The 121,896-nt window shown below is 48.8% G+C and overlaps 1 protein-coding gene and 1 long non-coding RNA gene across 3 annotated transcripts; one reads left to right on the top strand and one right to left on the bottom strand.

Annotated features, from left to right (window-relative positions):
• Nucleotides 1–8,396: 8,396 nt before the first annotated feature.
• Rassf3 (Ras association domain family member 3) lies at nucleotides 8,397–72,814 on the bottom strand. 2 transcript variants are annotated; one of them, XM_006973343.4, is made up of 5 exons: nucleotides 72,542–72,814; nucleotides 16,725–16,832; nucleotides 14,217–14,460; nucleotides 12,676–12,785; nucleotides 8,397–11,088 (listed from the first exon to the last, which is right to left on the bottom strand). In XM_006973343.4, exons 1-5 carry the CDS (start codon nucleotides 72,650–72,652, stop codon nucleotides 10,936–10,938), a joined length of 726 nt encoding a protein of 241 aa, XP_006973405.1. In that variant the 5' UTR covers nucleotides 72,653–72,814; the 3' UTR covers nucleotides 8,397–10,935. The 2 variants fall into 2 exon arrangements, with proteins under 2 accessions (XP_006973405.1, XP_076410289.1); XM_076554174.1 differs by lacking the exon at nucleotides 72,542–72,814 and adding an exon at nucleotides 60,387–61,650.
• Nucleotides 72,815–86,447: 13,633 nt separating this feature from the next.
• LOC107400749 (uncharacterized) lies at nucleotides 86,448–88,905 on the top strand. Its single transcript, XR_006065218.2, has 2 exons — nucleotides 86,448–86,524; nucleotides 88,675–88,905. It is a non-coding gene; the product is annotated as an uncharacterized LOC107400749 (long non-coding RNA).
• The last annotated feature ends 32,991 nt before the right edge of the window (nucleotides 88,906–121,896 follow it).

Below are 121,896 nucleotides of genomic sequence, written 5' to 3'. Positions count from 1 at the left end.
ATTTTACTAAGATAAGGTAGGATAGTCCTTCTAAATTCCTGCTTCCTCATTAAAAAAAAAAAAGTCTGTCAGATACTCTAGGCCTATAGGCCAAAGATGGATGCCCCAACATTATAGAGGAACCTTGGGTGACTGTCCAGGCAGCCAGCTGTTTCTGTCATTTCTTAATTTTGGAAGTTTTTTGCTCTGCACTTCCTGTTTATTCAGGTAATATTATATCCTTCTCAGGTCTCTGATGGAGCTGAAGACTAGAGAGTTATAGTTATAATTTTCTTTGTTACCAAATCCAGAAAAGAAACTCACTAAAGTGGTGTAAAGCATATAAGATTGAGAGACATAAAAAACAATAGTTTTAGGTTGATGATACAAGTTAGGATAGAAAGTAAATTAGGTATAAAACTTTAGACTCACAAAGATAAATAATAAAGTATTTTCTCTAATTTTGCCAAATACAAATGGACTGGATATTGTAACTATAATTCTTACTTTACAACTGTTTTGTTATATACATTTACACTATGTTAAAGTAAAACCTTCCTTTCCATTTAGACAAAAAGGGGGAAATTCTGTGGAACAATCTTTGTACGCTGTTAATATATATTACTTTCATTGATTAATAAAGAGCTGACTGGCCTACAGCTGGGCAAGAGAGATTGGACGGGAGAGTCAGACCAGGAGAATTCTGGGAAGAAGAAGGGCAGAGTCAGAAGAGCCGCCAGCCAGACGTAGAGGAGCAGGACATGTACAAAATTAGGTAACTAGCCATGAGCCACGTGGCAACACATAGATTAATAAAAATGGGTTAAATTAAGTTGTAAGAGCTAGTTAGTAATAAGCCTGAGCTATTGGCTGAGCATTTGTAATTAACATAAGCCTCAGTGTGTTTATTTGGGAGCTGCTGGTGGAACAGAAACTTCTACCAACATGGTGGCCCTCGCTGCTCTAGGTACTCTTGATTCTAGGTCATCGGGAAAGAACTCATTCTGTAACTGCCTCTGTGGGGAACACAGGGGAAGGCTATAAATCAGCCTGCCATCCAATCACCCTACAGTTGTGAGCGTTGTGAATGGTCTATGTTTCAATCAATTTCCTCCTGTAAGTATAAATTTTAAAATACAAACAAGACACTTGGCAGTGGCCACTCTCCAGATCAGATTCCCTCTAGCTCACACATTTTGCTCTGCCTCCTCCACAGCCGTGTCTGGCCAACTCCCATAGGGCCAGGATCAAAAATTCTCTCAGTCAAAATTGAAGAAAACAGAAACAGAAAAGGAAACGCCAGCTTTCAAGAGGAATGCTGGAAGAGAGACAAAATAGGTGGGTGGCAATGCAATATAAATCACCAGTGTGCACTGTACACCCCACAAGCACTCCCTTGTGTTAGTTCTTTTTTAATGATTTGGGTTTTTTTGGGAGGGGGTGGAGATATGGCTCAGTGGTTAAGAGCACTGACTGCTCTTATAAAGGACCCAGGTTCAATTCCCAGGACCCTCATGGCAGCTCACAGCTGTCTGTATGTAATTCCAGCACCTGTCATCACTCAACAAATAAATAAATGTAAAACCAAACACTGGACTGGCCATTGGGGTGGTGGTTGTGGCAGTGGTGGCGCACGCCTTTAATACCAGCACTCAGGAGGCAGAGGCAGGTGGATCTCTATGAATTCAAGGCCAGCCTGGTCTACAGAGTGAGTTCCAGGACAGCCAGGGCTACATGGAGAAACCCTGTCTTGAAAAAAACTAACACTTAGCTGCCAAAGTAATTCCCTCCCCAGAACCAAGTGAACCTCCTTGAAGTCTAGAGTCCTGCTGTGTTGCTGTGTGTATCAACAGTTCAAAGAGCTTAACTCACCTTCCTGGGACACAGGGAGACCAGAGCTTCTGGGGCTCAGCTGAGAACTTGTTAAGATGGCAGGATCCCGGTACTGATGCAAAAAACGTCTACCTTCTCCCAAACAGAACCTGGTTGGCGGGTGGTGCTGCACGCCTTTAATCCCAGCACTCAAAGGCAGGTGGATCTCTGTGAGTTTGAGGCCAGAGTGGGTTCCAGGACAGCCAGGGTTACAGAGAGAAACCCTGTCTCGAAAACCAAAAACCACAACAGAAACAGCAACCCAATTTGAAGTCTTCAAAGGCGTGTCTCTTGGAAATCAGTGTTTTCAATCATACTCATCTCCTTGACTCTGGCCTTCTGGGATCAACCAGGAGTGATTTGACAAAAAAAAAAAAAATGATGAAACCGGACCAGAAACCAAACCAAAGCTTAAACCCACCCCTGCCGGGCGAGACTGATGAGCCCAACCTGGAAGCAGGTCTCTAGCTGGCCACTCCCTGCTTGGCCCTTCCGGTTTTCACCTGGCCTGCCTCCCAACCCGTTAACCCTTAAGCCAAGATTGCTGGTGACTGTGGCGCACGCCTTTAATCCCAGCACTGGGGAGGCAGAGGCAGGCGGATCTCTGTGAGTTCGAGGCCAGCCTGGGCTACAGAGCGAGATCCAGGAAAGGCGCAAAAAAGGTTCTTTCTAGAACACCGAATTTAGCCAGCCGTGGCTCCCATCAGAAAGTGGCACACAGCAGACTCTAAATACTTAGTTCCATTGCGGAGGACGACCTTTGTCTTGAGGGTGGCGGAGTGGGTCAGCCTCCCCCTCACAAGATTGCGTGGCTTTCGTGACTTGCTCCTGAACCCTTTTATTCCCCCCTGGTAGCTCCAGAAATGATCGGACCGATCACAAGAGCCACACTGGGCTTGGTTCCCTGATCTGACCAATCCTCCCTGGCAAGGGACCCTCAAGGAAAACCCAAGACAGTTCCTTTCCTGTAACTTAGTACTATCCCCCAAATCAGGGTGTTCTCAACCTTCCTAACACTGTGACCCCTTAATACAGTTCCTCATATTGTGGTGACCCCACAACCATAAAATTATTTCATTGCTACTTCACAACTGTAATTTTGCTACGGTCATGAATCGTAAGGTAAATTATTGGATATGTTATGCAGGAGATCTGATATGAAACCCCTATGAGAGGGTCATTTGACCCTCCTCAAGGGTGTCATGACCCACAGGTTGAGAACTTTTGCCCTAAATGAAACCATAAATGAAGAACAGCCACCAATCAATTAATCAATAAGTGGGTAGAAAGTCCGTCTGCTCCGACATAAGCCTGCCCTCCCCAGCTGCCCATCAGAGGGGACGTGGTGTTTGTTCTTTGAAAATGCAGTTTACTGAACACTTTTGGAGCTTGAGAACAAGAGGGCTGAGAAGGCGGGCCGTCACAGGCCTGCCAATCACCCTCACGGTAGCAATGCGTTTCCTCACCTGTGAGGTGGAATGTTTACAGTATTCAGTGTGGAGGAAATGCTTATTCTACTGTTGGCTTTTTGAATAAGGCTTGGCACGTGGTTAGCGCCTTGTTTACATGGGTTGTACCAGAGACTTCTCCTTTCAGTAAGATGAGAAACATCAAATTAAGATCATCTGACACCATCCAAATGCAGTGTTTAACTGAACCATACTAAACACACACACACACACACACACACACACACACACACACACACACACACACACAAAATGCCAACAACTCAGAATTCTGTTCCTCTTACATTTTTTAAGGTTTATTTATTATGTATACAGGGTTCTGTCTGCATGTACCCCTGCAGGCCAGAAGAGGGCACCAGATCTCATTACAGATGGTTGTGAGCCACCATGTGGGTGCTGGGAACTGAACTCAGGACCTCTGGAAGAGCAGCCGATGCTCTTAACCACCGAGCCATCTCCCCAGGCTCCCCTCTTACATATCACATGCTCATGCTGATCCGTGGCATGAGCCTGGAAGACAAGAGAACTCCCCACCAGCCAGGAATCCTGCAGCGAGAAGCAACAAGGTGGCCTCTTGTAATCCCGACCCACAGCTCAAGGGCTCAGTCCTCCAAATTCACTGCATGCTAGATGCTAACGTAAAGTCCCGGGTTATGTGGCTATAAATCTGGGTTCCCCTGGCCCTTCCTCAGGCTCACTCTACTAGAGCAGCTCACGGAAGCCAGGTTAACACACACCTGTGTGTGCTGGCTTATGACAAAAGATACAGATGAAGAAATTCACTGGGCAAGACCATTCTCCGTTCTCCATGACCATTCTCCAGATGGGATGGAGTGGTTGTGAGGATGGAGCCGTCAGGACATAAGCATGCAGTGGAGCATGGAGCATGGGCAGCCATGTTGCAATGGGACAGACGGAACAGGGAGAGCCCAGCAATGCTCTCCAGATTGCTCCGGCTCTTTGTGCAGCCTAGCTTCCTAAGCAAAGAAGCAGGAACCCTCGAGAACCCGCGTTTTAAGCTACACTTCAGACAAGTAATTTACTTTTAATTTTATTAGCAGTACTTGTTTGACATAGAGCTGGAACTCAACCCAAGGTCTTCTCTGTTTTTCTAAATGGTTTTTATTTTTAACTTAGTGTGTGTGTGTGGGGGGGGAGATGGCATGTGAGTGTGGGTGCCCACAGAGGCCAGAGGCAAGAGAGCGACCAGAAGCTGGAGTTATATACAGGTGGCTGTGAGCACCCTGATGTGGGCGCTGGGAACTGAACTCGGTTCCTCTGAACGAGCAGTCAACACTCTTTTGAAGTGTTTTGAACCAGCTCTGCAGCGTAACATAAGATAGACAGAGAGCACATTTGCCTCCATGACCTGCCTAGGGGAGGAGAAATTCCCATTTCTATTTGTCTCATTTGTCTTGGGGAGGGAGTGAGGAGTCAAGAATCATGGAAGCATACATATTAAAAACATATATGTGTGGGTACAATATGTCTGTGTATATATATATACATGCACATATATTTGCACACATATATGGGTACTAGGTAACAGTCTTACTAAGAAAGAAAATATCATATGCATTCTTTTTTTTAAAGACAGGGTCACTGTGTAGCCCCAGTCTTAGAATTCACAGTAATCCCCCTGCCTCTGCCTCCCAAGTGCCGGATTGAAGTGTGCATCCCCGCGCCAGGCACCATATGCATTCTTGGTGCGAACCCGGAGGAGGGGCCCAGGAGCAGCTACAGGGCTTCAGTCCACTGAGTTTTCCAAGCGCTCACAGGGCGGAAGATCAAGTCCGCCAGAGAAAGGAGGAACTGTGAAGGTCGGGCAGACGCAGACAAGGCTTGTCCTGAACGGAAAGAGCGCCCGTCTCTCAGTGGGAAAACGAAGAAGAGAAGAGAGATGACTCCATGCGCCCAAGAGGTCTCTTTCTTGTCCTGTTTCCAGTGACACCTGAATGTCAAGAGACCCTCCCAGCCCACGCCCTGGCGATGCTGAGAAACCTCGGGAGGGATGTGGCGTGGCTACACTGGTCCAGATGGCCATCGGCCCGAAGGGAAAAACTGACGGAGAAAACAAAAAGACCCTGCTGCCTAGGGACGAGACGAAGGGAAACCTGACGCAGCAAAATGGCAGTCGTCACGGCTGAAAGGATCGAGAGGAGGAGGGTGAAGAGGATAGGAACGGAGATGAAGACATGTAAGTTGACTCCAGCAGGGCTTTTTTTTTTCCTTTGCTATAAACCATTTAACCCTCCCTATATACATCTCACCCTTTTTAATAAAAAAAAAAAAATGAAATGGGAAACTAAGACCTGATTTTAAACCGTACGGCGTCTTTTGTTATTTTGTTAACACACTAAAGAATGTCTTTTTAAAAAAACAAACAAACAGTAACCCAAACCCAGAAAGACAGTCATGGTATGTACTCACTCATAAGTGGATTCTAGATATAAAATAAAGAACAATCAGACCACAACCCATAGAACCATGGAGGCTATATATATAGCATGGAGATCCCTAGGACGACTGTGGCTTATAATAAATTTCGGTTTTACTCAATTATTGAAAAAAAAAATAGCCAAACGAATGGAAACACATGAACTATGAACCAAAGGCTGAGGGGCCCCCAGCTGGATCAGGCCCCTCTGAATAGGTGAGACAGTTGATTGGCTTGATCAGTTTGGAAGGCAACTAGGCAGTGGGACCAAGTCCTGTGCTCATTCCATGAGTTGGCTGTTTGAAACCTGGAGCTTATGCAGGGACACTTGGCTTAGTCTGGGAGGAAGGGACTGGACCTCCCTGGACTGAGTCTACCAAGTTGATCACAGTCCTCGGGGGAGGACTTGTCCTGGAGGAGGTGGGAATGGGGGGTGGGCTGGGGGTAAAGGGGGGGGTGGGAGGGGGGAGAATAGGGGAACCTGTGGCTGATATGTAGAACTGAATGGTATTGTAAAATAAATAAATAAATAAATAAATAAATAAATAAATAAATAAATAAATAAATAAATAAATACAAACAAACAAAAAACCCTATGGGGCTGCAAAGATGGCTCAGAGGTTAAGAGCTCTTCCAGAGGACGTGTGTTCAATTCCCAGCACCCACATGGCGGCTCACAAGTGCCTGTAACTCCAACACCTTCTTCTGGCCTTCTCCATCATCAGGCACACACACACGGCGCACAGACATACATGCAGGCAAAACACCAATGTGTATAAGATTAAAAACAAACAAAAAAACAAGCTGAGCGGTGGTGGCGAACACCTTTAACCCCAGCACTCGGGAGACAGAGGCAGGCAGATCTCAGTGAGTTCAAGGCCAGCCAGGGCTATACACTCTGTCTTGAAACAAACAAGGGTTTGTGCAGGTACATGCAGTACCCCCAGAGGCCAGGGGAGGGCATCGAATCCTCTGGAGCTGGGAACCAAATGCGGGTCCTCCACAGGAGCCAACTTCTGAGCCAACCTCCTTAGAACGTCCCTACCAAATGTCTTTGGACAGCCCTTACTGGTGGTTTTTCAACAGCACATTGACTGGTACAGTATGGGCCTCATACATTGAATGAAATTTAAAGGAAGTTCTTATTTGTGCAGTTTCCTCTGATGTAACATATGAAAATAACTGTTCAGTTGACTGACACTATTTTCAAAAAACCACCCAAAACACACACACACACACACACCCCACAAAAAAACCAACCAAACAAAAAACAAAAGTTATTTTCTTGCCATTTTGAATACTTCAATACAGTTTTTGGGGCTGGAGAGATGGTTCAGAGGTTAAGAACACTGCTTGCTCTTCCAAAGGTCCTGAGTTCAATTCCCAGCAACCACATGGTGGCTCACAACCATCTGTAATGAGATCTGGCACCCTATTCTGGCTTGAAGGGATATGTACAGACAGAACACTGTATACATAATAAATAAATAAATCTTTAAAAAAAAAAAGAAAATACATTTTTTAATTATTTTATTTCAGCTTTTGAGACAGGTTATGTCTCCCTCTGTAGCCTTGGCTGGCCTAGAACTATGTAGACCAGGCTGGCCTTGAATTGAGAGATCCACTTGCCTCTGCCTCCTGAGTGTTAAAATTAAAGGTATTTGCCAACATGCCCCACCCAGAAAATGTTTTTTTTTTTAAAGAGATTATTTTTATTTTATGTGAATGGGTATTTTGCCTTCATGTATGTTTGTGCGCCATATGCACGGAGTGCCCACGGAGTCCAGAAGAGGGCACCAGATCAACTTGAAAGTATGTGCAGGGAATTGAACCCTGGTCCTCCCTGATGATCGATCAGTCAGGGCACTTAACCAACGAGTCATCTCTCCAGCCCCCAGACTATTTAATTAGTTGGGGCAAAAAAAAAAAAAAAAAAAAAAAAAAACCTCACCAACTGACAATGTATTTTGTAAAGAAGCCTAGGGCAGGAAGGTACTCCCTCTAAGGGGAAAATTCCCAAAGCCTCCCCTGTGCTGAGTTGAAATGCCTGTTCATAACCTGTAGAAGGAAAGTTTGCTCTCCACCCCCCACCCCCCCAAAAGTGACCTATCCAGAGCCAGTTCCTTCCCACGGCCTGGCCCTCATTCCAGGAAGGCCTCTAGGGGGCAGTAGAGCCAAGAACACGGTCAGCAGCCATGCCAACTCCAAGAAGACTTCTTCCCATTTGTAAAGGCGGCTGCAGGAACGCAGCTGGACACTCCCTGCTGCCGCCGTTCAGGTGGAAAACGGCAGGGGTGGGCTGGGGTTTCTAAGGACTACCGGGCTGTTGTCCGTAGGCACAGGACGCTTCCCACTCTCTAGTATGCTAGGCTTTCTACAGTTTCCAATGCATACGTAGTTCACAAGGAAAACAAGCTTAATTAATGCCCAGGATAGGCAGACTGGGGCTAGAACAAGAAACAAAAATGGTATCTGGAAGAATGTCATGTCCTCTCCCCAGAAAACAACAAAACAAACAAACAAAAACCCTTGTAAACATTATTGACTTCTAGTAGTTTTTTTCTCCCCCCCCCCAAAAAAAAAGCTTGTCCAAAAACAGTGAGTATATAAATATTATCATAAATAAAGACATACAAATATCAACTAACAACTTCAATTTTTAATAATAGAAACAATTTTGCCATTCCAGACACAATTTCAGGGGAGAAAAATCTTCCCTATAAAAATAAAACTTAAACTCATCAACATTATAAATATAGCTTTGAACGTCTAGATTCCAAATGCTCCCCTGCCACTCTGCCCTTCATTTTCACGCCGGTCCGGTACCATCACATTCTGAACAGAAAACGGTATCACAGCAAAGCTCAGCTTCCTTTCACGTGAGGGTTTGAACAGTGGTGGGAAAAAAAAAAAAAATCAAGATCTTTGGCCACCGGGGCTCTTATCCTTCTTGGACACGTTAAAAAACGCTGCTCTAGTAACCAGTGTTCGGGAGGGAACAGCAGTCTTCCGGAACCAGGAACTGGCAGGTCTTCATACAGTAAAGTTTCACAAGGTGTAGTGCACGTGACAGTGAGCGAGCGAGGTTGGGATGGATACGGATGAGGATTCCTGCATCACACACACTCTACTTCAAGTAAGGAAAAAAAAAATTCACAGATAGCCACCAGCTACTACTTTTAGGTTCTAACAGGGTCTTAAAGTAAAGAAGTAACGCTCACCAACTCCAAGCTTACTCGGAGGAGTAATTGATCAGAAGACCAGGTGGTTGGCTGGCGACCACAAACCCACAGTCTCACAGCCAAACCAGCACAGACGCCACGAAGGCATTCCCTGAACAACAAAGGCAGAGTGTTGGGTGACAATGTCATTAAAGCCTCACGGATGCACTAGAAAGAAATGACATGCAAAATTAAACAAGATGTGCCATTCATATTTTATAGCTAGTTCTACTGGTTTTTGTTTCTTTCCAACTCTTCCTAATAGCTTAGAAGATCCGATTGTCTCGGGAGCTTGTGGAGCATAAACCCACACGTGGCTCTGCCTCCCACAGGATGGTGGTCCCCGACAGGTCAGGAGGAGCCACCGCGATGGGACAGATACTCAGTCAAAGGCACGGTTCAGAGAAAGGCAAAGAGCTGGAGCACCTTGGAATTTCCAAAAGAATCCATTAAGTGTCACCGCGTTAACAATTCCTTGGGAATTTATAAACAACATCATCATCTATCTAGACTAAAAACAGACTGACTGTAAGGCCCCTCCGGGAGCCCAGCACACCCTTCCCTCTGCTCTCCGACTTGCAAGCTGCCGCAGAAAAGGAGGCGACCGCGCCCACCTTCAGGCAGGTTTCTATTGCACATCCCTTTCTTTGGTTGGAAGGAACACGCACGCACGCGACGTTGGTTAAAATAGCTCCATAATGAAGGCCTGTGCGGTCAGCTGGGTGTGGACGCTCCTTCCTCGGGGCCCTTAGTCGAGTCTCTGAGAGGCAAGGATGTGGTGGATTGGGTCTTTAATCAGCACCCTGTCCTCTACTCTGTAAGAATTTTGGTGAGGGGTGGAGGGTAGGGAGCCATTGGGGGCGGGGGGTCAGGGGAAAGGAAGGGTGGAATGGGGGGGGGGGGAGTGATTGTCACAAAGTCCGCTGCGAGCCCTGGACTTGATACATCTTCTAGCTAACAGCGGAGGGGAAACAGCCGTCCTTACCTCAACTTTTTAACTGAGAACAACCTCTGGGGGCGGGAAAACTACATTTAACAGGAATCAGCCATGGCCAAGCCCTACCTACACAGAGGAACTACACCCGGAGACCATTCACTCCACACCAGTGGGGGCGGGGACTTGATGCGCAGAGACCAGATCCAGCTGCAGGGGGCCTAGCTCTGGATCACCTCGGTTACATCCACGGCAGGTCAGCTGCCGCTCACAGATCCCTCCTTCGGGCTTAGCTCCTAGCTGGTCGGTTCTGACTCCACGCTTTACCATTAGCAAATCCGCCAACCTCAAAATGGGCCTAACGTCCACCCTGGATGCTTCTAACTCCTTTACAAACAAATGTCCCTTCCTCCTCTATGGCTAACTTAGAAGCCGCGCGACCTCGCCAAGCCGCCGTGGGCTCTCGCCTCCCCTCTACCTTCTCCACATGCTCTTTGCTTCCTTTGTCGAACCTCTTACAAAATCTTTCCCCGGTCCCCCCAGAGTGCCCACATTCCCGTGTCTTTCAGATCACGCGGACAGGCTGCTCTGACAGAAGAAAACCAAGCAGGTAGTTTCGCCACAGGACGAGTATTCGAAGATTGCATGTTAATCTGCACACCCCGAAGCTTAACCCAAAAAAAAAAAAAAAAATCACATAATCCAAGTAACTAGAAGAAATCAAGGGAAATCAAGCCAGAGTTCATGCTTCCAAGCAGTCCGGGATGCGCCTGAGGACCACAGGCTCACAGCTTGCAGGAGGTAACATCGCCATGCCGGAACAGAACAAGCTCGCAGAGTCCCGTGGGCCAGTTCGTGAGGCGCAGGATGATGCCGTGTGACCAAGCTGTGGGAACTGTGTCTGGAGAGAAAAGAGGGGGCCCCCAGCACGGCGGGGCGGGCACCAAAGCAGCTCTCTGAGAAGAGGGGCGGCCCTGCTCTTTGGCGGTCCGGGCTGTGCCTTCCCGGCAGGCGGCCCCGGCCTTAGCCGCCGGGCTTCCAGCCCTCGCCCAGGGCTTCCTCCAGCTTCTGCCTGTAGGCTGCATAGCGGCGCCTCAGGCTCTGCAGCTGCTCGTCCTCCTCCTTGTCCAAGATGCGCAGGAAGTTCTGCAGCTCCGGGAGACTGAAGGCTTCCCACTGTGGGGGGCAGAGAGGGACATGCCAGGGTTAACTCAGAGTCCGGACGCCATGACCTCAGCTCCTTCTTGTCTCGTCTCCCCAGGGACAAAGGTTTGGCTCTGTAGCACGGTCTAGGCTTGAACTCACGATCCTCTGCCTCAGCGCTGGCTTGACAGCATGTGACACCAAGCCCAGCAGAACGCAGACTATAAGAAAGTGGGGGGGTCCGGAGATGGACTCCCCATATCTGCATCTGGGGTCACAGTCTCGCCTTCTTCCTCTCCTACAATCTTTTATATATATATACATATATATATATATATGTATATATATATATGTGATCTCTATGTGTGTGCTATGGTACACATGTCCATGAACACATATCACACACACTAATAATAATAATAACAATAATAATAATAATAATAACAACAACAACAATAATAATATGCATGCATGTATACATACATACATACATATTGGGTTTTCCAGACAGAGTTTCTCTAACAGTCCTGGCATTCACTTTGTAGACCAGGCTAGCCTTGAACTCACAGAGATCCACCTGCCTCTGCCTCTGCTGAGATTAAAGGCATGCGCTACCAATGCCCAGCTAATAATAATCATTTTTTTTTGTTTTGTTTTGTTTTGTTTTTCGAGACAGGGTTTCTCTGTGTAGCTTTGCGCCTTTCCTGGAGCTCACTTGGTAGCCCAGGCTGGCCTCGAACTCAGAGATCCGCCTGGCTCTGCCTCCCGAGTGCTGGGATTAAAGGCGTGTGCCACCAACGTCCAGCTAATAATAATCATTTTAAAAGAAGTATTTAGTAGCACTTTATGGATCATTTTGAACGGAAGGCTAGAATAATCAGAAGGTTCGCCTCAGGTCGTGTCCTCCATCTAACCACAGTGCTGGTCTCCCGCCACCTAAGCCAGCAAGGCTGTTCTCCCGGCCTCACAGACTGACGGGACCACGGGACACAGCTCACTTCAGGAGCCGAGGACCTGGGCTGGACGCTTTGTCGAGGATCACTGAGCTCACAGATGATCTACAGGGCAGTCTGAAATGTCTCCCAGTGGGCACCCCACTACCTCCTCCCTGGAGAGAAAAGGGCGCTTGCGCACACACAACTCCTAGGTCATCTGACTGGGTGGAGAGGGCAGGGGATCCCGTGGCCACGCATGTGGGGTTTCCCTTCAGAAGGAAACTGGCCTGGAGCCTTGGGGGGGGGAGGGGGAGGCTGGATTAGTCCTGTGGAGCTGGGAAGAAGTAAACATGGCTCTCTCTCTGCATGGGGACAAGTAAGAACTGTTACTTCCTCTGACTCCTGAAGAGCACTCGGCAACAGAATGATCGAAGAGAATTACACTGTAAGCTAACTTGGGGTTCATTTCGGGAGATTCAAAAATCTCACACACGCACGCGCACACACACGCACACGCACACACACACACGTACGCACGCGCACACGCGCGCGCACACACACACACACACACGCACACGCACACACACACACACACACACACACACACACGCTGTCCTTGCACATCAAGGAAGCAGGGCGGCTGTGGTGTGCAGGCTGACGCCCTTGTCAACAGTTCCTTGCTCACCTCTCCAATTTCATGTTCTCGAAGAACGAAACTGAGCGTGTCGGTCCTGGGGCCGGCCACCAAGCGCAGGTAGAGGGGGTGTTCCCGGTCGGAGAGCTTGCAGGCATACACTGGCAAAGGAGACAGAGAGCACGTTACGGGGGACCGTGGTGATTCTGAGACAGGGCCCCCACACACCCACCCCTCGTCCGGACACATCCCCCACCACAGTGCACATCCGAGACTCTGTATCACCATTCTCTCACACCACGGGCCCACAGCGAACAACCCACCCAGCATACACACGCCGTGCCCTGACGAGGAGGAAATGAGACCCAATAATAAACTAAAGCAGGAACTTGCCCCAAATATGCTTATGATAAATCTGTCCTCCCCCCAACAGGAAAATGGAAAAGTTTTTTTGGGGGGAAGATCTTAACCCCTTTAAAAACAATGAAAATGTCTCAACCAAACAACATGAACCCAACGCTCGAGGAGCAGACCTCTTTGCAGATCCAGAACTGTCGGATGGGCAAGCCAGGCCCTTGTCACAGACAGACAGACAGACAGACAGACAGACAGACAGACAGACACACACACACACACACACACACACACACACACACAGTGTGTCCGCACAGACGCACCCTAGTGTCCAAAGACACGCCAGCCATGAGGGTGACGGTTCAGCAGGACACTGCCACCTCACATTGTGCAGCTGATGTCCAGCCGAGCTGGCCAAGTGGCCGGCAAACTGAAAATGTCACCCCTTGGGACTTCAGACGCATGCTGAGCCCATGGCTTCGGGAGGGAGGGCCGGAACTCTGACTTGCCCGTCTTTCTGCTCTGGGGGGGGCTGTGTTTAACAAATGCACACCCCCAGAGAGAAGCTGAGTGCCCGTCACCCTGTGCGGCTGAAGGCCATCGCCATCATGTCCAACTCAGTACATTTCCCTCTGTGGCTGCTCTAGGCTTTTCCCAGAGGAAAACTGGAGAAAGCTTAAACAGCTCACTGATACGTGGCGCACTTCCTGGTCAGCACAGAGCGTGTGAGTCACAAACAACACCAACCTCCGCTCAAACACCTCACCCAGGACATCCCACCCCATTTCATGAGGGGACCTAATATTCCTTCTAGGCACTGGGCATGGACACAAGTTCGGACGGACCCCGGGTCATTCTTTTCCACATGTCGGTTCAATGAGTCCCACGCGTGCCTCCCGGCCCATCGAGCCACTGCGTGTGTCCGTGGACTTCACATGGGAAAGCATTCCTGAAGGCTTCAACCACACAAGTGTTCTTTTGTGTCCTAAAGGACATTAACATCCCTGTCACCAAGCCTGTCCCTCTGTGCACACCAGCAAATCTGCACACATGCCCCCCACAGCCCCTCGATCGCTCACAAAGGTCTGCCATGGGAGTGTGGCTTCCGCATCTGTCCCCGCCCGCCGGGGCTCTGGCGGGTTGACGGCATCTCTCGGCTGTCCCTCCGCTAACGAATACGAACGACATAAACAGAGCAGACAGACCGCTCCCGCTTCGTTCTGAGTGTGGCCACGCACCTTGGTCTTCCCGGTGGCAGCGCTTGTAAAGTGCAAACTTGGAAGGGCTCTCGGTCACCAGGAACTTCTTGAGCAAGGCCTCGATCACTTCTCCCACGGTGTTCGTGCTGCTGATGTGAAGTGTGTTCATACAGCCGTTGCCGCCGCCACTGGGCGGGAGTCTCCCGGGGCTGGCAGGGGTCGGGGTGGGTTTGCAGAGCTCCATCTGCACGTTAATGAAGCCAGTGTAAACCCCGTTCGACTTCTGGAGAGGGAAGAGAGGGGGGGTCACACTGAGCGGGTGGTTAGGCAGGATTGGGGAAAGAGAGCATCCTAGACCAATGGGAGGGCCAACAGCTCTACCCCAGTCCGCGCTCAGAGAGGGACGACCTCAGTGCGGGATCAACGCCAGATCAACTTCCGGCTGATGCCGCGGAGAAAACGCTGCCTGGGAAACAGGCTAGCCCTGCAGCTTGCCGGCCCCGAGGCTCGAGCCTCCGAAGTCCCGTGAGCCGGGTCAGCACCCATCTGGGAGGACACGGCCACTGTGCGGCACCCGTCTGCCCGACTCCACTCAGCGCTCAAGGAAGGTCACAGAGAGGGCTCTGAGACCCCACATCAGCAATGAGCTGGCACCAGGAAAACAGGCCGGCTTTATTCCCGGTGGTAATGAGGACACATACCAGGTGACCCCTCCACCAAACTGTTAAGTACCCCTTAGCACACAGCACGCCATGCATGTCGGGCCCCTTTAAAGCGGATCCGAGCCGTGTGAAGTACAGGTATGGTTTACCACACACATTGGGGCGGCACGTCTTAGCCGTCACAGTCGCTGACAGTCTAGCCTTCGCTTTTATAAGAACACTTCACTATCAGATTTTATTACAACAAATCATCGGTGTTGATTGAATAAATACTATATGGTAGAACTTTTAAGAACTTCCGTTATTTTTCTTATTTTCTTCAAGATCAATTTACAAATTTCCTTGTTTATTCTTGTGTGTAGGCCCCTGGCCTCCAAGGGCACCCATGCTCACAAAGACACATGTATACATATAAGTAAGATAAATCGAAAAGAGGGAGGGAGGGAGGGAGAGACGGAGGGAGGGAGGGAGGGAGGGAGGGAGGGAGGGAGGGAGGGAAGGAGGGAAGGAGGGAGGGAGGAGGGCGGGCAGGCAGGCTGACTTGGGGTCATCTACCCCCGCCTCTCCTGGTGGCTTTAAGGCCACTGGAGAGATGACTTTTATCACTTTACATGTGAAAGCTCCGGCCCACAGGTTACAGAGTCCACTTGGGTGAGTTATAAGCAGGTCACTCTGTCCTTTCAAAGACTCTGCCAGTTCACAGGCAGTAGATGAACAGACTGGGGTCCACGGCCCTGGAAAAATGGCGCCAGTGGACGGCAGATGTCGTGGTGTGTGTGTGTGTGTGTGTGTGAAAATGACACCAGTGGACAGCAGATGTCGTGGTGTGTGTGTGTGTGTGTGTGTGTGTGTGTGTGTGTGTGTGTGTGTCTGTGTCTGTGTGTGTGTCTCTACATGGGTGGGTGAAGCTTGATCCAGTCTGGAGACCACAGGAAGCCGTCACGGAGACAGGAGCTTTGCCGGTCACTGTCACTGAAGCCTGGCCCTCCGACCTCCCCACGGTGTGGGACAGTGTTGTAGAACCCCGTGACACCATCCCGAAGGAAGCTGAACGCTGCGTGCCCCGTGTGCTGTGGACAGCCAGGGGAGAAAGCGCTGGGCTAGACTACATTCCGATCCACGGGCACACAATCCTCCAGCTGCTTCCATCCATGTCTGTTCTACACCGACCGACCGGGTAGAAAGCAAAGGAAGTCTCATTAGAGTCGGGGCTACTTCAGGAAGATTAGGAACGCCCAAAATCCCCTGGCAGGGCGGAACCACAAATCTATTAAAACAGGCAACTCTGTGGAGTTCTTTTTTAACCCTCATACGCGGTCCAAGGATCATCATCAGGCTTGGGCAGCAAGTGGCTTTTCCTCTCTGAGCCACCTCACCACCTAAATTTCACTTTAATTTTGTTTTTATTTTATTTTTTTGCGGTGTTGGTGGTGGGGTGTTCCCATAAACATCGATTTTCAACCTCGAACACAAAGAGATTAAATTTTGAAAATTGCAAAAATACCCTATTTTCCTGTTCTACCTATCTTGCCCATGACTGTTACGAGATTAAAACAGATAAATCTTAGATTCCTTGTTATTTTCCGGTGTGTGGCTGTACATGGGCCCAGGTGGGCCACGGCTTGTTGGGGAGGTCAGAGGACTCCCCCACTGGGTCATGGTGGGGTCTCTCGGTCTGTTGTTGGTGCTACCGCTCTGGGGTATCCCAGACTACCGGGCCCTACGCTCCACTTCTCTGTAGCGTGTTGGTGTTACAGATGTGCACCACAACATCTGGCCTTCCCTTGGGTCTTGGGAATCAAAACTGCCAGCCTGTACCTCCCGAGCCATCTCCCTGACTCTACTTGTCTTCCGGCAAGAGCCAGCTGAACCAGGAAGTACTTACCAAGGTCATCTTCAGCTGGTCTGTGACAGCTAAATTGTACTTATGGACCTTCTCTTTGATTTCCTCTTTGCTGAGGTAATTATAAGTGTCCTTCTCTTTCTCCACATCCTAGAAGAAAAACAGATCGTGTCAAGCATGAAGAGCCACGGGGGGGGGGGGGGGGGGGGGGGATATATGGATGCAGATAAACCAGGATTCTCCTACATTCCACAAAAGAGCAGCCAGGCACATGTCTCCTTGAGACATGTGCACTGCTCTGTTTTACTTTCAAAGACACCAGGCTCACCCACCTCTCATTTCCCACACTGGTGTTCCTAGGGTAATGAAATGAAATCAATCCATCAGCAATTAAAAACGGTATTTCATTGAATATCATTCTGCAAATATGTCTTTGCTAAATTTTCCTTCTGCAGAAATATCATTCCGCACAGTACCAGATACTAGACATTTCCACTTCAAACAACTGTTTGTTTGTTTTGTTTGTTTGTTTGTTGAGACAGGGTTTCTCTGTGTATCCCTGGCTGTCTTAGAACTTGCTTTGTAGACCAGGCTGCACTCGAACTTACAGAGATCCACCTGCCTCTGCCTCCAGAGTGCCACCACCGCCAGGAGCATGTTTATCTTTGAGACAGGGTCTCATTATGTAACCCTGGCTGGCCTGGAAGCAACCCAGACCTGCCTCTGCCCCTGGGTGCTGGGACTAAAGCTGTGAGCCACTGTGCCCAGCTTCAAAGAATAGTTAACGATTCACACGCAGAGCTTCTCCCAAGCAGATTTCATCCATGTTACGGTCTCCACAGCTTTGCAGTTCCTATCAGCAGCAAGTACAGCAGGAAGTAAGTGCCAATTCCCCAGCAGCGCTGGCCACCGACCTGTCAAACCATGCACAGCCACCAGAGGGTAACCTACCTTCCAAACAGTCCCTGTGCCAAGATGCAAGTGACCAGACCCCTCCCTCTCGCCACCCTGCCTACGTCTTCTCCCCACACCTTCTCTCTCCTGTAACCCGAAAGGGGACATACTGACCAGTTCAATTCTCTCCTGATCCTCTGGAATTCACTAAGAACTGATCGCCTGAAGACCTCCTGTCCTACCTAGTTTTATGTCAACTTGACACGAGGTAGAGTCATTTGGGAAGAGGGAGCTTCAGTTAAGAAAACGCCCCTACTACATCGGGCAAGCCCGGGGTGCGTTTTCTTGATTGGATGATGGATGTGGACGGGCCCGGCTCACCGTGGGCAGTGCCGCCCATGGACTGGTGGTCTTGGGTGCCATGGTCAAGTTCCTACCTTCAAGCTCCTTGCCTTTGAGTCCCTGCACCCTGACATCCCAGGAGGGCAGACTACAAACTCCAAGAAGTTAACCCTCTCCTCCCCGAGCTGCTTTTGGCCCCGGAGTCTTACCCCAGCAGTGGAAACCCTAAGACAACAGAGGTGCAGCTGTGTGTAATCCCAAGGCCTAACTGTAACATCTGGCGAGCCAAGTGCACCAGGCACCTGGCTGGACAACATGCAACTCTCCTAGCCTCCCAGCCAAGCTGGCACAGTGACTCCAGTGTCCATGTAAGACTGAGTTCTAGGAAGCGAACTAACCTGCTGGGTGGAGGCCTGGCCTCAGAGCCCAGCGACTCTCACCAGCCCAACCGCCCGCCCGGCAGCCCGCGTCTCCGAGTGCGCCTCCGCGTGGGTGCTTTCGTTTAATCCTCCCCCAAATGAGCTAGCTAGTCTCTCTGTGAGATAGGAAGAAACAGGAGAGCTTTGCAGAGTCAATCGGCCCTTCCACTAGGTACCGGAGCCAGCGCTATCTCAATTCAGGTCCGAGCTGTCATTTCCACTACACTGGTTAGGTCTCCAAGGCTCTGGTGTAGACAAATGTTTGAAAATGTAAAGAACACGTGTACAGTCAGGCTCAAACTCAAGGAGCAGATTGGAAGAGATGTAGAGATGAGACGTCTTCAGGAGAAATTAAATTCGGATGGTTCAAGCTCTGAACAGAAAGTATGAAGACAGGCCTCTTCCAGCTGGCCAGGGCTCACCATGCTCACACTGGATAGTTTCCAGGCAGACAGCTGTTCCCCTGAGCGACTGCCGTGTGGTGACGGCATCAGTCCACCAGGAATGGCCACTCCAGAACCCCCGGGCGGAATGCCACCCGGAATATAAAAAGGCTCTTAGGCCCTAATGAGTGTGATGGACATCCACTGTCAGCATTTCCAGTGTCTACACTGGCCTGGGACACAGTCTCCGGGACTCGAACACAGACAATACCGAAGAAATACCAGCACAGATAACACGCTCATCTCCTTGGCTCCATGGGCAAGCCTGAAGCCCCTTGGGAACACTGCCAGTATCGATGGAGCCCCCCCATCCCACCCCCGCCCCCACCAGTCTTATATTTATTGTTACTGTGGGTTAAGACTTTTCATAAGAAGATTCTAAGTAAGTGTAAAATGTGTAGACCAAGCCAGGCATGTTGGCACACACCTTTAAACCTAGCACCTGGGAGGCAGAGGCAGGCAGATATCTGCGAGTTCGAGGCCAGCCTGGTCTACCCAGTGAAACCCTGTCTCAAAAACAAAACAAACAAACAAACAAACAAACAAACAAAAAAACCAAAAAAAAAACCCAGCCCATTTCTCCTCTTTCTGTTCTTTCCAGCTGACAACTAATCACCCAACGGGCACAGCTGACCAGGGAAATGAGGTAGCCTTGTCTACACATTCAATTTTAAGTTTTAACTGCCCAGGGGCTCTTCAAAGCACATACAATCGTTCATCGGAAGACAGGGTAAAGGGCATTGCCTCCTCCATAGATACCGAACTGCTTCCGTCCCTTATGAAAGAAACGGCCCAGGATTTGCAAATAACTTAGGCACCTCTTCCCACACAGTTTAAATCATCCCCGTTACCGGCCACGCCTGATACAATGTCAGTGTTCCAGAAACAGCTGTCACTGAATTGTCAAAGCAATGCTAGTGAGGGAGGGGCGAAAAGAAGCCTGTGTGCATTCAGTAGAGGTTACAACTGATTGGTTGAATCCACAGGCGGAGACCATACAGGTTCAGAGGGGATACCATTCCAAAAAGGTATGGTGTGGCGGCGGCGGCGGCACATGCCGGTCATCCCAGCACTCAGGAAGCGGCTAGCCTAGGCTACGTAGCAAGACCCTGTCTTTAAAAGACAGACAAGAACTAGGGAAAGAGCCGAGTGGTAGCAAGCACAAGGCTTTGATCCGGCGCTGCAAACCAGCACCAGGTTAACCGTGTGGAGTGACACAGAAGACCAGTGTGCCGGCAAGATCCGGGCTCTGCTCCCCGGCCACCACAGGGCCTCGGGGCTTGCCCGCCCTTCTGGGTCTCTTCGCTCATTTCCTGCTAGACGAGGAGTCTGCAGAAGGTCCTATCTGGAGAGCTGGTGACCTAACAGCAAAGATATGATCTGATGCTGTTCTCTCTCGTAAGACCAAGGGAGGGACATGGCTCCACAGACGGGATCAAGGAAGCTAACTAAAGGCCCCCAGATCGCTAACTAAAGCACAGCATGTGTATCCCGGGGGCTTCACCTGGGTGAGACTCCTAAGGAAAAGAGGTGAAGGGGCAGACCGAAGGGTTGAGTCAAGTCAGTCAGTTCCCAAAGGCAGCGTGAAGACAGGGCCGAGAGCTGGGCCCACGGGCACTGAGGCAGATCAAAGGAGCCATGACCCAGGATAACCCACACATGACCACAGAGGAGCCGTTATCTTTGCTTCTCAGAGGTTAAACCAAGGAAAGACTAGAAAGCACTCAGAGAGTTGGAGCCCAGGACCTACAAGACCCCTTCTGGGCATAGCACTTCGTTATTCAAAGATCAACCGGAAGGATGGACGGACAATCCATCGTGGGAAAGGAGCGGCAGCCCAGAGCATGTCAGAGCTGGGTTTTAAAAAAAAAATGGGGGGAGGGGGTGTCTACTCATGTACCAATCACACATGCTTGTGCTTGCGGGGTGCGGTGGGAGACACGGGGACTCAATGAGCAGCAGCAATCTCCACCTCAAGGAGCACGCTTATCTCTGGGGAGTCCAGGGTGAATGTGTCCAACAAACTCAGCTGCTTCCACTGCACAGATGGGGTGGGGTGGGGTGGGCTGGGAAATGGCGCCGATTTCGGGGAGGGTCCAAACCGGAGGACCCTTACCTTGGAAAAAAAAAAAAAAAAAACCAGATTGTTTAAGCCTTTGAGAGACTCTTGTCTGCCAACCTGGGGAAGAATCCTTCCAAATAGGCGCCCGTCCAGCACCCTGCACAAGGGGACGGGAGGAGAAGATGCAGCCCAGGTGGGGCAAAGAGGTGAGGGGGGGGGCAAAAGGCAAAGACAGGGTTAAGCAGTGGCGTGGCGGGAGTGGCAGGGTAGGCTATAAGAGGGACTCTCACTGCAGGGCAGGGCAGGGCAGGGGCAGCCACCTGTGAATAATGCATGGCTATTGCTCTTGGCAGCCGGCCGGGGAGGGGCTGGTGCCACACCCCAGAGCGTCTGCTGGGCAGGTTACAAGGCATATCTTTGTCTGAGGCCACAGGGAGAGAGTCCTGTCAGGCAAAAGTCTAACTGGATGCTCGTCCCTGGCATTTCAGCCAGGGTGCCCAAAGAGCAGCACCATTTGGGTCAACCTCGCTTCCTGGGTGGGGCCGACAGTGCCAGGCTGTTTGTTTTCTCACGGGGAGACTTTCTCAAAAGAGACACACCCACCTCACAGGCACAGATAACCTGCACCCAAGGTGCGTTCCCAAAGGCTCATGAGTCAGGCTTTCCAAGCACGGACCCCTGCAAGTCCGACGGAGGATCTGCGAAATCACTTACTTGTTTCTGGTTAACTCTGAAGCGACATCAAAATTTACAATACAAAACCGCGGAACAACAGAAGCTCAAACCATGACGAGAAAATACAAGTGGCTTCAAAAGAGGGCGGAAAAAGACAGATCTGCAAAATCACTACCTCTGTTTCAGCTTAGCGAAGTAATGTGAATTAGGGTTTGGATAAACTTGGGTCTGAAATCGTGGCCCTGCCACATGCTAGCCGTGTGACCAAAGGCAAGTTAGGCGACCTCTCTGACCCCTGGCTTTCTCATCTGTGAAATGTGCAAAAACAGGATCTACTTCATACAACCAAGAGGACACAATACAAGCCATCATCGGACACTTATTTATTAGTGCCCACTGGTGCCAAGCTCGGGGCCAAGTTCATTTCAAGCTGTGGGAGGCAGTCGAGATCTCCTCCGCCTCTTCCTGGCGGGCAGCCTGGTAAACCCTGTGCCCCACCCCCGAGTGCATGTTGGACTGTCATGGCACTTGGCACTACAAGCCTCTGAGACACAAGGAGGCACCAGGGGTATAGGTCATGGATGGAGCACGTGTGTGAGACAACCGAGGTACTGGGTGCTATACCGTGAAGGACTCTCTGCAAACAGCTCAGCGGGTAAGCTGCCCGCCATGCAAGCCTGAAGACCTGGGTGTGGATCTCAAGCCCTCAGAGAGTTGGGCACAGCGGCACACATCTGCAGTGCCCCAGCTCCCGGGGTGAGATGGAGACAGAGACAGGGGGTCCCTGGATACTGCAGGACAGCCTGTCTGGAGCACACAGCAGCAGTTGACAGGGACCTTGTCTCAAAACCCACGCAAGGGAGGCCTCTGCCCTGTGCCGTTTTGGGGGTGCCCCCACACCCACACAAATGTTAATTACACAAAATTTAAAAGAGGAAAGAGGGATAAGCAAGCTACAGACCTCCCCAAGGGTGCCCAAAGGAAGAAAAAAAAAACCAACACCAGATTTTCTAAGGAGTAAGGAAGGCAGACCATCCGTATGTACAGCTCCGCCCTCTCCTCGTGGTCCAGCCTGCATCATCAGAGGGCGGCCTGACCAGGCCGGCAAGGGCTTGCTCTCCAGACTAAACCGAAATCACGAATACTTCTCACCCCACCTCCCGTCACTGCCCACTGAGAGCTCAAGAGCTTGGATTGCCCCATGGCTTAGAAACAGAACGAGTCCAAGACTTGGGGTTACACACAGTCTAAAATAGAAATATGAACTATCCAGAGCGTCCACCCTCAAACAGCACATTTCCTGGAGGAGTGGGCCCTGGCTGCGGATGGGACTCAGGGCCAGTTAAGGTGAACTGAGTGCAGCAGGCGCTGACTCCTATCGACACATTCCGGCCAGGCCTGGCTCCAGCAAGGAAGTAAGACAATGGACTCTGGGGCGGGCGGCGGGTTTCAACCGTCCGCCTGGCTGGAGGAAGGAACGTGGAGGGCATTACCGAGGCGCACTGTGTGGATACCGGTGCTTGCAGGGGGGTTAACGGAGCAGGGGAGGCCCACCCCCAATGTGGCCAGCTCAATCCCACTGAGCTGAGGTCCTGGACTGAATAAAATGGGGAGGGGGGGGTAAGCCAGCCAAGCACTGCCCCACCCCCCCTTTCTCTGCTTCCCGGTGGGCACCGCAGACCAAGTGACTCTAGCTGTCACCCCTGACACTTGAACTTCCTCCTCTAAGTTGCTTTCCTCCTGTGTCCGGCTGTAGCCACAAGACAAGTAACTAACACACGGGCTAACTTAGAGGAGGCCACCGTCTGGAGAGGCACTTCCTGCTCCCGTCCTGGAGCGGGCTGCAGCGGGTGCAGGCGAGACAAGTCCTCACTGGGTGTGGTGGCGCTCTGAGTTCCAGGCCAGCCTGGGCTACAGAGCTGGGTCCAGCCTGGGCTACAAAGAGAGACCCTGTTTCAACCACCACCACTCAAAAAAAAAAAAAAAAGCAGGGGCAGGGCTGACATGTTTAAAAGGTGTTTTTCGGGGGGTAGGGGGTTGTTTTGTTTTTCCCAGACAGGAGGCCATGGACCCCAGGCTAGCTGCAGACTTGCTATGTATGGGGCTGAGGGTATCCTCCTGCCTCCACGTCTAGCGCGGGGGTAACAGGCATGCCTCACAACTCCAAGTTGACTGAAAACATGCTATGAGTTATGTGTGCTCCTGAACTGGGTTGGAGTATGAAAAGCGGAAGGGAACTGTGGTGAGAAGTCCTTTAGGTGTGGGAAGTGGAGGCCCCTGTGCATATGTATGTAAGAAAGGTCAAAGGGCGCGGCTCTGTATTTACATCTCTGCCCGGCGAACACGCCGCACTCAGAGAGGGAAGGAGGCAGCGCCCTGCACAGTCTTTTCAAGGATCAACTTTTCGATCCATACCCTAACTACCCAGCCAACAGCCAGTCGGGAGCCACGTGTAGCTTCGGTGACTGAAATGAGGGAATGAACCGCAGGCAGGCTTCTTCTAACTGCTGCTCATTAACTGTGACCCAGTGAGCACATGAAGCAGGGACATATTTCTTGTCCCTTCACCATGTAGCCCTAGCTGGCTTCAAACCTGCCATCCATCGGCCTCGGCCTGAGTGCTGACGACGGTGTGTGTGTAATAGTTCTGGGTCTTATTAACCACGCAGTCTGTATTCTCTGGGAGGGGAGAGGGGGGGCTCGGGGTTACCAATACACCTGAAACACATCTGTCATCCCTGGTAATGTGAAGCATCCTTTGTCCCTAAGGCTACTAGTTAACAGTCACAGCGACTCCAGAGGAGAACACTGGTGGGTATTTTAGACTATTGATTAAAAAGAAAGAAAAGAAAGAAAGAAAGAAAGAAAGAAAGAAAGAAAGAAAGAAAGAAAGAAAGAAAGAAAGAAAGAAAGAAAGAAAGAAAGAAAGAAAGAAAGAAAGAAAGAAAGAAAGAAAATTAAACAGACCATGAAAACAAAACAGCAACTTTCTAAGAATGGGTCTGCAGAGAGAAATGAGAACAGGTGTGCTCTGAACATCACCGCTGCCCCTGTCTGTCACCAACCTCTCCCGGTGTCACCCTGGCGGTCCCCTGATCCTCACCCCACCCCACCCCCAGGAAGCCATCCTCACCACAGCAGCCCATGGGTGCGGCCTGCATTACACACACACAGGCTAAGCCTCCACGGTACATTCTAAAGCTTCTAGCAACCCTGCTGTGGTTTGAAATCTTTTCCTCCTAGAAGCCCCGTGTTCCAACTCGCTGGGTCCTGACCAGAGGCCATCCTTGTCCTCTGCAACAGACCCGGTCATGAATCTGGCTGCAAGTCTGCATCTGCAATCTATCCTCTCCAGCGTCTTATCAAGCCCTGTGACATTCTTGCTCGATTCTCAAGATGCTATAAATCTGCAAGGGCACACAAGGCCTTTCCAATATCAGATGCGACGTTTTATATGCTCCTGCTACCCATCTGCATCATCAAAGAGCAAGCGCCCCTTCAAAGCACGGCCCTTAAATACCCTGGCACACCCGGGCTGTGAAAGCAGGCCCAGGCCCAACATGTTAATAAGATTAATTGCGCTTGTGATACACATTAAAAGAGCTGCATCTGGGCCTTCCATGACCTCACTCTTTAAAAGCCCTGGTCGCCACTCCGCCAATACCCTATATGGCTGTGCTTTAGAACCGGGTCGTGTGCCAATCGTCAAACTGCCACTCAAATTTGTTTGGAGCCAGAAAACAAACGGGGAGGTGGACCCGTCGTCTCTCCAGGAGTGGCCGGGTCTGAGGTCCCAACAACCAGAAAGCAGACCAGATCTCACTCGGCCTTAGAAACCCCAGGTGGAAATGTTTCCGAAGGGAGTCAATTAGGATGCTTCCATTTCGGGATGGTGATACAATTCACGGCTGATTTAACTCTGTTCACTATTTTTGGGTGAACGAGGCGAGAGGCCGTGCACACACAAGCTATGCTACCTGGGCAACTAGCAAAGGAATAAGGGGGCAGGTGAGTCAGCGCTCAGGCAGAGGCCAGCCCAGGCTTCCCTAGAGCCAGGGGTTTCTATAACACGCCAACGCTAGGCCTGTTTCCTCGGTTACTGGCAGCCCTGAACTGTGGTCTCTCTCTGTCACCCCCTACATTATCTTAACACTCGATTTCACCTGCCTGCAATGCTTCCTTGATCAAATACCACAAAGTAAATGTGCTGGAGATTAGGAAAATTAACTAACGAGGGAATGAAGATAAGAGAGAGTGCCTGGAATCCAGGAAGGAAGTGAGCCACACAAAGCCACGGGAACATACCTGTTGCCCCAGATTCCAGATTAAGCATCTCACTGGTGCAATCTGGAGGAAGACCCCGGAGTCATCAGCTGACTGCAATCTCTACCGGGGCTGTCTGTCTGTCTCTGTCTGTCTGTCTCTGTCTGTCTGTCTCTGTCTGTCTGTGTCTGTCTCTCTCTCTCTCTCTCTCTCTCTCTCTCTCTCTCTCTCTCTCTCTCTCTCTCTCTCTCGTTGCCACAGCCTCTGTGGAACCTTTGAAACTCCGTGGGAAGGGGAGGTTCCGGAGAGAGGAAATGGAACAGCTCACTTGGATGGAGAGCAGCCAGAAAGGAATGCTGTGACCTGGGAGGCAGGTGGGGGTGGTGGTGGTGGTTGGGGGGCAGCTGGGAAACCCTGCGGGCCCTGGCAGCTGCTCCACCGACAGCAGGAATCTAAAAGTCAGTCAAGGGCAGAGGTGGGCAGACAGAATGTGTGGCAACTCTGCCAGGTGACGCCTGATTTAAAGAGATAAACAAAAGGAGTCCTAATAAAACCAGGGACTGGGGCTAGAGGCGGTTCCGTGGTTAAATGGCTGCCCTTACAGGAGACCTGGCTTTGGTTCCCACCCACCAACAGGAGGGCTCATAACCATCTGTAACTCCAGTTCCAGGGGGATCTGACGCCCTCTCCTGGCCTCTGAGGGCACTGCATGCACAGGTTAAAAAATTCACGGAGAAAGGTTTATAGGAAAGAACTGTGTAGTCTTCTCCTTCTCCTGTTACAAGTTACCACCATATAAAAGAAGATTTATTCCAACTCACATTCTGAGTTTTCAGGTAACAAAACTATAAATGCCAATGGTCAAAATAACAGGTAGACAGTCCCAGGGGGTCACAATGAACTCCATCAAGGCTTGGATTTATATATGGCACGGCAGTATCATTAATATGCGAATCTAAGCATTCTTAGGACTTGCTTGATCATATACACCCCAGTTCCACAGGACCAATGGGTAATGCTGGGGGTGAGCCCGGGGCCTAGCAGATCCTAAGAAATACTCTACCTGCAAGCTTGTAGTCTACCCCTTTCTTTTACACAGATACGAAAGTCTGAGGAGGCTGTAGGGAGGTTCAGGTTAAACTGTTTGTGTCACTCCTGTCCCCATCCCTTGTCAGGACATTCCTCCACAGCATCCTACACCCCTCCCAAGATGGCTCTTTTGGTAAGTCAGTTCCTAACCCATAAAAGGTGAGGCTCGCTCAAATAGCACATGACTCCTCCTCCTGGGAGCAAAAGACAAAGGCGTCCCCTTTGGTGCGCCATATCTCAGAAGATGTTGACGCACGCAGGACGTGGGCCATGGAGGATATCTGCAAGCCACTGGGTCACTGAAGAGGGGCTCCGGAGCTGGCTTTGCAGGCCCAAGAAATCATCTCCTTCCCCTTGGCCAACAGGGCCAAAGTACCTTGGAAGAAGGGCTATACTCTGAGAGCAAAAAAGACCTGGAGGGCAGCACCTGTAGGAGCCTGGCAGAGTGTTAGTTCCCAGTCGTCCTTCACAGGAATCCTCCTCCTGTCTCCTGCCTCCTGCTCTGTGACAGCTGGGAGGAGAAATGGGAGGGACCCAGAGGTGTCAGAACCCAGGCTGGACAGACCCGGAGGCTGGGGTCACACAGGCGATACTCACAGAAGGACCATGGAGTGAGTGCCAGTGTCTCCCCGCTCGGTGACCCCAGCCTAGTGGCCTCGCCTGTACCTATTTACTGCCTTTGAGGGCTCTGGTCTAAAACAAGGGAGGACCCCCAACACCCAGAAAGAATCAAGGTCATCTCCACTCTACACGAAAGAGGAGTAAGGGCTATCTCCATTCCTCCCCCTATTATACTACCCCTCTCCTTTCCAAAGGTCCTTCCACAGGCTGCTGGCTGGCCTATGTCAACCTGACGCAATCTACAGCCATCTGAAAGGAGGGAACATCAATTGAGAAAATGCCTCCATAATATCCAGGCCATGGTGGGTGGTGCCATCCCCGGGCTGGTGGTCCTGGGTTCCATAAGAAAGCAGGCTGAGCAAGCCAGTAAGCAGCACCCTCCAAGGCCTCCGCATCAGCTCCTGCCTCCAGGTTCCTGCCCTGTTTGAGTTCCTGTCCTGACTTCCTTTGATGATGAACTGTGATATGGAAGTGTCAGCCACATAAACCCTTTCCTCTTCAACTTGCTTTTTGGTCAGTGTTTTGTCTCGGCAATAGAAACCCTAATAACACACAGAGTCTCAAGAGCTGAGGTTAGCCACCCAAATCCAGGACAGTGGATTGGGAGCTCCCTCTTATCAATCTTGTCACAATTCCTTTCCTGGCACTTCACAGTCCGACGGTGAGCGTGCTGAGCACAGAGACCCACTCATGGTTTCTGGAGGCTGGGTTACTTTGCTCAATTAAGTGTGTGGCAATGCTGTACCTGGCAACTAGAGAATTCATACCTGGCCATGACCAAAGAGTTCATTCAAAAACTGGAAAACTATTTCCAGCATGAAGAAAATGGCTAGAAAGCTGCGAGAAGTGATGGGTGGATGTCTGAGTTCAAGGCCAGCCTGGTCTACACAGTGAGCTCCAGGACAGCCAGGGCTCCATGGAGACCCTGTTTTGAAAAAAACGAGAGAGACAGAGAGAAAGGCTAGATACCATCACACTCTAAGAAGCACGTTACAGCCCATGGAAGACGCTCTCCCAAGCACAAACCCTGCAAAGAGAGACAGCACCATGGATAGAGTGCTTGTCTATCCAGCTTGCAGGTGGCCCTGGGTTCAATCCCTAGAAACCTATAAAGTAGGCATGGTGGCGCATGCCTTCAATCCCAGCACTCAGGGCAGAGCCAGGAGGATCAGGAGTTCAATGTTATCCTTGGCTACTTGGCAAGTTTCAGACCAGCCTGGGAGACCTATAAAAGAAGTGTCTAAATATGGAAGTATGCCAAAACGTTAAGTGTTTGTCCTTCAGCTGGGGAGATCTGGAACGGAGTCTCTCTCTCTCTCTCTTTCTCTTTCTCTTTCTCTCTCTCTCTCTCTCTCTCTCTCTCTCTCTCTCTCTCTCTCTCTCTCTCCTCTTTTTCTGTGATAAACCACATTAAAAAAAATTACAAACATTTCTAAACCTTCTTCCGAGTCTGGATGGCTTAATCCAGGAAGAAAAAAGTGAAATGTAGGGTTGGTGAGGGGCCTTTCATGTATAAAAAATAAATAGTCTTGGAAACAAAAATAATTATAAAGCAACTGAGCACTTTACCAGCAAAACTGAGTTCCACTTTCATGTGCCGACTGCCCCCCAAAATAAACAGAGGCACCAGCCAGGCAAGGCCGACGGCCAGCTGCACAGAGACAGGCAGGGGAAAGTGGCCGGAGACGGCAAACCAGAGCTCTCGGGTAGAAAGATGTCACCATGGTCAGTAAAATTAACACAGCTTCATTGGCGCGCGCGCGCACGCACACACACACACACACACACACACACACACACACACACACACACACACGCACACACAAATACACAAACATACACACACACAGTATTACCAAAAATAATAGTTGAGTCCTAACGTCACACAGCTGACCAATTTATAAATAAAGGCTGCCCCGCAGCTGCCCCGAGAAGGGGGCGCTGGGGGGGCCTGCCCGTGTTTGCTTTTATTGGTTTTTGTCTGTAATTGACACCGTCTCTTTGCAGGAGGCGGGCTCTTCTATGCTGGGGTTATGCTGGAGTTTCGTCCACTCTCCAGCTCCTTTTCCTCCTGCAGTGGTGTGCACAGGAAGCTGAAGGCCCGGAGGAAGCCAGCTCCACCTTTCCTCGGCTCGGGGTGGGTGGGGGGTCAGCAGCTGGCCCTCCCCCACTGCCTGGAGGGTCAGCCTGCAGAGACAGGGGAGGGAGGCCTCAGCCCTGGCCTGGATGCAGGCGGCTCATCCGGAGTGGAGGGGACGGGGGCAGAGATGGACGGAACCGAAGGACTGTGGGCACCTTCAAAGCTGCCCTGCTCTTCCCCGCTGGAGTCCCAACGGGAAGCCGCCACTGCAGACACCAGGGGATCGGCCAAGCCGCCAACACAGGATATCCATGTGTGGCATCGCCTGAGCAAGTGTCCCTGAGGACACAGGATGTTTCACGTGGAAGCTAAGGAAACGCCTGGCCAGGGACTGCGTGGAATTTCACTTGTTCAAGGCCGGACTCCTTCCACAAGGATGTCAAGGTTCTGTCTTTTCTGCCTTTTCAGCTGTCAATTTCCTCCCCTGGGAACTAGTCAGTGGAGTCCTCTAACGGGCACACAGCACTAAACTTCCCAAACAGGCACTTAAGAATATCCTAGAAGTCGGAGGATTAGAATGAAAGACATCTGTCCCTCAGGGTCACCCAGGCCCTGCTGTCCAATCCCTGACTACAAAATCAACTCCAGGTGGGACTGAGCTGGTCTAGGGAATACATAACATATAAAATTCTTTCTACTTAAAACTTGACTTGCCTGGGGGCACAAGCAAAAGCTGTCGTCACAGATGAAGACTATGACCGTGAGGCCCGGCCGCCTCCAGAACCAACTTACCTCTAAAAACCGAGGGCAACAAAACAACAAAACACCAGTGCCAGGTGACTGTGCCGTGGGAAGACACCGTGCCTCACAGTGTGTCATTTTCATCCCCCTGGCTGAGCAGGACTGAACCCAGGACCTTGTGCATGCTAGGCAGGCCCTCTACCACTGGGCTACCTTCCCAGCCCATCGTGGATGAATCTGAGGACAGCCACTTGTCCAGAGACAAACCGTGCTCTCCACATCCGCCTCGCCTGTCGTCAGAAATGAGATAGATAACTGGGGCTCCGTGCACCTTATTCCCCCCATTTTCTCAACTGATTACGGCCACGGGCAGGGAAGTGTATAAGATGTGGTGCTCGTTAAACACCCAACCCTTGGAACATGGAATTTATGAGACAGAAATTCTATTAAAGTACAAGCTAGGACCCCACCCCCAAATCCTAACAAGAAGGAAATACACGGGCGTGGAAAACCTGAAACACGGACCTAGAAATGGACCAATGAGAACCGTTAGCCAGGGATGCCCATGCAAAATTAACGTGCGCTTGAGATTGCACAGAATGGAGGAAACTCTTGCACAGGTCTCATTTTAGAAACGGAAATAAGCCAGTTATAAGTAGCCAGTGCAGCCAGGCGGTGGTGGCGCACGCCTTTAATCCCAGCACTCGGAGGCCGAGGCAGGCGGATCTCTGTGAGTTCGAGGCCAGCCTGGGCTACCAAGTGAGTTCCAGGACGGCCAGGACTACCCAGAGAGACCCTGTCTTGGAAGAGGAAGTCAGTGCTCAGGTGAGGCAGATGGAAAGCCCGGCCTGAACAGCTGCACCGGACTCTCCTAACCAATAACGCGTCCCCAATACAGGTAGCCCCATGGGGCCACTGGGCTCTGAGCTCCTTGTCCTCCCTCCATCTTGCTTCTCTCCCTTCGACTCCTTGATCTGCGGGTGAAAAAACAAATCTCCGTGCAGACATCACCAACAAGTAATATTTTCCCTTGGCCACTTAGCTGATGGACCGTCTTTGGCCTCTGACGAGTATTTGCTCGGGCGCTTAAATACTTGAGCAAACAGTTGCATTAGGTACAGACATGCAGAGGGGGCATGGGTTCGCCCTGAAGGGCTCAAGTGGGACCCGGAAGCGGCAGGAAGGGGTGAGGGCAGCTGCTGAGTACAGTGCAAGTGTTGAAGAAGGTGAGGGATGCTCCCTGGGGTGCGGGGCACCCCATAACTGCCCTGTGCAGTCGCTCGTGGACGGGCTTCTTTGTCAAACGTGTCCCACGGCACACAGAAACCCACCGAGAGTAGCCAGGGCAGCTAATGGAGGGCTCTGGAAGACCAGAACACACCAGCTCAAACAGGCTAATTTTAGACGAAGACAAAATACTTAGCTTTGCTGCTGGAGGGTATTTTTAGAGTCTTTCAGTTGGTCGTCACCGAACCCAACAGTTCGAAGAAAAGTAAGAGGCAGGGCAAAGGGAAGCAAGTCTAAGAGAGCTAGGTCCCAGCTGTGGGGCTTGGGGGACAAGCCAATGTTAGAGTCCAGGACCACAGGGAGGGAGGGAGAGAGGGAGGGAGGGAGGGAGGGAGGGAGGAAGGACAGACGAAGTGGTGGGGGGGGATCTGCAGAAAGCAAAATCTGGTTCTCCTTCCCTGCGGCTTGTTTCTTTGATCCTAAAACAGAATAAACAACCTCCTGGCCTAACTCGTCCCATCCCATGCCCATCCCATGCCAAACACCAGAAGTATTTGCTCTGGGGGGTGGAGGCTCCACAGATGCCCTTTCCTCCCTGTGTATCTAACCCTGAGTGATGCAAAGCACTCAATGGAGCAGAACAGCGCCACCTAAGAACGGGCTTAAACGTTCCCTACAGGGCAGGCCCGGGCCTCCCCCAGCCGCTAAGCCTTCCTCCCCCTACCGACCAGGGCCAAGGAAGCCAAGGCAAACCCAGGGTTTGAAACTGGAGGTTGCATACAGCTCTGAGAAAGACAACGGCCTTGGAGAGCCAGGCTACCAGCCCTGTGAGACCGCGTCATCACCAACTCACCTCCCAGAGAGCCTGGCCCTCAGCCTTGGCTCCTGCTGCCCGGTGAGTCTGAGGGAAGGTCACTGCCCATTTTCGAATGGCCAGTGTTGGTACACTGCGTACACCAGTCACATTTCCCCCCATTTATGCCACAGAGATAAATGAGGACCCCAAGCTATGCAGGGTGCTTTGGGGGAGACTGAGAGCCCCCCCACACCCTCTTTCCAACAAATGCTACGTGTTACTGTATGAAGACAGACGTAGGGTTTGACCCCACCCCTATGCAAGGTCGGGGTTCTGTCTCTGAAGGCCCTGCCTCCTTCAGCTTGGGGTCTGGAGCTGGGGTGCATGTAGCTCAGTGTAAAGCACCTGTCTAGCATGGCCAGGACCATAGAAACAAAAACCCACCAACACTGGAAGACCCAAGAAAATCCACGATGATTCCTTAATATCACTGAGTACAAATCTGAGTTCCCAGGATATCCCAACAATTTCCATAGCTATTACTGACAGAGTCCAGGTTCTCACAGTGGCTTCATTTATGTGTCTTTGATTTTTGTTTGCTTCTCTTTCTTTCTTATTTTTGTTGTTGTTTGTGACAGGCTGTCATGTAGCCCAGGTTGGCCTTAATGTATTATATAGCCTAAAATGTCCTTGAACTCCTGACCCTCCTCCCATCTTGTATGGCAGAATGGGCCCTGATGCCCAGCTTGCCTTTAATCTTATTTTAAAACACTGTGAGATGAACTGAACTTTCCTTATCATTCCAAGAATGAATTAAGTATAGACACAACGTGAAGAGGTCACCTTGCATTATATAACTCACTTTACCCATTTCCAAGTAACTCTTGGAAATGGTGGTTCCCCAGGGGTTCCAGATCCTGGGGAGACAATGACATTTGCATCAGGAATCCCCAAGAGACACTGACGTAAATCGTCTCCACCCCAGGCCTGCTCGGGTGTGCAGAGGGATGTCTGGTGACCACACTGGGTGTCTTCCTCCCAGTAGATCAGGGATTATAAAGTGGATCCCCGTTCCTGTGGGGACTAAGGACAATCAACAGCAATTCGGTCATTTCCTAGGTAAACTGAGCCACTGAGAGGAAACGAAGTTAGCCACACCTTCTGGACATCTTCAGGAGGCTAAGAATGCAAACGTTCCAGTCCGTTGGTATTCTGAGCCCTTAGGAGGTGCAGCAGGTGGCAGAGGCTTGACCTTCTGCCCGAAAGCGAATCCTCTCAGAAAGAGAAGTCCCCGAGGCAGTTAGCAATCTACATACAGACTGCGGCACAAGACCTTCCCACCCAGGCTATCCGGACTAAGGAAAAGCAATCGCTCAACACCGCTTTCCACAGCTCTTGATCTCTCTAAACCCGGTTTCTTTTCTTTGTTTTTCGAGACAGGGTTTCTCTACGTAGCCCTGGCTGTCCTCGAACTCAGAGGTCTGCCTGCCTCTGCTGGGGATAAAGGTGTGAGCTCCCTCCCCCACCCCCTCTCTACATAGTCCTGGCTATCCTGGGACTCGATATGTAGACCAGGCTGGACTCTAATTCACAGAGATCCACCTGCCTGTCTGGGCTCCGCCTGGAGTTCGGGGATCGAGGTCTGCTGCAGTTTGCCTGGTTCTAAAACCCGCTTTCTTGTCAGTGAAATGACCAGGATAAAATCACAGGCCCTCAGAGGGGCTTGTTAAAAGGAACAGATAACCCACATGGCCTTCACTACTGTAGCTTGCCAGGATTATTAACGTCAGCGTTTCATAACAATGATGAATTCAAAATCTAACAGAAAAAAATGTTTATAAATTGGGTAATCTCTGACCAGAGGCCCTCAAATTATTAAGATACTGCAGGCATGATGGGCAAATACTTAAAGTGAGTTCAAGGCCAGCCGGAGCTACACTGCAAAGCTTTGTCTCTAGACGAAAACAAAACAAAAATGAAAGTGAGCCATTTCTAACAAATGCTCAACTAGTCGGGTTCAGTCTTAGCCATCCGAGGCTGCGTGCACTTACAGGAGCCCATGTGAATCATCACAATTATCTCACAAATGGAAAGGGAGAAGGACTTCAAATACGAGAAACCATGATGGGGACGCTAACTGGTTCCGGGATTCCACCCAGGCGTGTGCAGCTAGCTCCTTGGAGCATCAGTTTCTGATTTTAGATGACTCGGTGACAAAGCACCACACCCCACCGAGGACTCCATACCCCACCGAGGACTCCTGGATCTCACTCTGTAGACCAGGCTGGCCTCGAACTCACAGAGATCCGCCTGGCTCTGCCTCCCGAGTACTGGGATTAAAGGCATGCACCACCAGCCACCACTGCCCTGCGAATCTTGGTTTTCTTAAGTGGTGTGGGATAAGTAATATTTTTAATGGGGACCTGTTAGTAGAAAGACTTAGCAAGCGCTGTCAGAAGTTCTCAAAGTGCGATTTTTCACACACTGCCAAGTCCCTGTTCCTAAAACTAAAAGGCACCCCACTAAGAAGCGGCTAAGAAAACACACGCATGAACACTATAGAGTGAGTTCACATCCCTGAAACGACTTCTGTACTCTCTAGACTGCAAATTTAGTCTATGAACAAGATACAGCCAGAGGGGGAAAGGTGCTACAGCAATGGTTCTCAACCCGTGGGTCACAACCCCCAAAAGACCCTCCCCCGGGGTCGTTAAAGACCATGACAAACACAGATATTCACACTGCGATTCCTAACAGCAGAAAAATTACAGTTACGGAGTAGCAACAAAAATACTTTTATGGTTGGGGGTCCCCGCAGTAGCAGCGTTAGGAAGGGTGAGGACCCCGCTGGTCTCCAGTCTTGTTTACTCCCCCAGTGAGCATGCGCCCCACATCTCCACCCCACCAGCCTGCCTTCCTCTGTGTACACCGTCACCTGGGGACCCGGAGGAGGTGTCTTCCCTTTGCCCGTTTCCTAGGTAGTGACACCAAGACTCTGTCGAAGGCCTGTGTTTCCTGCTTTAAAGAGAGCCCTCGTACATGGCCGCAGAGGAGGTGGGGAGAGAAGACGGCCTGTCGGGACGCCGGGGATCAACAGCTGTGTGCACTCGAGAGTGTGGTACTTCGCTAACAGCCGCTTCCACCGCGGGACACCTCTTCCCAAGACGGTGGGCCTGGCTTCCAGCTACAGCTCTGGAGTTTCTAACAGGACGTAACCGAGCTGACACCTAGCACGGCTCCGATTTACTGAATGCTCGACGCTGCGATTCCTAGCATTCGGAAGACCACACACCGCTCATTTCTCCCTCCTGCCCTAGGCTGTGTTATTGGGGTCTTTAATCCGATCAGGCAAGATGCGGGACCCACCAGGCTGGGGACGGACGGACGGGGACCTTTATTTCAATCCAAGGGCAAGGTCTGGTTCCCATCTGGGACTGAGAGACACACGTCACACGAAAACAGCCTGTGGTTATAGTCATTTAACATTCTTCCCCTCAAACACACATGGGCACACATCATGAGGCTACTGTATGGAAGCCTGACCTTCTCTCTGATAATAACAACACACCTTGTATTCCAGCCACTTCTTTCTTTCTTTTTCCTGATGTGTGTGTTGGGGGGGGGGCCTCACTTGTCTGTGTGGATGCACATGTGTGTGCAGGTGTGCATGTGGACGGGTCCATGTCTGTGGTCTGCCTCAACTGCTTCTCTACTTTATTTTTTGAGGCCAGGCTTCTCAAAGAATCTGGAATTAATTCACCATTTGCACTAGAACGGCGGGTGGGCAGGCCAGGCCTACTGACCCTCCTGTCCCCCACTCTTCAGTGCTGGGTGACAGGTCTGTGCAGGCCACCACACCCCGCTTTTTACATGGGTACCGGGGATTCGAACTCAGGCCTCAAGCACTTTAGTATTAGTTGGAACCATCTCCCCAGCCCCCCAAAGTAAGTGCCGGGGAAGTGAACCCAGGACTGTGCACACGCTGGGAAAGAGTTCTACCACGTGAACCGCGACCCTGGCTCTCACCTTCCTTCTTTTGTGTGTGTGGAGAGGAGAGGGACTCGAACCCAGTGCCTCCTCCCTGCTGGACCATTTTAGGTCTGATGACTCTGAAACTTGCCTTTCTCTTAAAAAAAAATTAACATTTGCTTCCATTCCAGCAACATCAGGCTCATAATTTGTAGCTTTTGATCTTTCTAAATTCCTTTTCAAATTTTACTATGTTCTAAAGTGTGGTGACCCTTGCCCCACCCACACTAAGGTGGGAAAAAAATGACGGAAAGGCGTGAGGAGACTGCTTTTATTTACATTTTAATATGGACATGAGCGCGTGGGTTAAGAGAATGCACGGGTCAGAAGAAAGCAAGACCGGCCGGCTAGCACGGGTGTGGGCCTCACAGAGCCACAGCAGGTAAGGCATGGACCTCTTGAGGGAAATCTCCTGCTAGAGTGTCTCATGCACGGCCCATCCGTGTTGGATCCTCCTGGCTCCAGCTCCCTGGTGCTGGAGCCATAGGGATGTGCCACCATGGCCAGTAAATGGAGTGCTGAGACCGAACCCAGGGCTTTTTGGCAGTGTTTGGCAAGCTCTCTACATATCCCCAGCCCCAGATGACTGCCTTGTCAAATTCATAAACAAACCTCCAACCCCAAACAAAGCAGCCCAGAGAGAACTGACCCCACACTGTCCTCAGAGCACCTCAGGCCACAACCCCAAAGGTGAGCACAGGAGCTGAGAAGCATGCTTTCTCCCCCCCCCCCCTCCCCCCGGGCCGCCCGTCCACTGTACTTAAGAGAGCGACTACTGGCTGAGTTTCACTCGGGAAGAATCTAATCTTATCAGGAAATGTCTTTGTATCTCAAACTATTCCAAAAATACCACCACATCCTCACCTCACCTCACCTCCTTCTCCTCCCTCAAAGAATGCATTTAGCAGATGAAGAAGAGCCAGGACTCCAGACACATTAATGGGGCCGAGGAGTGTCCTTGAAACAAGGGTCACGGTCCCAGGGGCTTTCACACTTTTCTTTCACTTTTTGTTCTTGAGAAGCTGGGCTGGAGAGACGGCCGGGCAGTTAGGAGAATACGCTGGCAGAGGACCAAAGTTCAGGTCCCAGCACCTAGTTCACAGCCACCTGAGGCTCCAGCTCCAGGGGACCCCGATGACGCTAGCCTCCACAGGCACCTCACTCAAGTGCACGCACACGCACACACTAAAGGAACTCTCCTTTGTTTACGTATCCAGGCCCCTGTTGTATCTTGGTCTCCTCCTTGACCAGCACAGCAGTGTCCTAAGGACCTGGCTGTGTCAGGGGTCATTAGATAACTCACGTAGCCCTGGGGCCATCCCCTCCCCAGATAGGAAGTTACTCTGGTCCCCATGAGGATCTCTGCTCCGAAAGAACTTTTAGGATGGAGACCTGACTTCAAGAATACACGTCTTGTTGGCATCAAGTTTCATCCACATACTGACTTTCAGATTATCTCAAAGTAACACCACGATTTTTCTTTTCTTTTCTTTTTTTTTTTTTTTGAGCTGAGGACTGAACCCAGGGCCTTGCGCTTGCCAGGCAAACGCTCTACCACTGAGCTAAATCCCCAACCCCCACGATTTTTAAAGTAGATGCAGCTCTCATAAATGGCCTCCTGAGTACAAACACCTTTTGCACACACTTTTATCCTGCCCCAATGCCACGACGTTTATTTGTGGGACAAGAGAGATGTTCTGAATGACTGACTGAAGGTCAAGAACGAGGCGGCAGGCATGAGACCTCACCAAGTGTTAAGTGCTGCAGGTGAGCAGGCCGGCCCTCAGGCTGCCAGATGACTCTCCCGTCTCCACCTCCACCTCACCATAATCACTCCAGATGCATACCACATCTGGCTTTTTGGAAACCATGGGCTGCAAGGGTGGAGATCATGGTCTTGTGCAGCTAAATCTTTTGATCGGCTGAGTCGTCTACACAGCCCTGCTTGGTTCCTTTGTAGCCAGCCACATGCTAAGCTGCAAAACACAGTTTCTGGAGTTTATTCTGTGTTCTCAAGAATGCTCAGTGAGGCACTCAGGAGGCAGAGCCAGGCGGATCTCTGTATCTCTGTGAGTTCGAGGCCAGCCTGGTCTACAAAGCGAGTTCCAGGACAGGCTCCAAAACTATAGAGAGAAACCCTGATTCTAAAAACAAACAAACTTACAAACAAAAAATGCTCAGTGAGGTTTGTCTCTGATTGTCTCCCACAGCCTCTGACTGATCTGAAATGGATTACTGATGTCTGAACGGTCGCACTTTAAATGATACAGATATAAAATCCAAGTCCATTTTTAGACTCAGGGAACAGATATTTATCTCTGCTCCTGTACTGGTCCCTGCCATCAAATAGCTGACTGACAGGAGCAACAGAAGAGAGGAAGACTGATTCTGTCTCACTGCTCAGAGCCCACACCACGGTAGCAGAAGCAGGTCCCAGGTCCCTCTGTGGTGGGGAAACATGGTGCCCGCCCCGCCCCTTGCAGAGGACCACGTGGTAGGGACCGTGTGACTGGTAGATTAGGGAACAGAAAGCTCAGGCCAGGAAAAAAAAAATTACTCTCCTGAGTTTCTAAAATTTTAAAATTTTAGGTGTATGGATGTTTTGCCTGTGTGTGGATGTATTTGCACAGGTGTGTGCCTGATGTATCAGCTCTCCTGAGGCTGGAGCTCTTTTAGATGGTTGTGGGTGACCACGTGGGTGCTGGGAGTAGAACCCTAGTCCTCTGCAAGAGTCTTAAGTGCTCTTAAGTGTTGACCCAACTCTGCAGTCCCAGTTTATTCTATTGGGACTATATTCATATAAACTTCACCATTTCAGCCTTTGGTTGGTTGGCTTGAGGCAGAGTTTAGCTATGCTTCCCTTACTGGCCTAAAACTCAAGAGATAGCTTGCCTCTGCCTCCTAAATTTTAAGATTAAGCTGGGCGGTGGTGGCGCACGCCTTTAATCCCAGCACTCGGGAGGCAGAGGCAGGCGGATCTCTGTGAGTTCGAGGCCAGCCTGGTCTACCAAGTGAGTTCCAGGAAAGGCGCAAAGCTACACAGAGAAACCCTGTCTCGAAAAATCAAAAAAAATAAAAAAAATAAAATAAAAAATAAAAAATAAGATTAAAGGCCCAGCCCAATTTGAGCCATCCTTAAGAGTTCGGTTAGTGCTAAGTACTAACTTGAGTACCTAGAGTAGTACTAAACTAAGTTGCTCGGGTTGTATAATCGTCACCACCACCTATTCCCCAGAACTGTCACCCCCAACCGAAACTGTCCCCATTGCCTCTAACTCCTGTTCTCCACGGGTGCTCTTCTGACCCTGGGCATCTGGCCTCTCTGGTCACTGGGTCACATGCTTATCCTTTCGAAGCTCCTGTCTCACACACAGCTGCTGTCTTCGTCAAACTCCCGCACTTCGGACACCTATTTTTGTTGACAGTCTTGAAACAATCAAGGGGCCCACATCAGGAAATCCTGGATTTTCCATCAAGTGAGCAGGGTGGCCCATTTTTCTCCAATCAGTTTTTGCCCGAGTGGGCCTTCCTGGCCTGACGTTTGACATCTCTGGGCTTACAGACTCAGTCTGTATCAACAATTTCCGCCACACCAATCTGGGACCACTCGGCATTTCTCCACACCAGGAAATGTTTAGAGCCTTTCACCGCTTCAGGAGATGCAGGGGCCAGGAGAAACCAGCCGCTGCTTCCTCCCAGTCCACGTGGCTCAGTCAGAGTGCCGTCCATCACGGCAGGGGACAGCAGCTGGGTCACTGCAGCTGGAAGCAGAGACCAACCTGTTCACTTCTCCTCCTTCGGTCTGGGGTCCCAGCACACACAGTGGGAGCGGGCGGGCCTTCCCTATTCCATTAAACACTTGTAAACACACTCCGAGAGGCATTTAATGGGGTCACAGTGACAACCGAAGACTACCCACTTATGAATACAATTCAACGGCTTAAGAATATTCGCCATGTCTCGGTGATGGCACACTCCTTTAATCCCAGCACCCGGGAGGCAGGTGGGACCTCTGTGAGTTCGAGGCCAGCTGGGTCTTCAAAGTTCCAGGACTGCCAGGGCTGTTACACAGAAAAACTCTGTCTTGAAAAACAAACAAAAGACAAAACAAACAAAAAAACTCAAAAAAGAGAGTATTTACCATGACTCACTGTTTACATTTTTATCACCCAAGAAAGGAACTCTAAACCCATAATGGTCACAGCCCACTCTGTCCCATTAGTGATGGCCTTCAACTCTGTAATCTAGTGGTTTATACTCTCACATCCCTGCTGGGCTTCGTTTTGCTTTGGTTTGGTTTTTGGCTTTTCGAGACAGGGTTTTTCTGTGTAGCTTGGCGCCTTTCCTGGGACTCACTTGGTAGCCCAGGCTGGCCTCGAACTCACAGAGATCCGCCTGCCTCTGCCTCCCGAGTGCTGGGATTAAAGGCGTGCACCACCACCGCCACCCGGCCGCCTTCTGTGCTTCTTAACAAGTACTTTTAAGTCTACGCATGCCACCACCAACCTCAAAAACAACCTTCTCTAGAAACACGCACGCCGTATTAGAAACACATCCCACTAACTTCAAGTCCCAGTCAGAAAAAAAAAAAATTACAACTTTTTTCTCTTTTAAACTAGACAAAAGCAGTTTGTTTTTGTTTTTGTTTTGTTTTGTTTCTTGCAATGCAGCATTGCCTGGCCTGGAATTCACCATTTAGACCAGGCTGGCCCCTACCACACCCAGCCTGGCTTGGGTTTTCTACAAATGAAGTTCCTTCCCCAGAAGAAACAGTGACCAGGCTGCACACTTCAGGCGGGAGAGGGCTCCTCTCGGGACACGCGCTGTCGTCTGTGAGCAGGAGCTGTGTCCACACACTCTCTCAGAGGGCCTGTTTTTCTTCCACTGCAAATGACAGTGGGCTATTACCCATCCATTTAGCAATGTAAAAATAATAATAATAATAAAAATAATAATAATGCATCTATTGATTTACTATTATGGCGTACACGAGAGTTGAGGACAATCTGCAAGAGTCCGCTTTCTTCCCGCACGGCGTGGACCCTGGGAATTAAATTCAGCTTGTCAGACCTGACAGCAAGCACCCCTGCCTGCGGAGCTCTGACCGGCTCAACAGTGTGAACCCGGTTAAATGACGATGCTATTGTCTCTTATTATCCAAGAGTACCATAAGACATCACAAGATTTTTAAAAAGTAAAATTGCTCACAAAGAGCTGAATAATCATTTTGAAAAGCTTAGAAGCATCACATATATTTGTACGTACCTACAGATCTCTACCATGTGGCCTGTCAGGCTGTGCTTCAACCACAAGTCAACTCTGAACTAAAGATATCCCGGCTACGGCAGTGGTTCTCAACGTTCCTAACGCTGCGGCCCTTTAATACAGGGCCTCGTGCAGTGCTGACCCCCAACCATACTGTAATTTTGCTACTGCTACAAATCGTAATGTCAATATTTTTGGAGACAGGTTCGTCAAGGGGACGGAGACCACAGGCTGAGAACCAGTGCTCCGCTGTGTCAGTTTGTGGTGCGGTTGTGTACGGACGGCCAGTACATCAGAGCACGTAAGCGTGTGGACGGTACTCCTAGGAGTCATTGCAAAGAATACAGGAGAAAATTACTACAGCCGCATCCCCGGAGACGAGAGAAAGCAGTCTTGTCGCCCAATCAGTTTTAAGCAGGGAGTTCTGATTGAAAATTAGGCAAGATCCTGGTGCCGAAGTCGAAATGACTCACTGGGACTCCAGTGGGAACCGAGTGAGCAGAGGGCTGGCCAGCGTTAAGGGGCAGCATTCTCCTCCGTGAACATAGACTTGCTCCATGGCTTCCACCAACCTGGGGATGCATGAGGATCCACCCGAACTGGGACCCACAGTCTGCATCCTGCACACAGTGCTTAGTAGAAATGCCGTGGGCTGGTTGTTAACAAGCCTACTATGGGGTGTCTCCACACTCATATGCCAAGTCCCAAGCCCCAGCACCTCGGTATTGTGGGTCCTTACAGAAGCCACGACATCAGCATGACCATTAGGGTGGGTCTTGCTCCCTATGACTGGGACTCTCCTAGAGAATTCTGGGATAGCACACACACAGAGGATGCTCTTCACGCCAAGGGCGAGGCCTGCCACAGATCCTGCCTCAGCCCTCAGAAGGAAGCAGCTCCCTCTCTGGCTTCCAACCTCCAGACCCGAAGGTGACACACTTCCATTATTTAAGCCTTCCCATTTGTGGTTGGTTCCTTTCTTTTTTCTTTCTTTTTTTTTTTTTTTTTTTTTTTGGCAGATCAACAAAAATGTCAAGACTTTAATTATAAATACAACTGTAGCACAAATTACACACTGAGACGGAATGGAGTTTTCTGAGTTCTACATATTTAAGGAATTCTCAGAGTGATTTCTGTAGTCACCGTGCCATTATATTATTCCATATTGAGGGGACTCTCTAAGGTAAAGTGCGGTAAACACACAGAAGAAGAAGAGCAAGACCTCAGTCTCTCCTCTGTACCAGACACTCCCCAGAGCCTGACACCAGTCTAACAAATTAACCATCTGTCTCTGCCCCCTGTTAAAAACAAATGACACTGTGTCTACAGAACTGCAGTCCTAGGGTGTCTTTTCAAATGTAAAGTCCCCACCCCAAGAACTTGGCAGAAGAAAACATGTGGTATGTGTGTGTGTGTGGGGGGGGGGGGGGGGGTTTAAACAGTGTCTTTAAGAGAGTTACAAATCGCCAGGCAATGGTGCTGCACGCCTTTAATCCCAGCACTCAGGAAGCAGAGGCAGGTGGATTCCTGCAAGTTCCAGGCCAGCCTGGTCTACAAAGTGAGTTCCAGGACAGTCAGAGCTGTTACACAGAGAAACCCTGTCTCAAAAACCAAAACCAAACAAAACAAAACAAAACAAAAAAACCCTCACAAATCAGAACAGGCAAGGCCCACAGGTTTCATCCCAGCACTTGGAAAGCAGGAGGTGGACATCTGTGAATTCAAGGCCAACCTGGTATACATAGGGTATTAGGGTATTCAGGCCAACCAGGGATGTATAGGCATAATGAGACCCTACCTAAAAAAATAAAAGAAGAGGAGGAGGAGGAGGAGGAAGTCGAGAAATAAAAAGAAAGGAGAGAAAGAAAGAAAGAGAGAGGGAGGGAGGGAGGGAGGGAGGGAGGGAGGAAGGAAGGAAGGAAGGAAGGAAGGAAGGAAGGAAGGAAGGAAGGAAGGAAGGAAGGAAGGAAGGAAGGAAGAGAGGTGCCAGAGGGCTGGCTCAGTGGTTTAGAGTACTTGATGTTCTTGTAGAGGACCTGGGTTCTGTTCCCAGCACCCACATAGCTCACAGCCACCCCATAACTCCAGTTCCAGGGGAACTGACACCCTCTTCTGGCCTTTGTGGACACTAGGCACACGAACAGTACACACATGTACACACACACACACACACACACACACACACACACACACACACACACACACGTTAAACATCATGCAAGTAAAATTAATCAATCTAAAAAAAATTAGGGTACAGATCTATTTTGAAAACAAAATAAAATCTACTCTCTAGGCTAGGGCTGGCTGAGAGGTAGCGTGCATGCGTGTACAAAAGGTTTGGGCTTCATGCCCAGCGTCAAAAACAAACAAAAGAGAAGTCTGTGTTATTGGCAGTCCTGGCAACTGGCAAAGATCTGGCCAAACAGGCAAGGTCACAGGGACAAGTAGGAAGTTACAGGCAGTGCGACCAAAAGCAGGAGGAGCCCGGGGCTTTCCGAGGAGCGGTCAGGTGTATTTTAAGCAAATCTGTGCAAGAGTCCATCTAAAAGTGCTGAACTGCTGCTGGTCACTTCACGGACACTGCTGCAGGAGGGGCATTTTTAAGACTCCTAACCCCCGTGACTCCTGAAGGAAGAAAGGAATTCTTACTCCAGTGTACTTGGTTAGTAAATTGTAAATATACAGAAATTATTTTGATTACTGCAATAGGGCCTCGTGTAGCCCAGGCTGTCCTTCAGCACAAGGATGGCCTTGAACATCTCACCATCCTGAATCAGCATGCCCAGTTTTATGTAGTGCCGGGAATCAAAATCAGGCTTTGATGTACACTAGACGAGCTCTTTGCCAACTGAACTATATCCCCGGCCCCTTGAAAAATTGTTGACCAACTAACAGTCCTGAGGAGGGAGCCTTTGTAGTCACAGATCTAGATTAAAACTCCAGAGTTGGCTGGATAAACTTGGCAAATCACTTTACTCCTCCAAGCTTTGGCTTCCTCATCTGTTTTTTTGTTTTGTTTTTGTTTTTTTCGAGACAGGGTTTCTCTATGTAGCTTTGCGCCTTTCCTGGATCTCACTCTGTAGCCCAGGCTGGCCTCGAACTCACAGAGATCCACCTGCCTCTGCCTCCTGAGTGCTGGGATTAAAGGCGTGCGCCACCACTGCCCGGCTGTTGTTGTTGTTTTTTGGGCTTCCTGATCTGAAGCGGGGATAATGCTGGTCCCTTTTACTGGGTCAGGACAGACAGAGAACTTAGTACAGTGCCTGCCCTACCCCACCCCCCACCCCAGGCACGTGATAAACACTGCTGCTGTGATCCCCAAGCTCTAGGAGTTTTCCATCACGGTCTTCGAACAAAGACGTAGAAAGCAGCAAAACCTGGGAAGGCTTCTAATCAGACTTCCTACAGGAACTCGGAGTGCTGCGACCTCTTGTTGAAATCTCGGCACGATTCTTATCATGAAAGAATACAAGAAAAATGAGACAAGAGTTTATTAGAAAAAGTGGGCAGAGCCCTGACGTGTTGCTCTCCTAGTGCCTACGGAGCCTCCTGCTGGCTTGTTTGTTTGTTTACTTATTTACTTATTTATTTACTTATTTATTTATTTATTTTGGTTTTTCGAGACAGGGTTTCTTTATGTAGCTTTGCACCTTTCCTGGAACTCACTTGGTAGCCCAGGCTGGCCTCGAACTCACAGAGATCCGCCTGCCTCTGCCTCCCGAGTGCTGGGATTGAAGGCGTGCGCCACCACCGCCCGGCCGTGTTTGTTTATTTGTTTGTTTTGGGTTTGTCCCTGGGACAGCTGACCCCACGAGTAAGCAGTTGAGTAGAACCTTCTACTTATATGTTGGCGATTTATTTTCATTCCACTGAATGAAAGGTCATACTGATCAGCAGCCTTCTCTCAAGCTCCTATGTGAAGACGGAATTAGAAATCACACAAGGAGACCAAGAGAGATGGCTCCACAGTTAAGAGCATGCAATGCTCCTGCAGAAGCCCAGAGGTTGTTTACACTGGGGGGGGAGGGGCCAAAGCTGCCTCTAACTCCATCGGACCTAATGCCTCTGGCCTCCTTAGGCACCTACACACGTTCAAGTACATACCCACACACAGAAACGTAATTAAAAATAAGTCCCTTTAAAAAAAAAAATCCCGGGCCGGGCGGTGGTGGCACATGCCTTTAATCCCAGCACTCGGGAGGCAGAGCCAGGCGGATCTCTGTGAGTTCGAGGCCAGCCTGGGCTACCAAGTGAGTTCCAGGAAAGGCGCAAAGCTACACAGAGAAACCCTGTCTCGAAAAACCAAAAAAAAAAAATAAAAAAAAAATCCCGGCCGGGCGGTGGTGGCACACGCCTTCAATCCCAGCACTCGGGAGGCAGAGGCAGGCGGATCTCTGTGAGTTCGAGGCCAGCCTGGGCTACCAAGTGAGTTCCAGGAAAGGCGCAAAGCTACACAGAGAAACCCTGTCTCGAAAAACAAAAAAAACAAAAACAAAAAAAAAAAAATCCCACAAGGCTTAGCATATAGATAGCTCTCAGCGGTGGAGCATTTACCTAGCACATAAAAAGTCCTGGTTTACTCTCCAGCAGGGGGGTGGGGGTGGGGAGCGACGACACACGAATGTCTAAAACGACCACTGGAAAGTACATGGAGTAAATGGAATCTCATCCATGCTTGTGGACGTACACACTGGTAAACAATGATTCGCACCAAAGCCAAACATCCACTTCCTCTAAGGGGAAGCAATTCTGCTCATAAGTAATTATCCAAAAGAAATGGGAATGCATGCCCACCGAGATGTACAAACAAGAATGCTCGTGGTCCCTGCCTTCCACAAGCACCAGCATCACGTCCTCCGTGGCTCAGAGAACCTGGAGAAGAAGGGGCAGAAAGAATGTGTGAACCAGACTACGGGGAGGAGCGCCATGAAATGCTGCTGTCTTATGGTTAGGACATGGCTGATGGTGGACGGGGCCTTCATCCAGTATGGAGCGTTGACTTATAATCTGTCAAATCTCATCAAAACTAGCTGTGGAGCCTCGACATCATGGCGGGGTAGCCACTGAGTTGAGCATCAATTTGGGTGTGCATGCTAGCTGTGGTACCAAGTGTCTTGACGCCAAGGCCATTTGCTAGGTCATTCAGTTCAACTGCAGGGTCCCTTGGGGTCAGATATCCTCAGGTCCACTTGTCCCCACACCCACTGAGGTCCCCATTGGTTTTCAATCCTGACATCACCTGCTTCAAAACTCCAAGTCATATGGAATGGTCAATTCTTCAATAAGAATATCATCTAAGGACAGAGGCAAGAATGATAAAGAAATAGGTGTATACATAGAGTAGCTGCCTACATCAAGTTCAGTCTTTACGAAGGAGGGAAGCCTTCCACTTACAAAGCATGGACGAACCCTGAGGATATTACTGCAGTGAAGTCCGTCAGTCACAGAAGACACACATGACCCCACTCACGGAAGTATAGATAGTACTAAAGCAGTCGGACATGTATCTGTGCAGTATATAAACTCTAAGTGTGGGTATGCCATAACATTTCCAAGGAGACCAAGAAAGGGTGGTATGAGGAGACAGAGGCTGGAATGCAGGCAAAAGGACATGGCTTGTCAAAGAGGAGATGATGCTAACTAATTGCTTCTCTAATTTCAGCTGTCACAGTGCATAAATATTCATAAAAGGCGACTGATATTGGAGCCGGGCGGTGGTGGTGCACCCCTTTAATCCCAGCACCGAGGAGGCAGAGCCAGGCGGATCTCTGTGAGTTCGAGGCCAGCCTGGTCTACAAAGCGAGATCCAGGATAGGCACCAAAACTACACAGAGAAACCCTGTCTCAAAAAAGCAACAACAACAACAATAAAGACAATCGATATTGGAAGTGTGAACCGTAACTGAAGCTCCGTGTCTCCAGAATGGCCATTCTAAGGGTACAGAAGGTAGAGTTGGGGACTGAGCCATGTGACATCTTTATTGTGAGATCATTACCATCAAGTGATTTCTTAGATTAAAAAATAAAATAGTCAAACTTCAAGCAGCAGCCAACAGGGAGGTGGTTACCAGGGGCTGGGAGGAGGGGAGAGAGAGTCAGTGTTCAGTGAGTGTGAGTTCCAGTTACACGAGATGAACAAGCCTGGAGACAGCACATTGTGCCTACAGTGAACAATGGGCACTGGACGCTTACAGCTTGATAAGAGGACAGATGTCCTGCTAAATGTCCTCACCACACGCTAGAGTGATGAGAACTCTCAGAGAGGATGAAATTTATCATCTTGATAATAGTGTCAGTGTTGCAAATACGTGCATATGTCCAAACGCATCAAGTCATTCACATTAAATACTCCCAGGGTTTTCTGTATATCCATTTTATCTCAATAAATCTGTTATTGCATATATGTGTGTAATAATATATGTTATATATCTAAATATACACATTTCTATATATTTATGTGCCCAAATGAAAGTAATATGGTCCATTAAGAAAAAAATGTGCCAGGCAGTGGTAGGACATGTCTTTATAGCCAGGGCTACACAGAGAAACCCTGTCTCAAAAAAAAAAAAAAGGTCAAACTTGGCAAATGGTACATGAAAATGAAGACTTTTAGAAGCCGAGATGAACCTGACAGTGCTCTAACTATATGGAGTTAAAGCAGAGATAGGAATGAGGGGACAAATCAGAGAAGGAGACGGAGGGGATTAACCAACACTAAGAACGGATTTTTTAAAAACCCTACGGAAACCCACTATTTTGTATGCTAATTTTAAAATATAATTTTTCAAAAGTAGTTTGAACACAGGTACCCTGCGTTGGTGGACAATACTTTCCTCAAAGACATGAGTCATTAAATGAACATCTCGGGGCCAGGTGATGGACACCTCCCTGTAAGATACTGTGAGGAAGGTCCAGGAAATAGCACAGGCTATGGCCATGGCTGTGCCCGCCATAACCAGACGGTGAGATCCTATTGCTGAAGGCACAATACGCTCTGGTCTCAGGACATGAAGAAGTCAGGCGGAAACGGACCTGAAGAGCTCCTCCCTGCCAAATAGCTTCTTCCACAGCGCCGGAAGCCTGCAGAAATCACCAGCTCTAACAGCAGGCCCTGAAAGCTCCAGTGCTGACCTCCCAAGCAAGGCGCACACTGGTAAAGAACTATCATGACTGCTATGGAGTGGTTATAACCAACTGCTTTCGGAAGGGACCGAGGCCTGCTTAACAGGCAATAGTAGTGGTATGGCTGTTACAGGGTAACCAACTGCTCTCTGCTTGGATCTGAGGCCTGCTCTGCAGAAGGGAATTCATGTCTGATACTATGAACTTGATCAAAAGCCCATGGCTCTGGAGGTCATAAGCCCTGGAGGCCAACCTCCTACTATGATTTTACTTAAACGGACATGCTGTTAAACCTCCTACTATGGTTTCACTTACACGGACATGCTGTTAAACTGCCCTGCAAACGTATTTGCACCTGGAGATTAGTGCTGCTCTCCACCGTAGAGAGCAGTTCATGTGGACACTCACAGCTGGCCAAAGTGCTGAGGACAAGTGAGTGGAAGTGCCCAGTCCCTAAAGGGGACATCTATATCAGCCCACTTCCCACTTCCCCACCCCCCTAGGCTGAGGAAACATCTCATGAAAGACAGAGAGGATCAGCAAGGTCAGAGGATGGGGAGAGATGCTGTGAAATCCTGGCTTGGTGGATACAGCCATTGCATCCATTAACTCACTCAAACTACGGGTACCGCACGCTATCAAGAGAGTAAGGCCGATCAATCAACTTCCTACTTGGACTAGTTAGACTCAGTAGGTTATAAAAGGGGGGATGGCATGAAGGTGGGGGGATATGTTGGCAGGTGAGTGGGGAGGGTTAGGGTGGCTATGTGGAGATACATTATATACATGTATGACATTATCAAAGAATAATTGCTTTAAATTCCTGTCTTGGTCAATGTTCTATTGCTGTGAAGAGACACCATGACCATGGCAACTCTTATAAAGGAAAACATTTAATTGGGATGATTTACAGTCCACTGTCATCATGATGGGAAGCATGGTAGGACACAGGCAGACGTGGTGCTGGAGAAGGAGCTGCGAGCTCTACATCTGGATAGGCCGGCAGCAGGAAGAGAGAGAGCCACACTGGGCCTGGCTTGAGCATCTGAGACCTCAAAGCCAGCCGCCAGTGACACACTTCTTCCAACAAGACCACACCTACCCCAAGGTCACACCTCCTAATAGTGCCACTTCCTGTGGGCCTAGGGGGGACATTTTCTTTCAAACCACCACAATTCCTTTATGATTCGGGGTTTATCTCATTATTTCACTGCAGGATAGCAAGAAGATCAGAGATACCTCGGCCAGTAAGTATCCATCACAGGACCTGAGGTCAGATCCACCGTAGGGGGCTATCATTGGCTTCTGCCAGCAGGTGAGAAACTTTGGAACAGTGGCTACATTGTACAGCAAATCTGTCTGGAGGGACTTGTGGAGAAAAGAGTTTCATAAATGTTCTAAAAAAGCAAAGCAGAACAATGAAGAAACCGGTCCCGTCGGCCTCAAGCCAGTCCGAGGGGGTACTTTGGAAACCACAAAGCACACCTGGGCGGCTGGAGCAGGAAGAAGGTGATAAGGGAATACAGCCTCTCTAGAGCTGAAGAAGGGACAGCGCCAGGTTCCTTCAAAGAGACCCCTTCATGCTTTATACGCCGATCGTGAAACTTCAGCACCTTTCGCCTGCTACTTGAGCACTTAAGAGAAGGTTTAAAAAAGAGATTTTAAAATAAATTAGGAGGCCAGGGACAGAGCTCAGTTATTAGAGTGCCTGCCTAGGATTCACAAAGCCCTGAGCTGGACACCCAATACCAGCATTGCATAAAATGAGTGTGTCCACGAATGCGTGTAATCCCAGCACTCAGGAGGTAGATGGAGAAGTTCAGATCCTTCTCAACTGTAGAACAAGTTCCAGGCTAACCAGGGACGACAGGACCCTATCTCACAAAAAAACTAAAATTAAAAACAAACAAACAAACAAACAAAACCCTCAGGTACCTAGCAAATTTCTTAGCCAGCTGGGATACATAAGACTCTGGCTCGGATGGATGGATGGATGGATGGATGGATGGGTGGGTGGGTGGGTGGGTGGGTGGGTGGGTGGATGGATGGATGGATGGATAGATGGATGGTTTGTTTTTTTTTTACCCCGATAAACCTCTCCACTGAAGCAGCAATCCAAATCAAACCGAATCAGACTGAAGTAGAAAAAGCCCTGGTTTAATGGGTAAAGCGTTCCAAGTGGTTCTCCAGCCTACGAGAGACTGGAAAGCCACGGGGTCTGGTTTCTGGGATGCAGCTTACATACCCTGTGGGAGTGGTCTTGAGCCTCTCTGGGGGAGGAGCTGTGTTTGGCTGGCTTTGAAGGGGCGGGTTTGGGGAAAGGGATGGGGGAGGGGAGTTGAGGTGGATCTTCCACCAGAACATTCCGGACTCTTGGGGTATATGGATGCCAGGGTATCAGGGGCTGAGGTGGAGCTCCCACCCAAACAAAAGACACCACACATAAAAGGTTATTTGTTCAAGTTTCCTGTGTCTGCACTAAGCTACACTCACTGTAAGTCCAGCCTGAAGGTACCAAGATCCCACAGACAGAATTTAGTTATTTCCTTTACTGTCCCCACTGAGATCCTAGAAAAAGATGCAATTCTTAAATTAAAAGGAACTTTACATAATCAAGCTGTAGACCATTAACACACAATAAATATTATCCGTTTTGTACTGGACTTTCCCCTATAAACTACAAATAGTCACAAATCCGTTAGGACTGTTAAAAAAAAACCTAACACACTAGCTCATTTCCACTTTATTGTTTCTCTTGAGACAAGGTTTCACTGCACTGCTCAGGGTGTGTGAATTTAGGATCCTCCTGCCTCAGACTCCAAGCGCTGATTACAGGTGTACTCCACCGACCTCTGATATATGAGTCATTTCTTTATCTCCAAACTTCCTGTTTCGAAGCTGAAACCAAAAGAACCTACTAAACCGCCAACCTGAAGATTCCTCTCCATGAACAGGCAATCCACGCGTTCAGATCCTTGTTGGAGATCTCTTCTAAAACCTCAGAGGAGGGGGAAACATTAAGATGCTTATTGCAGTATTGTTTGTAGCCAAGCAAATGGGAGATAATAACTAGAGGCCAACAACAGGAAACGGCTTCATGGTGGGATGCTTAGCAGCTCAAATGACCTACGACAATTCAGACCAAACTCAGGAACAAGGCAGACAACAGAAGCAACCACTGATGAAAAGACGCAATGTGATGACATGGCAATGATTAAAAAAAAAAAAAAAAAGCCAGGTGGTGGTGCACGCCTTTAATCCCAGCACTTGGGAGGCAGAGGCAGGTGGATCTTTGTGAGTTCGAGGCCAGCCTGGTCTACAGAGTGAGATCCAGGAAAGGCACAAAGCTACACAGAGAAACCATGTCTCGGAAAGAAAAAAAAGAAAAAAGAAAGAGAAAAAAAAAAAGAAGAAAAAACTAGGGAAAAAGAAAATGAGCCAAGACAGAAGACCCGGGGAATTCAAGTACAGCTACAATGTTTTAGCTTCTCAGGTGGAGAGCAGCCCAAAGGTATCATTTATGTCGTTATCCTATGCACGAATTGCTTCCTAACACTAAAACAAAAGGCTCTTCTAGTGTTTTGACCTTCTAGACATTAATATTTGCCTTGAGGCCCTAAGAGTGCCCAGGCCATTTCCTTTCTATTGCAATATTGGATTCTCTAGAAGTATCTCATCTGAAACCATGGAAAAACAGGGAAGAGGAACACAGTGATCTACGGGTCTCCATCCCCCAGGCGCATGACACGGTATTTCTGAAGAGTATCATCAGCACATACCACTCCATCCCTTGGGATGTCGATGTCCAAGACACTTTGTGAGTGAGGACTCTGATTCTCTCATAAAACTCACATGCTTTCGAGGCACTTCACAACATTTCAAAACATACAAGTGCTTTCTCTACAGAACACAAAAGACAGCCACTTGGTTACGAAGCTTTCCTTCCAGAGCCAAAAGCGAACACCCAAGCTGCCCACACTGTTCAACAATGGTGCATCAATGACTCAGACACAGTGGCCTGATACCGGTCTCCAGAGGCTGAGCAGCTCTGTGCTCATCCATGCAGTGTGCTGGTCTCCCCCCACACACAGGCGAGGGAAGTCCTTCCGGAGAGAGAGGCTCGTTTACCTACCCAACTGTATACAGTACAGAGAGAGCTCTGTGCACTGTCCATTCTCAGAAATATTGTAAATGCTTACAAGATCCCAGAGTGTCAATCGGGATGTGTGACTTACTTTAACTTTCGGAATGCACCCAGATTTTTAAATTTTCTTAAAAATCTGAAAGGAAAAGAAACCATCAGTGCTGGATGGTGGCGGTACACACCTTCAGTTCCCAGCACTCAGGAGGCAGAGGCAGGCGGGTCTCTATGAGTTCGAGACCAGCCTGGTCTACAGAGCGAGTTCCAGGGCAGCCAGGGCTTCACGGAGAAACCCTGTCTCAAAAAAACCAAACAACAAAAAAGGGAAGAAACAACAATCAGCAATACATAACTAGCCTTCAGAACTTCATTCGCTATTCCTTGAAACAAATTTCAAAGACCTACTCTAAACTAGGGACAGCTCTTAATTAGAACAAAGCTCTTGGAAATTCCCAACTTCTCTGTGGTTGAGGCGACATTCATCACAGTCACTATAATTTCCATTCCTGGTGTACACGAGTGTTTTTCAGATGACAATGAATGTAATCGGTAATGGGAAATAGGAACGCTGAAAGTTCAAGACTCAGGGGTGTCCTACAAATGTAAATCTATGAATACGGCTTCGGGAGTACCCTAGTAACCTTTGCCATAGAAAAAAAAAAGCTAATAAACTTCACACTAGTCCGCCCAGCTCTACCTCACTGTGGCCCATACCTACCTGGCCCCTCACCTCACCCAAGCTCCATGTGCACAGACAGCATTATGTCCTCATTCTCTGACCTCTGGTAATGGGACAGTCACCCTGGCTGGACCGCGGCTTCCCCCACTCCGCCCAGGCGGCCTAGCTTCTAACCCACCGCCTCTCAGAACATCTTCCATGCAGAGGAAGCAGCAATGCCCTTGTCAAAGGCCTGATACACGCAAAATGTATCAGCACAGGTCAAGAGCCCTGTTTGTGTCCGAGGTCAGCCCGGGTGCCTTCACCATCCTCCGCCAGCGCCACCAAAGACCTCCCGCTAGGCCATGCGCTCATGAGGCAAAGACACTAACCACGCTCTTAACCCTCAGGGTTCCTCCGGGAATCCTGCAGGGACACAGCCCCGGGATGAAACATGCATTCAGAAAGAAGAAACACTAAGTCGGAGAGGAAGGGACAGACTGGCAGGAGAGAGCAGCAGGGGAGCCCAGAAATCACCTATCCTCTGCATCCCACAGAGGTCCAACATTGCTGGAAATGCCAGAGGGCTTACAGAATTGACTGTTGAGTAAACATTCTCACTCCACACCTGCAACAGCATTTAAAAAAGGGGAAGCAGAAAAACGCAGATGTGTATAGCCTATCCAGCAGGGAGGTCCAATAAGGAAGTTAAGTATGTAATCAGTCCATTTTCCTCCAAACAGAGAGGAGCCACCTCGAGGAGCCCAAGCTAGTAATCCCAGGATTTGGAGAATGTAGGCAGTGGAGTCAGGAGGTTAGGGTCACTCCCAAGCTACAAAGCAAGAAGTTGAGTCCAGACTGGGATACGTAAGACTCTGTGTCAAAGAAGGATAAAACAGAGAGATATGGTCAGATAGCTTCGTCACCTGGACCTGAGTTCAATCCCCAGAACCCATTAAAAAAATAATAAATTAATTAAATAAAAAGTTGGGTGTGGTAGTTGTCATGTTTTAAGTCATAAAAGTTTTTTTTTTTTAATTTTATGTGCATTGGTGTTTTGTCACAGGTGTTGGGACCCCTGGAACTGGAATTACAGACAGATGTGAGCTGCCATGTGGGTCCTGGGGACTGAACACAGGTCTTTTTGGAAGAGCAGTCAGTATTCTTAACCACTGAGCCACCTCTCCAGCCCAAGGATTTTTAATATAATAATATTTTTCATAATTCTTCGAGCATTTCACACCACGTAGTTTGATCATATCCATCCTCTACTCCTCCCAGCCTATGCCCTCTTTTTGTTTGTTTTAAATAACCTATCAACTCCAATTTGTGCTTCCCAAATGCATCATGGGTACCAGTCGATCCACTGGAGTGTAGTCAAGCTACCAGCGCCACACCTGTAAGGCCAACCAATCAACTGGGGGTAGGGGGAATCGGAGGGATGGCGGGGATTCTCTCCTGATCTCTCCTGATCCATGCTAAGTGACCCTGCCTTAATCTCGTAGGTCCTGTGCTGGCAACCACAGCTACTATGAGTTCATGTTCATTTCCTGGCAGGGTAAGTAAGCTCATACCAGTTGGGACAATGGAGATGTCAGAAGCAATGAAAAAAATGAACCCTTCTTCGATACACGCCCTCACCCCGACATGCCACACCAACTCCAGTCCCGCTCTTCCAGGAGCATGGCGGCCGACCCACACCCCTTCTGTCCTTCGTCCTTAGTAAGCATTGGATTCCTTTGCATGTGCAAGTGCATGTGTGTTCACGTGGGCGCATCATGGGTGTGAGACTATGTATGCACACGCATGAGGAGACCAGAGGGCAATCTCAAGTATTGCTCCTCAGGAGGACCGACCAGGTCCACACTGTTTCTTGAGCCAAGGTCTCTCCCTCGACTGGAACTCATCACTAGGTGAGACTGGATAGTGAGTCCCAGGGGTCTGCCAGTCTCCCCTTCCCAAGAGTGGGGGTTACCAACACAAGCTACCACACCCCGCTTTGGTGCATGAACTCTGGGGACTGAACTCAGGTCCTGAGGATTATGTGGCAAGCACTGTACCAACTGATCTTCCTTTCAAGCCTGCTGGATTCTTAAACACAACATGGCACCTCTGGTGGGCTCTTTCTTGGGCCTGTCTCTGGAGCTCCTGCAACACAGAATTTCAGCTCAAGTTGAAGTGTTCTTTTGTCTGCATGAGACTCACTCTCAACTGGCACTGAAAATGGATGAATTAATTACAACATGAGTCCCTCGATCTCTCTCAAAATATTTCTTCTTGCAGAAAAGAACTGATTCTGCGTTTTCTGCTCATTTCTCAAACACAAACAACCAATGAATTCACATCCATTCCCTTCATCCAATTTCAATGCATTCACAGAGAAAAAAAAAAAAAAATCCCTCCCAAGCATAATCACTGTTTCTTTCACTCGAACCAGTAATTGAGCTCCAGAAAAAGTTAACCATTCGTTAAAGAATTAATTAGTCAGGGCCTTTGAAGCAGAAATGGAAACCTGAATGTTGCCCCATCACCAGGCCAGTTCATGGAGCCTCAGGTCTGGGCCTCGGGTCTCCCGGTGCCCAGCCAATGCCCCCTCCGTTCCCCCGCGATGCCTCACTTCCACATGAATGCACGATTGATTAGCACTGTCTTTATTCTTTCTCCATTGAAAACCGAAACAAAACCAAAAGCCACTTGTTCCACTGTCCTAACCCAACTTCTTCATTACAGTTCTGACACAAGCCTGGCCAAATTAAAACCGGATGGTAAACTACCAAACGTATTTGGACCGGGGACAGAACTCACTAACGCCTTCAACTCGGCACAAAGAAGGTTCCATCCCAGGAATGCCACCACCAAAAAATTAAAATATAAAAATCAACAGGGTGTCCTCTGTCCCCGTGCCAGACACACACACACACACACACACACACACACACACACACACACTGACAACCCCACAGTCTGAGAAAGTAACAACCTTCCTGATAACACTGTAGGACGACACTTCACCTCCACTGGTAATGCTGCGGGTGTGAACCGCTGCGGTGGTTAGAGCAGAGCGCGCACACACTAGTGACAGAACACCGGATAATTGTGACTGTGTGGCTGGCCTGTGTATGAATTAAATAAATCTTCATCGCGACTTTAGTGTGCACCGCCTTCTACTTACCAAAAGAAAACCCAAGGTGTTCCGTGAAACAGGATGCTGCATCACCATAGCAACAGTCCCACGGGTCTCACAGCTGTGTTCTTTGATTCCCTCTCATATTGCATCAAGGGGCCATATGGACTGGCTGACCGAGAGATACCATCTAGGTCTGTCCGTGTACACCCCGAAGCTCTTAATGATGAGAATGCCCAGTGATGCATTTCCCAGAATGGATGCTCATCAATCAACTCACAACTCCGGCATTATAAACCAGAGTTGTGGTCTGTCTTTGTCAAGTTCACAATCTGGATAGCATAGAAGATGGAAAACTAAGGCTGCAAGTCCCCTGATACATCTAACAATGTACCGGAATGTCATCTTTCTCCAAAGATTTCTTCATACACAACAAAGTCAACTCCAAAAGAAATTTAAACTTAGATATCAAGCCAGGCGGTGGTGGCACACACCTATAATCCCATCACGCAGAGGCAGAGGCAGGCAGATCTCTGTGAGTTTGAAGCCAGCCTGGCTCACAGAGTGAGTTCCAGGACAGCCAGGGCTCCATAGAGAGACTCTGTCTTGAAAGAACAAAACAAAACCACTTAGATATCAAGTGTTCTGATTTTCAAATCATCATTTTACAGAAGAAAATAAAGAGATGGAATTCACCTTCAAAAAGTCTTTATTCCTCTATTACATAGGCTAAGTTTACAATCAATTACACTAGAAGGTGCAGACATAAACTGTCTGTAGGTCTCCACACAGCCCGCCATGCCCAACTGGCAACTCCATGATTGACAGCCTAGAAACTTCCCCTGGATACAATCTTAATCAGTCCCACTTAAAATACCTGTTTTAAAGATTAGGAAGCCAATATTCAGGGACTTAATAAGGGAGCCTCCCAAAGATCCCAGAAATGGCAACAACAAATCCAAAACTAGTGTCTTGTTGGGCATGGTGGTGCACACCTTTGATCCCAGCACTCGGGAGGCAGAGCCAGGCGGATCTCTGTGAGTTCGAGGCCAGCCTGGTCTACAGAGTGAGTTACAGAACAGCCAGGGCTACATAGAAAAACCCTGTCTTAAAGCAAACAAGACCATTTATCTGTGAGTCCTTTAGAATTTATCAAAAACACTACAGCTAAAACTGAGATTATATATTAACCATGTAGTAAAGGCATTCAGAACTAATGTAAGGACAGCTTCAGACAGCCGATTTTCTTGGTAAGAAACACAAACCCAAGGAGAGGTAGACAAGAGTAGAGGGTGAACATCAGAACCCAGAAGGCTCACCCCACTCCCGTCCCCAGTGCAGAAAGGAACTCTGCAGGGATTGGCCAAAGAGATCCCATGACTGTGCACTTCCTCGACCCTGCATTCAAGCAGAAGCAAGTCCATTCAAAGTGTGCAAGCGGCCAGCAGAGCGGCAATCTGTGTGCCTGCAAACCCTCCTAGCTGAGAGAGAGAGACGCTGTGGGGAGCAGACGGCTGAGCAGCCAGCCACAGCCTAGGACGGAGCGCGGCTCCTGCCCCCTCAGCGGCCGGCGGGGTGTGCATTATCTCATCTCATCTGATGTCATGAACGCCAGAAAGAAGACAGTGACTAAGTCCCCAGACAATGAGCACAAGGCCGGCTGCAGGAAAAGGAAAGCCCCCAGGAGGAAGTACGGCTGTCACTGCATCAGGAGACCAGAACTCCGCAGCTGGGATCCTGCAGCCAGGCAAGTCACAAGAAGAAAGGAAGTTTACACTCGAAAACAGGGCATAGCTCTGTGACGAAAACTATACTTTCATGCGATCAAATATCTTCCCTCAAGCCAGGGTGGCCTACTTGAAAGGAAAAAAGCTGGTGACATCTTGATGTTAGGTGGCCTCAGGCTTGGACGGGAGGCAGGCGGCCACAGCTCCTTTCCCAGGAAGCAAAGACACCACAGTGATATGATAAGCTGCTAAAAACTATCAATACCCTCCAGGAATGACTGCTGTCCCTTACCAACTACACTGAGATAGATGTCCTGCCCGTTTCAGGAAATACAGCCAAGGAGACATGAGTCTTCTGTCATCTGTCACCCTTCGACTGACCGTATTGGTCCATTTTAAATCTCTCAACTGCAGTGCGTTCTTTATTCGGCCTGCTCAGTTAAAGGAGTCAATATCACAGGTGGTGGGGTCTCTCAGAGATGGCAACTGCTAACATTTACTAAGGCTCTGCAGGCTATTAGCTTACAGACTTACAGACATGTGAGGACTTGCCCGAGGCACACAGCCAGCCTGCTTTAAACTCCAACTGTTGTATGTAACTGCTTCAGACAATCGATTCTTCATCTATGGTCTCAACTGGAGATCAAGCCTACATGCACAGGCCTTGGGCTCCACCCCTGGCATATCACACACACACACACACACACACACACACACACACCCCGCATGTCCATTTCCTTGTATGCATATGTGTGTGCGCTCATGTGTGTGCATATACATGCTAGGTAGGATAAGAGTGACATCAGGAGCCTCCCTCAATCACTTCACCTATTTTTTTTTTCTTTAACAAAAGCCTGGCTGTCCTGGAACTCACTCTGTAGACCAGGCGGGACTCAAACTCAAGAGATCCGCCTGCCTCAGCCTACCCAAGTGCTGGGATTAAAGGCCTATGCCAAAACCACCACCACCACCGGGCTACTTACTCAGCTTTTAAAAAACAAACCTAAGATAGATCCCACACAGAAGGAGAACCAAACCCCGTTAACTTGTCCTCAGATTGCCACGCAAACACAATGGTGTGTGTGTGTATGTGTGTACAAAGAATAAAGAAAACTGAAACAGAGCTCCCTCCAGCAAGAATGAATCTGAAGTTGCTGTCCCTTTTGAAAAGCATTTCTTACGCTAAATAGCCTCTCTCCAAATTTTCCCCACCAACTGGCAAGGATTAAGAAAGGGGCTTGAGCACTGGTTCTCAACCTGTGGGTCTCGACCCCTTCAGGGAGTCAATATCAGATATCCTACATATCAGCTATTTACATTACGATTCAAACAGTAGCAAAATTACAGTTATGGAGTAGTGATCAAAATGATGGTGTGTGTGGGGGGGTCACCACAACCCGAGGAACTGTATTAAAGGGTCAAAGCACCAGGAAGATTGAGAACCACTGGGCTGGAGAGATGGCCCAGTGGTTAAGAGCACTGGCTGCTCATCCGGAGGACCTGGGTTCTATTCCCGGCACCCACGTGGCATCTCACAGCCATCTGTAACTCCAGTTCCAGAGGATACAATACCCTCTCATGATCTCTGAGGTACACAAAGGTAGTGCTCAAACACACACAGGCAAAATGCCCATACACACAAAATAATACAATCAAATCATTTAAAAAAAAAAAGAAAGAAGAATTCTGGAACAGATGCCCCCTAGCAGAGACCAAGGATCAAACTGAGCATGGCAGTCCCGTGCTAAATGCCTGTGCCACGTGATCAGCGGTGGCCAGAGGAAACACACGAAAACAACTTTCAAACTTCAGAAAAATCTGAAAGGGCAGTACCTTCCCCTAAAGGAAGACTGGCCCGAAAAAAAAGCAATCAGCAAGCCTGTTTAAACAAACAGGGAGAGACCTGAGAAGGAGAGATGTAATGTTATTGTTTCTTTAACTATGTACATAATATTTACATTTTCCCAGAGCTGGGAAATTACTCACTGTGGTCCGTTTCCCTGAATTCTCTCCCTGATTGCCATGAAACCTGCATCTGCTGACATCCTGAAGCAGTAAAACCCTCTGGTGATTTTCTTCTCATCTGAGGGCCACAGAAATCCCACAAACAATCACATCAAATCGAGCTGTGTTTTCCCAGGATGCTCTGCAACTCCACAATGTTTCGCTTGTTTGGTTTTGCTGCGTGGAAACTGAATCCTGTGCACGTAAAACTCCTGTAACCAGGCTCGCAAATCCTAAACCTGAGACTAAGAACTGATTTGCCCTCTACCACAAAACCAAAGAGTGACTATTTATTTGGTTTTTCAAGACAAGGTTTCTCTCTGTAGCCCAGGCTGGCCTTGAACTCACAAAGACCGGCCTGCCTCTGCCTCCTGAGTGCTGGGAGTAAAGACAGGCATATACCACCACCACTTGGCAGTAACTCTTTTTTGAAATGCTCCTTTGGTTAATTAAAAAAGAAGAAAAGGTTACATCAGCGTGAAAGGGAGGTATACAATGGTTTTCCACAGAGGCACCGACGTTAGTGGATGGCGGTCCTGGACTCCTTCAACTGTGACTCTCCAGTAAGACCAGAAACCTAGAAGCAAACACTGGAATTCTCCTGGCTGGGTGGGTTTTAGTCATTGAATCATCCCTTTTCTAACACCCTCGACTATTTCGTGAGACGACTCTGACTCCCTCCCCTGAGTCCTACAGGGTGGGTGGCAAACGGACCCTGTATCTGTTGAAATTCTGAGACAAACAGGAACTACCGTCCCCCTTTCATGTGGCCAGGGAGGGAGGGGCACACCTTCGAGCGGCTCCCCACCCTTCTTCTTGGCTCCGCCCTCTTGGCCACGCCTCTCCAGGCATCCCGGAGGCTCTGGGTATCAACAGAGTCAGCCATATGGGACGTCCCTCTACTACGGGGGTAAGTTTAAAAAAACAAAAAAACAAGGCTACACTCATAACCTAAGTTCAGCCGGCCACAGGAAAGGGGAACTACCAGATCAACACGCTCAGCTCAACACCGAGGGCGAGATTTCACCAGCCTCACGGGCCAAAGGTCGTGGGTGAAGCCAAGCTCAGAGAAAGAAGATCCGAAACAGAAAGACAGTAAAGTCCCTGTTAATTAAAGAAATGGAAACCAAATAAGAATAAAACGCTGTGAGCTTCTCATCGCAACAGTCGTTGGCGACAAGCTGGCTCCTGGCAGCACACACAGGCCACCCTTGAAGTCCGGCCCCCTTTCTCGCCCCTCCGTGCTGGGGTTCCAGGCCACCACGGCTGGGTCTTCTTCCTGCTTGGATGACTAGGACCGGAGAGAGCTGCGGGCCAGGTACAAAGACTCTGACTAGAGGAGGCCCAGGCAGCACAGAGCTGCAGCCACGGGAGTGGCCCGGTCACCCGCCCCGTCCCATGTCATGTCTGCACATCTACAAAGATGAATCCACATGGAAAACCTTCACACCCAAAATGTTCGTGGCTGGCATATGGGAATTAGCATCACTAACTGTTGGGGTTGGGGGAAACCACTCACTGGCACAGAATCTGCCTAACAGAGGCCTGACAGCCTGCGTCCAATCCCAGCACAGAGGTAATAAGAAATTGTATTTGTACTTCTTTTGTACAAATTATTATCAGAGATATTTGGTCATAGACATACTTTCTAATAAACGGAGAATAGCATCTGTTTAACAAACAATACAGACATCAAATGAAAGCTAAAATCAGAAATGTTCCATAATTTCCTATTTAAATAACAAGACTTAAACATCAGTTTAAGTCTCCAAACAGAAGTCAAAAGTTGAATTACCAAATAATACCCAGTAGTAGCATTTCTGGGTGGGCATGCCAATGAATTCCAAGCAGGGCCTCTCACAGATATCCGTATATCATGTCCACTCAAAGGACACAGTAACCCACGTGAACAGTTTTAAGAGAAAAATGGCATGTCCATGCAGACATTATTACTCACCCTGAAAGGGGAAGGAAATCTTGACACACGCTACAACGTGGAGGAACCCTGAAGACATTAAGCCAACTTGACTAAGTCACAAAAAGACCAATCAGGACCAGATAGATGATCGCACTTAGATGGGCTGTCAAACTCAGCCTGGGCTGCAGAGACTAGTAACCCCAAAACTCAGCTGGCTCTGTCCACCCGAATCCCTGAGACCCAGCCCTGCATGCAGTCAACACTTGGAAAATGAACTTAGAAATCTACCCTCCCCGATCTCTCCCTCCCTCCGGCCTTCCCACTCACCCCCCACCCCCATTATTTCAAGTGAAAACCTCGCTGATTACATTCCAAGTCTGTTCAAGATCTTCTAAGATATCCATTCTTCTGGTCTCCAGTTTCCAAATTTATCCCCGTCCCTCCTCTGATTATCTCACTTTGTTTAGTAACTGGAGAAAGAACTTGGGCAGTGCTGAGTGTAATTAGTAAATTATTCTTAGCTGACCGAATCATGCAGCAGCAGTTAGCAATTACAGTCCATAAAGTACATATTAAGCTCTCCGTTCTAATACTCTGAAATAATGAGTCCCATTCTCTCTGTAAACTGAACACAGAGTTGCATGTGGACTGTCATTAGGCCAGTTTTATCTTATTAGCTCAACTGTGTGTGCGTGTGTGTGTGTGTGTGTGTGTGTGTGTGTGTGTGTGTGTGAGAGAGAGAGGGGGGGGGGGTGTTCCCCACACACAAGTTTCATAACCTCAAAATGCTGGTATGCATGACCCAAGGCAGGCCAAAAGGGAACCATTCCCCACAGCAGCGAGAAAGCCCCCTTCATAGACAAAACTTCCCAGCATGCCTGGCTGGTAACAACCCCCAAGCCACAGCCACCCAGACGATGGTGAAGACTTCAACTCTGCTTTAGTATGCAACCCTATCCGACCCAAATATAAGCCATATGCATACCCTTAAAGTGTTTAAAAATAGATGAATAGGGCTTGGCCTAAAACGGAGCTTGCAGCCAAGCAATGAGGACCTGAGTTTGATCCCCCAGACACACACTATAGAAAGAATGGATCCTGGCAAGCTGGCCTCTGACCTCCATGCTGGCACAGTGGCATCTGTGTTCACAGACAGACAAACACACTCACACAAATAAATGTAGGTCAGCCACAGTGGCACACACCTTTAAATCTCAGAACCCTGGAGCAAGATGCAGGCAGGCAGAGCTCTGTGAATTCGAAGCCAGCCTGGTCTACACAGAGAGAGGACTCTCTCCATAAACAAACAAACAAATAAACAACTTTTTAAAACAAATAAAAGGTGTTTTTAAATAAAAGCCTTTTTTTAATAATAGGTAAAATTACACAGAGAAACTCTGTCTCGAAAAAACAAAAACAAAAATAGGTAAAATTAATTTGGGTCAACATACCTAAAACATTGTCATTCCAATGTGTAAAACAGTTCACATTCCACACACAGGACATGTAAGTCAAGCGCAGTACTACTGTATGATTTCATTCAGGAGTAGTCCAACTCGGATGACTTTTGCAGATGAGTAACTACCCCCCAAGAGAGCATGTAACATAGTTCATATTCATATTTTAACATTTCATCATATTTTTAAAACTACTGTGATGCATGTGTCTTTCTTTCTTTTATAGTTAAGTCTTTAAAATCCGGTGGGTATTTCTGTACTTACCGTCCATTTCAATTCAGGTCAGGCACATTTTATGGGCTCGGAAACTACAAGAGACCAAACAGCTCTGGAAGGGTCACCTGTTCCTAAGAGCCAGTTCTGACATTTTTTTCACATGCATTTCAAATTTCAATCATGTACTACAGGCTCCAACACCCTGGATTCTAGACAAGAGCACAGATGACTTCCGCCATTAAAAAAAGGTTTTAACGGCGCATGTCGGTGCACACCAGCACTTGAGAGGCAGAGACAGGCAGGCAGCTGAGAGTTGGAAGTCTAGCCTGGTCTACCTAGCAAGTACAGGCCAGCCAGGGACAAACAAAAGGGATTTGGAAGTAACTCACTGGTAGAATGTTGACCTAGCTCTGAGCCCTGTTTTCAAGAATCAGGACTGGGGAGCCTGAGGAGGGTGGCGAGGGATTGTCACCAAGAAATTAAAACCAGCAGGGCGGCGGTGGCAGTGGTGGTGCACACCTTCAGTCCCAGCACCCAGCAGGCAGAGGCAAGCGGATCTCTGTGAGTTCAAGGCGAGCCTGGCCTATAGAGCGAGTTCCAGGACAGCCAGGGCTGTTACACAGAGAAACCCTGGGTTGGGGTGGGGAGGTTAAAAAAAACAAACAAAAAACATTTCACTAGCTACTGACAGCCAAGCCAGAGTTAACTAGACTCAGAAAAATGAAAAATACCAGGCCAGAAATACAGCTCAGCTGACAGAGTATTTGTCGAGTTCGCACAGGTCCCTAGTCAGCCCCCCCATCGGAGTGTGGTGGTGTGCATTTGTACTTCCAGCACTGGTAGAAGCTGGAGGGCCAGAGGTTCGAGGAGGACCCTCAGCCGCAGAGCCAGCTGGTGATCAACATGTATACAATGAGACTCCGTCAAAAACAAAACACAAACAAACAAAAAAACAGGAAGGGAGGGGGGGGAGAGGGAGGGCTAGGAAAAGGAGAGGAAGTTGTTTACTTTGGTTTATATTTTGGTTGGTTAACCAGCCAGAAATCTGACCCACCCTGCGTATAGGTTTTTTTTTTTTTTCTATCCTTAAAAATGACTGGGTAAATTATTCACCAAATGAACACACAAAGCAGAGATTAGCTTTCTTCAAACAGGAAGTTATAAGCCAGGAGCTGTGTGTGGGGTGGGTCTCCGGTCCCAGCCACGGAGAAAGCTCAGGCCAGAGGACTGCAGGGGTCCAGGAGTTCAAAGGCAGCCAGGGCAGCACAGTGAGCTTCTTTCTGCCTCACAAACCAGAGGCTAAAACATCGGATGGTCTCAAAAGGCAATGCCTGCTTAGCCCCGAGAACACCAACTTCCTGCTGATTCCTCGGACATACATCATCATCAAAGCTGCTGAAACTTTTCCCAGCCAAGTTCCCTTTTCTTCAGAGGAACTTATAACTTGGCTTGGGATTCTAGGCATATAAAATAAGCACACACAATCAAACATTACTGATGACAGATGGTGAAGAAATTTATTCTAGGGGCTGGAGGGCTTGTCCGGCATGTATGAAACCCTGATTGAATCGACAGGACCCAAATCAGAAGTTAAAGGTCGGCATCAGATACACTGGCTGTATTATGAGTTCGAGGCCACCCTGAGCTATGAAGAAATCCAGGCTCAAAGGAGCGGGTCAAACCACTCAGCAGGTGAAGGCGTCTGCCTCCAAGGCAATGATGTCAATTTGACCTCCGGGGCTCACATGGTGGGAAGAGGAAGCCAACATCAACTAGCTGTCCTTTGACCCACACAGGAGCACTGAGATAGAAATGTGCACACAAAATAAGGATGATAAAAATTAAGGGTATTTATTTTACAATTCTTTGGGGTGTGTGTGTGTGTGTGTGTGTGTGTGTGTGTGTGTGTGTGTGTGTAATTTTATCACTCAGGACAAAAAGCAAATTTGCACACTAAAAGACAGTTGTGCTTGTCTATTTGCATATCACCAATTGCATCCTGACTGGCTATCTGATACCGACAGACACAGCCTCTTCAACATTTTTCAGAGTTGGCCAATATTTGGTTTTATCATCACCGATGCCAGGAAGGCTCCAAATGGCCGGTTCGCACACGTAACACCAGTACAAAATGGCAAAAACTGTGTCTTCGGTCAGAACGCTGCAGCTCTAAACCTGACCATCTCAAGCCTGTGTGAGGTGTTCCAGCCAGCAGCCGCTGGCGCTGTGAGGTGGGTCCACATGTACTGGGCACACTGCTCTGCTCAGGGTGTATGCGTGGAACCAAGGCTATGGTGACGTCAGTGGTGCAGGCCCCACATCGAGCAATGCCAGGAGCAGATTCACTGTATTTGATTTTGGATTTGTTTTGGGTTTGGAAACCTTTCACTGCCCTCAGATGTTTCTCTGTCTCCGTATTCGATCACATGACTACACAGTTTTCCTAAGGAGCCAGGGTGTACTGAGCTCTTTGCAGAGAGACTGGCTGGGCTGGCCACAACATGAGCATCATACAGGATGTACCTAGCCATCCACACTACTCTAGTTCTCTACTATGGCTTCTGAAAAGAGGTCTAGTGTTGTTGTTAGTTTTTTTTAACTCTTTTACTCTTTAGGGGGGGCCCGCCACCCAGCTCCCAAAAATAAACCACACACGGAGGCTTATTCTTACTTATGAACGCCCGGCCTCAGCTTGCTTGTTTCTTGTCATCTTCTCCTAACTTACTCTGTCTTCCTTTTGCCTTTGGGCTTTTCCTGTTCTCTAACTTCTGTAAATCTTAACTCTTAACTCCGTGGCTTCCTGGTTATATAGCTGGGTGGCTGGCCCCTGATGTCCTCCTCCTTCTCGGGGTCCTTGATTTCTCCCTTTCCAGATTTCTCCTCCCATATATTCTCTCCGCCTGCCAGGCCCTCCTATCCTTTCTCCTGCCTCACTATCGGCCGTTCAGTTCTTTGTTAGACCATCAGGTGTTTTAGACAAGCACAGCTTCACAGAGTTCAACAGATGCAACATAAACAAAAGCAACTCACCTTAAAATAACATTCCCCAACAATCCGAGGCTGGCTAGCGGCCTTCCAGCCTCCAAGTGTGGCAGCTACTCATGCCAGAGAGGGAGATGAGCAAGTAAGCAGCTCGTGTTCAAAGCTAAGAGCTGGGGATCAGAACCCACTAGGAAGGAATGGGGGGGGGGGGTCAGCCTCCATTTTCCCCCACTAGAAAAATATCGGTCACAGTATGACAGGCACTGGCTGCCAAAGGAAGTCTAGAAAGAATAACCACATTATTGGATATTTTTAGTCTCGCTTTTCATAAGTGTTTTCTTGTCACTGCTTCCAAATAATTCCAAATCTTGCATGTTTGCCAGAAGAAGAAACATGGCAGAGTATACTGCCCAGACGAGGTCACAGAGGCTGGGGGCTGATCTCCTTCTGAAACTCAGTGAGAGGAACAGGCCTTTTTGAGTTCTGCTGACACAATCCCAAAAGTCCAACGGATTGAGACTCTAAAAACAGTCACACAGGCAAGATGTGCAAAGGCCTTACACCAAGCAAAACTGCCGGCGGGGGCTGGTTCAGCAGTTAAGAGCACCAGTTGCCCTTCCAGAGGACCCAGGTTCAAGTCCCAGCAGGCACCTCGTGGTCCTCGACTATCTATCTATATCTCCAGTTCTAAGGGATCTGACACCTTCTTCTGGCCTCTGCAGGCACCAGGCTCACGTGTAGGAAGGATACAGACACTGGCAGACCAAACTCCCAAACACACAAAATAAAATTAATTTTTTCTTTTTTAAAAAAGAGTGCTGGTAGGAATCCTTGTATTCAGTTATCAAGGGTTAAAACTAGTATAGCTAAAATACTGCTGACACTGTAAACCACTGTTCTGTTTGTTGTTTAGTTTTGGTGCCTGTCCTGGATCTCGCTCTGTAGCCCAGGATGGCCTCGAACTCACAGAGATCCCCCTGGCTCTGCCTCCCGAGTGCTGGGATTAAAGGCATGCGCCACCAACCGCCTGGCTAAACCACTATTCTTTTGCCCGAGTGAACTACCTCCAAAACTTCCAGAGGAAACACAAACTAATAAAGGGAGTTCAGGGGTAGAGAGATGGCTCAGAGCACTGGCTGCTCTGCCAGAGGACCGAGGTTCTAGTCCCAGCTCCCAAATGGTAGCTCATAACCATCTGTGACTCCAGTCCCAGGGAAACCAATGCCTTCCTTTGACCTCCATGGGCATTTATATATGTGGCGCAGACATCCATGCAGGCAAAACCACCCCATACACATAAAGTTAAAAAATTTTAAAAATTATAATAATAGGGCTGGAGAGATGGCTCGGCGGTTAAGAACACTGGCTGCTCTTCCAGAGGTCCTGAGTTCAATTCCCAGCAACCACATGGTGGCTCACAACCATCTACAAGGAGATCTGGTGCCCTAGTAAAAAATTAAAAAAAAAAAAATGATAATAATAAAATATGAGAGTGCAACACATTACTATGGAGCCATCTAAAAAAGCACAGCAGGACAGTCACCAAATGACTACTAGAAGAATATGGCGTCCACCCAGAAGGCAGCTAAAGGCCGACGTGGCCTACTGCAGCCTTACTTTAAGAATTCTTCGGTGTTAACTTTCTAAAGTTAATGTGGGTGGTGCACAACGTCCTTTCACGTTTCTGGAGAAGCCGTGGCTCTTCCACTTCTAAAGCAGAAACAGTGTCCCTTACTCTGTTAACTTACCATAAGCTTTCAAAGAAAGGGGAGTGCTTGTCTAACGTGCTTGATCTCCAGCACCCCGGGAAACGGGGCATGACTCCTAGCACTCAGGTGAAAGCAGGACAGTCAAGAAGTTCAAGGTCATCCTTAGCTACCTAGAGTTTAAGGCCAGCCTGGGCTTTGTGGGACTGTGAAAAAATAAAAATAAAAAATTTTTTAAAAAGACATCTAAGTTTAGCTGATTATATTAATAGTTTCAGACTGTGAATGTGTCCTATATTTCGAGGCAATTTGATTTTAGTAACTACAGAACTGTGGACATTTTTGGTTCTGCTTAATACTATGACCAAGTGGGTCCCCTGAAGCCCAGTGACTCCACAAACCCGAACTGAGAGCACTGTAATGCCATTATGCGCAAGAAGAGTCAAACTTTTTGAGCAATTCTTGATATATACACATCCATATTTACAAGGGAAAACGGAATTTTAAGTAATCTTTTTGCTAAGAACATGAAAATGCAATCCGCATTAGAAGGTCCAAGCTCCAGCCCTCCTAACATCTGAGTGAGGGCCTTGGACAACCGCTCAACAATATCTCTCCTAAGATCACAGCTTCAGAGGGCTCTTGCGGAACCAGAAGATGGGCTATGTCTGAAAGTGGTATCAAGCAGCTAGGAAATCATTCATTTATCCAACTACTGTTTGCTGAGCAACAATTGAGTGAAGGGCTGGTTCAGGCCAGGGGGAGACAGCAATAACACCCCCCAAAAGGTCATTTTTTTTACACACTTTCACCAGATATTTGGTCTTTTTTGGGGGGCGGGGGTGGGGGTGAGGGTGGTGGTTCAAGACAGGGTTTCTCTGTTTAGTCCTTGCTGTCCAGGAACTCACTTTGTAGACCAGGCTGGCCTTGAACTCAGAGATCCCACTGCCTCTGCCTCCAGGGTGCAGAGATTAAAGGCATGTACCACCATGGCCCAGCATTTTTTTTTTTTAAGACAAACAGGATGCAAAATAAAATGAGAAAAATCACACCGTTTTCTTTATGTCTCTTTTCGTTATCACTAGGGATGGAAAGAGGTTGGATAACGTTCCCTCGCCTGGCAAGAGAAAAAAGAAAATGTCTATCCCCGACCCTCCCCAACACGCTCCCTTCTCCTCATCCTGCACTCACCAGAGACTCCTTGCCTTCTTTGAATATTTGCAAGAGTTCCAGAGAGCAGACTTCCTAGCGCTTCCAGCAGGTGGTATGACATAAGGGAGGAGAGGAATCACTGCTATCAAGAATAGATCGTTATGGCAACGGTTCGCCCCACCTTTCAGGGGAGGTAGAGGCACTGTGTACGTAAGAAGTGTTTGTCCGGCCCCCATCATCGAAAGCATTCCAAGGTGAAGAAATGCGCACCATACAGTCTTTGCTTTATCTGTTTTTTTACTTCCTCATTCATATATGTAATCCAGAACCTCAGATACAGTCACTCCTTCAAATACAACAAAATGCCTACTGAAACTCAGGGTGCAGACAGCCTGGTGGCACTTGACTTTTAATCCCAGTACTCAGGAAGCAGAGGCAGGCGGACCTCTGAGTTCCAGGTCAGCCTGGCCTCCATAATGAGTTCCAGGGCAGTCAAGGCGATGTAAGAGAGACACTGTCTCAGAAACAAACAAACAAAGAAGTAAATAAATGAACTCGGGCTTCCGAATCCTTTTTCTCCAAGAACCCTTTCTTTAACTGACAAACAATGGCCACAGCTTAGCACTGTGTGTATGAGCCATGATAGATGGAATAAACAGGCAAGAGCTGCAAAATCCGCACAGGGAACTGTTCAACCCAGGAAGTGGCTCTTTCAACACAGGACTTACCTACTCATGCCAGTGCTCAATAAGCAATATTACCAGACATACACAGATATGCACATACACACAATTAGATGACTACTGCGTGCATGAATGCATATAATCTTGACTGGCTAACTGTATATAATCCTGGAAAGAAAAGCTGTGCTGTGTGTGTGTGTGTGTGTGTGTGTGTGTGTGTGTGTGTGTGTGTGTGTGTGTGTGTCTGGGTTTTAGATGATGACCTTGAATTGCTGATCTTCCTGCGTGCTCTCGCTCTCACGCTCTCTCTCTCTCTCTCTCTTCACACACACACACACACACACACACACACACACACACACACACTACTGTGAACCTGTGAACTACCACCACCTAGATCATACAGTACTAAGCAAGCTCTCTACTTACGGATCTACATCCCCAGCCTACTGCATCAACTGTTTTTAAGAGCACGGAAGGATTCTTAAAACTCCAACCACAGCATTCCAGCTGGCCCCTGTGGAGGAGAATCTCACACCTGTAGAACGTTCTAGTTTTCTGGAAATGACGAGTCACCTCTGGAGTACACTTCAAACTAGTCCAAGCTCTTTATGGCGTCGGTAGGAGGAGAAAATGCAAAGTGTCGCAGGGAAATACACAAGGCGAGGGAAAACAAGGTGGAAAAGGCCAGAGGGAAACCTCTCTGACCCTCAGGGGGTAGGCCAGGCAAGAGGGATCTTTGACTTCCAAATTCATGCCATTAGCACATTCTACTGAAAATAAAGGACAGCCCTAGTCAACAGAGCCACCCGAGAAGTCAGAGGATAAAACCGCGATCCCACCCACCTCCAGCCCTTCACTGGGGTAAGATTAGCTGGTGGTTGAAATAAGGGCACCTGACTCCACTCTCGCCCTTCACTACCCTCCTTCTCCTCCCTTCAGCTTGGACATTGGACAGACCGAAAAGATTAGAACTTCCAAATCTTATAAATAAATCTTACTTCAAAAAGTACCCTATTAAAACTTGAAAGGGTTGGCAAGGACAACGTGGGCAGAGTTCCCCTCCACCAAAACCCCCACCCCTCAACGACTGGTTTCTCTTTTTCATCTCCAGAGCTCTGATAGAAACCTCCGGTGCGGGCCTGTTGTGTTTTTAGGAGCAACAAGTTGGTCCCGTTACAGTCTCTAAATCTGATGAGAGAGAGCATGGCCAGGCTAGCCAGGGTCCCTCCCTGGTGCGGCTTCCAGGGTCAGAAAGCCATGGGTTCAAAAGCCGACCTTACAAGTCGGGCCAAAGTGCCCCGTTTGGAAGACTTCCCTTTAAAAAAAAAAAACAATCACTGTCACGATCTGCGAAGCTGGCACAAGTTCCTGTACCGTCTTTTCCCAAGCCACGCTTCCCACGGCACCCTTCCTCCAAAAAAGGAAGAAAACCGGCGTGTAAAGCTCAGCTCCCTGGAGCTAAGTTTACCTAGGACGCCCGCAGCACCCGCAAACTGGACCAGGACTCGACTCCGGCAACCCAGACATCAGTGAGCGCCAACGCTCGCCCGGTCCCTTTGCCCTGCAGCGTGCCCGTGGTCTGGGGGGGCTTGCTCGGTCACCCCGGGGCGGGCCACCGCGTGCCCTCAGGCCACTCATGGCCCATCGGCCGGACTGCAGCAGCCAGGACGGCGCGGGGACCCGGCTGTGGCCCCTGAAGGGCCGTAGACGGAACAACCCCGAGCGGCCCGGACACCTCCAGGCTCCCGGAGCTGCACCCGCAGCCCGCAGCCCGCGCCCCCGACGAGCAGAGCGGCCCAGGCCATCTGGCTCCCTGCCCTTCCACCTCCTTCCCTTGCCGCGGGCGCCCCACGCCCACTACACAGGCTTCCCCGCACCTTTCGGGATCCGAAAGGGCAGAGGCCACCCTCTGCACCCCGCCCGCCGGCAGCCGAGCATCGGGCCGGCGGAAGGGGTGAGACACGTGGAGCCCGGACCACCCCACCACCCCCCACCCCCGGCCCTGGCGCACGCCACTCACCGGCTGACCCGAACGGGACTTGCCCGGAGGCGCTCTCCTGAAGAAGGAGGTCCTGGCGGTGAAGAAGAAGTCCTCCGCGTCCTCCTCGAGGCTGCTGTAGCCGCTGCTCATGCTGCTGGTCCCGTCGCGCGCAGGGGGCCTCTCCCCGGGGGCGCAGGCGGCCAGGCCGGGGTGCGGCGCCCGCCCGACCCCGCGAGGTTCCCGGCGAGGCGCGGCCCCCGAGCCGCCGGCCGCCCGTCCTGCTGCTGCTGCTGCTGCAGCTGCGGCCGCCGCTCAAGCCGCCCGTCTGGTCCGCCCGCCCCCCTTCCCGCGGGCTCCTCCGCCCTCCCCAGGCTCCTCCCCTCCTCGGGTGAGCCACGGCCCCGCCCCCTCCCGTGCCCCGCCCCCCGTCCAGGCCAGGCCCCGCCCCCCGCGAGCCAAGACCCTACCAAGCCCAGCCCAGTCCAGGTCCCGCCCTCCGAAGCCCCGCCCCCCCAGCGAGCCAAGACCCTATCAAGCCCAGCCCCAGTGCAGGCCCCGCCCCTGGGCGGCCAAAGCCCCGCCCAGATCCCCGCCCCTACCGACTGCTGCAGCTGTTGCGGAGCCCAGCCCCGCTCCGCGCGCGCGCAGGTGGGGCCCCGCCCCCGTCCCCCCCTAGCCACGCCCCTCCGGCCTAGCTCCCGAGCGCGGCGAGGGGGAAGTCGGGTTCGAGGGCCACCCCTGCTGGGACGGTGCTCAGGCGTGCTTCCTCCCGCAGCCTCCCGGAAATTGCAAATTCCTCAGTGACCCTCCTGTCCCCCCGCGACTGGGACCGAAGTTTTGGAGAGGGCGGGAATGCAACGGAGAACTTTTTGCACTTTCTCCATGGGGCTCGTCCTTGGTGGAGACGGTAGACCTACCGGCGTGCAGCGCGTCCCTCCCTGACCGTTATAAGTTAGCAGAGGTGGGTGGGGAAAGAGCGACCGGGGCTTATTCGAAATAAAACACCCTCTCTTGTTGGACCTCGGGCCGTACGGCTTTCCCGCCCCCCGTGGCGAAGGCGCATCCCAAACGTGAGTGGCTAAAGTCGTTGAGGTTTCAGAGGACGGACAAATCCCAGGATCACAGAACAATCCAATGCTTTTAGTTAAATGTACACTGCAAATGTCGCCTTCCGCTAGCAGCCCTTACTTACACGGTCACCTACAAGGGGCGAGTTAAATTGTGGGGGCAAGTTGATTAGACCCTTCTGTCCGCCCACACACCAGCTTCCCTTTGAAAAATAAAAAATCCTTGCAATCAGCTAAACTTTTAAAATGCGGCATTTTCTTTGCTTACGGTCACCTGAGGGTCGGTCGTTTTCACCTTGATGTGCCGGGAGTGACTCTCCTTGCAGAGACCTCGAAGGGAAAGGGGGTTTTGAAACTTCAAGAGAAGGGGAAAAAAAAATGGTGCCTGCGTCGTCCCTTCTACCCCTCCGGCGGAAAGGAGACCGGCTAATCCGGGCTTACTCACATGCCTAGTTTGCAAGATTCTCACTCCGGGGAACTCAACCCCAGAGGGACCTCAGAGTCACAGCCTGTTTGTTGCAAAGGCTTTCCATGAAGACTTCTTCCCAGCCACGGAACGACTGGGTAGCTGGAGAGCAGAGCCTAACTTTCTTGTTTCATTGGGTAGAAGCTGGCTCCTTGGGTATTTTTCACATAGCCAAATGTAAGAGAAGAGGACAATTACTTAATGCAAGATTTTTCTTGTTTGACTCTTACATCACTCAAATATTACCATATCGCAACAACAGTGTCTTCATTAAATACTCCAGTTGGAGTAATGGGTGTGTTAAATAATTTAGCGAGCTTATGTTATTATAAATTGAAAGGGTGGAGTCCCTTAGCCAGAACAAATTACTCCATCGATGACTGTTTTGAGGAAAAATATGCTCAAAGTACTTTATAATCTACCACACCAGAAAATAAAATGATGTTTTGAGCCTTAGCACGTGGTCACTGGTGCAGAGGCAGAAGCAGGCAAACCTCTGAGTTTGAGGCTAGCCTGGTCTACATAGCAAGTTCCATGCCACGTAGAGCACATAGAGAAACCCTATCTGAAAACAGAAAAGATTTTTCATGTTGTTTTTGAGCGGAAATGACTGGATAGAGTTTTATAGCTGTCAGCATTCTCATCAGAATCACTTGGGGTTGGTTTGTTGTTCTTGTTGTTTTGTTTGTTTGTTTTTTCAAAAGAAGGTTTCTCTGTGTAGCCCTGGCTGTCCTGGAACGTAGACCAGGCTGGCCTTGAACTTAGAGATCCACCTGCCTCGGCCTCCTGAGTGCTAGGATTAAAAGTAGGTGCCACCATCTTCGGACAAGGTGACTCTTTTTTGATTTTTAAACTTGATTAGTGTTTGTGTGTGTAGGCATTCCTGCCATGGCGTGCCTGTGGAAATCGGAGACAGCTTTGTGACGGCAGCCCTAGCCTCCTAACTCAGACAGCTGGGACTGTACCACAGGCACCTTTTGCTGGCCTAGCCATTCACTAGCCCTAAAAGAGTCACTTCTAAAAAAAAAAAGTCATGACTGGGGTAAGGTGTAGTCTAGGGGTAGAACATCTCCATAAATGGGGCCCTATGGTTTTGTTGCCCAGCCCTGAAGATTTAAAAAGATAAAAATAAAGTCACTGATTTCAAGCAACAAAAAGCAAAAGCTGCATAATTATCATATTTCTTTTTTCTTTCTTTCTTTCTTTCTTTCTTTCTTTTTTTTTTGTTTGTTTGTTTGTTTGTTTGTTTTTTTGAGACAGGGTTTCTCTGTGTAGCTTTGCGCCTTTCCTGAAACTCACAGAGATCCACCTGGCTCTGCCTCCTGAGTACTGGGATTAAAGGCATGCGCCACCGCCGCTCGGCTAATTATCATATTTCTGTATTTTTCACATAGCGGTTTTTTTTTTTTTGTGTGTGTGTGTGTGTGTGTGTTTGAGACAGAGTTTCTCTGTGTAGCCCTGGCTGTCCTGGAATTCACTCTGTAGACCAGGCTGGCCTGGAACTCAGAGATCCACCTGCCTCTGCCTCCTGAATGCTGAGATTAAAGGAGTGTGCCACCATACCACAGCTAACATAGCCACATTTTTAATGAAAGCTGAATTTAAGTTTTGACTCACAAAATCAGAATTTGTGAAAACTCAAAATGCCTTGTTAAGCAGTTAGACATTTTTAGCATTTAAAATTCAGAGAATAAATAACATAGAACAGACTCAGGCAAGCTCAGTTTTGAAAGGACTTATTGTCAGACACAGACCTGAATTTCTAAGTGGACTGAATCAATCACCATACATTTCCCACTGATATAGGAGCCTATTGGTTCCGATTTTCATTAAATGCCTACTAACCTTTTCTTTCCATGTTAATTGGGGAACAAGCTGAAAGGTTAGTAAATGTATACAAAGTAGCTTTATCAGAGCAGCAAGAAAAGGAATACAGACCATATTCTACAAATAGACATGGAGGCTAGAGAGCTAGTCCTGTCCATGTGCAGGGGGGGGGGGACGACGACGACAGGACATGGATGAGTGTTGGGAACTCCTATCTAAAGAGTAACAGGTCATCAGTAACAGAGGTCTTGCTCAGTGGTAGAGCACTTTCCTATCTGTGCGCAAGGCCCTGGGTTCAATCCCCAGCCTTGAAAAAAGAAAATGTAAAAGCGTAACAAACACAGAAAAGTCACTCTTCTAGAATGGTTTTGTTTTTCACCAGATTTGGAGCAAAGGGTGGATAAATCTTTGACCTCTTGGTGAAAAGTACTTGTTTGGTTACTGAGAGCAGAGAACAGAGTTAAATCATAGGAAACTCCAAACAAATAAACAAGGAGGTCCTTTTTTTTTTTCCACTCCTGAAATGAGCCAACATATTGTGAGGCAGGTCATGAAACACATGCATGATCTAAGCACATTTTTGTACCTGTAACGACAGGTGACGTTCTTACTGTGTGCTAAGGCGTAAGATAAAGTATCACAGATTCATCCTAAAGGTCACACTGACAGATGACCATTGCACTGGAGCCTGTGTGACATGGAAAAGGTATGACCTTGTGGGGCAGGCAGACCTGGGCCGGAATGACAACCCTCTTGCTTATTCTTTTGCTTCAGCTTTTTTTTTTTTTTTTTTTTTTTTTGAGACAAGGTTTCTCTGTGTAACCCTGGCTGTCTTGGATCTCGCTCTGTAGACCAGACTGGCCTCGAACTCACAGAGATCCTCCTGCCTCTGCCTCCCCAGTGCTGGGATTAAAGGTGTGTGCCACCACAGCCCAGCTCATCTTATTTTTTTTATTTTATGTGTTTGGGTGTTTTTCTGTATGTCTATTCAGTTATGTGAGTGCCTCAAGCCCAAGGAGGAAAGGTGTCAGATCCCCTGGAACACAGTTACAAACAATTGTGAGCCAACGTGTGGGGGCCGGGATTTGAACCCAAACACAGTTCTCTCTAGCCAGTGCTCTTAATTGCTAAGCCATCTCTCTGGTCCCTGTTGCTTCTTCTTTTATGACATTTTCCCTCCTTGAGACAGGGTCTCAAGCTCTGGAACTCACTATGTAGACCAGGCCTCGAACTCACAGAGGTCAGTCCGCCTCTGCCTCCTGAGCATTGGGATTCAAGGTGCAGGTCTGTTCCTGGTTCTTGTATGCCTTGTGAGTAGCTACTCTGAAACAGGTTTGTCCTCAGGAAAATGGGAATAACAGAATAACAACGTTCCCATTTTATTCTCTTTGGGTTACTATAAGGAGTAAGTGAGAGAAGACACCTAAAGCCCTTGACATAGAACGGGGTGAGGCAACTATGAGTCTTTTTACCCTAAAAATTGGACCTTGATGCAGACTTTAGCATCTTTCACCCGCCTCTTTGATCACTAAATGTTTTAGCCCGAGAATCCTCCCTGGATAAAAGGGTCAGCGGCAGCTCAGGGGTGAGGCTTAATGTTCAGTCTGTTGTGGTTGCCTCTGTGCTGGCTGGTTTTGTGTGCCAACATGACACAAGCTGGAGTCATCAGAGAGGAAGGAGCCTCAGCTGAGTAATGGCCTCCCTGAGATCCAGCTGTACGGCATTTCCTCAATTAGTGAGGGATGGGGGAGGGCCCAGCCCATGGTGGGTGGGGTCACCCCTGGGCTGGTGGTCCTGGGTTCTATCAGAAAGCAGGCTGAACAAGGCATGGGAAGCAAGCTAGTTAGCAGGACCCCTCCGTGGCCTCTGCATCAGCTCCCGCCTCCAGGTTCTTGTCCTGCTAGAGTTCCTGTTCTGACTTCCTTCAGTGATGAACAGTGATGTGGAAGTGTGAGCCAAATAAACCCTTTCCTCCCCAGCTTGCTTTTTGGTCATGGTGTCTCATTGTAGCAATAGAAGCCCTGACTAAGACACCTTCCCCTACCACAGACAGCTTTCAGTGTGGGCCGATCTCACACAGCCACCTATTGAGACACTACCTCGGGAGAGAAATCTTGCTGGGTGGCTTTTTGGAACCATTTCATCACCTTGAAAAAAAGGCATCCCTCTGGACTTCACACACTTAATGTGGCACCTGGGAATTCTGGAGCCAAATTATGGACCCAAGGGACACCCTGAATCTGGCAAAGCTGAACGATGAAAGGGACTTCTTGGGTCTTGGAATTAACCAGCTTTGAAGCTGCCCTACTTAAGACTTGTTATGTGAGACAATGTTTTCTTAGCTTGGCAGGGTAGCATACACCCATAGTCCCAGCCACTCAAAAGGCCCTTGGGGCAGGAGGATTGCTTAAGCCCAGGAGTTTATAGCCTAGATGGGCCAATGTAATGAGAACCTCATCTTAAGATAAATAAAGAAAAAAAAATGGCGCGCTAAAATTTCTCTTAAAAATTCTCAGGGAGGGGATAGGGAGGTCCTTCGGCAGTCAGGAATCCTTGCTACTCTTGGAAAGAACACAATCTCTAAACCCAGCACCTACGTCAAACCATTCACAACTGCCTGTAACTCCAGCTCCGGGGATCTGATGCCTCTGGTCTCCACAGGCACCCACACATATACACGTACACAGAGAGACACATACACACAGAGACACCTACATAAATACAAATAATTTTAAATCTTTTTTTTTTAACTCTAGGAGAGAGCTGGGTATGGTGGCACACCCCTCTTCTAGCAGCACTCTGAGGCAGGGGCAGGAAGATCACCAAGTCTGAGGCAAGCATTGTCTACACACTGAGTTCCAGGCCGATCAGGACTGGGTAGCAATTCCTGTCTCAACAAAGAGACAACACAACAATTTCCAGTACAGTCAGAACTAAAAAGAAAGAGTGTGGATAAGAGCATGTACTGTTTTCGAAGAGGACCTGAGGACAGTCCCCAGCACCCACATCAGGTAGCTCACAGCTGCCAGTAATCACAGCTCCAGGGGAGGGAACTCTTTTCTGGCCTCCAGAGACACCTACCCTCACATGTACATACCTCCACCACACATACATGCACATATAGCTAAATATAAAAATAAATCTTTTTTTTTTTTTCCCATGGACGTGGATTACTTCAAGGCCAGAAGAAAATCATTTAGGGTAGCCTTTCTGGCCGTCAGTGTCGCCTGTTTGGTTCAGTCCCTGTGATCATGGCTGTCACTTTGGTAACTTCCATTTCGTTCACGACAAGAAAAAAGATGAAGCCATACAACTGAAAGGCAGAACGTTTGGTGGCTAAGTACCTCGTAGGCTGGGGAATCGGAAGGGCGGGGTTCAAATGTGTGCGGAGGTGGTGTATGACCCAGAGTAGGTAATCTAACTCCAGCAAAACCTCATCCCACATGGAGAAAGTGAGAGCATAATAGCACTCATGGTATATATAGCATTCTTCCAGAGATGAAATCAACCAAGGCACGAAGAAGGCAGCACCTGACTCGTGACAGCTCGGTGAACGTAAGCCCGTGGGGTTAGCAGCTCCGTATCTGCAGTCTCAGAAGCTTGGAAAATCATGTGCTACCCGTGACCCTGAGGCTCCCTCAGTGGAGAGCACAGAATGGAGAAGGGGAGGGAAAAAAAGACTTCCCTATGTCAATTCAACAGACCTTGGACCTACTAAACCAAACTGAAACATTTCCAAAATGATGTCCACAGTCTGATACAGATCCGAGTAGATCCCACCTCAGTGTCCGTGTGTCCTGTCACCACAGTGAGGCTTCACTTACCAGAGTGCTTAACTAGTTGCCTTCCCTCAGACCTCAGGGCCCTGGACTGACAGTGACTCATCCCCTGATAGTCATTGGTCTTTAAAAGATAAGAAACAAAGTCGGGGGGGGGGGGGCTGGAGAAACAGCTCAGTGTTTAAAGCATTGGCTGCTCTTCCAGAGAACCCCTCAATCCCAAACATCCACATGGCCGCTCACAACCATTGATAACTCCAGTTCCAGGGGATCTGACTGCTTCTCCTGGCCCCTTCAAGCATGATGTGTGCATGTGGCACACAGATATTGGGGTGGTTTGAATGAGAATGGCCCTTAGGGGCTTGTGTGCTTGGTCCCCAGTTGGTGGAACTGTTTGGGAAGGATTAGGGGTGTGGCCTTGTTGGAGGAGATGTGTCAGTGGGGGTGGGATTTGAGGTTTCCAAGGACTTACACCATTCCCAGTGACCTCTTTCTCTCTTTTCTTTTCTTCCTCTCTCTCTCTTCCTCCCTCTCCCTCCCTCTCCCTCCCTGTCTCTTTGTTTATGGATAAAGAGGTGAGCTCTCTGCTGTTCCTGCCTCCATGCCTTTTCTCGGACTCTCACCCTCTGAAACCCGAAGGCCAATCAAAGGCTTTCCTTTATTAGTTGCCCGGGTGTTTTGTCACAGTAACAGAAACTCATACGAACATGTAAGCAGGCAAAACACCCATACACACAAACAAAATAAGTTAAAAAGTTTTAAAAAAGAAGCAAAACAGGGCCTGAGCACTTAGCTTAGCCACACATGTAGCTCAGTGGCAGGGTACATGCTTAGCATGCACAAGGCCAGTGCCCAGCACTAACCAGGAAAAGAAGAAAAGACAAATACAAAGCTTTCAGGAGCTGAAAGGAGGATCACAGTTCTTGGGCTATGATAGGTGCATAGTTCCAGGCTATCCCAGACTATACACACACACACACACATATAAACATACATACATACATATACATACACACATATACATACAAACATACGCATACACATATGCACATACATACATACATACAAAAAAAACCACACCACACTTAAGAAACTTAAGAACAATGACAAACCTCCAGAAGAGGGAATCCGTGCCTGGTCCTGTAAACCCAGTCAAAAACTCATGGCTGTGGAGATCATTGACTATCGGCAGATCTTGACCACAGGGCGTCAAACTGTCTCCCGAATATCTGTGTTTATACTTATGGACAAAGCTTCTCTTCGCAGTGAACGAGGAGGACTATAGACTTAGGGCTGCTCGGGGTGCTGAGAAGAAGTGCTTTGGAGTTGCTCGGTTCCTAAGCAGGATGCTCACGCCACCACCTTTAAGGCGTCAGGAACACTGAGGAAGAGGGGGTGGAAAGAACGTAAAAATTGGAAGAAAGGCAGAAGAGCTGCCGAAAGCCATCTTCTGGGCGTGACACAACCCTTGCCATCATTATTTTACCCTAGCTGCTGTGGCCTGCGCTGGGCGGGCCCCACACAAGACCAGACTTCTCAACGGTTAGTCAGGGATGAAGGAGGGGCTCCTGTGTCCCTACTGCTCCCTGATGAACTACTGGATGCTGGTGGATTCTGGAGGAAGGACAGTCATTTTTTTCAGGAGTGCACCTACTTAGTGAGCACACTAGGTTCTGATGGAGAGAGAGCTCCAAACCCAGGTCACAGGGGCAACTCTGGTTGAACTAAGTGGGACACACACACACACACACACACACACACACACACACACACACACAAGACATGATTAGGGGAAAGAAATTTGTAGGGAGAAATGGGGATTGAGGGTTAGGAAATAAAGAGGGTGAGGGTACTCAAAATGCATTTTATATATAAATAAACAGATGTATTTATTGAAAAAAAAGAGTAAAGTGTCTTGCTTAGTTAATGTCTATTGCTGTGAAGAGACACCATGACCATGGCAACTCTTACGAAGGAAAACCTTTAATTGGGGCTGGCTTACTGTTCAGAGGTTTAGTCCATGATCAGCTTGGCGGGAAGCATGGCAGCGTGCAGGCAGACATGGTGCTGGAGAAGGAGCTGAGAGTCCTGCATCTGGATCCACAGGCAGCAGGAAGAGAGAGAGACACTAGGCCTGGCTTGAGCTTTCGAAACTCCAAAGCTCGCCCCAGTAACACGCTTCCTCCAACGAGGCCACACCCACCCCAAGAAGGCCACGCCTCCTAATCCCTGTCCGGCGGCACCACTCCATAATGACCAAACCTTCAAATCTATGAGCCTATGGGGGCCATTTGTATCCAAACCACCACAGGTCTCAAGTTAGGCCATGGGAGTCAAGAAGATGCCCGCAATTCTTCGAGGAAGATCGGTCAAAGTGGCTGAAACTATCGAGAACGGCTTCAATAAGGTCTAGATGGATGCGATTCGGATATAATCCTGGGTTGGACACTGTGGGAAGAAGGTAGGAACATCAGCTCTTCTACGGCTAACAGTTCATTTCCCCAAGGAAATATAAATGGAAAAAGAGCAAAATCGTTCCAGAGTAGAAGTAGATTTACGGGGACAGGAGACGCGGCTCAGCAGTTAGGAGCACTCACTGCTCTTGCAGAGGATCTGGGTTTCGTTCCCAGCACCCATGAGGAGCTCACAACTGCCTGTAACTCCAGCTTCAGGGGACTGGGCACCTTTCACTGTCCTCCTCAGGTGCTGTACCCATGTGGTGCACATACAGACGAGCAGGCGCGCAAAAACATAGTGTGGTATTTTAAAGGCATTTGAGGCTGAGGAGATGCCTCAGAGGGTAAAGTACTTGCTGCGTGCGCATGAGGCTCTAAGTTCAAATCCCGAGCAGCTACATGGAGAGCCACATGTGACCGACAGCATCTATAATCCCAAGGTTGGGAGGCCGAGACAGGAGGCCCCCGGGGGCTCCCTGGCCAGCCACTCCAGCCACATCGGTAAGCTCCAAGGTTAGTGAGAGATCAGTCCCCCAAAATAAAGTATACTTGTTGATCATGGTGGTGCACACCTTTAATCCCAGCACTCAGGACTCAGAGGCAGGAGGAGCTCTGTGAGTTTGAGGACATCCTGGTCTACATAGCAAATTACAGGACAGTCAGAGCTATGTAGTAAAACCCTGCCTCAAAATAATAATAATGAAACTAATAATCATAATAATATACTTGATATTGACCTCTGGCCTCCATGCACACATACACCTGGACACACATGTACATTGCACTTGTGTATAGCACACACACACATACAAACACATAAGCATGCACACATACACAACTTTTGCATAAATTACAGCTTCATAAATTTGAAAAAACCAATACCACACTAACCCACTGGGGTCTAAGATATTCATTGGTAATTTCCATTTGCAATTACCTATGCTAGGTCACAGTTGAGAAAAAAAAAGCCAGAGGAAAAAGATGAGTGCACACCTGGAGAATAAAATACAGGGTTCTGGCTTCCCTCAGAGGAGATGAAAACAAACAGTACTAACATTTAGATTATTTGGGCAAATATACGGGGTTCTCAAAAGTCATTTGAAATTAAAAATCCTAAGGGTTGTTCACCAGATAATTGGAGATAACATACCATGATAAACACACACTTTGATTAGTAATGCATTTTTGTTTTTTATTGTTTTGTTTGTTTGTTTTTGTTTTTCCAGGCATGGTTTCTCTGTGTAACCCTGGCTGCCCTGGAACTCACTCTGTAGACCAGGCAGGCCTCGAACTCACAGAGATCCGCCTGCCTCTGCCTCCCGAGTGCTGGGACTAAAGGTGTGTGCCATTAGACCTGGTGACGCTGAACTTCTGATCCTGCTGCCCCCACCTCCCAAGTTCTGGGATGGCAGGTGTGTGCCACTCTGCTCCATCTAGGTGGTAGTGGGGATCAAAGCGTAACACATCGTGTTTCCAGGTGAGTACTTGACCGACTTGGTACTGTCTCCAAGCCAGTACCAGTTTATTCATGTTCAGTTGAAGATATCCTACAGGAAAGGGGGGATATGTAAAACAGTTGCATATATATATATATTTAATTTCAGAAATATTATCCCTAAAGAAGGCCCCTTGGATAAGGAAAGAACTTTCCCTGAACATTACTCAAGGTCTTGCTGTACTGCAGACACTATTCTAGAAGCTTGAGCTATAGGAATTCACTGAAGCCTTATAAATTCCCCAGTGACCCTGATCAAAGGGCCAAGTTGTCTTCACACCTAAGGTCACCTCTGAACCACCGTGTCCCTGGCTTGTGGGGCCCAGCCACTTGAGGGGAAGAGTGAGCCAGCCTCAAAGAAAAATTCCAGAAGGTTTCTGCTGCCCGTCAATGATTTACTAGGTATTGATTTCAGGGATGTTGTAAGAGATGTGGCATCGGCGTGAGCAGATGAGAAATATTTGCTATTCGGATTGTGGGAAAGGGCCAGTGAGATGGTTCAGTCGGAAAAGGTGCTTGTCACCAAGCTCGATGACCTGAGCTCGCTCCCCTCTGACCTCTACACGAGCACTGTGGCATGCATGCATACATACACACATGCACACATACACACATGCACACATACACACATGCACACACGCACACACACACATGCACACACACATGCACACATACACACATGCACACACACACATGCACACATACACACATACACACATGTACAGATAAATAAATGGTGGGTTGTTTTGTTGTTGTTGTTGTGTTGTTTGTTTTTTTTTTTTTAAGTTTGCGAGAGAACAGAAATTTTCATTCAGATAATCATGGCACTGAACTTCTCAACATCTATTGGTTGTTCGTTCATATAAGGGTTCCTCTGTGTAGTCCAGGCTGGCTCTGAATGTGTGATTCTCCTGCCTAAGCTCTCTAAATGCTAGGGTGACAGTTGTGTGCTACATTGGCCTGGCTTTCCAATACTTATTTTGACTGTTCCTTCTACACACACAAACACACAAGCATGCACACATCCACAACTTTTGCATAAATTACAGCTTCATAAATTTGCTGGGCCACACAGGTCCTTCTCCTCATCCACATGCACTTGCTAAGGGCTGTTAGCTCCCCAGCTCTTATTCTGGCCAGGTAGGGTGATTCTGAATTCTTTGTTTGTCCTGGGATATTTGTCCAAGTTATGGCCAGTTCCCATAGCAGGGCTTTTTACAGGCAGCTACATCTGTGAGACACACGGGGTCCTCAGATAGATGTCACCACCCACAGATTCCATCTCAGGCAGCAGCTTCAGGTGAACAGAACAGTTTTCTTTCTTTTTTTTGGGGGGGGGGAGTGGTTTTTGAGACAGGGTTTCTCTGTGTAGTTTTGGTGCCTATCCTGGATCTTGCTCTGTAGACCAGGCTGGCCTCAAACTCACAGAGATCCGCCGGGCTCTGCCTCCCAAGTGCTGGGATTCAAGGCGTGCGCTGCCACCACCAGCCAGCTCAGAACAGTTTTCTTGTAGATAAGCATCCCAGAGAGATAATGCTCCCTTAGTTTTATTTATTTATTTATTTTTACCAGAGTGAGGTAACAGTGGCTGTAGATTCCGCGAAAGATGCCCAGAGCAGCTTAAATTGAGCAGAACACATCCAGAAAGGGGAGCCTGGCTAGGGAGGCCGGCCTGCAGGGATGCTGTGGTTGGCTGATGTGGATCGCCCGTGTGACTGGGGCATCCGGTCTTTCACTGCTTCAGATGCTGACACCTCACTACATCTGTAGAACAAGGGGAACCGGGCAAGACATAAAAGAGGTATCAAATTGGTACCCGCCTTCCCAAACCTTGTAATTTAACTGGGAAAATTATATCATAATGGCCGGTGGTCTGTAATTAGCCAATCAATAAGTCTTTTAAGACTATCAAAATATAAAATAAAGATCAGAAGAACATGATAAGAGTTGGTCTGGGAAGCCTTCCGTGTAGGTGGTACCTTTTTTGTCTGAAGTGAGAGAGCCAGAAGGGAGAAAAGAGGTCACTTGCAAAAAGTCAAGCCACAAACTATGTGCACATAAGATGTAAAACTGGGAAGTATCATAAATAAAACTGAGTGGGGTTTGAGTGTAGGTAGCTCCGAGACAGAGAGTATGTTCAACATTCGGAAGGGTCTGGGTTCAAATGCCAGCACCAAGAAGAAAGAGCAGGGGACAACAGAAGAAAAGGGAGGAAAAAAGAAAAAAACAATTATTGAAAAACCAGACGCGGTAGCCTCTGTCCATAATTCCAGCAGTAAAGAGGCTGAGGCAGGAGGATGATGAGTTGGAGGCTCGTCTGAACTATGTAAGGAGTTCATGCCTGACCTGGAACTCATCGTGTAGACCAGTGGTCATCAAATCCACAGTGATCCGCCTGCTTCTGCCTCCCCGGTGCCCGGGATTAAAAGCAAGCACGCCCCCCCCCCCCCCCAGTCCTCAAGCCCAGTCCCAGCCCCCTACTGAAAACACTAGAATTGCTATAGAAGAGTTGCCCATACACGCTGAAAGCCAAGTTCCGAAAAGCACCCTGAGGAAGTGAGTGAGGCTTTCTCTACGAGCAGGAATTTGGAAAGAGTCAGGACGTGACATAAAGAACAGTGTCAGGCTGGTAGCCGGGGGGCAATGTCGTAAGAGCACTGGACAGGGACAAACAAGCTCTGCCCACAGCTTGGGTAACTTCCCTTGTTTATCATGGCAACCTGCAGTGCAGAGCATGGCTTCGGGCTGGCCACGGGGAAACACAGCCCAGGTTTTTGACCTTTGTTAATCATTGACTGATGTCAAAAGCAGATCTCTCTCTCTCTCTCTCTCTCTCTCTCTCTCTCTCTCTCTCTCTCTTTTAGGTTGTGGATGTGTGGGGCAAACCACAGATGGGGGGCAGCAGCGAGGAACGGGGCCATTTCTGAAGAAGGTGGGTAGGTTTGCTATTTCTACCATGCGTCTAAGAGGGAGGAAGCGTTTGCTCCAGAATATGCCGCTCCAAAATATGCCGCTCTGGTATGAGGAATATTTTGAGTTGAAAGCAACTGAAGAGCAGCACACTCAGGAGAATGTCTAAAAATAGAGCGTGCATTTCTCTGCCCTACGACTGGGCTGTAGCTCAGAGCTGTAGTGTGCCGTTAGCATGCACAGGTCTGTTGGTTCAATCCCTAGCAACACACACACACACACACACACACACACACACACACACACACACACACACACGCACACACGCACGCACGCACGCACGCGCGCGAAGTTTCTACTTAAAAAATAATTTCTCTTCTGTTGTACCAGGAAGGGAAGGGATATGGCTTTTTGCTTGTTTGTTTTCGTTTTTTTTGAGACAATGTCCTCTGTATTCCAAAAAAAAAAAAAATTGTATGTACAATAATAATACATCTTCTCCCCTCCCACCATACATATTCAAGCTTTAGAATATATTTGTTTCCAATACAAAAGAGGTGTGTAGCTCAGACAGCTGCCTAGCAGGCACAAGGCCCTAGGGTCAATCCCCAGCCCTGCAAAACAAACAAGAGCATGAAGGACAGTTATGAGGTGTCTGTTGAAAGAAATGTTTGTATTAAATCATGGTCGTAGTAGCCGTAAGGAAGCACAGCGGCGTGACAAAATATAATAGACCAAGTCAGAAGGCAAACGGCAGGAACTATTATAATTTTAATCTATTACGTATTTACGTGTGTGTGTGTGTCCATACACGTGTGTGTAGATACGTGAGATGGTGTCAGATCCTATGGAGCTGAAGTTACAGCCACTTGAGAGCTGCCCAGCGTGGTTACTGGGAACCGAACTCTGGTCCTCTGAAAGAACAGCAAGGGCCATCAACAGTCAAGCCAGCTTTCCAGGCCCAGGAACGGTTGAAATCTTGATTGCGATCGTGGCGGATCATGCAATTGTTTGTTTGTGTATCAGACTGTGTTGAACGATCCCCTGAGAGTGTGAAACCTGCTGTAGGCATGTATAGGACGCAAGGATTTTTTCCCCCTTAAGTACATAAACGTCTAGTTATGGGGTCCACACGGGCCTTGAACTTGCCCTTTCGGCCTCAGCTTCCCTAGTGCCGGCACGCTCCGATGACAACGTGGACCGCCACACCCAGCTGGCACCGCTATTTATAACAAGCAGAGAGTGCTTGCTTAGCATGCGTGAGATCTCCAGCCCTTCCAGAATAAAAATAGGACCACAGGACGTCTCAGTGGGCAAATAAAGGTCCTGGGCACCAAGCCTGAGGACCTAAGTCCGTTCCCCAGAACCCAACAGAGGAAGGAGATAAATGATCCCACAAGGGGTCCTCAGATATTGGCACGTGCCATGGCAGCACACTCTAAGTAAAATGTGATTTAAAAGTTATAAGGAAAAGAAAACACCAGAATATCCATAAGTGACTCAATTGGTTAAAATAAATATTATATAAACCATAAGAAATCACAGTCTCCATATGTTGACATGATATTGGCATTATCTTTAGAGAGTGCCTTTTTAAAATGACTTATTTGGAAGCTGGAGAGATGGCTCAGTGGTTGAGAGTACTTGGTTCTCTTGCAGAGGACCCAGGTTCGATTCCCAGCATCCATATGATGGCTTACACCTGGCTGAAACTCCAATCCCAGGAGATCTGACACCCTCTTCTGACCCCCTCAGACACTAGGCATGGAGGGGGTACACAAACACATGTCAGCACAACACTCATATGCATAAAATAGTAAAATAAACCTTAAAAAAAAAAAAACTTCTTTGAAACGCACGTGGTGGCATTTGGGAGGCAGGGGCAGGAAGGAGATCAGAAGTTCAAGGTCATCCTTGGCTACGTAGTGAATTTGAGGCCAGTCTGAGCTACACAAGACCCTGTCTCTAAACAAAACAAACAAAACCAAAATTGCATGGAACAGTGTCTCTAAAACAGAATATGCCTCAATTATTTCCTCTGGTTATTCAGAGAAACCGCAGACGGCAGTCGTAGAAACGGTTCTGAAAAATCCAACCTTTTATAAGAGAAATTTGTATGTATTATACAACAGTGGCCGTTAGAGATACAGGCATGTCCCTCTTTCTTCCTAGGAGGAGCTTTTTCCCCAGGGAAGAGGACCACGTGATCTAGACCGATGACCACAGGTGACTGTCACCCAGGACAGCTCATCTGTGTAACAGTCACTGTTTGCCGCTACCTCCAGCCCCTAACCTCTCGTAGACTGTCACCTCCCATGACTTCAGAAACCCCTGTGGCTCTAAGCTCCATGTGAAGGTCGGCTGTGCGGCTGCTATCCGAGTTTAATAACTTTTTTGCACATATATGAGTTATTTGGAATTATGCATGCATATGTGTGTGTGTGTGTGTGTGTGTGTGTGTGCGCACTCGCGCGTGCACATGAGTGTCCTTGAGCATGCTCAGTGAGCACTCTACTGTTTCACTACATCTCCAGTCCACAAAATATCTTTCCAAAGAAGCCACTGCATGTGTGCAAAAGTCAGAGGACAATCTGTGGAAACTGGTTCTCCTTTGTCCCACTCAGGGTCCAAGGACGAACTTCACAGGTGGACTACTTATCTAGTCAGGTTTGGCAGCGAGCACCTTCACCTGCTGAGCCATACTCTGTGAGTTTTTTAAATAAACATCCGAAGGAGAACAATCACGGCCACTTGCTTCGGGTGGGACCAGACCCCGGGCGAAGAAACATGGAGGCACCCTTTCATCTTCAAAGTTCTTTCAATGTCTTAAAGCCAGACACAGCTTCACAGTGTCATTGAGGGGGCTTCCAGCTAATGGCTGCATCCCCACGTGGAGAGATTACATGGCAGAGTATGGTAATGATAGCTCCATGTGTCGTGGGCCACGCTTTTTAAAATGCCCCCCGGCACTTTCTCATGAACTTATCTTAGCCTAGAGGGTCTATAATTACTTCCTCTTCAGAGGTGGGAAACCCGAGTGTTCTCGAAGATAAGTCTATCTCCCCATCATAGTCCAACTGACACTCAAGTCACACCTAGAGCCCAGAGGAGACGAACGCGTCGCTGAGTCTAGAGTTCCCACTGCAGGTTTTACTCCTTAGGTGGTACCACTTAGAAAGATCCCCTCCAAACCCTACATTTTATGTGTAATGAACAGTCTAGAACGAGTTAAAAACCTCTTAGCGTGTGTTTCCCATCCTCTTCCCCTTTCAATGAAATGAAGGGTGTCTCCTCCCCTTTATTTGAGAGTCAAGTTCATGGGCTTGTGTCTACAAAGTAATTATGGGGAGCACAGTGCTTACTCCAGCTCTCTGTGGGCAGACTTGGTCTCACTTCCTAAAGAGACTTGAAGTGCTCAGTTAATAATGCCCAGAATAGTCGCATGGGGATTAGTACAGAGCAACCTGACGTCCCAAGCATATCTTGTCTTTTTAGGAAAAAGGCTATCGATTGCGACCAGAATAGCCAAATGTTTTTATGGTTGCCCCCACTGCTATGGGAGGCCTTAATTGTTGAACTGTTGTCTTTAGTATTTAGTTATAGAGGGACATCCTTGAATACTTGATTACCACAAATGTTTGTTTGCCTTATTTTGATTGAAATAGTGTCTCATGTAGCCCAGGCAGGCCTAGAATTGGCTATGTAGCTGAGACTAGCCTTAGATTCATGATCTCCTGTCTCTACCTCCCAAGCAGTGAATTATTATAGGTGTGCATCACCAGGCCCACTTACTCTGATAGTGTGAAAAAGAGAATTTGCTTCCAAGGGAAATTCTCAACTTGACTTTTGTTCTATATGTAAAACACCTGGTTTGTGCCGGGCAGTGGTGGCGCACGCTTTTAATCCCAACACTCGGGAGGCAGAGCCAGGTGGATCTCTGTGAGTTCGAGGCCAGCCTGAGCTACAGAGTGATTTCCAGGAAAGGTGCAAAGCCACACAGAGAAACTCTGTCTCGAAAAACCAAAAAAACAAACAAACGAAACATCTGGTTTTAGTGGAAAACTTTTTAAATCGTATTTTGAATGGCAGTATGACGATTTCTTATCTGTATGTCAAAGTTTTATTACAATAGGGCAAGATTTTTCTAAGTTAGATGTGAATACGTCATGTAATCATTAGAAATTACAAGGTAAACATTTTTTGACCCCACTGCAAGTAGGTATTTTATCAAGTCTGAGCTGCAGCTCAGTTTTGCTTAACATACACAAGGTCCTGGGTTGGATCCGAGGGGCCTTCAAGATGGCTCAGCTTGGTTCATGTAAACCTGGTGATCTCGGTTTGGTCCTTAAACCCACATTAAAAACAAAAAACTGGATACAGTGGTGTTCCTTTATAATCCCAGCATTCCTGTACAGGAGGGAAGTGGAGACAGGAGAATTGCCTGGATCCAGGGCCAGCTGTCCTGGAGGGCGCAGCTGGCAGAAATAACAAAGATCCTGCCTTCTCCACAAGGTAGAGAATAGACCACTCCTGACCATCATCCTTTGGCCTCTGGAGAGCGTGCTGTGGCATGTACATGCTCACACGTGATACATAATAAAATTTAAAATAAAAACATATACATATAATAAATAATGTTGAGGCTTGGGGTTTGTTTATTTGTGTTTGTTTTTACATTTTTTTGGTTTGTTTTTCGAGACAGGGTTTCTCTGTGTAGCTTTGCGCCTTTCCTGGGACTCACTTGGTAGCCCAGGCTGGTCTCAAACTCACAGAGATCCACCTGGCTCTGCCTCCTGAGTGCTGGGATTAAAGGCGTGTGCCACCACCGCCCGGCTTGTTTTTACATTTTTATCATGTGTTTTAGTTGGGGGTGACCCGTCAGAGCGAAGGAGTAGAGATCAGAGGACAGCTTCTGAGAGCTGGTTCTCCCCTGCCACCATGTGAGTCCTGGGCAGCCAACTCAGGTCGTCAGGCCTGTCAGCAAGGACCTTCACCCACCATGTCGTCCCCACAGTCCGATAGGGAATATTCCTAATAGTGATTCCATACAGCTTCCAACAGCTGTGCCATGAAAATAGGCTACGTGTGAACAGTTGAAGGGCTGGAGATGCAGCCCAGCAGGCTCTGGGTTCGGCCTCCAGCACCGAATGAGCCAGGTGAGGTGGCTCATGCTTGTCTTCCCAGCACTCTAAGGTGAGAACAGAAGGACCAGAAGTTCAAGGACACCCTGCTCCGTAGCAAGTTGGTTGGGTAACAGTTTCTTCCGAGATTGAAATAGTCCATCCTGCAGGGAGAAAGCTCCTTAAGCTTCCCTTAAGCAGGAAGGCGAACAACTCAAAGTGGCTTCAGGAAGTCCCTGAAACTGAACAGACTCACTAGATCCCCCTTTGCCAGAGTAAGTAATAAAAGGCGAGAGTTCCGCTCAGACATAGCCAAGATGCAGAGAAGACTCTGAGACTAGACCAGCGGAGTCCCTTGGAAGGGACACTCTCCAACCTGCTGAACCGCCTGCAGGCTGTGCAGTGTGCTCCAGGTTCCCAGATTTTGCGAGCTCTCACCCATGCTGGGGTGGGCTTTGGCGATAAAGCTGTCCTTGAGTCATCTCTGCTCCTGTAACTTAGCTCTCATCGATACTCCTGTAAATAACCCCAATAAAACTCACTGGCTCACCAAGTTGGACTTTGGTGGTATCTGTACTTTGATCTGTCATGGACTCCCTCACTGGGGTGAATAGATGTGTGTTGCATCTCCCCAATAAAGGTTTCGTCACACAATAAAGTTCAAGGCTAGCTTGGGCTAGAGAGTATGTGTCTCAAAACCAAACCAAAAAAAAACAAAAAACAAAAACAAAAAAACCCCAAAGTATAATTAACAAGAAAATCTACAGGTTCACTTTCCTACTCTGATCCTTAGAGCATTAAAAACACAAATGTTAAAAAATATTCTTGCCGGGTGGTAGTCGTGCATGCCTTTAATCCCAGCACTCAGGAGGCAGAGCCAGGCAGATCTCTGTGAGTTCGAGGCCAGCCTGGTCTACAGAGCAAGTTCCAGGACAGGCTCCAAAACTACACAGAGAAACCCTGTCTCGAAACTCCCACACACACACACATAAATATTCTCCTGTGATTTGTCATTGTCCCCTCTTTGTCCTCCCAACCTCATGAGCAGAACTTGGAATAGCACTCTTTCTAGATGCAGTAAGGTATGTGAACATTTGGATGAGAACAGTGACCTGAAGACACAGCAGGGATGTTAATTAGTTAATACCAATTATCTTAGCTAGAGTTTCTATTGCTATGAAGAGACACCATGACCACAGCAGCACTTACAAAGGAAAACACTGAATTGGGCTGGCTTACAGTTTCAGAGGGTCAGTCTATTATCATCACAGCGGCATGCAGGCAGACATGGTGCTGGAGAAGGAGCTGAGAGTCCCACATCTTGATCCACAGGCAACAGGAAGTGAACTGTCACGCTGGGCGTAGCTTGAGCATAGGAAACCTCAAAGGCCGTTTCCACAGTGACACATGTCCTTCAACAAGCCACACCTCCTAACAGTGCCACTCCCTTCGGGGGGCCATTGTCTTTCAAATCACCACACCAAGAATCAGACAAATAGGATCTTGAGAAATACTGAATTGCAAAACCAGTGTCCATGAAATAGATTTAGCAACAACAAAAAGAAAACTATTACCCTTCCTTCCTCCCTTCCTCCCTCTCTCCCTCCATTCATTCATTCATTCATTCATTCATTCATTCATTCTTTTGCTGTTTGTTTGAAATGGGATTTCATGTAGTTCATCTGGCTTTGAACTCCCTGGGTAACCAAGGATGTCCCTTAACTCCTGATCTTCCTGCCTCCATTTTGCAGGCTCTTAGATTATAGGCATGAGCCACCACCTCTGGCAATAGTTTTTATTTATTTATTTATTTATTTTTGTTGTTTGTTTGTTTGTTTGTTTGCTGTTGCTATTTTTGTATTGTTTTTTTCAAGGCAGGATCATACTTACTCTAGCCGAGGGTGACTCACTCTGTAGCCTAGGCTAGCCTCAGACTCCTGCTGGTGACCCCCTTCCATCTCAGCCTCGTGCATGCTCCGGTTAGAGGTGTGAAGCTGTGCTGGCCTGGTCTCTAGTTTCTTCAGTTACTTGGTGGGAGTGGGTGGGATCCTATGAGCGAGTCCAGGGCTGGCATCCTGGTCTAGAAGCCACAGAATGGAAGAGCAGCCGCCGCCTGGGGAACGCGGGTGAGATCCCGGTCTGTCTCATAAAGCATCCGCAAGGGACACACAGAGGGCCACGTGACACCACCAGGCTCAGACACGTGAATCCTGCAGATGGGTATCCACTGTCTAATCCCAGGTCTTTAAAACTGAAGAGTGAACTTTACATTCCTCACAGGAATTCCCTGGCCAGGCAGCACGACATTTTACACATCTCTTAGTCACCCTGGGTCATGCTCAAATTATTAGTCCCTAAGTCCACACAGGCAGCTGCTGCTACCACGACAGAAGGGAAAGTGTGGAGGTTCCATACAAAAACCAGACTTTAAAGTACAATACGTGCTTCTCTGTGTGTGTGTGTATGTGTGTGTGTGTGTGTGTGTGTGTGTGTGTGTGTGTGTGTGTGCATGCGCACCTGTGCTCATGCATGTATGTAACATATACATGTTTGTGTGCACTAACATGGTTGTTTACCAGTGCTTGCCAGATGTCAACATTAGATGTGGTCTTCTGTCACTCTCCTTTTTGTTTTTTCTGAGATACGGTCTGTCACTGAATCTGGGGTTGGCTGGTTGTGGCCAGCCGCATGCTCCCAGGATCCTCCTCTTTCTACCTCCCCCGCCAGGCTGGGCTTTCAATATGGGTACTGGGGCACCGAACTCACGCCCTCACATGTGTGGGGCCATCTCCCCCAGCTTGCTGCTCCAATATTATTTTAAACGAAGAGAAAAGAAATTGGACTTAGAAGAGCACATGAACTTGGAGCTGGGACATTTCACTTACTAGCTGGGTAGCTTTGGATACACTTTAGTATTTACTTTAGTATTTACTCTTCTTGAATCCATTCTTTCGTTATTTTATGAGAGAGGGTCTTCTGTAACCCAGCCTGCATTCCCACTCGGGGTAGCTTTGAACTCTTGATCCTTCTGTTTCTATTTCCCAAGAGCTGAGGTCGTAGATGTGTGCCACCATGCCTGGGTTTTTTTTTTTGTTTGTTTGTTTGTTTGTTTGTTTGTTTCTTGTAAGAGAATGAAAAGCCTTCATTCATAAAATTCTAAAGTCGATCCCACAAGCAAGACAGAGGATGTGAAGGACACGAACACTCTGCCTGTGACAGCCAGAGCACAGATGAAGCCCTGGGAAAAGAGACTTCTTCCCCACCCTCTGCTTGCTGCATCTGGGTTGGGGGTTGTTCTGTGGAATCTTGAGGAAAAGCACACTACACCCCCCCCACCCCCGCTGCTTCTGGAGCCTAACGCCCAGTCAGCCTTATTTATTTGAGGCAAGCCTCAAACTCGCTTGACCTCCTGACCCCGAGATCTGGGGTTAGAGGTGTGCACACCTGTGTCCAGTCCACTCGGTCTTCATGGTCTCGGATCTTTCAAGTCATCCAAGAAGTGTCCCGGTGTCCTTAGGCTGAGGTCCTTAGCCTGCTGGAGAACCCGGTTTAAAAAATACTTGTGTTTTCCCAGAGGTATTGAGTGGCTGCCATACTCCAGCCAACCATAGCCCATTGCCCTGAAATTTGCCAAGGCTTTGATATTAGAACTCTGTTGTCTATGTTGCTGCTCTAAGCCCCAAGGGGACAACTGACCTCTAAGGAGTTGTCCTGTGACTTCCACATGCGTGTTATAGCACATGCTCCTGAATTCACACATATAGTACATACACATATCATAGATACAAAACAATAAATAGATAAATAGATAAAATCAATGTAAAATAAAAGATCTAGTGTTGAAAACTCAATCACCAAATTTATGTTCCTGGTATGTGAGGGTGGGCCCTTTGGGAAGTAATTAGGATTAGATAAGCTCGTAAAGTTGTTCCACCATGATGGCTTTTGTGATTTTGTGAGTAGAGGAAGAGAGACTTGAGTTAGCGTGTTTGCTGTCCGGCCCTGTGATGCCCTTTTTGCACAAGACAGACCTCACCGGATGCCAAGCAGGTGGTGGCACCTTGTTCATAGACTTCCCAGTCTCCAAAACAACAAGGCAAGTAATCATTCAGTGTTTAGAAATCACCCTGTCTCAGGTACTTTCTTATAGCAACAGCAAATGGACCAAGACCAATACTTGGGTGCGTTTGGCACTAACGTTTCCTTTGGAATTCATGGGTGGTCATAGCTGTGAAGATGTGGGATTGTTGGGAGGGGAGAAAGAGGGTGACAAACAGAACATAGGGCTGGAGAGACAGCTCGGCACTTAGAAGAACCCGCTGCTCCTCCAGAGGACCTGGGTTCAGCTACCAGCACCTACATGGCAGCTCACCTGTAACTCCAGTGGATCCAGGGAATCCAGGGGATCCACCGCCATCTCCTGCCCTCTTTGGACATTGCATGCACACATGTGGTGCACATCCATACATGCAGGCAAAAATACCCATACTCATAAAATAAAAATAAACAAAATTTTAAAAAATGAAACACTGACTTTCTCTTTTTCCTAAATTATTCTGTTTATCATTAACGTGTGGTTGATGTGCTGTCCCCTCATGCCATGGTGTACATGTGACTGTCAAGAGGACCGTTTTGTGCTCAGTTTGCTCTTTCCACCTCTGCTAGGGTTCCAAGGACCACACCCGGGCCACCAGGCTTACACAGCATGCTCCTTTACCTGCTGTCTTCCAGTCTTGATTTGTATCGAGCCAGGATTGTGTGTAGTCTACTCTGGCCTGCCAGTAGTCATATCATCAAGGACGACCTTGAACTTCTCATCTGACCCCCACCTCCTAAGTGCTAGGATTACAGGTGTGTGCCACCACACCTGGTTTAGGTAGTCCTAGGGATTCAGTCTGGGGCTTCACGCGTGCTAGGGAAGTATTCTAAAACCAAGTGTGTACATTCTAGGCCTCTTTCTTTTTTTGTGGGGGAAGGGGTCTGGAGAAAACACTTCTGAAAGGATAAAATGTGGGAGGCAAGGCCAAGAGGAAATGAGAAAAAGGGTAGCTATAAGATATGCAGGGCAAACTTTGCCCAATTCTGGTTTCTGTAAACGAAAGCCTTCACTTCAAGCCCTCCGGGCAAACGTGGGGATCAAAATCGTTAAAAGTTCCAGGTTTGTTAGCTGTTGGGGTAAGAGCTGTTGCAGGAAGCGGGGTTTCTCTGTGTAGAACAACCCCGCAGAAGCAAGTGGGCATCCACGCCTGCTCCGCCTGACTGTTTCTCTCCGAGTTCTGCGGAGACCCAGAGTTATAATCAGAGGAAGGAAACGCCCGCCTGCCCGCCCGCCGGAGAGATCTGAGGCTTTCCTTGTTGAGCACAGATGGTTTGAATTACCTCGGCGCTCAGGGCTGTGGGTTACCTGGACACACTATTTCTAGATCGGAACTGTGCAGTTACATGTAAGCCACACAAGTGCCTGGAACAGCAGACGACAGGCATGAAAACATGAATTGATTGGAAATAGCACAGAAAAAACGCACCCATATGTGCCGTGTAAAACAAGATTTTGCCCAGCAGGCTTTAAATAAGTAAATAAATAAAAATAAAACAGGAAGTGGACAGGCTTGGGGGACAGAAAATCAAGAGACACTACCGCCAGGATCCGGTGAAGTTGCCGGAGGGCAGAGCGGGGAGGAGGTTGTGCCGTGGGTCTGGGGCCAGCAAAAGTCACAAGGATGACTGCCGCCCTGGTTTTCTGCAAAGCCCAGATCCGGTTCTACCTGACACGGAACACTTGAGTGAACAGTGAGTCAAGAGAGAAAGTTCTTTTAATTCCAGAAAGAGTCCGAACAAAGCGGCTGTATCAGCCGCGCCAGCAGGTGGACCGGGTGTCCTTCCTCCCGAACAAAGGGTCAGTATTTTAAGGCTGTGTAGTTGGTTCCTTGGATTCCTCCCATCGCCCCGTGGAGGAGCAGGTGAGGCTCTCTCTCTCTCCAGCTCAGGCAACAGTGTGTTTTGTAAGGATTGCTCAAGACCTTCCACAGGAAGGGTGGAGCTCTGTACGACAAGTCCCCAGAATCAAACCAAGCCAAACCACACACCCCGCGCCCCCTGCAAACCTCAGGCCTCTCTGTCCACTTCCAGTCTTCCCATACGAAAAGGGAGAGAGTAGCGCACCTACAAACTGGCCAAGGCCATGAGGAAATGGCTGTGGGGACAAGTCAGGACTGTGGCTCCCCACCTTTGGTCATTGACATAAGGTGAAGCCCTCACGAGCCAGGAGCCAGCCAGTGCCACGGGGCACCTGATTCCTGCCTAGAGAAATGCACAGGGCGTGCCAAGTGTCCTGAGACAACTTGGAGGTGGGAGGGAGATTGTTGTAGATTTTGTTTTGTTTTGTTATTTGAGACAGGGTTCCTCTATGTAACAGTCCTGGCTGGCTTGGAACTCCCTCTGTAGCCCAGGCTGGCCTTGAACTCAGAGATCCGCCTGCCTCTGCCTCCCAAGGGCTGGGATTAAAGACATGCGCCACCACCGCCCGGTGATTTTATTTATATTTGTTTGTTTGTTTGTTTGTTTGTTTGTTATTGAGACAAGGGCTCAATATGCAGCCCAGTCTGGCCTCTTTTAATTGTATTTCTTATGTGTGTGCCTGGTCACCAGCAGGGCACACATGCCATGAGGACCAAAAGACAGTTCTCTGGAGTCAGTTCTCTCCTTCTTTCTACCTTATTTCTGAAGCAGGTCTCTCGCTGTTCCTGCTGTACTTGGTAATTCAGGAGAGCCAGACCGTGAGGTTCCAGGTGATTCTCCTGCCTCCGCCCCCATTCCCCATCTTGCCATAGGAGTTATGAGACAACAGATGTGTGCCACCACATCTGGCTTTTTACATGGGCTCCGGGAACCAAACTCAAGTTGTCAGGGTTTAGCAAGCTCAGTCTCACTGGCCCGGGCCTTGAACTTAAAATCCTTTCTGTCTGGGTCTGCCAGCTCTGGGATTACAGGTGTGAGCTACCGCACCATGCTTTCTGCGTGAGTACTAAGGAACCAAGTTTGTAACAGGAGTTCTCTTTGGGCTGCCAACCAGCTCCCAAATCATGACATGGAGACTTATCATTAGTTATGAATACTTGGCCATTTGTTGTTGTTGTTTTGTTTTGTTTTTTTTTCGAGACAGGGTTTCTGTGTGTAGTTTTGGTGCCTGTCCTGGAACTCACTCTGTAGACCAGGCTGCCCTCAAACTCCAAGAGATCTGCCTGGCTCTGCCTCCCGAGTGCTGGGATTAAAGGTGTGCATCACCATTGCTCGGCCATATCTTAGGCTTGTTTCTTGCTAGCTCTTATAACTTAAATTAACCTGTTTCCCTTCATCTACATTTTGCCTCGGAGCTTTTTACCTTTCTTTCCTCCTGTATATCCTACTCCCTGTGGCTCCGTGTCTGGTGGGCTGGCGGCTGCCTGATTGGCTGGTGAGCCCCAACGTCTTCCTCTCTTTCTCATTCTCTCCTCTCCCCTTCTCTTATCTCCTCTTGTTCTCTCTGCCCGCCAGCCCCGCCTATCCCTCTCCTGCCTAGCTATTGGCCGTTCAGCTTATTATTAGACCAATCAGGTGCCTTAGGCAGGCAAGGTGAAACACATCTTTATATAGTTAAACAAATGCAGCATAAACAAATGTAACATCTTTGCCTAGTTAAACAAATGCAACATTAACAAGTTTAACACATCTTTGCCTAGTTAAGGTAATAGTCCACAACACAAATACACGTCATCAGTATGTCCTCCCTGGCCTGCGTCACATCCATTATTCAAACATGACAGTACTAAGTGGCAGCAGGGGGTGGAGCTGCTCCCAGTTTCCTAGATGAGCAAAGCTTGAAAGGCATGCTCCCGCACCATGGGGCCCTGGGGCTGGGAATAGAAGACAGAATCCCTGATGGTGCAGTTCTTAGCAGTGAGCTCTTCTCTACAAAGAGCGACTGATACTGTGTTTCCAGGGGGAAAGTAAGATTTCTCAAGTGAGGGAACAAAATTCCTTCTTGTTTTGATCTATCATCAATGGAAAGACCACACAGCAATTTTAGGAATCGGTTTGAAAAACGGAAAAAAAAAGTCCCTACTCTAAGTCTTCAGTTTTTGTGAAATACCTTTCAGTGCCCCATCAGATTCACCCCTGGTTTACACCATCACCATCGTCACGTGCCTGCCTGTCACCCTGTCCTTTACTTTCTGTAATGTCCTAGTACTCTTCGGTGTCCCTATACATCATTGCCATCACTGAAGTTGTTTGCGTTTCCGTCTCATTTTTTTTTAACCTATAATTATGTATATACGTGTGCATCTGTGAATACAGGTACCCTCAGAGTCCAGGGCATCAGAGTCAAGCTAGAGCTACAGGAAGTTACTGCTGAACCATCTTTCCAGCCCCCTTTCCCCTTTCTTGCTTGTGTGTATGTATGTATGTATGTATGTATGTATGCATGCATGTATGGGATGTGAGTACATAGATGTGTATTTGCATGTGTGTGGATGCACATGCACACTGTGCACATGTGTGGGGAGGCCTGAGGTTGACACCGAGCACCCTCCCTGATAGCAATCCATCTTAGACATGGAGGCAAGGTTTCTTGTTGAATCTGGAGTTACCATGTGGACGTGCCAGCTTGTCCCTGTGTGTGGACCCCTGCCTTGGCTTCCCACCCACACTGCCACCTCCTCCAGCTTTGGTGCAGGTTCGGGGGACCTAACCCTCTTGCCTGCATGGCAAGCCCCTTACCCGCTGAGACACTTTACCTCCTGACCCTGCTTTTCTCGCTTTTGGATAAAGGGTCTCATGTAGCCCACTCCGGCTGGTCTGGAGCTCACTGTGAGGCTGAAGATGGATGACCTTACATTTCTGACCCTCCTGCCTTCTCCTCGTGAGTGCTGGCATTATGGGTGTGGTGGTCCTTGGGATCGAACCCAGTGCTTTCTGAGGGCTAGGCAAGCCGCCTACCCACTGAGCTCTTTCTCCAGTCTCTCTTTTCTCTGTCTTTATCTTCTTCCTCTCCGGTGTTGGGAATTGAACCCCAGGCCTCATGCATTGGAGGCAAACCTCGAGATCATTTCCAGTGGCTATACTTCAGACCACTGTGAGAATCTGCTGGGATCCACCAACCCACCTCCCAGTGTTGGTTGGTTTGTGCTTTCCCAGAAGCAAAGATTAAGTCAACTTCTCCCTCATATGAGAAGGACATATGAACCTTTCAGACAACCCGGCCAGCAAGATGGCTATGAGGATATAGGAACATGTTGTTAAGCCTGAGTTCAATTCCCAGAGCCCACATGGCGGAAGGAACAAACCAATTCCTGTAGGTTGTTCTTTGATCTTCATACACATATAATGTGAGAGCACATATATGCTCTGTCTCTCTCTCTGTCTCTGTCTCTGTCTCTCTCTCTCTCACACACACACAAATATATAAATTTGAAAAACAAGAATAACATTTTAAAAAGATACAACTTACAGATCAGCAGGAACCCAGCGGCTCACCTGCCTGACCAATTCTCACAAGCCAAGTCAATAAAACCCGTGTTTCTTCCTAACTGAACATGCTACGTGACTTGGAAGAGTTCCCCCCCCAAAGTATTAGACACTCATCTCAGACAAAAGGGGGTGAGTGATGGCTCCTTGTGTGGCCCCAGCTTTCTAAAGTTCAACAAAGCTTTCGTGGTCTCCTCCTTCGGGCCACTAAGCCTTCTCTTCTTATAAAGACAGCCTGGGACTTTGACAACGCTGACCCCACCTCTGAATACTGGTCATGATGAGTCCAAAGGGAATGTTTCCAAACCAAGCAAGATGTCTCTCGGGGGCAATAGGAAATGTGACCTAAGGGACCCACTGGCCTTTAGTGCTTCCTGAGCCCTGGATGCTGGGAGAGCAGCTGTGCGAAGAAGAATTCTATTCTCAAACTACCAATATCCGGGGCTGGAGAGATGGCTCAGCAGTTAAGGGCACTCACTGATTTTACAGAGGATGCAAGTTCAGCCCCCGGCATCCACATCACTCCAGTTCCAAGGGCTCCAATGCCCTCTTCTGGCCTCTGTGGACACTGAATGCACATGGTGCACTCAAATATATAAAGTGTGTAATTACGGCAAGAGTGTACCCCTCAGTGTTTACCTAAGGAAGGCAAGACCCTGAGTTCCATCTTCAAAAAACTTCCAAATGCTTTCTTTTCTTTTCTTTTCTTTTTTGAGACAAGTTCTCACCATGTAACCTTGGCTGTCCTGGAACTCTCTCTGTAGACCAGGCTGGCCTCGAGCTCCTGAGTGCTGAGATTAAAGGTATTCGTCACCACTGCCTGGCTAGTAAATCTTTTTAAAAATTATATTTATTTATTCATTTATTTATTGAATAAATAAATAAATAAATAAATAAATAAATAAATAAATAAATATATACACACACATGCACATGAAAATCAGAGGACAACCTCCAGGAGTCAAGTCTCTTCTTCCACCACGTGAGTCTTTGGAATCACACTCAGGTCAGGCTCGGCAGCAATTGCCACTGAGCCATGCTGCTGGCCCCGGCGGATTTTCTTCTTCTCTTTTGAGACAGGCTCTCATGTAGCTCACACGAACCTCACCTTCTCTATATATCTGAGACTGATTTGAACTCCTGATAACTCTGCCTCCGCTTTCAGAGTTGCCATACTACCGGCGTCAACATCCTGCCCTTTTTGCACAATCCCGGGGACTGAACCAGGGTTTCATGCATGGTAAGCAAGCACCATACCAAGGGAGCCACATCCCCACATCTTGTGCTTTTGAGACAGGGTCTCGTGTAGCTTAGGTTAACCTCAAGCTCTTGATTTTTCTACCTCTTCTCCCAAAAGCTAAAACTATAGGCCGGGGCCACTAATGACTTTTCAGAGGGGGCTAATTTGCCTTCTGTGGTTGGGTGAGTGATCCTCCATGGGCTCGAGTGTTTGAACACTCGGTCTCCAGCTGGTGGCGCTGTCTAGGGAGGTTTAGACGGGGTGGCCTCGATGGAGGAAGTGTGTCGTGGAGGTGGGCTTTGAGAGTGTAGCGCCTCACCCTGTTTTCACTGTGTGCTCTCTCTTTCCCGTTTGAGGTAAGAGCTGTGGTCTCTTGGCTTCCTGCTCCTGTCCTCATGCCTGCTCCTGGCGGCCAAGCTTCCCGCCATGATAGACTCTCGTCTCTCGGGAACCATCAGTCGAATCAACTCTCTCTTTCTAGGTCGCCTTCGGTCATGTTGTTTCATCCCAGCGACAGAAAAGTGACTGATACAGCCGCCCGTGTGTGAGAGTGAGCGCTCCAATCGCTCCTTCCACGTGCTTATCATTGCTTAGTAGCTTTAGTCTCCCAAGTATCACTCATTCCGGTGATCATATAACGATCTCTCTCTATGGCTATTTTTTTTTCCCTCTGTGATTTGAATTTGGAACCTCTGGGTCTGATTTTCCAATATCGCTGAGAACACTTCAATGTATCTGTGAGTCATTCCCTTGTCTGATGTATACGTTTGTTCCTTCGTCTCATGTTTATGTTCAGTTGTTTTTCTTGCAACTTAATTTATAGGAGTTTGTTAGATGTGCTGTGCAGAGGTACTTTTTTATTTGTTTTGTTTTTTAAGATTTATTTGTTATTATGTAGACAGTGTTCTGTCTGCATGTATGCCTGCAGGCCCAAAGAGGGGGGCCAGAAAACTTATTATGGATGGTTACGAGCCACTTTGTGGGTGCTGGGAATCGAACTCGGGACCTCAGGAAGAGTAGCCAGTGCTCCTAACCACTGAGCCATCTCTCCAGCCCCCAGAAGTCCTTCGTTAACTGTATTTTTTTTGTTTGTTTGTTTGTTTTTTCGATTTGATGAGTCGATATGCCTAACTTTATTTAATTCAAGGGCCGGCAAACACCCTCTGAAAAGGGCTGACAAGGGAATAGTTCAGGCTTCGGGAGCCATGCAGCCTCGGACACCCTGCCCAGTTCAGCCAGACTGGAATATGTAAATGAGTGGGTGTGGCTGCATCCCAATAGAACCATCCCTAAGAACAGGATACCGCCTAAGGCTTAGGTCCACCAGGGCACAGCCTGAGTGTCAGCTATTCCCTGCACATCCGTGCCTCCCGTGACCTGCTTCTGTCCTTTGTTACCCTAAGTTAAGGGGGGGGGGGGAGGAGATATTTGTATCTGCTAGAATCTCTGCTGTTTCAACTTTTACATTTAGATTTAAAATCTGAGTGGAATGTTCGGGTTTTTGGTTTTTGTTTGTTTGTGTTTGTGTGTGTGTGTGTGTGTGTGTATGTTTGTCTCTTTGTGTGTGTCTGTTTGTGTGTATGTTTCTATGTGTGTGTGTCTCTGTGTGTGTTAAGGAACATTCCTTTTTTCTTTTTTTTATACACATAGATGTCCAGTTGATCTAGAAATATTCATTATAAGACTGTTCAGGGGAACTGGGGCTCCCCCACACAACCATGAAGATCTGAGTTCCGTTCTCAGGACTACATACAAACATGGTCACGGGGCATGAGCTCGGACTCCCACTGCTGGGGAGGTGGAGACAGGAAGCTCCTCCGGGGTTTGCTAGTCCGTCCAGCTCTATGGTGAGCTCCAGGTCGAGGGAAGATTCTGTGTCAAAGGAGGCAGACAGTGTTCCTGAGGATGACACCCAAGGCTGTCTTCTGGCCTGCACACACGTGACATATATGTGTGCCCTCCCCCATACATACTAAAATAAAAAGGAAGACTGCTGTGGTTAGGAGAACAGCTCTGTGATAGAAGGACTGCCTGGTACGCAGGAGGCGCTGGACTCCACCAATTAAGTATTCACACCTGGGAGACCAAGGAAAGCGTGCAAGTTCCAGGTTAACCTGAACTACATAGCAAGATCCTGCCTTTAAAAAAAAGTCAGCCGGGCGGTGGTGGCGCATGCCTTTAATCCCAGCACTCGGGAGGCAGAGCCAGGTGGATCTCTGTGAGTTCGAGGCCAGCCTGGGTTACCAAGTGAGTTCCAGGAAAGGCGCAAAGCTACACAGAGAAACCCTGTCTCGAAAAACCAAAAAAAAAAAAAAAAAAATTCGAATACTTTAGGGGCTGGAGAGATGGCTCAGCAGTTAAGAGCACTGGCTGCTCTTCCAAAGGTCCTGAGTTCAATTCCCAGCAACCACATGGTGGCGTACAACCATCTGTAATGAGATCTGGTGCCCTCTTCTGGCCTGCATGCATACATGCAGGCAGAACACTGTATACATAAATAAATAAATAAATCTTAAAAAAAAAAAAAAAAAAAAAAAAAAAGTCAAAGGCCGGGCGGTGGTGGTGGCAAATGCCTTTAATCCCAGCACTCGGGAGACAGAGGCAGGCGGATGTCTGCGAGTTCGAGGCCAGCCTGGGCTACCAAGTGAGTTCCAGGAAAGGCGCAAAGCTACACAGAGAAACCCTGTCTCGAAAAAGAAAAAAAAAAAAAGAAAAAAAAAAAAAAACAAAGAAAGAAAGAAAGAAAGAAAGAAAGAAAGAAAGAAAGAAAGAAAGAAAGAAAGAAAGAAAGAAAGAAAGAAAGAAAGAAAGAAAAGAAAGCCATCATCGGCCAGGTAGTGGTGGCGCACGCCTTTAATCCCAGCTCTCGGGAGGCAGAGCCAGGCGGATCTGTGAGTTCGAGGCCAGCCCGGGCTACAGAGCGAGATCCAGGACAGGCTCCAAAACTACACAGAGAAACAACGTCTCGAAAAAACAAAACCAAACAAAAAGCCATTGTCTCAGACACCCTCCCTTTCTGAGATCAGACACCTTCTCGTGAAAGGGGGAGGGTGGGGAGGGAGAGGGACCCAGTATCTCTTTAATTTTATTCAATGCTAGGGATCAAACTCAGGGTCCACCCGTGTTAACCACAACCTCTGCCACTGAGTTACCCCCAGCCCTGGCATCATCCTGGGGGGCCCTGTTCCCGTGACCCCACCTAACCTTAATTACCTGCCAAACCCTCTGACTTCAAACACTATCATAGCGGGCTGGGGCCTCAAATAGGACACAGTCCAGCCCATCGTGCCGTCCAGTGAGAAGAAAACATCCAGTGAATAACCCCACGCTCAGATCTATGACTGTGAGCTACGTTCGCTGCCAGGAAGGCAAAGTGCAGGGGGAAATCGCCACAGAACCCTCACTCACGGAAAGGGAAACGTACACATGGCCCTGCGACTTCTGGGCTCGGCGGAAGAACCTCTGCCCCCTAGCCTTCAAAAACAATAGAGCCATGGATTGCTAGCATCAGCAAAACCGAAAAAAAAAATCACTGCTCGCCCTGGAGGGGAGGGGCCAAGCCTCAATAGCAGACAGTAAGTAAGTGAATAAATAAATAAAGAAAACAAACCACCGCTTGCCCTCACTGTCCTGCCCCCAGGTTTGTGTGTGTGTGTGTGTGTGTGTGTATGTGTGTGTGTGTGTGTGTGTGCATGCCTAAGCACATGGGAATTGGAGGAGAGGTGAGGCCAGATAGACACAAGGCGGGGTTGGGCTGGGGGGTGGAGGGGATGGCAGAGAAAGCCTCCAGGGTCTCCCCCGCAGAACTGAGTTGGGGGACAGTTGCTGGGCTGACTGATGGGACACCATTGCCAGAGCAGAAGAGCTCCCCAGAAGCCTGGCGTGGCTTCCTCTCCCGACAGCCAAAAAAACACAGGTGTCTTAAGAGAAGAAAGTGCAGCAGACAGAAGAGAGAGCTGAGTGAGCAGGAAACCCTTTGCCCCGGAAGCCCCGCCCAGCCATTCAGAGCGGGCCGGACTGGACTGGCTTGCACTTCCTCTGGGTTGCCAGGTGACCGCGAAGCTTCCCGGGCTGGCTCACTGGCCGGGAGAGGGGAGCGCTTTCATTTCCTGTGGCCAGGTGGCCTCCTCAGCCCTGACTTTGAAGGCTGGCAGTCCCTCGCCTTCGTCCAGGGCCCGCAGCATGCCATTGTGAAGCGGAGAGCGTGATGAAGCTTAAGGACCCTTTTATTTATTATTTATTTGTTTTTTCTTTCTGAGACAGGGTCTCAAGTGTCCGCGGCTGCCCTCGAACTCCCCACATCACTAAGAATGAGCTTGAACTTCCGATCCGACTGCATTCCCCTCACCAGTGCTAGGATTACAGACTTGTGCCACCCTGTCTGTTTTATCCAGTGCTGGGGATAGAGCCCAAGGCAGACACTGGGTCAGCTGAATTACAGTCCAGGTCCATGCTGTTGTTCTTTGACACAGGGTTTCTTGGTAGCCCTGGCTGTCCTGGATCTCCCTCTGTAGACCAGGCTGGCCTCGAACTCACAGAGATCCACCTGCCTCGGCCTCCGGAGTGCTGGGATTAAAGGCGTGCGCCACCGCCGGCCCGGCTAAGGCATCGGATTCTCTGGGATTTTATTTACAGGCTGTTGTGAACCATCTGTCATGGTTGCTGGGAACTGAACCCAGGTCCTTCGGGAGAGTAGTGCATGCTCTTACCGCTGAGCCATCTCTCCGGCCCTCACACTGTTGTTCTCAAGGCCGTCTCCAGGCCCACTTCCACAGTGGGTTCAATCCGGAAGCCCAGTGTTCAAATGCCATCCGCTTCACACCCACTTTGCTCCCCCTTTCCCGTGCAGGCTCCCGGTGATGGGGCGGCTGCTGCCGAACTTGAGAATCCCCTTACCGATTTGGTCATTAATTAAGGACTCCCCTTAGTGCTGTGGCTAACCCTCAGCGGGTGCACACTGACATACGCCGTTCTGTCGTCCAAAAGTCTCTTGAGGGACAAATGTTTACATGCGTCAGGAAGAACGCTTCCAGATGATGTCATTGTGATGTTTCCTGAAAGCATCTCATTGGTGGGTTTCTAAGGAGTTGGGACACAGTCAGAGCTTAAAGCATGAAACCTTCAGCGAGGTCTTCTAAATGCTTATTTCTTATCTTTAAATTTTGGTAAGGTCTCATGTAGCCTAACCCAGCCTCTTATTCACTACGTGGCTGAAGATGACCTTGAACTTCTGACCACCCCGCCTCCTCCTCCGGCAGCTGGGATGACTGGCGCACACCACTGTGCTCAGTTCGTGTGATGCTGGGGTTTGAATGAAAGGCTCCGTGCACACTGGGCAAGAACTCTACCCACTAAGCTACATGCCCGGGCTTAGAAGTACATTCTTTCTAACCTGGCCCCTCGGTGGCCAGATGTCTTGAGACCCCAGGGTTAAGAGCCACTTCCAGTTCATGCTCTGAGGCAGAAGAGCCCGCTTCACGTGACTGTGACGGACCTGGCTGAGAAGGCAGGAGCTTTGCTCGTTCTGCGCCACACAAGAGCCCTGTGAGAGATGCCACAGCTGGCGCGTATTCTAAGGCAGGGCGGGCAGAGTTTTGGGAAGGCTGTTCATATACCGGAGGGAGCGGCGGGGGCAGGGGCGGGGGCGGGGGGCAGCTAAGGGGCTCTCAGAAGGACAAACTTCCCCTTTGTTTCTAGCTTCTAGTCGGCAAGTTAAGCCAGCTACACCCATGGTGGCTGGACAAAGAAAGAGGCCAGTAGGAGAAGAGATGAAAATTCAAACACCAATTCAGAGACCGCCTTCTCAGATCGCACGGTGGAAGGAAGAATTCATAAACCAGAAATGAGGTCGAGAATGGCGTTGAGTTCAGGCCTGTTTTGTCCTTCGATATTACCATCATGCCCAGATGAGAAACACAAAGAGGAGGGCTGAGCCAAAACATCTGTCCTCCCCACTGCGAGAACCACTGAACATCGGTTTTAGGATAGCGCTGAATAAGCCTGCCCAGGGAAGAAATACGTGTGTAAGCAGCTCTGTCCATGCTTTAATTAAACCGGCCATCTGTAAAGACGCAGTCTCTGCTTGGGGTTTTTGGTTTCAAAGGAAAGACGAAGTCCCGAAAGCTCTCCTCCCCAACTGATGCACTTTGTGGGCCAAAGGCAGAGAGTGCCGGAGACAAATTAGAAACAGCCATGACCAGAGTCGGAACGAGCCCCGGCGATTGGGAGACCTACGGTGTAAGTGGAGGAAAGTCAAATGTGGTGTGTGTAAACCTGTGTTTTTAAATTTTTAATGTGAATTAAATTTGTGTGCGTGTGCATGTGCCTGTGTGTGTGTGTGCATGTGTGTGCATGTGTGTATGTGTGTGCGTGTGCGTGTGTGCATATGTGTATGTGCATGTGTGTGTGGTGTGTGTGGTATGTGTGTATGCATGTGTGTGCGTGTATGTGTGTGGTGTGTGCATGTGTGTGTGGTGTGTGTGGTATGTGTGTATATGCACGTGTGTGCGTGTATGTGTGTGTGTTTGTGTGTGTGTTTTTGTGTGTGTGTGCGCGCGCATGTGCGCGTGCACAAATGTGTGGGTGTGCTTGCAAAGGTCAGAGGATAACTTGTAGGAAGTCGGTTCTCTGCTTTCACCCTGTGGGTCCCAGGGATCAAAGTCACGTAAGAAGACTTGGCAGCAGGCAGCGTCAGCCACGGAGCCACCTTGCCTGCCCTAGACCCTGAGTTTTTAATGTAAAGATTATCCCTTGAAGATGTGAGCTGTTTGGAAAGACCCAGAAACACAATTTCATGCAAGGAACAATGGTCTTCAATGTATTCCTAGGTAAGTCCACAGATTTCCATCTGGCACACTCTGTGAAGCACCTTTAGGGCTGGCCACACGGCTCAGTGAGTCACGGCGCTTGCTGCCAAGGTGACAGCCGAAGGTCAAAGCCTGGGACCCACATGGAAGGAAAGCCAACTCTCTAAAGTCAGGACACGCATGCGCACACATAGACATGTGCAACACACACACACACAAGTACAACATAATAAAAATTTCTTTCTTCCTTTTCTTTCTCTTTCTTTCTTTCTTTCTTTCTTTCTTTCTTTCTTTCTTTCTTTCTTTCTTTCTTTTTTTTTATAAATAGAGACAGGGTTTCTCTGTGTAGCTTTGCGCCTTTCCTGGAACTCACTTGGTAGCCCAGGCTGGCCTCGAACTCACAGAGATCTGCCTGCCTCTGCCTCCCGAGTGCTGGGATGAAAGGCGTGTGCCGCCGCCCGGCCGGCAATAAAAATTTCTTGTTACCTGTAGCCACTCTGAGACCCCTGAGTCTCTGCCCTGAGAATGAACAACGCTGGGATGGAAGAACTGGCCGTGATGCTGGGTGGAGACCTCTGCAGCCAGATGGGGAAGGGCCAGCCCTGCACACCGCACTGCATGGGCACAGTTGTGCATTGCGCAATGCAGCAGGCTGGAGGCCAAGCAGGGGCTAGAATCCAGCCAAGCTGAGCCCCCAGGGCAGGCCTGTGTCTGCCAGAGGGGGAGCCTTGCTACACCCTTGCTGAGAGCCGGACCTCACAGAGCACTGGAGGCTGCCCTGGCACCAGCAAAGGACGGGAGGGGCAGAGAGAGAGAGAGAGAGAGAGAGAGAGAGAGAGAGAGAGAGAGAGAGAGAGAGAGAGAGAGAGAGAAGCTGCCGTTTTATACGTAACTGCGCATCTGGGTCACTGGGTCCGCATTCCACGGCACGCGACCTTGTCTTAGCAAAAACCCTCTTGTGGGAGCAAAGCTCAGGCCTCACCAGCTCTCCCCCTGACTCATTCTGAGACTTCCTAGTCAACGGCGCAGCTACTTCGGGGGCCGAATGTCTGGGTGCTCATGCTAACGGAAGGGAGACTACAAGACTCAGAGTTTTCAGGAGAATGAACCCCTAAATGGACGGATGAGTGTGTCCGCTGCCCCTGTCCTGGGGACAGGCAGGAAATGAGTAAGGCCAAACCTCACCAAGCTGTGAGGGGAAGCGGCTACGGAAAGCCGCCCTGTGTCACTCTGAATGGGCACGAATGATTCTCTCAGGGCCCTCTGAGGTGATGGAGAGAAGGAAAGCAAGCAAGGAGTTAAGAACGGCACATTTCGCCTGGCGTAGCGGTGGTGGCGTACGCCTTTGACCCCAGCACTCGGGAGGCAGAGGTCAGTGGATCTCTGTGAGTTTGAGGCCAGCCTGGGCTACAGAGCCAGCGCCAGGACAGCCAGGACACATTGTATGCAATACCTATTTTATACCCCTCCCCCCCCCACGATTTTGGAACAGACACAGACACCGACGTGTAGACCACACGCCCATGTACGTGCACGCGACTGAGGGAAAGGCAAGAGAAATTATACAGTGACGCTCTCTCAGCAGTCTGTTTCATTCTGCCCAGGAATTCTGCCCTCCTGGTGAGCAGCTGCCTCTCTGGGGCGGAAGGCAGGAGGAGAGGCCTCCATGGCAGCCTCTGAAGCCCTTGGCCTTTGGAGACCCTTCTCCCAAGCTAATAGCGCCATCAAGGACTCAGTGAGTCTGAGCTGCGGCTTGGTATGTCCTAAGTCCGTGAGTTTGAACTTCAAGTCCATGTTGTGGTAATGTTGGGGAGGTCTCGGTAGGAGGGGTCTGGGTCCTTTACACACGCCCACTTGCCCATCTGTCTGCCTTCTATTGTGTGTGACGCAGCCTGAGACCCACGACAGATACGGACATCCAGTGTTGTTTTTCCAGCAGCCAGATCCAGGAGTTAAAGTTCTTTTCTTTAGACATTATCTTATCTTAGATAATCTGCCATAGCCACAGAACATGGATTGAGATCCTTTCCAGCAATGGCATTTTATAGCTGCAGGTCCCGACACTGGCTATTACTGAGGACTGGTTAACCATTACAGAGATGTCTCAAGTCCCACTCTTCAGGAGGTGGCCCAATGGGCCGGAGCGGTCACGGGGAAAGCGAGGCTCCTTTCACATTACAACATGGAGAAAACTCTTAGCTCCACTCAGTGTGTGGAGAATGGCTAGGCCTGGCAGACTTAGGAGATGAGGGCTGTTACCTGGTCACAAAGAAAGGGAGGCTGGAGGACGGGCGGTGGTGGCGCACGCCTTTAATCCCAGCACTCGGGAGGCAGACCCAGGTGGATCTCTGTGAGTTCGAGGCCAGCCTGGGCTACCAAGTGAGTTCCAGGAAAGGCGCAAAGCTACATAGAGAAACCCTGTCTCGAAAAAAAAAAAAAAAAAAAGAAAGAAAGAAAGGGAGCCTGGGGGTGTGTGTAGTGCAGAGTTGGGGGGTGGAGAGTCTGCCTGTCACCGACTCTCCACCCAGGAAATGGTGGCTTGTGGTCCCTGGCGGGTCATTCTGGCCACATCTCTGTATCTGCTCCTATCCAGTCCCAGCTGGGACCGATGAAGGCAGGACCAGGAGTCATTCTCTCAGGTTTAAGTCAGATGTCTTAACCCAGGTTCCGCCCCGGGGGGACTTACTGCCCTCACCAGGCGCCTGTCTCCGAGCTGCGCCTCTACAGCAGGTCTCCTCCTCTACCCAGGCCTCCCTCTTTGAAATCCATCTGCTCAACAGTTGCAAGGCCCCAGCTGCTGCCCCACCCCTGCAGGCGGGGGCGGGGAGGGAATCCATTATCCCGACCTTGGCCGCTGCAACCTGTGCCCCAACCACGCCGCCGCCGCCGAAGCCGCACTTAATGTGGACCTAAGCACCCCGACAACTGCCTTTTGCCCTCGGTCCCCACCTGGCAACGCGATAAACACGGTCTCAGCTATCGGGAGTCTAGGAACCCCGCCCCTCTGGAGGATAGGGGCCAGCATGCATGGCGACTCCCATTACAGACGCCGTGGGCGCAAGTGAATGTTCATCTGCGCCTTATCTTTTAACATCTAAAGATTACCGTTCACGTGTGGATTTGTTTGGTTTGTGTGTATATACGGGCACAGGCTGCAGTATCGGGGTGGAGGTCGCAGGACAGACTTGTGGGGGTTCTGTTCTCTCCGTCCACTACGTAGCACCAGGGACTGAATTCGTTGCCAGCCGTGGCAGCAATTGCCCTAACCGGCTGAGCCATTTCACCAGCCCAACTGGACTTTGGCTATTTAATTAATTAATTAACCAAGCAATTAATTGGTTAATTAATTAATTAAGTGGGGACTCACTATGTAGCTCTGGCTGTCCTGGAACTCATTATGTAGACCAGGCTGGCCTGGGCTATGATGACTGGCCCAGGACTTTAACAGTATGCTTTTCACACGGTAGCCTGTGGTCTCCTCGCCTCGGTCTGACACTTCGGGAGTGTCGCGGGTGGAACCCTCCAGTCATATCAGTTTCTAGAACTCTCAAGGTGGCTAATTGAGGATGTCTTCACTGCTGGCTTGGCCCCCTTCCAGCCTGTGTTTTTGATAATTTCAGCAATAAGCCTGGTGACCGGACCCTTGGTGGGGACTCTAGCTCCTTCGGGACCCTGCCAGGACCCTGTGTCTGACTTCCTAAGTGGCCGCTGGGTGGCTGGCTTTACTGGACCCTGAGTTTGGAGGCCACTGGCTTCGCTTCCAATAAGCTTTGTCCTGGAATGTGCTCCTTGGATGCTTTGCCACAGTGCCAACGTCAATGGATTAAATGATAAAATACAAAAATGTGAAGCAAGGAATGGTCCACATTCTTCAGAGGAAAAGGCAGAAATGTCTAGGATGGCAAGCATTCTTACAAAAGCTTTCGTCATCTATATTCTGAACGTGGAGTTCCAGGATGCCTCACCACCACCCCTCCCCACAACTGATGGTTGAGTTTAATCTCCAAAATCATAGGTTGATAGTCTAAATAAGGAAACTTAACCCCCTAACTACTGAGTTCAAAGGTGGGGCCTTTGAAAAGCGATTCAACTACGTTAAGTCCTTCTGACCCATTCCTGATGGCCTCTGAGGGAGAAGGTGTATTATCAGACAGATGCCGAGACAGACATGCGTTCCTGCCACGATGTGACAAGTCAAGGGGGCTGTGGCCATTTGTGCCTTCTGGATCCAAAGTTGTAGGTTAAATAGACTTCCATTCTCCATGTAGCCGGTAGCCTCAAATATGTTGTCATGGTAACAAAATCTTACTAGTAAGTAAGTTCCATCCACAAAAACTCTCCCGTCCCTTGGGTGTCAGGAATTGGTGCAAAAAGACAAGTGTGTTCTAACACACACTCTGAGGGATGCTGAGGGTTGTACGCCGGGCCAAGCACTGAGCTACACTCCCAACTCCGAAGCAAGACATTGTGTTTTCAGTCAGGTACCAACCTTTTGTTTCTGGCTCTCAGATCCGCATGTTTTCATTTACCGTCTGCTTCCTCATGCAGAGTTTAACCTGAGTTCACTAAAACACGCCCCAAATATGGAGACACAATCAAGTTGTTTTCTTAAAGGACCTGTTTGTTTCTCCATTGGAGGAGACAGTGAATAGGAATGTACCGGGGAAGGGATTCTTCCCTTCGCGTCCCTCCACTCTGTGGAGTGCTTTCTCATCTTCCCTTAGTAAATCCATGTTCACATTGTCAAACATGTCAAAATGTAGTAGGAGAGAAGTATTTATCGACTCTAAGGGAATAAAAAAGGAAATAGGTGCTTTTCCCAGTAAAGTTAAAATAATAGCTATCAAGAGTCAGGGCTCTTCTGTTGTTGGCCTTGGAAACCACACATTCTTCATTCCTGAAGAGCAAACACTGTTCATCAGTTGAGAACTGAGAGTGTTAGGTCAGACCAGCAGCACAGGAGACGTAACGGAGCATCCGGGACACGATGCACCATGTTTCCGGGGAGAATGTTACAGACGACTGAAGTGAAGGACCTTGAGACTGAGCTCGCATACGTGAGGGACAGGGCAAGGTCAGGGGGCATCTGGTGACGGAGCGTGCAGTGTACAAGCCAGAATCAGTGAAGGAGACAAGCTCTAGAACTAGATCGTTAGGGGTGTGTGTGTACACAATGTGGTGTGTATGTGTGTGCATGTTTGTGTGTATGTATGCATCTGTGTGTATATAAACTGTAGTGTATATGTGTGTGCACGTTTGTGTGTATGTACATGTGTTTGCATATTTATGTGTATGTATGTGTGTATGTGTATGTGAATTGTTAGTGTATATGTGTGTGCTTCTTTATGTGTATGTGTGTACACATGTATGTGATGAGGTGTATATGTGTGTGTTTGTGTGTGTACATGTGCGTGTGCGTGTGCGTGTGTGTGTGTGTGTGTGTGTGTGTATTTGTGTGTGAGAGGGAGGGAGCTAGAGATCCCTCGGGGCCTTATCATGTTAAACAAGCACTCTACCACTGATTAATATCCCACCTCTTACTTTAAGTTTTGAGACGGAGTTTCGCCAAGTTACTAAGAATGGCTTCAACTCATTCTGTGTGGCTCAGGGCCACCTGACCTCCAGAGTAGCTGGAATCACAGGCCTGCGGCACCAGACCCAGGTCATACATCGGTCATCACTGTGGAATGTGCCCCAAAGGTTCACGTGTTAAAAGCTTGTTGCCTGGGTTGGCAATGCTGGGACATGGAGGACATTTGAAGGGTGGGGACCTAGCAGGAGCTGGTTAGGTAGGTCACTGGCAGATGCTGCCCTTGGGGGAAATGGAGACAGACCTCACGGGACCCTGGAGCAGTAGCTAGGAAAGAGGCTATGGCCTCTTGTCTCCTGCTCTGGCTTCCGTTCATGTGATGTGTGTGGCGGTGACGCTGTCTGCCTGCCGTCTGCTGTACCAGCAGCTTGGACCTCCATGACTGTCTGCTAAACACAACATCTGCTCTCTCACGTGCGCTCTGTCTCGCTCCCATTTCTCTTTGCTTCTTTCTTTTTCCAGCATAAGGCATTAAAGCCAGGGGCTGTCACATGCTAAATGCGTGCTCTGAGGCATACTTCTAAGCTTTCTTCTTGCTCTGTGTGTGTGTGTGTGTGTGTGTGTGTGTGTGTGTGTGTGTGTGTGTGTGTGCTCCCAGAGGCCAGAAGAGGACATTGAATATCCTACTTTATCATTCCCCACCTTATTACCTTGAGACAGGGTTTCTCACGAAACCTACAGGGAAGCTGGTAGCCAACAAACCCCACCAATCTTAATGTCTCTGCCCTGCAGAATGCTGGGGTCACTGGCATGCACAGTCTCTGTTCTGCAGAATAGAGGATCACTGGCATGCACAGTCTCTGCCCCACAGAATGCTGGGGTCACTGGCATGTACAGTCTCTGCCCCACAGAATGCTGGGATCACTGGCATGCACAGTCTCTGTCCTGCAGAATAGAGGATCACTGGCATGCACAGTCTCTGCCCCACAGAATGCTGGGGTCATTGGCATGCACAGTCTCTGCCCCACAGAATGCTGGGGTCACTGGCATGCACAGTCTCTGCCCCACAGAATGCTGGGATCACTGGTATGCACAGTCTCTGTCCTGCAGAATAGAGGATCACTGGCATGCACAGTCTCTGCCCCACAGAATGCTGGGGTCACTGGCATGCACAGTCTCTGCCTCACAGAATGCTGGGATCACTGGTATGCACAGTCTCTGTCCTGCAGAATAGAGGATCACTGGCATGCACAGTCTCTGCCCCACAGAATGCTGGGGTCACTGGCATGCACAGTCTCTGTCCTGCAGAATGCTGGGATCACTGGCATGCACGAGGCCGTGCCCAGCTTTCTTAACATGCATGCTAGGAATGCAGACTGAGGGCCTCACGCTTGCTCAGCAAGTGCTTTTCTTACCCACTGAGCTATTTTCCCAGCACACTAATCTCCTTTTTAAAAATAATTCCTTCATGAGAGGATGCCGCTGAGTGGGACACGGGATTTAATAACATGGGATTTAATAACTCTGGAGGACAAATCAAAGTTTTCAGAGCCTGGGGAAATAATTGGCAGGGCCGAGCAAAGCGGGAGCGCTTGTTGCCCTGGCAAATGAGAAGGAATTCAGAAGCCAAGAAAGATGGATATGAGGATCCAGGGGGTGTGCTCTCAGACTCAACAGGGGCTCCAGTACCACTAACGAGCTTGGAGGTGGCTCTCCCTTCAGGTCAGGACTGATGATAGACTCGCCAGTGATATGTTGGGCTCCTTAATAACCACGGATAGGATGAGGCCCCAAAATAATAGAGACTGAGGGGGAGGGGGCGTGCCACGGGTGTCTCAGGAGCCAAGAGGCCACAACTGCTATTATTGACTGGTGTGGGCAGAGGGCCAGCAAGGGGGCTTGACCCAAGGGACGTGAGAGGTAGTTAAGACAGTGTGGTATATCCAGGAGCAAGAATCATGGGTGTTTAGAGAGCTGTGTAACATCTATACCGGAGAAAGGTGGGAGGGAGATATTCTTCTAGTAACGAGCCGCATCCCTTCAAATCCCACCGACTGCCAGGGTGGCTGGGTTCCAAGGAGGAAGGGCCCTGGCACACGGTCGAGTATCTGCCGGAATCACGCTTACAGCCGTCCCGCAGACAGACCTTTAGGCAGTGACTCAGGTAACTGGAGAGCAGAGGAGGGGAGGCCTCGCCATTCCAAGGACTGTCGGACTAGGGAGGGAATGGGCTCGGCTCCTGCAGTCCGCCCCCACCTTTCTGTGTTTACGGGCCTCCGACAAAGAACGCTTGGCTACGTGTACATAGCAACCATGCCCAGCCTTGAACTTCTGATCCTCCTGCCTCTCCCTCGAAGATGCTGAGATTATGGGCACGTGCCACCAAGGCTGAAAGGACGTCGTTAAAGCCAGCACTTGGCCAGCCGGGCTACACCTCTAGCCCTTCCTTCTTTTTAAGTTACTTAATTGGTTTTGGAAGTACCGGGGGTTCGGCTTAGAGCCTCTCATGTGCTGGACAAATGTTCGACCGTGAGGCAACCCCCCCTCCCACTCTCCCCACTCTCCCCTTTTAAAGCAGAACCTTTGCCCTTTAGAGTACCCGTAGGAAGAGTGAAAAGAGAGATGGAGGGAACGTTAGCGGAGGATTGAGCCTAAATACAAAACTATGCTTATCTTTTCCTTATTTCATAAAAGTCACTTAACCTCGCTAAACCTTGATCTCATTTTTTTTTTTTTTTTTTAATTTTCCGAGACAGGGTTTCTCTGTGTAGCTTTGCGCCTTTCCTGGAACTCACTTGGTAGCCCAGGCTGGCCTCGAACTCACAGAGATCCACCTGGCTCTGCCTCCCGAGTGCTAGGATTAAAGGCGTGCGCCACCACTGCCCGGCTCATTTTTTTTTTTTTAATTTATTGATTGATCTCAGTTGTAAACATCAGAAATATCTTGCTAAGGGTGAGCACTATGACTCAGTACCGAAAGGTAATGGCTGGCGACCTGAGGATGATCCCTGGAGCCCTCATAAAAGTGAATGGAGAAAACCGACCCTACAAAAACTGTCCTGGGAACTCCACATGCTAACTCCCCCAACCTCCACCCCAACCCCGCTATGTACACACACACACACACACACACACACACACACACACGAACACACACATAGAGAAAAATATTTAGAAACACCATGAACTTGCTGCAAGCGTGGACCAGAAGGCTATCTGAGCAGCACCCAGAGGCTTTCTGAATATTCACATTAGCGATGACAGAGATGTAGTCATGGCAGCGACATAATCCTTTTAAGTCTTTCCTCGGGAAACTGACGAACATCGCAACCTAAGGAATCGGTGTTAGAGCTCCCTCTGCTGGCACGGCCGTGAATACAACAGGCTGTCCAGTCTGAAAACAAGTGGAACAGACCAAACAACCCAATCGTTCGTTTCTTACCTCCTGCCCACAAAATCTGAAGCGGCTACATTTTTTTTAATGGATTTTAAATTTTTATATGGATTTAACTTTTTTAGTTTATTTTGTTTTTTCTTTTTCTTTCTTTCTTTCTTTTTTTGAGATTAGATTTTACTACTTTGTTCGGTCTGTCTTGAACTCAGGGTCTCAAGTGATCCTCCTAAGTGGGTAGACACCACTGTGCCTGGCCATAATTTTTTTTAAAAACTCATAAATTGGCCATAGTGAGGGGCACATGCCTTTAACCCCAGTACTCAGGAGGCAGCAGAAGCAGCCAGACTTCTGTGAGTTCCAGGCCAGCCTGGTCTACATAATGAGTTCTAGGACAGGCAGAGCTACATAGTGAGACCCCCATCTCAAAAACAAAACCAAGTAAATAAAAATGACTTTGCAGGAGACCACAGCTAAATTTAGAGTGAGGCAACCTTGTTTATGAACTGCTGGCAATGGTCTATGACAATACACATTCTGTTCATGAATTTATATTGTGCATAAAAAGCTGTGTGTTGGGAGAGGGTGACTAGAAACATAGGCCAGCGGTTAAGAGTGCTGCATATTGCTGTTGCAAAGGACTGGAGTTCCAATCTTGGCACCCACCCGGCTCAGATCGCAACTGCCAACTCCAGGGAGAGCCAATGTTTCAGGCTTCCAAGGCATCAGCACTCACATGCACACAACCACACACATACACATAATTTAAAATAACACACATTTTTAAAAGGGGTAGGAAGACCTCTGAATTAGAGGGCAGACTGATCTACAGAGTGAGTTCCAAGACAGCCTGGGCTACACAGAGAAACAAAACTCTGTTTTGGTGGTGAAAAAAACAAAAACAAAAACAAAACAAAAAAAAACCAAAAAAATCAAAACCAAAAACATACCCTAATAAAGAAGCAACGGTAAAACCCAGAGTAGTTCAATCAAGTAGTTAAAAGTGTTAACATGTGGAGGGTGTGTTTCCACACAGCACAGGGTGACGTTAAAAGTGGCCGCAGTGGGATGAGGAGTGGAGACGAATCCACGTTTTTCTGTCTATACAATTCCAGTTTCACAAAGAAGTAACTGCAAACAGTGGACATCCACAAAAGGCAGGAGTCAAAGATGCTCAAGAATTCAGAGCCACATGGGAGACGACAGGGAATCTAAACAGTTTTCTCAAACTTCACTACATCTTCTGAAATTTCTGTAATACTTGTGTATTACTTTCGTAACAAAAAAAAATGTAAGCAATACAAAAGTCAGTCAGATTTGAGTTTCATAACCATCATGGTGCTGAATGTAGAAACTGAATACCAGGTTCCACTGAAATCTGAGGCTGGGGAATAATGAAATATGTTGGGGCTTTTGTTATCATGTGTATCTGTGCATATGTAGGTACCTCTGTGTGTGTGTGTGTGTGTGTGAGAGAGAGAGAGAGAGAGAGAGAGAGAGAGAGAGAGAGAGAGAGAGAGAGAGAGAGAGAGATTAATCTCTGGTGTTGTTCCTCAAGAGACATTATCTATCTATCTATCTATCTATCTATCTATCTATCTATCTATCTATCTATCTATCTATCTATCTATCTATCTATGTGTCTGTCTGTCTTGGAGACAGGGCCTCTTACTAACCTAACTCATCCGGTAGGCCAGGCTGGCTGGCCAGCGGTCTGTCTGTCTCCACCTCCTCAGGACTGGAATTAGAAGTGTGTGCCACAGTACCCTGCTCTTTTGACATGGGTTCTGGGGATCGAACTCATGTCTTTGTGCTTGCAAGGCAAAGACAAGTGTTTTACCGGCTGAACTAGCTCCTCCCCAGTTTCTAAATATACCCAGCCCCCAGAAGCCCAGGCTGACCTCAAACTTCCCCGCTATTAACCTTGAACTTCCGATTCCCAGCCTCCAACTCTCCAGTGCTGGGGTCACAGGTGTGTGCCACCATGCCCCTATTATCTGTCGATCAAGGAAGTAAGGTAATTTGTGCAAGCGTGGGTCGTTCGGGGACCCTGTGGGCAGCTTCCTGGAGCATTTGACTCAAGGTTACACTTGCGCTCAAGCCCATCAAGCATGTTTGCTGTCTCTTGAGCTCCTCAGAGAGCCTCTGTGATCCTCCGCTCCCTCCAGAGTCATCCTGAGAAGGTACCAGCTGCAACCCCAACCCACTCTTGTCTCGGTGAGAGAAGAGCGTCTCTTGTTAAGGCTGATACCCCCTGCAGGAGCCCCAATCCACTGCACTCACACAGCTCCCCAATCCCTCACTGCTTAGAACGAAGCCATCCGGTTGCCAGGACCGCTATTATTCATACCCCTTGCAGATTCCTCATGGGCCCCCTCTGCTCCTGCCAAGTGTAATTAAGCTGAGTGGGGACCTCCACATGTGAACCACACATGCAGAACAAACTCTTCAAAACGGCCGCGACTGTTCCGATCAAGAGTCGGCTTTGTGAGGAAGGAACAAGGGCTGAACTGTGCGTCTGGTCTTTTGTGCTCGGTGTTGGCCAGGGACCAGGAGGAGTCAGTTCCTTGGTTCCAAAGAATTTCATTTACGTAGACAGGAGGCTGAAGAGTGTTGTGTAATTTCAGACAAGATACTGAGAGATCATTTCTGAGAAACCATTTAGGGCCCAGCCTTCGGGGGAAAAATACCAGCTTTTTAATAAAAAAAAACTTATATGCCAGGAGAGAGGACGTTAAACAGTGAGTTTGCAGAGGAACAGTCATCATTGCCTGTGGTACTTCTGGAATTTCAGCAACCATGGAGGACAGCGAGACCCTGGAGTGCTGGCAGGATCCAGCTGAGGCCATTGAGGAATTTGGCCATCATTCCCACTAATTAGTCCCTTCTTCGGATGTTTCGTTTTTCATGTTTTCAGTTACTTTAGACATGCTTGATCTGAAAATATTAGGTGAAAGATTGCAGAAATCAGTAATTCCTAAGGTTAACTACTGTTGTTGTATTTTTTTTTTTTTTATTTTATTTTATTTTCGAGACAGGGTTTCTCTGCGTAGCTTTGCGCCTTTCCTGGAGCTCACTTGGTAGCCCAGGCTGGCCTCGAACTCACAGAGATCCACCTGGCTCTGACTCCCGAGTGCTGGGATTAAAGGCGTGCGCCACCACCGCCCGGCCTGTTGTTGTATTTTTGAGACAGTATCTCCCTCTGTAATCTAAGCTGTTCTGGAACTCACTATATAGCCCAGGCTGACTTCTAACCCATGGGGATCCTCCTAAATGATCAGATTATAATTATAAGGGTGAATCCACGGTGCTGGCTAGTTTTATGTCAACTTGACACAAGCTAAAGTCATCAGAGAGGAGGACACCTCGATTGAGAAAATTTCTCCATGAGATCAGGCTGCAGGCAAGTCTGTAGTGCATTTGGTTAATCAGTGATTGATGAGGGAGGTCCAGCCCATTGTGAGTAGGGCCATCCCTGGGCTGTGGTCCTGGGTTCTATAGGAAAACAGGCTGAGCAAACCAAAGAGCAAGCCAGTAAGCAGCACCCCTCCACAGCCTCTGCATCAGCTCCTGCCTCCAGGTTCCTGCCCTGTTTGAGTTCCTGTCCTGGCTTCCTTTGATGATGGACAGTGTAAGTAAGATAAATAAACCCTTTCCTGCCCAAGTTACTTTGGTCATGGTGTTTCATTGTAACGACAGAAGCCCTAAGACACCCACCATGCCTGGCTTAAAGAAGTTATTATAGTGTATCCTTATTAGTCATTGTTAATCTGTTATTATGCTTAATTAATAAAAAAAACTCT

This window comes from Peromyscus maniculatus, chromosome 18 (assembly GCF_049852395.1).
Source record: "Peromyscus maniculatus bairdii isolate BWxNUB_F1_BW_parent chromosome 18, HU_Pman_BW_mat_3.1, whole genome shotgun sequence".
Taxonomy (NCBI): Eukaryota; Metazoa; Chordata; class Mammalia; order Rodentia; family Cricetidae; genus Peromyscus; species Peromyscus maniculatus.
This window is presented reverse-complemented; position numbering and strand designations above follow the sequence as displayed.

Excerpts from the sequence above, each read along its gene's own strand:
- Rassf3 (XM_006973343.4), bottom strand. The coding sequence starts at position 72,652 with ATGAGCAGCGGCTACAGCAGCCTCGAGGAGGACGCGGAGGACTTCTTC. Across the intron at positions 14,461-16,724 it reads ACCAGCTGAAGATGACCTTG|AAGTCGAACGGGGTTTACAC; the intron begins GTAAGTACTTCC and ends TTCCCTCTCCAG. Across the intron at positions 11,089-12,675 it reads GAGAACATGAAATTGGAGAG|TGGGAAGCCTTCAGTCTCCC; the intron begins GTGAGCAAGGAA and ends TGCCCCCCACAG.